General features: G+C 39.5%; 1 protein-coding gene across 2 annotated transcripts; it reads right to left on the reverse strand.

The window, feature by feature from the left end:
• Positions 1-39158: 39158 nt before the first annotated feature.
• Positions 39159-120628, reverse strand: LOC114650317 (TPA-induced transmembrane protein). Of its 2 annotated transcripts, XM_028799872.2 has the most exons (8): positions 119676-120626; positions 107564-107683; positions 90517-90655; positions 84112-84269; positions 82814-82884; positions 68988-69169; positions 43121-43157; positions 39159-41374 (listed from the first exon to the last, which is right to left on the reverse strand). In XM_028799872.2, the coding sequence occupies exons 1-7, from the start codon at positions 119736-119738 to the stop codon at positions 43147-43149; spliced, it is 744 nt and encodes a 247-aa protein (XP_028655705.1). In that variant the 5' UTR covers positions 119739-120626; the 3' UTR covers positions 39159-41374; positions 43121-43146. The 2 variants fall into 2 exon arrangements, with proteins under 2 accessions (XP_028655705.1, XP_051782998.1); XM_051927038.1 differs by lacking the exon at positions 107564-107683 and having other exon boundaries at positions 119676-120628.
• Positions 120629-144179: the final 23551 nt, after the last annotated feature.

The raw sequence follows: 144179 nt of genomic DNA on the forward strand, positions 1-144179 counted from the left end.
ACAGCATGTCTCAGGTATGTGTCCCTACGTTCTACTTTCAAATGAAGAGATATGTTGAAGTTCACATAAAAATTAAGTAACATTAGTTCTGGAGTATGCAACATTTCCAAAAAAGTTCAATTTGGCTGTGTCACACACGTGCGAGTAGGAGCAGCTAAAGGGCTTGAGTAGTGGTAATACCATCATCAGACCAGGGGGCGGCAGGATGTGCTGACTGTCTTTCTCAGTTCCTTGCAGACCATTATCGGAAATCCCTCCAGGTTCTGGCCCCTTTGATAATGTCACTTCCGGGTTTTGGTGCCTTTGATAATGTCACTTTCCGGTCCCTGGCACCCTTGATGACACTCACTTTCGGTCCAGCCCACCTTAGAAGTTCATCACTTCTGGTCCTGATGATGTCACTTCTGGTTCTGGGCCCTGATGACGTCAGTTCCTCTACGGCCTTTAAAGGCTGCCCTCTTGCTTCAGTCAGACAGTTCTGTTCTGGACTCAGTCTTGTGAACATCGCTGTTCAATTTATTAAAACTTTTGCGCAGCCAGGATACAATTATGGCGGGTGGCATGCCCCAAACTTTTATAATGTCTGGAGTGATTCTTTATCACAGCTGTTTCAAATGCAAGTCACATTCAAGATTTATGTCTTATCTGGTTTATTTACACACCATGTTAGTGGTCTAAATCTGAACTGAACAGTTGAGATTATTTTGTATTTTTTTATGCTGTTCACATTTAAAGGTCTATATCACATATGCTTGTAACTAAGCTCTCTCTTCCAAGTATCTTTAGTAATAGCAATAAAGTTCTTTTGCAGTATGGCATGATCTTTACATATCCACACATGTACATTGCTTCTCTTGTGCTTTTCTGTTCTAAGCTGTTTTTGCTTAATGTTGATGAGAATTTACATTGTTACCCATGGGAAATTTCTAAACACATAGAGTAAAGAGGGCATATGTTTCCTTTATAGTAAGATAACTGTGATGCAAACTAAATTGTAGTCACATTGATTTAAAGTTAGTATTTTCCCTTTTCTTTGTTCGAGTCTGTTTTGAAAACCATATGGATTATGGATTTAACCTCCTTCTCTAAATTCTGCACCTTGAATAAGCCTACTTGCTATACCACTCCTTTCCAGTAGACAGTAGTGTGAGACCATGGGTTAGTTGGTTATCTTGAGTGTTTTAAAGTTTGTGAGTCACATATGCTGCTTGGAAATAAATGTAGTGAAAGGTTCTGAAGATTAATGTTTACTTAGCACAAAAGTAAAGAACACATCAGCCTCACAAACAAACTGTAATGACAGTGTCACATTTCCTTTCCTGTTAGTAGAAAATGTAGTTTGTGTTTCCAGCATTTTCTCAACTGATTGAACTGATTCCTGATTGATAATAAAGTTTTTTTTATTATTATTTTATTTTAGAAACTCTTATATGGTAAATGTTTCATTTATTTTGATGAATATGCCTGCATTATTTTGAAAACATGTTCATCTGAATACTATAGAAAATACATCTAAAAGAAAAAGGGGTTAACAACTGGAACTTTTTAAAGTGTGCTTCAGTTATATATCTATTAGAAACAGAATGAAAACTCAGAAGAAATTTGGCCAGTAACAGAAATGTATTGTAACAAGGTCTGGCTCAAGACCTCAGAGGGACATGCTCTTCGGGTGGTGGTGGTGTTCTGTCGATTTGTGCTGCCTACTCAAAATAAGCCACACGTGCAAATATTTTTTTTTTTAAGTTTAACAGTGAAAATGTCAAAATGAACATCTAACATTTTTATGATATTACTCGCAATCAGTCAAAATGTTTTTCTAAGGTTGTACATACCAGTAATATTCGGCTTACAATCACTGGACAAAAAAACATTAAAATTGGAAAGGCATTGGATTGAAGCATTGGATACATTTGCTCCTAATAGCTTAAATGACAAATAATAATTTTAGTAGGGTATGTTTTAATTGATTTTATTTTATTTTATTTATTTAAGAAACTTATTTATTGACTGTTGTCTTAAAATAAATGTATACTGTACTGCACATGTGCAGAAGTACATTTTGATAGGTTGGCGTTGTTTGACAGAACAGCAGTCTGTCTGAGGGGAGCAAGAATACCTGGAGAAGCCAGGTACAATCAACAGCAGGAAGGGGGGGTGTGGACACAACACTTACAAGAGCATTTCAGCCGGATGTGTTTCCCGGCTGCTGAAGCCCATCGGCTTGAAGGTGTCACCATCTGAGAGTCTCAGATTGGACTTTGCACTTGGGTCGGCTTTGCACAGACCTAGGAGAATAGAGTAGTATATGGGTTGCTTCTGAACCCAAGTGAGGTGGAGATAGGTGGCATGCACAAAGAGACAAGCATCTGGGAGCATGTAGTGCTGCTGATGATCCGAGGGTGGAAACAGCCCTGATGATCCCAACAGTCCTTTTTAGGGCAACTAAATTACACTCATGATGCCTTACTTGAGGCAGGGCTTTACCAGGCACCTTGCAAGCCTGTAATATCCTGGCAGATGGAACAAGCACAGAGCCCACACTTAAGATCGACATTAGGTGGAGGCGGACTATTCTGAGGAGGATGGGAAAGCTTGGAGAAAGCAGTCTGTGAGTAGCAGGTTTGGGGGGTGCAGACACAGCACTTAGAAGAGCACTTTGGCCTATGTGTCTCACAGCTGAGCTGCTGAAAGCTCATTAGCATGGAGGTGTCATTACCAAAAGGGCCTCTGTCTTACTACATTATTTACTAACTGGGGTTTAGGACTAATACAGCTTATCTCACAGCATATGGACTAGCAGCAGATCATTTGCTTTGGTCTGAATTAGAAGATCATTTGTTACTTTGTTTCAGTTTCATTTAGTTGGGTGCTTTTCATACCCCAAACTTTCATGCTATATAAACAATCAATAAACAGTCAACAGCATGTTATGGACTTCTTAAATTGGGCAGAAACACTTTTTTCAATGAAGGGTCAGTAGCAGTTGAATTTGCATGCAGCTGCATTTTTCTATAATTCCTTGGTTTATATACCAAACACAATTATCGAACAAGAAGGAAAAGTACTTCAAAATAATGTGCTACTACATATGACATGAAATGACACATTTAAAGTAATGACAGTACAATACACGGCTAGCTATGCTGAGGGCACACGCTAATAGCCTTCAGTTACATATATGACGGTAATTGAATCATTCCGGTTGTTTTGGTTCTGCACTTGAGTGCGATTGATGTGTTCACATCTATGTAAACGATCCAGAGTTTTGGGGAAATTGAAAAAGTTCAACAAACCACACCAGACGAACTACAGTATGTGTAAGAACACCCAAAGATTAAGGGAGTGTGCTTTTGAAACTGGAAAGGGGGGGGCCAAATTAAGTACTAACAGACCACCTCATGAGCAGATCTAGCAGACTAAGTAAAGTGGGTAAAGTTGCAAGATGAATTCTGCATGCATCAGACAGACTGTCACGGACATGTAAAAGCACAAATATGTCATTAAAATATGGAAACCATATTTTATATTTATATTTGACTGAAGTATAGCTGACACTGATATCAAATATATTTAATTCAAGCCAAAGAATAAAACAAGTGATGTATGAAGATATGAGTGTTCTCCAGATATGATATGAGATATTTCTCATAATAGTGTAGCGACCTCAACAAGAAACACAGAAAGGACAAAGTAGGGATCGCAGAACAATTTACCGGAACAGTCCAAAAAAAAAATACATGATTGTAAAAACAAAAATGAATGACTTTGAACTATTTACAGTTGCCTATGAATCTCTTATTGTTCAGGCCCTGAGAGACGCCGTTATTGAACCCAAAAAAAAACCCAACAAAACCACTGATTTCACATGCATCATTCACCTTCACATCCCACAACAGCCCTCCCACTCGGACCATCCAGAAAAAAAAAACCTGGTGGGGACACTACAATTTATTATATAGACTAGCTTGTGCTCTATTGTGAAGTTTGCACTGTGATGAGGCATTCTTTTACGAATATTGTCCAGCAGATATTTTATACAGTTGGGTTATTAGGAAATGTTTGGCATATAATGAAATGATAAGTATCAACTCTTCCGTATTATCTATGCAATTGTGGAAATGAGTGACAGCAAGACCAAATTAATATCACCTCAGGCCCCAGGGTGTTACATGCATTTATTTGCACTGATTGAAACATCACAATATAATAATAAAATGAGCAAGAGGGGTAGTTTATCACTGACATATAAGTAAGTACTCACTTTACATTTGATTTAGGGGCTGTAAAATAATATACAAGTAACTGCATATGCGTGTTGTATTGATGAGCGCAAGGTACCGCTGAAACAGAACAATACCAACATTGCTTTTTTCTTACTATGTCAAGGCCCAGGGCACAAACTGTGGTCACCCTGATGTTATATCTGCAAATGAGTTACAGGAGACACAATTATTCTTAAGATATGATTCTACTAACGTTTACCTTTCATCATCATTACTTTCTTTATAGAGATTTCTGGGCCTTTGCACACATTTGAAGTAAATAACATTTACAACCTCTGAAAGCGACACTCATTTCGATCTAATGTAGCCCTTAATGATTGCAATTATTTTTTTAACAAGTTTACGTGAAGAGTTTCATTTTTCCCAGTTAAATCGGAGAGGACTAGGTTAGTGGCACGTCATTAATTGTGAGCATGTTGCCTGTTAACGAGCAATCAGACAGCTATCCCAGCAAATCAAGAACCATGAAATAAAAAACAAAAGTAGCTATGTATTAGTTAAACTTGGTATTGATCTTGTTCTGCTATTCACTGCAATAGCACTTAAACCTGAGGATTGACTCCTGTGTATTCCTGGTCTTGATCCACTGCTAGTATGGTACTATTCCAGAAATAATGCAATTGCCCTAACAGGTTTACTAATTAATAAATAAACAAATATACTGTATTTTCTTTATATATAACTATGTCTGTGAATATACAATTATGAATTATCTTCTTATAAAACTGACATGGAATGCATATTGTTTTCAGAGAAAAGAGACGATATGTACTGTAAAAGACCAGGCCCCAGGCACAGACAGACAGACACCGTAATGTCTTAAAACACAAAAGTTTTATTTTTTTCACCCGTGGGCGCATGTCTTCCCCGTGACCCACAGGCAATACACAGTCCCACAAAAGCACAATTATCACCACAGCAACAATCCTTTCTCCTTTTTTACCACCACTCCTCCTATTCAAGCTTCGTCTCCTTCCTCCCAACTCTGACTCCCTGAGTGGTGGTGGCTGGCCCTTTTTATAACCCACCCGGAAGTATTCCAGGTGCTTGACCACCTGGTTCTAATTGCACTTCCGGGTGGGGCTGAAGGATTCGACCAGCCGGGCTGCAGACTCCATGCAGCTCCCCCTAGCGGCCACCCGAGCCCCCAACCAGGAGGTGGAGGACTCCATCTCCCATGGAGCCATGCTCTAGGTTTGGGAATCAACGTCCGCCAGGGAGGCTGCCACCAAGCGTCCCGGGGGAGGGACCCGGCTATCCATTACAGTACTTTATTGACAACAATATAATTTAATATATTTATATGACCAATTCGGAACATAAAAGCCACACACCTTTTGTGTCTCTTGACCTCACTAGTTTTCTTTTCTTAATTTCAGGATCATACATCTGTTGTGTTGGTTCTTCCTGGCGGTACATGTGACTCAACCTTTTCTGTTCATGCAGTATTTTAGGAGGTAGCAGCAACTGACATGTTTAGAGTGGATGGTGATGAGGGAAAAAACGGGTAACTTACCATGATGAGGACATAATATTGTAAGAAAATTCAGAGTCTCATCCTTCTTTTGTTACCTTGTTCTAAATTATTTTGCAATGCCTTACAGTTTGCATTTAACACTTGCACCTTCTATGTCTGCTTTCATTACATGTTCTATGTAGAACTAGCCAACATATAGGCAGATGAAGACGTCGAAGTGAATAGGATTCTTTAATTCTTGCCCATTTTGTTGAATCTATTGACAGTTGTTTTTCTAGACCACCCTTTCTTTTTCCTTACCTATGTTTCTACAGTATGTCAGCTGTCCTGTAGTTTTAAATTGAAAATAATGTTGTGAACACAATAGTTCTATGAAGTCCCAGGAATACATTTATATTTTAATACATATATTAATATTTTAATATAATAAAGAAACACTTTGCTTTTTAAATTGCAATTTTAATTAATTTTTATATAATTATAATATTATAATCATAATTCATTTAACCAGTGCAATTTATATATATAACAAGTGCAATTTTTATGTTTTGTAAAGTACTTTTATTACTGTTTGGTTTGTATTATTTTCTCTCTTCTTGTCTTTTTAACTCTTATGCCTCACACTGAGTCAACTGCAACCTTCAATTTTGTTGTTGCTTTGTAAAGTGACAATGACAATAAAGATCTATCTATCTATCTATCTATCTATCTATCTATCTATCTATCTATCTATCTATCTATCTATCTATCTATCTATCTATCTATCTATCTATCTATCTATCTATCTATCTATCTATCTATCTATCTATCAACCAACCAGGAAAAAATCCCACCTCTCTCCAAATACCAAAAGCATAAAAATGGAGACTTGACCTTAAAAAAGATGCTAGTTCAATGTGGACTAAGCTCACACAGGGTCAGTTAGGAGTTGTCAGTTTAAGCTAACATGAACATCTTCAAGATTTCGGGGTAAACAGGACAGAAGTGGGAAAACCCACATACCTGTAGATGTGGGGATGAGAACAAGAAAATAACCTATAGCTCTAGTGGCTGAAAGTGCCAGTTCAAATCTCTGTGCTCATTTTCATGATATCTAAGGACTAAAAAGAGGATGTGAACTGGATGGAATTATATCCAGCCTGAGAGGACTTTATAAATGATTGGTCCTGATGGACTGATGGGCATCCATCTGAGAAAGGATGGCTCTTTACCAAACAGGACACCTTTATGATGAATGATCCTAATGGAATAATGGACAGTCTGTATGGGATGGATAATTTCTTGCCTGGCTGGGATGAATGAATGGAAGGGAACTGCTCCCCGCATCATGCACACCTGAACACAATGGGTGACAGTATCTCTATAGTGGCTGTCCCATGTACACACCTGGATGATGGCCAGGGAGTCAAAGTCCTGCTTGGGTGTCCCCTACTGGGTTTCATGGGAACCACAAGGGGGTGCTGCATGGAGGATTTTCCCCTTACTCTAGGGAGGTTCCACCTGACCTACAAGTTGCTTCTTGGGTGTGAGGGCTGTGGCACCAAAAGTACTCCCAAATTTGGTTAAAAAAGAAACCTCACTGCCTTACCCAATGTGTCATAGTCAGGTGTGGAGTAAGGCCAAAACTCTATGGGAGAGTAGAGGGAGCTGAGGAGAGGATAACCAAACATTATTGTGCGTGTGTTATTTGATCAACAAGCCTGTTTAAATGAACTCCATCAAATATATATACAGTAATCCCTCCTCTATCGCGGGTGTTGCGTTCCAGACCCCCCCGCGAAAGGTGAAAATCTGCGAAGTAGAAACCATATGTTTATATGGTTATTTTTATATTGTCATGCTTGGGTCACAGATTTGCACAGAAACACAGGAGGTTGTAGAGAGACAGGAACTTTTTTCAAACACTGCAAACAAACATGTGTCTCTTTTTCAAAAGTTTAACTGTGCTCCATGACAAGACGGAGATGACAGTTCCGTCTCACAATTAAAAGAATGCAAACATATCTTCCTCTTCAAAGGAGTGCGCGTCAGGAGCAGAGAATGTCAGAGAGAGAGAGAGGAAAAGCAAACCAATCAATAGGGCTGTTTTGGCTTTTAAGTATGCGAAGCACCGCCGCACAAAGCAGTTGCAAGAAAGGCAGCAGCTCACACCCCCTCCGTCAGGAGCAGAGAATGTCAGAGAGAGAGAGAGAGAGACAGGTAAAACAAACAATCAAAAAACAATACGTGCCCTTTGAGCTTTTAAGTATGCGAAGCACCGTGCAGCATGTCGCTTCACAAAGCAGCTGCACAGAAGGGAGCAACGTGAAGGTAATCTTTCAGCATTTTTAGATGAGCGTCCATATCGTCTAGGTGTGCGAACAGCCCCCCTGCTCACACCCCCTCCGTCAGGAGCAGAGAAAGTCAGAGCAAGAGAGAGAGAGAGAAAAGTAAAAATCAAAAATCAATACGTGCTGTTTGATCCTTTAAGTATGCGAAGCACCGTGCAGGAAGCAAATCGCTTGATAAAGCAGCCATATGTAAGCCCAGCAAAGAAGAGAGCAATGTGAAGGTAATCTTTCAGCGTTTTTTGAGGAGCGGCCGTATCCTCTAGGGGTGCGAAGAGCCCCCCGTGCTCACTATATATTTGAGGAGTTTTATTTAATACGTAATACACGCTCTGGTTGGGTAGCTTCTCAGCCATTTACCAATAGCGTCCCTTGTATGAAATCAACTGGGCAAACCAACTGCGGAAGCAAGTACCAGAAATTAAAAGACCCATTGTCCGCAGAAATCCGCGAACCAGCAAAAAATCCGCGATATATATTTAATATGCTTACATATAAAATCCACCATATAGTGAAGCCACGAAAGTTGAAGGGAGATATAGCGAGGGATTACTGTACATTTTTTTGAAATAGGATTTTTCTGCATTGTTGTGTCTTGGGTTTGAGGCTGTGTGCATACAGTGCATAGAACTTATCAATATGACAACATATGTGAACAAAAGACAAAAAGTACAGCTTTTTTGCAAAAAGAAAAAATAAACGATAAAAAAGCTAAAAAGAAAGCCAAATAACAGCTGACGCAGCAGAACTATTCTGACTGAGCTGGGTGCAGGTATAGAAAAATGTACTCTTAAATTGGTAATCTCTGTGTATTAGAAAAGCATTATAAGCACATGAGAAAAGTAGACACTATATTTTATTAAGTATTAGGTGTAAGTGTTAGAGTTAAAACGGCTTATGCCTATATATTTTTTATTATTCTATATGAACTAGCTAACTAACAATAGTTCATTAAGCCAAAATGTCAGACGTGCAGAAGAGCTTGAGGAAGATGGGCCCATTGCTTAGAGATGGAATGTGAACCTTTGGCTGTAAATATTGGTAGTAAGAAAAAAATAGGCCTTATCAAACAGATAAGATAGACAGAGTGGGGTTTGACAACCCCTCAATTAAGGATTATTGGTGGAATTAATTAAAGGCAGGATTAGAGCAATGGAATATTAGGAGTCAAATAAGGAAGAATAATGGCTTAAATTGTAAGAATTGCGATAAATATAAAAGGAGCTTATGGCTGGACGCTCATTGTTCCATCTGAGTTGAGTCTGTATGCGCGCCATACAATAAAGTTTGATTCTGCTGCCTGTCCTGAAGTCCAAGTGACTTAATTGGGGCTAAGGGTGCCCGTGTTAGCCTGCTTCAACACAGGCAGCTGACACACTAAGTAACCTTGAAAAATGCTGAAGCTAATAAAATGAACTTTTATTTTTTTTTTTACTTTTTTGAACTATCATACATTTTAACTGTACGTTTTACCAACACCTCACTCTGAACTTTTTATATATACAAAAAGTGTGCAAAAGTTTTAGGCAGGTGTGAAAAAAATGCTGTAAACAAAGAATGCTTTCAACAATGGAAGTGTTAATCATTTATTTTCATCAATCAACAAAATGCAGTGAATGAACAAAAGAGAAATCTAAATCAAATCAATATTTGGTGTGACCACCCTTTGCCTTCAAAACAGCATCAATACTTCTAGGTACACTTGCACACAGTTTTTGAAGGAACTCGCCTGGTAGGTTGTTCCAAACATCTTTGGAGAACTAACCACAGATCTTCTGTGGATGTAGGCTTCCTCACATCCTTCTGTCTCTTCATGTAATCCCAGACACACTCGATGATGTTGAGATCAGGGCTCTGTGGGGGCCATACTATCACTTCCAGGACTTCTTGTTCTTCTTTACGCTGAAGATAGTTCTTAATGACTTTGGCTGTATGTTTGGGGTCGTTGTCCTGCTGCAGAATAAATTTGGGGCCAATCATACGCCTCCCTGATGATATTGCATGATGGATTTTCTCCAGCCTTCTGGAGTTTTTTTTTTTGTTTTTTCTGTCCACCCTGGCCATCGGACCTTACTCCTTTCTATGTTAATTAATGTTGTCTTATTTTAATTTCATATTGTGTCTTTTATTTTTCTTCTCTCCATTATGTAAAGCACTTTGAGCTACTTTTTGTATGAAAATGTGCTATATAAATAAATGTTGTTGTTGTTGGATAAGTATCTGCCTGTATTTCTCATCATTGAGAACACCATTAATCCTGACCAAATCTCCAACTCCATTGGCGGAAATTCAGCCCCAAACGTTCAAGGAACCTCCACCATGCTTCACTGTTGCCTGCAGACACTCATTATTGTACCGCTCTCCAACCCTTCGACGAACAAACTACCTTCTGCTACAGCCAAATATTTCAAATTTTGACTCATCAGTCCAGAGCACCTGCTGCCATTTTTCTGCACCACAGTTCCTATGTTTTCGTGCATACTTGAGTCACTTGGCCTTGTTTCCACGTCCGGACGTATGGCTTTTTGGCTGCAACTCTTTCATGAAGACCACTTCTGGCCAGACTTTTCCGGACAGTAGATGGGTGTACCTGGGTCCCACTGGTTTCTGCCAGTTCTGAGCTGATGGCACTGCTGGACATCTTCTGATTTTGAAGGGTAATAAGCTTGATGTGTCTTTCATCTGCTGCACTAAATTTCCTTGGCCGACCACTGCGTCTACGATCCTCAACGTTGCCCCTTGAACAGCACATCTTGAAACCCCAGTCTGCTTTGAAATCTTTGTCTGGGAGAGACCTTGTTGATGCAGTATAACTACCTTGTGTCTTGTTGCTGTGCTCAATCTTGCCTTGACATGAAACTGTCTTCAACAACCTCACCTTGGTAGCAGAGTTTGGCTGTTCCTCACCCAGTTTTAAGCCTCCTACACAGCTGTTTCTGTTTCAGTTAATGACTGTGTTTCAATCTACGTGTGACATTGATGATCATTGGCACCTGTTTGGTAGAATTGGTTGATCATACACCTGACTAGAATCCTACAAAATCCCTGACTTTGTGCAAGTGTACCTATAAGAATTGATGCTGGTTTGAAGGCAAAAGGTAGTAACACCAAATATTGACTTGATTTAGATTTTTCTTTTGTTCATTCACTGCATTTTGTTGATTGATGAAAATAAATGATTAACACTTCCATTTTTGAAAGCATTCTTTGTTTACAGCATTTTTCACACCTGCCTAAAACTTTTGCACAGTACTGTATATATACATAAACTCATTGGACAGAAACTAGTCACCCCTGGCTAAATCCTATCTAACAGTATGTAACTTCTCTATGAAAGCATTGAACAACTACAATTCTGTTTACATTGGACACCACCAATTTTCACCCACTCTTCCATTGGCAATTCAGCCACATTGTTTGCCAGCCGTTTCACTCATTGTCCCAAACAGTCCCACATGTTTTCTATTGATTAAAATCTGAGGATTTTGCAGGCCAGTTGAGATGGGAGAATGTTTCAGAATGCTCTTCATGCCAGTTATACACTATTCAAGCCCTGTGCATATGACAGTTGTTTTCTTGGAAGACTTGGGGTAGCCATTCTGTGTTCACTCTGGAGATGAAGCATAAAAGGTACCAGAGTTTATTCCACCACTGCTTTTACACAAGCTGAGGTTTTGGAGATGATTAGTGGTTGACTGGGATGTACAGCACTTCTGAAAGATCCTTTAGACAGTATGGTTTGACACACGCATGAACCCGGCAAACTACTTATACACTATGTTTCTATGCATAGCTGAACGTAAAAAGCACATTATACAAATCATTCATGTCTGTCTTGTAATCCATATTTACAGGAGAGAACCAAATACACGTGGCATACAACTACTTCTTGACACTGTTTGAACCCCACAATACATGACACAGATACGTCTATGATGGTATTCATTCTGTGGTGTCTTTAACTATTATATCACCTCTTACTGTGAGTAATTTTTGATTTGTGCACTTATATATAATTTTGGCAGAAATGTGCAATTTGGGTGCATTTTCAGGGCTCTGCTGAGATGGTTATACGTACACCCACAGGACAGAGAAAGAATAAAAGAGAAGGTGAGTAAAGTGACCTTTACAAGTGATAAAAGCAATGTGTGATTAGAGCCTTGCAAAGTACAGCCAACAGCTGGGCAAATGATCCCACAAATGAGCCCTTACACAAATACAGAATGAGGTTCTTCTGTATTTAAAAGCCGTTTGAAAGAGTAGTTTTCCTGTGTGAACAGTCAACTATATACTGTATATTGTGAGGAATGGCCAGGATCATTACCTGGCTGAGACGCCTCCTTAATGGAAGGACAGGGGGAGATGGCTTATTAAGGGTGTTATCTCCCCAAGATGCTATTTGGCAGCCCCGCTGGGTTTGCAACGGTGCCTCAAATTTCCCAGAGAGGCTTTATGGGAATTGGTATTTGTCGGCTTAGCCCTGTTAGTTTCTGAGAGTACCACCATGGGATGCATCAAGAAGTGCTGAGCACTTTTATATAGGGCTCCCGCCTTACCCAGAAGTGCTCCCAGGTCAAAATTATATATATATATTGTGGTGTGTAGCCAGGAGACCTTCATGCTGGAAGGCCCAGTGGAGGAAGTCTGGCCAGAGCATTACCTCCCTCGGAGTACTATGTGGCAGCCCCCCTGGGTTGCAGTGGTGCCTCGGACTCCCCACAGAGCTTCATGGGAGTTGGAGTTTGATACAGCCCAACCTGGAAGTGCTGCTGGAAATGCATCAATGAGCACCTGGAGCACTTCCGGGTGTCTTATACAAGGGCAGCAGACACTACTCCAGGAGCCAGAGTCGGGGAGGTGGATGACAAAGCTTGCTGGGAGAGAAGTTGAGGCAGCAGAGAAAAAAGAGAGAAAGAGAGAAGAAAGAGAAAGAGAGAGAGAGAAGGGACTGAGCAGTATTGCTATAGAATGTTGTGTTGTGCTTGTGGGAAACAGAGAAGCTGTTTCTCACCACGTAAAAGGAAAATAAAAAGCATGTGCTTGGACTTGTGTCTCTGTGCCTGTCTGTGTCCGGGTTTGGGGAGCTGTATGGCTCCGGTTGACCACAATATACATAGACACAAACACATTTTTATTTCACTAGTAGATCATAATGATTATTTTGATGTATTAAAAATGTAAAGATTGTTTCACATGTATCATTAAACTATATAATACATTATTTTAAGTGAAAATATAAGTACTGCTTGATTAGGTAGGATAAGAGATATCTTAGGTGAATCTAAGATATCATTGATGAATCTTAATGCAAGCAATATACTGTACGCTACAATAACAGGATTTCCGTTGGATGATGTTATCTTATTTCCAAATATTGCTTTTAAGGCATTGGGAGTAATTTTAGCTTAATTTGCCACAGGGTGTCAGCGCAGGCTGCCACCTTTAGAAATTTTATTTAATGAACTTAGGTCTTATGAACAAGGTGACAGGAGGTTTATGTTAAGTATACCCCTAACCTCTAAGAAGCCAGGCACCATAACAACTTGCTTGTTCTCCTTTTGGTATCCTGGTCAAATATTGCCTGCTTCAATCTCGGTTTTTGTAGCCACCATTGTTTATAAACTTTAAAAGGTATTCTTGTATTCTTGGACAGTGTCAGATGAACTTCAGAATGGCTTTTCTTTGAGTAAAGAAATACCAAAGCTGAGGAGAACAACAACAGCATGTGGACGCTATCCTAGCTTGAGAATCCCAGGGTAAAAATGCTTTATAACCTGACAAGTATACAGATATTTTACAAAGCTAAAATGTTCAACATGTATGAATTTTACATTTATCCCAGCCACAGGGGATGCGCAAACCAATGTGTTTCTTCGTGCCAGTCCCAAGCCCGGATAAATGGGTAGGTTACTTCAGGAAGGGCATCCGGTGTAAAATTTTGCCAAAATCAATATGCGGACAACAATACAAATTTCCATACCGGATCAGTTGAGCCCCGGGTTAACAATGACCGCCATCAGTATTGTTAGCCAACAGGGTGCTGGTGGAAATTGGGCTACTGTTGGGCTGAAGAAGAAGAAGGAGAAGAAGAGGGGGAAGACATGTCTGGAGGCAGGAGAAGAGGAGGAAAGTAAGAGAGTGGAACTGAGGGTAGGACTTTGAATGCTGGCAGTATGACTGGTAAGGGGAGAGAGTTAGCAGATATGATGGAGAGAAGGAAGGTTGATATATTTGTGCGTGCAAGACACTAAACGGAAGGGAGTAAGACCAGGTGGATTGGAGGTGGATTCAAATTGTTCTATCATGGTGTGGATGGGAGGAGAAATGGGGTAGGGGTTATTCTGAAGGAACAGTATGTCAAGAGTGTTTTGGAGGTGAAAAGAGTGTCAGGCCCAGTAATGATTATGAAGCTAGAAATTGGAGGTGTGATGATGAACGTTGTTAGTGCATATGCAAGTTGGGTGTGCAAATGAGTGAGAAAGAAGATTTTTGGAGTGAGTTGGATGAAGTGATTGAACAGTGTACCCAAGGGACAGAAAGTGGTGATTGGAGCGAATTTCAATGGGCATGTTAGTGAAGGGAACAGTGGAGATGAGGAGGTAATGGGTAGGTATGGTGTCAAGAAGATAATGAAGAAGGTCAGAGGATAGTGGATTTTGCCAAAGGATGGCCGATGGCTGTGGTGAATATGTATTTTAAGAAGAGGGAGGAACATAGGGTTACGTACAAGAGTGGAGGAAGATGCACACAGGTAGATTACATCCTATGCAGAAGAGTTGATCTGAAGGAGATTGAAAACTGCAAAGTGGTAAGCAGGTGAAAGTTAGTTAAGCAGCATAGGATGGTGGTCTGTAGGATGATGTTGGAGATCAAGAAGAGGAAGAGAGTGAGGACAGAGCCAAGGATCAAATGGTGGAAGTTGAAAAAGGAAGACTGCAAGGTTGAGTTCAGGGAGGAGGTGAGACAGGCACTGGGTGGCAGTGAAGAATTACCAGACAGCCGAGAAACTATAGCAGATGTAGTAAGGGTGACAGCAAGAAGGGGTGCTTGGCGTGACATCTGGAAAGAGGAAGGAGGAAAAGGAAACCTGGTGGTGGAATGAGGAAATACAGGAGAGTATACAGAGGAAGAGGATGGCAAAGAAGAAGAGGGATAGTCAGAGAGATGCAGAAGGTAGACAAGAGTACAAGGAGATGGAAACGTACTCACAAGCGAAGAGAGTGTATTGAGCAGATGGAAAGAGTACTTTGAGAGGCTGATGAATGAAGAGAACAAGAGAGAGAAGAGGTTGGATGATGTGGAGATAGTGAATCAGGAAGTGCAAACGGATTAGTAAGTGAGGAAGTAAGGACAGCTATGAAGAGGATGAAAAATGGAAAAAGCCGTTGGTCCAGATGACATACCTATGGAAGCATGGAGGTTGTTTAGGAGAGATGGCAGTAGAGTTTTTAAACCACATTGTTTAATGGAATCTTGGAAAGTGAGAGGATGCCTGAGGAGTGGAGAAGAAGTATACTAGTGCCGATATTTAAGAATAAGGGGGGATGTGCAGGACTGTAGTAACTACAGGGGAATAAAATTGACGAGCCATAGCATGAAGTTATGGGAAACAGTAGTAAAAGCTAGGTTAAGAAGTGAGGTGATATTTAGTGAGCAACAGTATAGTTTCATTCCAAGAAAGAGCACCACATATGCAGTTTGCTCTGAGGATGTTGATGGAGAAATATAGAGAGAGGCCAGAAGGAGTTGCATTGCGTCTTTGTGGACCTGGAGAAAGCATATGACATGATGCCTCGAGAGGAGCTGTAGTATTGTATGAGGAAGTCGGGAGTGGCAGAGAAGTACGTAAGAGATGTACAGGATATGTACGAAGAAAGTGTGACAATGGTGAGGTCTGTGGTAGGAGCGATGGATGCATTCAAGGTGGAGGTGGGATTACATCCAGGGATCAGCTCTTACCCCCTTTCTTATTTGCAATGGTGATGGACAGTTTGACAGACGAGATTAGACAGGTGTACCCGTGGACTATGATGTTTGCTGATGACATTGTGATCTGTAGCGATAGTAGGGAGCAGGTTGAGAGACTCTGGAGAGGTGGAGATATGCTCAAGAGCAGAGAGGAATGAAGGTCAGTAGAAACAAGACAGAATACATGTGTGTAATTGAGAGGGAGGTCAGTGGAATGGTGAGGATGCAGGGGAGTAGAGTTGGCGAAGGTGGATGAGTTTAAATGCTTGGGATCAACAGTACAGAGTAATGGGGATTGTGGAAGAGAGGTGAAAAAGAGGGTTCATGCAGGGTGGAATTGGTGGAGAAGAGTGTCAGGAGTAATTTGTGACAGACGGGTATCAGCGAGAGTGAAAGGGAAGGTCTACAGGATGGTAGTGAGACCAGCTATGTTATATGAGTTGGAGACGGTGGTACTGACCAGAGAGCAGGAGACAGAGCTGGAGGTAGTAGAGTTAAAGATGCTAAGATTTGCACTGAGTGTGACAAAGATGGATAGGATTAGAAAGGAGTACATTATAGGTTCAGCTCAGGTTGTCAGAGAGTCAGAGAGGCGAGATTGCGTTAGTTTGGACATGTGCAGAGGAGAGATGCTGGGTAAATTGGGAGAAGGATGCTAAGGATTGAGCTGCCTGGGAAGAGGAAAAGAGGAAGGCCTAAGCGAAGGTTTATGGAGGTGGTGAGAGAGGACATGCAGGTGATGGGTGTAGCAGAACAAGATGCAGAGGACAGAAAGATATGGAAGAAGATGATCCGCTGTGGCAACCCCTAACGGAAGCAGCCAAAAGAAGAAGAAGATGAATTTTACACTTGAACCCATCATTTCCCTCCTTTTTAACACATTAAGTATCTAAATGACCAGCATGTACTTTCTTGGGATGGGGAAGGAAAGGTGGTAATGAGCAGGATAATAAAATGAAATGACAAATATTGGTAAAAGTGATAAGTAGGAGACATAAGTAAGTAATGGAATTTACAAACAGTCTGGACTTGTTAGACAACCTTATTAGAAAGATAAACTTGATAACAAGACCTTTGATTAAGATTTTGGAAAGGTGGCGTGCCACTTCTGAACTCAGTGAAATAGCTTCCCTCAAACACTTTGGCATCATTCATATGCTGTAGGTTACATTACCCAGCACAGTGAGACAGTCACCCTGCCAAAATGTTTCCAGAAAAATTATTGTTGCCTAATGTAATTGAGTCTTCTAGAAACACAAAATGTGATACTGCAGAGGGTCATGCTCAAGGAATAAGGTGACATTAAAAGTATGTGAATCATAATTTTAAATCAGTAATCAGGAAGCTACACACATGAAAAGTTGTGTGAACCAGATGGAGTCGAGTGTTTTTAAGGACTGTTCTGACTATCTTTGTGACATACATCTTCTGTCACCTGTTCAGTCAGTCCCTAAGGCTATAGTAAGTGCCACTGCTGTGGAAATCATCCTGTGTTATTCCTATTCCAAAGAAGGCAGACACCTCTTCAACGTCATGAATACAGACCATTATCACTTTATGTTTCACATCATGAAAACATTTCAGAGACTGGTGCTGGACTATATGAGTTCTTCTGTGGCAGACCAGCTGTATCCAGTGCAGTTTTCCTATTGGACAAAGATTAGGAGTATAAGATGCAGTTATTTTCAGTATCTGCTCCACAAGGCGTATTCTCTATATTTTTATTTTATTAATTTTCATTGTAATCATTCCATACAAACAGATCCATTTATAACCCAACAAATTTGAAAACAAATCAAACCCCACCCCTGAGAAGGAGAGCTTAGCTAAAGGAAAATTTCTTTAAGCTTTTTAATAATGGCAACATTAGACAAAAGAAGGGGAGAAGTAAATATCTATATAAATAAGAGATGGAGAAGGGAGTTAAATACAATAATAGTTAATTCTCTTATTCTAAAATAATATTGATTAAATCCTGCCAAGTTTTGAAAAAAATTTTGTACAAATCCTCTAACTGAAAATTGATTTTTTTCCATTTCAAATAATATAAAACATCAGTTTCCCACTGACTTATAAGAGAGAATTAGGATTCTTCCAATTTAACAAAATAAGTCTGCGTGCCAAGAGTGTAGTGAATGCAATCCCCGTTTGTTTGTCCTTCTCCAATTCAAGTCCATCTGGAAGGACACCAAACACAGCTGTTAGTGGGGTTAGGAGGGATTTGTGATACTAAGGCTGTCTGAGAGGCACTTAAAATTTTTGTCCAAAATGATGTTAGTTTGGTGCAGGCCCAGAACATGTGACCCAGTGAGGCAGGAGCTTGGTTGCAGCACTCGCAGGTTGGATCCTGGCCTGGAAACATTTTGGACAGTTTTAAGCGAGACAGATGAGCTCGATATATAATTTTTAGTTGAATAATTCCTATGCTTTGCGCATATAGAACTTGATTGAATTCTCTGCTTTGCTACCTTCCACTCCTTTTCTGATATATTGATTAAGAGATCTTCTTCCCAATGTCCTCTTGGATCTTTGAAAGGTAGGGGACTCTAATAAGATTTTATATATTGTGGAAATAGTGGTTTGTTTCCTCTGAATTGAGCAGTATTTTTTTCCAGCATTGTGGATGGGTGCAAGGTGGTGAAATCGGGCAATTTCTGTTTAAACAAAATTTCTAATTTGAAGATAGTAAAAGAAATGTGTAGCTGGGAGGTTCAATTTTGAACGTAATTGTTCAAAAGATGTAAATATGTTGTCTATATAAAGATCTCTGAGCATTTTAATCCCAAAACTTTCCAGGTATTAAAAACTGGATATACTTGCGAAGGTTGAAAAGAGGTGTTCCCTTGCAAAGGTGCCACTGATAAAAGATTTTCCATCTTAAAATGCTTCCTAATTTGGTTCCATATTCTGAGTGAGTAAAGCACAATTGGTTATCTGTATATTTGCGATAACTTTCATTTATTGGAGAGCAGAGCAGGGAATATAAAGAAGTACTACAGGATTTTACTTCTATTGCAGACCAAGCCTGTGTATGTGCATTTATTTGTGTCCAGGTTTTTATGGGCTTGTATGTTTGCTGCCCAGTTAATAAAACTGAAAATTAGGTAAAGCCATGCACCTTCTGCCCTGAGGTCTTTGTAGGGTCGCTCTTCGGATACGTGGGTTGTTTTGAGTTCCAAATGAATGAGGTTATTATTGAATCTAACTGTTTAAAAAACGATTTATTGATATATATTGAAATGTTTTGAAATAAAAAGAGAAGTTTAGGGAAGGATATTCATCTTAACAATGTTAATTCTTCCGGCTAGAGTGAGATGAAGGGGTTGACCATCTATGCAAGTCTTGCTTAATTTTTTCCATACAGACGCCAAAATTTTGTTGATAAAGAGCTTTATGTTTACTTGTGATATTTACCCCTAGGAATTTAAACTGATCTGCTATGGTAAAAGGTAGGGTGTCTAATTTAATATTATATGCTTGTGAGTTCACTGGAAAGAGTATACTTTTATTCAGATTAATTCTAAGACCAGATATCTTTTGAAATTCTGTTAGTGCTGTTAAAACAGCAGGGACAGTGTTTTCTGGGTCCGATATATATAAGACCATATCATCTGCATATAGAGAAATTTTCTGTTCCAGTCCTTCTCTGACAATCCCCTTTATCTGATGAGAATTTCGGCAGTGAACCGCCAGTGGTTCAATAGCGATTGCAAACAACAGTGGTGACAAGGGACATCCTTGTCTGGTACCGACGTTCTAGTTTAAAGTAGTCTGATCAAATTTTATTAATACAAACTGAAGCGTCTGGACTGGTATACAGTAGTTTAATCCAAGCACAAATATTCGGGCCAAACCTAAATTTCTCCAATGCAGTGAAAAGGTAATTCCATTCGATCATGTCAAATGCCTTTTCTGCGTCTAATGATAGTAATATCTCTGGGGTGTTTTGATTTTGCTGGTGAATATATAACATTAAACAAGCGTCGGAGATTTGAAGATAGATGTCGGCCTTTAATAAATCCAGTTTGATCTTGTGATATTACCGAGGGCAGCACTTTCCTCCATCCTTCTAGCTAGGATTTTTGAGAGTATCTTAACATCATTATTCAGGAGTGAAATTGGTCTATATGATGCACATTGTAACAAGTCCTTATTTTGTTTAGGAAAGGACGGTGATTAATGCTTGTCGAAATGTTTGAGGTAGTATTTGGTGGTCTTTAGCTTCTGTAAATGTTACCAATAAGAGTGGAGCTAGCTGAGTGGAGAATTTTCTTTATAAAACTCTACGGGGTAACCATCAGGGCCTGATGATTTCCCGCTTTGTAGTGACTTTATAGCGTCTAGTAATTCTGTTAGCGTAGAGGTTTATCTAGTTCCTCAGCACTTAAAGCATCTATTTGTGGTATTTGTGAATTATCCAGAAATGCATTAGATTGCGTGTTGTCTTCTTTGGGCTCAGTGGAATATAAAGACTTATAGTAATCTCTAAATGTGTGCATTATTTTATTATGGTCGATGATTTCTTCTCCATTCTTGTTGGTGATTACTGGTATTGCATTGTGAACTTCTTGTTTATGAATTTGTTGAGCTAAAAGCTTATTAGCTTTTTCTCCGTGTTTCATAGTAATGCTGTCTAGACTTATAAATAAGTTGTTCAGTTTTCTTTAGTTGTTAAGATGTTAAGTTCTGTATGCAGGGCCTGCCTTTTCCTGTGAAGAGCTTCACTTGGACGCCTGGCTTGTTCTTCATCTATTCTAGTAATTTCATTTCTTAGCTCTGACACTTTCTTGGTTTCTAATTTATTTCTATGGGAAAGATATGAAATAATCTGGCCTCTTAGGAAGGCCTTTAGAGTTTCCCAGAGTGTTCCTGCAGAAACCTCTGTAGACGTGTTTGTCTCTAGGAAGAAGCTGATTTGTTTGGATATAAATTCTGTGCAGTTCTCGTCTGCCAATAAAAGAGGGTTAAGACGCCATCTGCGAGGTGAGTACGAGGGGCTTATTGATTTTAGCTCCAAGACTAGAGGGGCATGGTCAGAGATAGCAATTGTGTCATATTTGCATGATTTAATTATAGGCAGGAAATTATTATCTATAAAAAAATAATCAATTCTTGAGTAGCTATAATGCACTGGTGAGTAGAACGAATATGTTCTTGAGTTTGGGTTAAGAAAACCTCCAGGGGTCTGATAAGTTGTGATCATTTAAAAACTGTGTAATTATCTTTGCAGTATTAGATGTCGTCCCCCCTGTCACAGGAGTCCTATCTAAGAGTGGATTTAAAACACAATTAAAGTCCCCAGCCATTATAATTTTATGAGTGTTCACATTGGGAATGGATGCAAATAGATTTTGCATGAATTCCTTATCATCAACATTGGGTGCATAAACATTTATCAAAATCATTTTACTGTTATATAAGTTGCCCATGACCATCACATATCTCCCTTCTGGGTCCGACACTACCTCTGATGCTACAAATGGAACTGTTCTATGTATGAGAATTCCCACCCCTCTAGTTTTCTTTATAAAGCTAGAATGGAACATTTGGCCAGTCCAGTCTTTTTGTAATCTGAACTGATCCTTGGTTAGTAAGTGGGTCTCCTGTAAAAATACTATTTTAGCGTTTAAGCCTGTTAGGTGAGAGCATACTTTCTTTCTCTTTAATTCGTGATTCAGGCCTTTAACATTCCAGCTCACAAAGTTAACTGTCCCATCATGGAGACATTGATTCTGAGTTTTTAATGTCATTTTATAGTTTTAATTGGTAATATGGCAGTTTTAATCTTAGTTTCAAGATTCCCCAGGAGTTGTTGCATGTTAGCCTGTTGCTGCATTGATATTTATAATTATAAGGATTATAAGAATAGATTAGATATAACCTGCTCTCCTTCTCTCCCCCCTTTATCCCCCCACCCCCCCATTTTGCCTCCCCACATGAGGCTAGACCCCACTTCGCGATGTTCCAGTCCTCTGACATACGAAGAGACAGAGCACGTCCAAAACAAAACAAACCCCACCCTGCAGCGGCGTTACAGAATTAAAATAGAGATATCTTTTACAGTTAAATCCTTAATACTATCTGCCGAAAATGTTCTCATAACAAAATTTAATCTTGAAATAATCTTCAGCGCTTTTAAGTAAAGATATTAAGATTAAAAAAAAAAAAAAAAAAAAAAAAGAAAATAAGAGATGTATAATTATAATACCAGTCTCTTTAAACATGGATCCAGCGATCAGATCATAGGTCTTTCCCGTGCCTTGATAGAATACGGCTCTTTAATTTTAATTAACTTTCAAAAAAAAGTGTCGGAAACAGCTTCTTTAATTCTTTTTCAGCTTCTTCTTTGCTGAAGAAAATATAATGTCCATCTTGAACTTCCACTTTCAAGTTTGGCAGGATACAAGAGGCTGTATTTGATATCGGCTTCCCGTAGCATCCTTTTAATGTCGTTGTAGGATCTGCGTTTTGCAGCTGTTGATGGTGAGAAGTCGGGGAAAAATACGAATAAGATTTTTTCGAATATAATCTCTTGCTTGTGTCTGAGAAGTGCCATCACATCAAGCTTACATTTTAGTCGTTCGACAGCGGACAATAAAAGACCTAGATTTAAAGGCGCTTGGTATCTTTGTGCGATAAGCCGTGGCTATCTCATTGTCGAGTTTAAAGTCATCTCCAATTATTTTAGACAGTAATTCTACTGCAAATTTCACTGGGCTTGAGCTTTCTCGTTTCTCAGGTATACCCTCAATTCTTATATTATTTCTTCTGCACCCATCCTCCAGGGCTGCAAGTCTGTCTCCAAGTTTTTTGTATTCCGAGTTCGCAGCTGTGGCTTTTTCATCGGCGTTAGATGCCATTTGTTCCGCTGTTTCCACTCGAGCCGTGAGTCCCTGCTTAACGTCTTCCAGCTGATCTGGAAACGTCATTAATATGATCATCAAGCCTTTTCAGTTTGGAGTTAGTTTCTTCAATGTGTTCCACTAATTTCTCCAACATGCCTTTAAAGTTCACGTCGAAACGTTCAAATAGACGCGTTTTCCTTATCTTTGTTATCCTTCTTGAGCTCAGTGGCCACCTTCTTAAGATCATTTGTGTTATCTTTCTTAAGCTCATTCATGGCCGTAACCATGGCAGTGGCCAGTGTAGTGTTCATCTCTTTCTGTGTAGCTATCTGTGTAGCGATCATCTCTTTCAGGTCAGTGGATTGGTGAGGATGCAGGGAGTAGAGTTGGCGAAGGTGGATGAGTTTAAAATGCTTGGGATCAACAGTACAGAGTAATGGGGATTGTGGAAGAGAGGTGAAAAAGAGGGTTCATGCAGGGTGGAATTGGTGGAGAAGAGTGTCAGGAGTAATTTGTGACAGACGGGTATCAGCGAGAGTGAAAGGGGAAGGTCTACCAGGGATGGTAGTGAGACCAGCTATGTTATATGAGTTGGAGACGGTGGCACTGACCAGAGAGCAGGAGACAGAGCTGGAGGTAGTAGAGTTAAAGATGCTAAGATTTGCACTGAGTGTGACAAAGATGGATAGGATTAGAAAGGGAGTACATTATAGGTTCAGCTCAGGTTGTCAGAGAGTCAGAGAGGCGAGATTGCGTTAGTTTGGACATGTGCAGAGGAGAGATGCTGGGTAAATTGGGAGAAGGATGCTAAGGATTGAGCTGCCTGGGGAAGGAGGAAAAGAGGAAGGCCTAAGCGAAGGGTTATGGATGTGGTGAGAGAGGACATGCAGGTGATGGGTGTAGCAGAACAAGATGCAGAGGACAGAAAGATATGGAAGAAGATGATCCGCTGTGGCAACCCCTAACGGAAGCAGCCAAAAGAAGAAGAAGATGAATTTTACACTTGAACCCATCATTTCCCTCCTTTTTAACACATTAAGTATCTAAATGACCAGCATGTACTTTCTTGGGATGGGAAGGAAGGTGGTAATGAGCAGGATAATAAAATGAAATGACAAATATTGGTAAAAGTGATAAGTAGGAGACATAAGTAAGTAATGGAATTTACAAACAGTCTGGACTTGTTAGACAACCTTATTAGAAAGATAAACTTGATAACAGACCTTGATTAAGATTTTGGAAAGGTGGCTGCCACTTCTGTACTCAGTGAAATAGCTTCCCTCAAACACTTTGGCATCATTCATATGCTGTAGGTTACATTACCAGCACAGTGAGACAGTCACCCTGCCAAAATGTTTCCAGAAAAATTATTGTTGCCTAATGTAATTGAGTCTTCTAGAAACACAAAATGTGATACTGCAGAGGGTCATGCTCAAGGAATAAGGTGACATTAAAAGTATGTGGAATCATAATTTTAAATCAGTAATCAGGAAGCTACACACATGAAAAGTTGTGGAACCAGATGGAGTCGAGTTTTTAAGGACTGTTCTGACTATCTTTGTGACATACATCTTCTGTCACCTGTTCAGTCAGTCCCTAAGGCTATAGTAAGTGCCACTGCTGTGGAAATCATCCTGTGTTATTCCTATTCCAAAGAAGGCAGACACCTCTTCACGTCATGAATACAGACCATTATCACTTATGTTTCACATCATGAAAACATTTCAGAGACTGGTGCTGGACTATATGAGTTCTTCTGTGGCAGACCAGCTGTATCCAGTGCAGTTTTCCTATTGGACAAAGATTAGGAGTATAAGATGCAGTTATTTTCAGTATCTGCTCCACAAGGCGTATTCTCATCCTGACAAGCGGCTGCACTGTGAAGATTATGTTTTTTGATTTCTCCAGTGCCTTCAGTAACAATCAGCCATCCCTGTTAAGGGGTAAACTGAGAGATATGCGGGTGGATGAGGCCTTGGTGTTCTGGATAATGGACTATCTTTTGGGCTGGCCGCAGTTTGTAAGACTTGAGGACTGTGTTCACAGTTTGTAAGACTGTGTTTCTGATATGGATGTGAGCAACACTTGAAGACAAGGAACAGTCCTGTCTCATTTCATCTTCACTCTGTACACCTTTGACTATAAATATAACACCAGGTTATGTCACTTGTAGACTCCACTTATGGGGTCTTTATAAGGGGGATGAGACAGAATATACGAGTCAGGTGGGGGAACTTTGTTTCTCGGCAAACAATGAGAGGTGTCTGCATCGTAACATCAGCAAAACCAAGGAACTGGTCATTGATTTTTTGCCGTACCAAAGAGCCTGTATGTCCGGTCACAATTTAGGGGGGTGGGTGTAGAGGTGGTGCATTCCTACAAGTACTTGGGGGGTCCACATCATGACAGGTTGAACTGGTCTTGGAACACAGTGGAATTATATAAGGAAAGGCAGATCAGGCTATTTTTTTTGTGTTCCTTTAATATGAGTAGTGATATCCTTCACATCTTCTACAACTCTGTGATGGCCAGTGCAATTTTCTATGCTGTTGTGTGGTGGGGCTTCAAGAGAGGCCCATTGAATCAACAAGCTGATCAAATAAGCAGGCTTAGTTATGGGGCATATGCTGGACCATCTGGAGTAGTAGCAAATGAAAGAATTAAAATAACGTTTAGAGCCATTATGAACAATGCTGCACATCCTTTCTCTGACACACCGGACACTATGTACTTTCAGGCAATGAGCTATTCAGTACAAGTGTGTCAAGAAAATGCTCCTGGAACTCTTTTATACCAACAGCAATATGCCTGCATAATGCCTCATTGTTGGCTGTGACTGCCAAGTCAGACCTTCTCTTTCTTTTTAAATTTCTTTCATCTCACCCTGTAAGTGGTCCCTCCAGGATTGGCACTTCAGTCACCGTAAAAACTTCAAGTCCGAAACAGCAGATAGGACTCAGTCTGCAGTCACCCACAGGAAGGCTACTCACATAATAAAGAGGTTGGGGGGGGAAGCCATTGGGAGTCTCATCCTGGAAAAGTCAAAACTGCTGGAGAGCCAGTGGGGCCTGGCCTTTTGGGGATTGGAACTGGTGTGGTGCTGAGGTGCTGCCCGCTACATGGCAGCACTCGGGTGACAATTTAGGGCAGTCCATCCAGGTAGTTGGCATGGAATGTCTTACGGCACTGAAGGGGCTGGCTCTGGGGATTGTGTCAGTTTCCCAATGCACTGGAGACCTTGGTGAAAGTGGCTCCATGTTTTCTTTACTCTGCAAAGGCTAGGGGCTGTGGGTCATTGTATCCTGATTCCAGCGCCCTGAGCTACATCATTGGACTTGGTACTTCAATACTAGTGGTGCGGTGAAGGAGATCAATCACATTCTCATGGGCAGACTCTGGAGGCTTCTACAGAACCGCAGCATCTACAGAAGTGATCAGTTTGTGAATACTGATCTGAGACTTGTTGTTGCTACTCTGAAGATCCAGCTAAGGTCCAGTAGGCTAATACGTACTAGGAGAATGAGGCTGGGATCTGGACAGATTCCAAGATCAAGCTATTTTTAATGAGTTTGTATAGTTTGTGTGAGGAACTTACAGGAGATAGGGACGACTGCTGATCCTAATGTGATGTGGGATCTCCACACTGAGTGGCGGCCACGTCACCCGGTATCACCCGAGAGTTTGGACATTGGTAAGGGCACCCTGTCTTTCTGGAGAATGCCACAAAGCTTCTCCTGCATTCTTGACCTGTGGGATTTACTGCTTGTGCTTTGACTCTCAGTCACAGGAAATGATAAGGAGTCCAAACCAGCTTAGGTGCTTGCATTCTTCTTTGCCATCTCCGCTATTATAATCACCAGGGGCCTCATGTATAAATGGTGCGTACGCACAGAAATGTTGTTAGCCACGGACCCCAACAGGGTTGAGCTTCCAAGCTTTCCGTCCATGACCCTGATGTAATCTGGGGGGGCTGCCCTCTTGTGCCCCAGGGAAGATATTGCCTCTCTCCTGGTCTTTCCTTCTCCAGGGAGCCTCATGTATAAATGGTGCGTACGCACAGAAATGTTGCGTATGAACGTTTCCACGCTCAAATTGCGATGTATAAAACCTAAACTTGGCGTAAAGCCACAAACATTTCCATGGTACCTCATACCCTGGAGTATGCAATTTCTCCGCTCAGTGTTGCAGACTGGCCGCACCCAATGTCAAAGTAGTGCTACTGTTCCTGTGTGGTTACCCTTTCTTTCTTAGACCCACATTCCTGACACGGCTTTATAAATACACTGAAACTAACTGCATATTGTTTTATTAGTGTAATGTACCTGATTGCAATTAACCTGTAGCAATATAATGATCCAGGGAATAGCCATAGTATTCTAAATACCATAACTGCTTTAGCGATGTTTACTCTCACTGTATCTTCTTCTTCTTTCAGCTGCTCCCATTAAGGGTTTGCCACAGCGGATCATCTTTTTCCATATTATTATTGCACCACTCGGAGTATTTATATCACTGTATATGAGTGGGGAATTACATCAGCAGCTGATTGGAAAGAGAATTATCGGTATACAGCATCAAGCAAATGCTTAAAAGCCTTTCCTGTACGGACCCTCGCGGTTTCACAAACAGTTTAATCCCAAGAACTATAAACGGACTCAATCAAGTGCTCCTTGTAGAACTGTTTTGTACTTATAAGTACAATTACCTCACTGTAAAACTTGCAATACAGTTATAATATTGCACAACCTGCGCCACTTATAAGGCGCGTATAATGACGATATCATTTTAAGATGAAAATGCAGCAAAATATGTTGATTATATTATACAGATAAAACTTTAACTTAATTTAAATAATCTGTATTGTTAATAATTAAACATGTGAGGACACGGTGCCGCAGCGCTAGCTAGTTCACGGATTGCTCCTGCTTTGCGCTGTATTCCTGCTGGTGCTGACGTGACACTGGAAGAATAGACGGATAGAATAATTAAACATGTACTACGAAGATATTTCAATGTTCCTTAAAATTTTTGAAGAATCGGCCTTCTAAGCTTACAGATGGCTTAACGTCTATTACAGAGCTGATTGTGTGGCGATTGGGTATTTGGATAAAGAAAAGTAAGGACAGTAATTGGAGGTTAGTACGTTTGAAAGAGACAGTACTTCTGTAATAAATTATTTCATCGAAGGTCGCGCATGGCGCAGCAAGCCTCTTGCGTGAGATATGAACAATCACTGCGCCACCGTGTTCCCATGTTTAATAACATGCTTTCATTCCTATCATCATGAAAAAGATATCATGTACACATCTCAGTATTTTAATTATTCAGAGAGCTGTAATATCACGAATGTAATGGATTCTGTGTCCTGTCGGAGAAAGAGAAAGAACGGAAGCACGTAGTGATTCACACACACAGAGCATATAGAAGATCAAATACAGAACAAAAGCATTTAACGTGCTACTTTAGTTACGATGGGATTTGAGAAACTAGTAAAATAAACAATTTTAAGATGAAGTTTATGATGTTCTACTTTAATGACTGTGGGAACCCGGACGGGGCTCATGTCCGGCCGGGACACCCAGGAAGACAGGAGGAGGGTTTCATTCCTCCTCCAGACCGCAAGGGGGTGTCCGCCCTGGTTGTGTTGGGGGCCACGGGTACAGGGCTTGGAAGCCCAACCCTGTAGGGGGCCCATGGCCACTGCCAGGGGGCATCCCTGTGCCTAATGGATCCTGGACCCCCAGTACTTCCGCCACACCAGGAAGTGCTGGTGGGAAGAAGAGAGGGAACACCCGGAGTGCATCCGGGTAGACAGCCGGCACTTCCGCCACACTGGGCGTGTCGGGTGGAAGATTGCCGGTGCACACCTGGAGCACATCCGGGTATGAATAAAAGGGCCGCCTCCCTTCATTCGAGGCTGGAGTCGGGTGGAAGAAGACGAGGTCTTGGAAGGAGAGACAGGAGGCGGCCTGAAGAGTGAGGCATCGTGGTTTGACCTGGACTTTGGGGAAGTCTGTGGATTGTGTGGCTGTTCCCCACATGACAAAATAAACTACGTGGTTAAAGTGGAAATTTCGAGAGTAAAGTTAACATTTTGTGCTTTTTTCCCACTGTGTGCCTATTTTTTTTCTCTGTACCCTAATAAGCTTTCATATGACACTCAGACGGTGGGCTACGACTTGCCTTTTCATGGTGACTTTGATATGTGACAACTTCTTTTTATTTCGGGCACTGTGCGACTTTTGTGAACTTGAGCTTTCGAATTTCTCGCCGACACTATGTCACTCGATCAACTTCCTTTTGTTGATTATACCACTGTTTAAAACCAACAAATAGTACGTTTTTCCTTTGCCTCCACTTGGTATTCGCTGAAATACTTACATTTTCCCCTGTGCTTTTCCCCATTGCTTTTTCACAGAAGGCTATTTATATTGATTTGCATATTCAAAGAGGCATAAATTCTGGGAGGAGTTGGGGCGGGACAGAAAAGCATGTGCACGTGCGTTACTTTTCACGCTGATCGGGATTTATGTAGCGGAAGAACGTGGAAATTTGCGTACGCACAGATTCCTGCATCTGGATTTTTCTGTGCGTACGCACATTCCCCGCTTTTGTGCTTACGCCATGTTATAGTGTGAGTTCTACGCACAGCGTTATACATGAGGCCCCAGGACCTCTGCCTCTAGAGCATGCTACAACAGGTCTTCTGTGCCCAGCACATCCAGCCAAAGAGTACTGGGTAAGGCATACTTTCTAAAATGCCCATGGGCAATTCATACCCTTGTCCTTTAATCTCCAGGTTAACCCCTACCATGGGCTAGGAGAACCTCATCACTGTGTACACATCTCAGTACTACGTCCTGATCAGCTCACCTTCCTGAGTCTTCAGGCAATCCTTGCATACCATACAGTGCTTCCTGTGTCAATTTGAGCCTTTTACTGCTTCCCTGCTATTGTCACCCTAATCATCTTCTCCGTGTTCCTACAATCAGTCCTCTTCTTGGGTAAGGGACAAGGGAAAAAACACGGCTTCATCTCTCTAGGCTTGGTAGGACAATATTTTACTTCATGGCCTCTTTGCTTACAGCTGTAACAAATAACAGCTTCCCTACTCTTACTCACGGAGACTATCTATATGACTAGAACCATGACTCATATCGACTTGAGACATACCTCTGGGCATACCTGTTGGTCTGAACTCACATTCCACTCATTCTTCTTTCTTTTGCAGATCTTTTTGGCATCTTAGGCCACTCACATACTGCTGTGAACCTCTCAAAGGTAGACATGTAACGTTCAATATGTTCTGTCTCTTGGTATGGCAATAAACAGGGAATATCCTTGTAACGGGGCAGGTGACTGTCTACTTCTCTTCATAGGAACATCAGGGGTTGGGGATTGAAAACGTTGCACTCCCCTTGCAGCTGGGTGAACTGGTGTTGTAAGCTCTGCATGCACTGATCCATACGCTGCTCATTTGGCTTCTAGGCAGAAATAAATTGTCTGAAAAGTGCATCTAGGGCACATACATCCCATGTACTGGTGGTGTCATCTCTGGATGGAACTGCACCTGTGTCTCCACCCTGGGAACTGTCAGGAGTCCTGGTAACAGGCTGTCTTTTTGGAGCCATTCTTAAAAAAAAACAGTCTTCATTTAAGCTCACCGAAAACAAAGTCTATGTCTCTCCCCTGGCTTTGGATCCCACCTCTGGCACCGAACTGTGGCAACCCGTGCAATGGAACTGTTCTTGAATCCTGGACTCTGGGTGCCAATAGACATAAGCGAATAATGACCAGGGGATGAGCAAAGTGAGACACAGACCAAAGACTACTCAAAAACAGGATTATGTTTTACTTCAATCATGACAAATCTATTTATAAAACAAATGTCTTTCAAAAATATTCATAAATATCAAGGCAAAAACACTAATAAAATGAGAAAAATATGTACAAGTGCTGTGTACAACATACACAGTGGCTCCAAAATGAAGTGATGAGAAACTACAGAAAGACCCTTCTTCCTCCTTCTTCCAACAAAAAGACAGTTCATGTCTTTCTCCATGTCTGTGATAGGCTGAGCGCCAATGTCTATCTTTTCTTTTTCCCACAGCCACGGAACTTGGCCTGTCACACACCTGTTTCAATCATGCCATGTATAATGTAAATATTTGCTAGCAGGTAAAGTAGGCTAGCTCCTAAAAGATTATTTCCTTACAAATTTCAGGCGAGGAGGTAGAATAAGGTGATGAAATTGTAGTACTAGTGGTAGACATAGCCTGCTCTCGGGTTTCTTAAGCCATTAGTTTTGCACTTATGAGTTGGGTTTTAATACCATTAAACATATTGGGTGACTTGTGCACGACTGGGGTCCCACTTGGAATGGAGGAATTGTGCTGCGGAGAACCACATCTTTCTATTATATAATGAATGGATTAAGAGTTACACAGTTTACTGTGCTACATATTAATTACATAACATAAACATACATATATATATACAAAAAAAATAATATATAATTATTTTGCCTTCTCTTTATATCTGTTAGTGAGCTTTCACTAAAGCCCTCTTCCTGCTTGTGCATTCAGTTAAATGGCTGAACTGAGGCAGCATTAGATATAACTTTATTTGTCCTAGGAGTACTAGGGTGTTGTACTGTTAGCCATTATGGATGTGGTGAGAAGTTAAGCAAAATTACACATTTAACTAGAAAGATTACAATATGCAAGCTTTCCAGGCAACTCAGGCCCCTTCTTCAGGCAAGATGTCCAAGGAGAAAATTTGGCTTTTTACATATGAGCTCTTTAAATAAATAAATAAACATGTACATTATAATCTGAGCACACACCAGAATAATTCAATGAAGAAAATCAAAAAGAAAGAAAAACGTCTGACTTGGCAGTCACAGTCACATTGAGACATTATTTATTATTGCTGTTGGTACTGAAAAAGCCCCAATAGCATTTCTTGACACAGTTCTGTTAAATACTGTATATACTCACGTATAAGTCAGGTCTTGAAACCCGAAAAATCGACCATAAAATCAGACACCGACTTATACGCCTATTCAGAAATGCGACACTTCATTTATTTTTTTTTTTTTTTACATCTTCTTGCCTCCTCCAATCTTGCATCAGTTTCTCAGACGCATTGAATTTTGTTGCAGCAGCGTAATTACCAATTTCTTTTGCTACTTCAATGGCGTTTAATTTAAAACCAGCTTCATATTTTCTTCTGATTGAATGCTCCATCGTATATAAGGGATGCTCTTACAATAAAGATGTATGAAGGTTTGAGATAAACAAAACACAGATCAGTGCAAACGTTGCTTCGGAATAGTTTGTGTATTACCGTGTGGTCACATCGGCAAAATATAGACGCGAGGGGGGGGGGGGGGGGTCTGGGGGGTTAGGAGCATGCAATCATACAGCACATTAAAGCACCCACATAGAAAAAAAAGGCAGTGTGCTCTGTGGTTACTCTCTGAGGTGGACAAATCCATTGGAAGGAGAGACAGCAAATGTGTGTGATGTCTCATGTTCTGGGCCACCCACATGGAAAATTATAATAAAAAATGGCCTCTCTGAAGGAGAAGGAGTAGAATGACTTAGGAAACAACGTCAGAAATCAAGACATATCAAAAGAGAGAGAGTGACTATTTCATCTAAACATCGAGAAACTTAACTTATGCATCACCATGACTGCTAAAGTAAAAAGCTGCCACAACATCCATCCTTGACATTGCTAATTTTCAGTAAACATTTCTAAGACTATATTCAGACTTTTTCTATGTTATTTTCTATTACACTTTCTTCTATTGGTATTATTTTACTATAAACGCCACATTGCTTTTAAATATCTATACCTTATCTTTCTGTCTTGAGAGAGTGAAGTAAATATTAGGGCACCTGGTCAAGAGGAAATTGCCATTTGTTTATCCAACAGATTTATCAAGGCTGAGAGGTTGTACCTCAATAGAGAAATAAGTATGGTAGAAGTAAGACTGCATTGGTTGGAAAGTGGCCTATAACCAAAAAGATGTCATGCTTTTGTGTGTCTCGTGACTCCTGTACATTTGTCAGTGCAGGTATTAGTGAATCCCTGTGTGGAGTACTGAGAAGTGACAGGCTTGAGGCATCACTCTAACATACTTACGTGGAAGTGAACCTATGTGGAATGTTACAGAATGACTGGCAGTAGGGCATCATAAATAGTTGTGTAAATAGGATCACTAAGAGTTTGGATATTAATATTAAGGTGCAAGACTAGACAAACCTGGTAATTAACTTAGTAAGTTTTACTCCATGTCCATGATAATATACTAGGTAAGCATAGGTGGCTATCTGTTAGTGTGACATGTTGTTTGTTACATTCAGGTAGTAGTTTGTTCTCCTATGTACCCTGCATGATAGGTTCTATTAAGGGACAACAAAGTAACCTATTTGGGAAGCTACTGTGAGACCAATTGTGATTCTGAATGAATTGCAGAAATTAGAAGTTGCCAGTAATGGGAAGGAACTTCACGAGACAGTCGTAAAGTAGAAGCCTTGGCTGAAAAAAATCTTTACCCTTGCCAGCGAAATATCTCACATAGGATTTTGCAGATATGTGTCAGAAATACTTCTGATTTAATGACGCTAAAGTGGAACTTTTTGTCATGTATGAAAAGCTGCCCTCATCACAGAGGTGGCCTTAGAGGTGTGCGGGTTCTAGTGCTGACCAACCCACGTGGGGGTGGCATGGCAAGGATATGGTAAGTCTTTACAAACAGTGGCTGGACCAGGACTTGAATCCAGTGTTGGAAAATTGAGGGAAACAACGCTAATCTCAGTAACAACAAGAAAGAAATTGAATTGCAGAAAGATTAATGAATTACTTCAGTGTTATATAATTGTAAAGTTCATGGAAAGGACAGGTAAAATAACTGAATTGTTTAACATTGTGGTGTACTGTGATTTTTCTATTATTCTATTATTTTCAAGGCTAAGGTGCATTTTAAAGACTAGTGCTAAGGGTTCACAGGTAAGAACAAGTAAATGTATATTCTCTAAACTTTTGATTACTCTTGCATTATATGTTAATGAAACAATTTCATAAAAAACCTAATCATCAACGGAATTAGCAACATGAACCCAAGTTCTCAGAAGAAGCCATGAGCTTGAAATATGTTGCATGTGTTGGTTTAAAACAGTATCTTTTTTTTGAGAGCCTATGAACATGCTGGTGTCATTAGTTGTAGTGGCGGTGGCATGCTGTTTGGTTTGCTATGAAAATATAAAAGTTCCCCCATCATCTTAAAGATGAGCTAATTTTAAAAGTAAAAATATATGCTTTACTAGAAATTGTTCATTGATAGGACATAAGTGGGCCTTATAGTGGTCTGGGCATGCAATGTTTGGCTTAGGGATAGCAACATGTAACACAAACAAGAAACAGTGTGGGTGAGTGTGTGTGTGTGGGTGGAGGAATTTGTAAGAGAAATAAGAAAAAAGTCCACTGGAAAAACATTTAGGAAAAGTGCATGAGAACAAAAATCTGACTAAAGAGGCTTATGTTGTATCTGTATATCCTCTGTTGACATATTTTCGTTTGTTTAGTTAGTTACTCCCATGAAATGTAAACAGTCTGAACCCAGAAACATTTTTCTAAATGTCCTACTTACTGCCTTATTATTTTGGTTGTATTTCTTGAAATTAAAAAATAAGAAAAACTGGAAATCTTGTGTCTCTTATGCTGTTAAATGAGGTAATGGAATACTTGCCGGGTTAACAGTATGGGAAAAATGATCCTTGCTTTTGGCACACAGCTCTTCAAATCTTTAATCCTTTTTTGGAAGAATGACAAAAGCAAGTATCTGGTATTTAGATCTGTTTTTATTCATTGTTACAAAAGTTAAAACACTTATTGTAATTCTTTTATACACACACATATATAAATACATTTTGTTTATCATATAAAACTATAGGTTTAAACCAAAATAAAAAAAATCTTATTTTTACAATTCATAGTTTCTGTAATAGTGCAAAATGCAGCAGCCATGAATCCATCAAATTTCAAAACCAATTTTATTCACGATAGTTTTCTTTTTTTTAAAGAAAGTAAATGGATGTCATGATAGTGGTAATATGAATTTTATAATCATAAATGCATAAACGTGCAGCACTACACAGCTGAACTTTCAATGGCATTTCAGCATGAGGAAATACTCCAGTGTTTGGAGCAACCTATTTCAGAGCTTATTTATAAAAAAAAAATTAATTGAGACAGTAAACCTACTTTGTAACTGTAACTGTAACTGTAAGTTCTACGAAAATGACAGGGCGGAAAGGAAAGCAAAAAACAACACAGTGGAAAGACTTGAAAAACACCTGTAAGGTACATTTTTAAAGAGTTTAGCATGCATATTATGAACATACTACAGGAAACATCTCACAACTGCAGAGATTCAGAAATAACAGATAATTACGATGGAAATGTGACAGAACAGCCTTTAAACCCCCCTTAGCATGGTATAAAACTTCCTTAAACTATTTCTTTATATGTTTTATAATTTCAAAATTTCTGCATTATTCTTTTCAAGGACAATTTTTTATAATAGCTCAGTTATTAGCTTTCTGCATGATTTCAACAAGAAAAAAAAATAATTTAAATGTTTTAGGCCTGCAAACTTGGTCCAGTTCCTGCTTAAAGAAAGAAGCTGGACAACTAGAGAGATGTTCATTCTAATAATACTTCTAAGCATATAGTAAGGCGTGGTATAATTGTGTTAAATTTTGAACATTACAATAGGACTAGGTGATATTAAAAATTAATAATAATATTAATTAATAATGTAATATTTTACCATGATAATTTTTTATAACATCCTACCTTCTTAAACACACAACCGACTTAATTTCCACCTGCATCACCAAAAGGATATCTTGTGCTCTGAAATGTTTGGTCAGGTCCTGTGAGATCCATGGGACTTCACTAGAATACGTGCTTCTAAGCTTCAATCAAGTACTCTGTCATAAAACCTTTATCACAATATCAAATGTACAGGAAATAAAATCCAAACATTTACATTTTGTTCAATTTTTAGATAACTTCCTACATTTGCGTTTGATGTGAATGTCATCTGGATTTTTCTTTTGACAGTGGTGCCTGACTTATGGCTTACTCTAAGCTAAAACTTTCAAACAGGTAGTGTAGCAAGTAAATAGCAGCTAGCACCCTCTCTCATCAATAAACATGAAGATTACCTGCCATGTGCGCCTTTACAGCATAAGTGACATGATTTAATTGTCACTTACCAACACACAACTTCTCACTAATCTAGGTGCAGCTACTGACATGGCCTGCTGCCTGCACTCTCTTAGGCTCGTAGGCAGTCTCACATTGAAAACTATAGCTTAAACACAGTAGTAAAGATTAATGATGGGCTAATATGTCATGCAAATTTATGCTATCTAACTAGCTGGCAATAGACACAAGTGATGTTCAAGCAGTAGAGATTATTGGGTAATCAGCAGGCAAGTTAATTCACATTATGCTCAATGACTCAATGGTGTAAATACTGTTCAAGATGAAGAATTACATAATAGATATATTTATTCATAATGACGTGGTATTACAGAGCATGAAAGCTCTCTTTAGGAAATATTTGGTTAAAGACTGCTAAGGATAAAGAACAAAGTATACAAATACTGTATCAGAGTAATTTTGTTTTTAATTCTATTAATTCAAATATATAGTTATGAATAGCTATCTACAAATATGATTAGCTTGTCAAGTAGTCTGTATGTGACTGTGCCCTGGATTGGCCTTACTTCAGCTCATTTTTGCCAGGAGAAGCCGATTCTGAAAATTGACTGAGGAATGACTACATAAATACATCAGACAGCATTTCTCTACACTAATGCTATTTACACCATTACTAGAACAATAATCTGATTGCTCCCTTTTAAAATAGTTAACAACTAATCTTCCAGTATAGAAATCCATTTGAAATTACGTATCTTGAACGGTGACAAGAAGAATTAGAAAGAGCAATTTACCTGGGATTAAAACAAATTAAATTGGAAAGCCAGTTTTTTGCTGTATGTCATGGTTTATATGTGATTAATTCTGGACTGAGCTATGAATTTACTTTACTGTTCATTCCACACATATAATACACATTCTACATTAATGCAGTGTGATACGCGGCCCGGACACACACAGACGGACACCATATTATAGTCCACCACACGTTTATTAAACATTAGTAATTCAATAAAGTGCCCAACCCAGTGCACAAAGCACCAATCACCCCCTTTAAAGTCCTGGCCACAACACAATGCCTTTTCTCTTCTCGGTCCGCCTCCACTCCTCTCCAACACGCTACGTCTTCTTCCTCCCGACTCTCGCTCCTGACTGGAGGGAGGCGGCCCCTTTTATGTGCCCCGGATGGGCTCCAGGTGCATCCTCAGGACCTCCGTAGCCACACCCCTGTGTGGCGGAAGCTCCCAAGGAGAAGCCGGAAGTCCACCGGGTGCCCTCAAGTCTCTTCCCCCCAGCACTTCCCGGTGTGGCGGAAGTACTGAGGGACAATGTTCCCAAGGCATCGGGGCGCCCCCTGGCGGTGACCACGGGCCCCTACAGGGTTGAGCTTCTAAGCTCCGTACCCGTGGTCCCCAAAGCCACCAGGGAGGACGCCCCCTCGTGTCCTGGAGGAGGCACAAGCCCTCCTCCACTCCTCCTAGGCGTCCCGGCCGGGCATGGACACCCGCCGGGCACCACAACAGTTAATTAGCATTTGATATCCAGTGTTGTCACTTATGTTATTTTTATATATTGGAAAAAAATGTAAACATTAGGTGTAAAGAAAACAATGAAAACTTGATGTTATAATTTAGGTGATGCAACATTTTATAGAATATTAAAATAGTATTACACATGTCTTTTAAAGAACATCTATTCTGCTATATTAAAATTTTCTTTCATTGTTCTTCAATATTTGAGCTACTTTTTCTTTCTTCTTACATATTTCAACAGTAATGAAATATCTGTGTACTATTTGGTTTAAAGAGCGCCCCTAAAGTAAATACTCTTTGGCACCTGTGTGACAGAAAGGTTGCAGGGGATTAGCAGAAGGTGAGGAGTTTTCTCCCTCACTGTTTGGTCTGTGGTAGTGGAAGGCACCTGTGGAGTGCAGGTACAGCTCTGTGCTATACAGTGTGTCATGGTAAGAGTGAATTGTGGTAAATTAAGGCTGCATGGTCCTTTGTATATGTATTTGGGCTCAGGAGTGCATGATTGCTTGGGGACATCAGATTGATACTGGACTTTCTGGGAAAATTCTTCTCCTGAGAAGTTGTTACAAGGGTCGTATACCCTATTTCATTAGACCATCTGAGGTTAGACTTGGAAGGAGAGTTATGTAATGGCTTGATGTGCAGGCAGGTAATGTGGCCAGAATTAGAGAGAGTGGGAGTGAGAGAGATTAAAACAATCTGGGGGTTTGAGTGAGAGTTATTTAGTTCTTATAGCACAGTGTTTGTTCAAAGTGGACAACAGAACCTGCCACTTGACTGTCAGGTGCAAAAGGACAACAAGAATTGTTCTTTCTTTGTTCTGCATAATTTGAGTTCTCCATATATCATCCCCCTTGCATAAATGTATGCAATTAATCATGATTAATCTTATCTAACATTAAAATGTAATTATAAAACTAATACATAAATCATGAAGTAAATACACACTGAATCACAAATTTAATGTTGGATCAGCAAAAAGGAATTTTAAAAAAATAATGGCGTAGTTTAAACCTAAACAATGATCTTAAACCTGAACTTTTAATAAAATACTACTTGAGCAAGTACAACCTAAATTTGAAAGCCTTCCTAAACGGCAAGTTAAAAAGAAGGCAATAAGAAATTAAGGACAATGTATTAGTTATCAAATTGGGATAGCATATGAGACACAGACATCAAAGCAAAAATTAAATGATCAAAACGACTGTTGACTTTGAATGCACTGCTGAACACTGTTTTAACTGAAAGAATAAGCATCTCTTAAACTTGTGTTAGCACTCTGTAACTCATCACCACCAATGACTTGATAATTAAACTCTACACCGGTGTTTTTCATTTGGCGTGCCATGGAAATTACAGTGTATTGCACCAGGAGCTTTACCTGAGGAGGATATGCTCCTCAGGTGGTCGAGACCTGTCTGAGGTGAATGTGACTACCTGGAAAAAGTGTCCAAAGTGTTCACTAAGTGCAATCTCTGTGCTGCTTTTCTTGCCATCCCCTGTCCTGCCCCTTTGGACAGTTTAGCACGTATAGATTCAATGCATTTGTGGTTGGCAGAATCATGGTGTGCCTTGGGATTTTTTGGGCTACAAAAAGATTGCTACCACAGAAATATGGTTGAAAAACACTCCTCTACCTACACCTTTGCTTCTGGCATGCTAAAAAATATCTCCTTAAAGACTGACACAATGCAAGATACTGAAAACTTAAATCAAGGGTAGGGATAATCATTACAATTCCATTTTGTAGAATTTTGTCGTTATATTAGGGCAGTCAGCACTGTAATCTGGCGGGCAGACTGGCAAGTTAAATGCAGAGATACAACAGACTTATTTTGGTTTTAGTGGCACTCAAAAATAACTTAAACCACTCCCCACCCCTTTTTCTTCCATTACCCTGCGCCTATGTCAGTATGTGTAAGTCAAGAAAATGAACACCAGTGCTAAGTACTGAATTGTGGCGTATCATTGTGTACCGCATAATATGAAAAGTTAAACTTTTAAATGAAAATTTTATTTTTTTAAAAATTTAAATTTAGTATATAAATTTGGTACTGAATGTGCATGTAATTCTTTAGGCACACACATAACTAATCTGTATTATTCTTTTGTAATGTAAAAAAAAAACAAAACCCATGAATATGCCACCCTGACCATAGCACTGCCTGAGACAATATTTTTTAACAACTACAGTGATCCCTCGCTATATCGCGCTTCGCCTTTCGCGGCTTCACTCCATTGCGGATTTTATATGTAAGCATATTTAAATATATATCGCGGATTTTTCGCTGCTTCGCGGGTTTCTGCGGACAATGGGTCTTTTCATTTCTGGTACATGCTTCCTCAGGTGGTTTGCCCAGTTGATTTCATACAAGGGACGCTATTGGCAGATGGCTGAGAAGCTACCCAGCTTACTTTCTCTCTCTCTCTCTCTTGCGCTGACGTAGGGGGGTGTGAGCAGGGGGGCTGTTCGCACACATAGACGATAGGGACGTTGCTACCTTCTGTGTGCAGCTGCTTCCTGAAGGACATGCTCCACGGTGCTTCGCATACTTAAAAGCTCAAAGGGCACGTATTGATTTTTTTATCTGTCCTCTCTCTCTCTCTCTCTCTCTGCTCCTGACGGATGGGGTGTGAGCTGCCGCCTTCAACAGCTTTGTACCGGCGGTGTTTCGCATACTTAAAACAGCCCTATTTGATTTGTTTGCTTTTCTCTCTCTGACGCGCACTCCGTTAAAGAGGAAGATATGTTTGCATTCTTTTAATTGTGAGACGGAACTGTCATCTCTGTCTTGTCATGGAGCACAGTTTAAACTTTTGAAAAAGAGACAAATGTTTGTTTGCAGTGTTTGAATAACGTTCCTGTCTCTCTACAACCTCCTGTGTTTCTGCGCAAATCTGTGACCCAAGCATGACAATATAAAAATAACCATATAAACATATGGTTTCTACTTCGCGGATTTTCTTATTTCGCGGGTGGCTCTGGAACGCAACCCCCGCGATGGAGGAGGGATTACTGTATATTTTTTTAACGCATTAAACAGGCCACATTAATCAGCAAAATAAATGTGTTATCTTTCCAAGGCCTAATATATTATTAGATAGATAGATAGATAGATAGATAGATAGATAGATAGATAGATAGATAGATAGATAGATAGATAGATAGATAGATAGATAGATAGATAGATAGATAGATAGATAGATATGTATATACAGCAATAGCTTAAAATAAATGACATAACACAGAGTCAGACCTGTTTCTTAAAAATCACAAATAACAAGGTAAGATCTACAATAATATATAATTTCTGCTGCCAGATACACAATGAAGTGATTTTTAAAAAGACACATATACAAATACTAATAAACAATAAAAATGTACAGTTTTCACAGTTAATGACACATATTACTAGATCTGTCCAGTAGTAATCTTGGTCCACATCATTCAATAATTTATTTTCCAGTGGTATTAAAAATATAATAAAAAGAAATACACTGGCACTAACAAAAACTTCTCAGTCTTTGGACAATGATGATGAAGATGATCATTTCTTTGGAGTTACAGTTCTTTGGTGCATACTTGAAACATAATGTTTCATTTCAGTTTACCAATAAATTAAGTCTTTTCTGGCCGTTGATTTTCCTCAAAAGCTGAAATGCCTTGAATCCACAAGGTCCACACACTATAGTAATGTACCTTTGAACCAAAAATTAATGCAGTTAGAATCATTAAAGTCCTTTTCATTTCATCTTATGAAATACTAACAAAATATATATATAAGCTTTAATTCATTTTAGGCAGAATGTAATTTTTGCTCACAAACTACGGGTATAGATAGATAGATAGATAGATAGATAGATAGATAGATAGATAGATAGATAGATAGATAGATAGATAGATAGATAGATAGATAGATAGATAGATAGATAGATAGATAGATAGATAGATAGATAGATACTTTATTAATCCCAAGGGGAAATTCACAATAAATATAGTTTTTATGTATCATTAAAAATGATGACCTACTCCACTCAGAGTAATGTATTATTTTATCATATTATAGTTAAAACTATAACATATTTAACAAGCAGTCATCTTTATTTTTGCTTTTATATGAATACATGAAAAATTCCAAAATAAATCGACTTACAAAAGTTATTTAAGAAATGGTGAGCTAATGATGTGTGTTGAAGGACATACGAAACTCTGATATAGCTGAGGAAGAATAAACTGTCACATAATTGGTTATTAAAATGGATCTGACTAACAGAAAAATATTTTACTTTACACAATAAGGGCAGTTTCAGGCTAGAGTGAAAAGACACGTGAGTATAATTTCAATTTAAAATGAAAAGCACTGAATAATAATTACAGAGTAACAGATTTTATTTTTCTTTTCAGGAGATATCCCAGAGATACCCAAGTATAATACCAGATCTGAGGAAAGAACAGAGATATGTAATATAACTAAAACCTGAAAAATGGAAATCCACATAGAACCCAACCTAGGTCTTTTATGTTACTCTTAGGATTATCCATTTTGATAGTATACTGTAAAATAATTTGTGGTATTAAATGTTGTCAGTGAATCAGAATAAAATAATCACTACTTGATATTTCAAATAACCAACTGGGCAATAATGTGTTAGTAATGGCCCCAGAAATGAATATTCTGGTTAAGAGCAGTGCCAATGGAACATCTCTGCTCCACTAGCCCCTAGATCACTTGAGTGTCTCAATTCTGAAATTATGTTTTGTATGATAAATGGCAAATAGCACAGAAAAAAAAAAACTAGGTCCATGACCCTTTTAAAACAGACTAGAAAAAAGGGAGGCTGACAGTAATTAAGATACATTAGCTGGAGTAACTATAGGCTGCTATGCTATAATATTTAATGGGGTGTTTTTGCAAAAAGAAAATATGTGATGCTGTTGTAGCATTGACATTATTTCCCCCTTATAATTTACACACTTTCAGAACTTGAAATGATGTTGCCTTAACAACATTGTCTGCTTAAATGAAACACCACATAAGGTATAAGTCTTGCGTGACACTATATTGTCTAAATCTACTCAAAAACTTGAAAGTGATACTCTTTTAAGAGTGCTCTTATTGACACAAGAAGCCTAAGTGCTGTCCATTTGAAGTTTACATTCAGGTCTACCACTAGCAGCTGTGGCATGGACAACAATACGACTTTACTGTATACAGAAGAGACACTAGAAGTAAACTCTAAGCATGGGATATTAATGGCCAGAGTCATAACATCAGTTTGGACAAAGACATGCTGACATGGACATAGTATGAATGAGACTTTAGAGATGAAAAGTAAATCACCTACTGGTATTTATTGTTAAAGTTGTGGCACTGAGGTGCCACTTATTGCAGAATATAAAATCTAATTGCAGACTTGAAATATAGTACTACATAAGTTCACTTACCTAAATAAAAGACATTGTGTCTTGGTTCAATCAGCAACTGCAAAAAACATAACATTTTCTAAGCAGAATTTCAAGTTTAAAATAACATAACATTCTCAAACCTTAATCTGTATCATGGTTGCTTTGAATGTCAAGTAAGAAACTACTTGGACAAGGGTACCATTCCATTTAAAGAACTACCACATTAGCATGTACAGTATTTTATTTTATATATGGAATGTTTAAGGCATCAATACCTTCATAGACTTTCAATCCTTTAAACTAGACTTCACTACATATACAATTTATCTCTAAAACATTTTGTCTGCAGTGGTGCATTGGGTATTGCTGCTGTATCTCAGATCCAGCATTCTGGGTTTGAACATGCCACTCTGCTGTTGTTGATGTGGAGTCTGCACATTTCCCCACTTGTCTATCTGGGATTTAACCCATGTTCTCAAGGTTTCCTCCCATATTCTCAAAGAGATTCTGGTTAGGTGTTGTAATAGTTCCAGATTGGCTTCTTTGTGGCTCTGTGCATTAGATGACTCATGATGGACTGACATCCAACCCAAAAGGTGTTTCCTATCTTGCACCCACTACTGATGGTATAGGCACCTGCACCCTTATAACCATGAACTGGATTAAGTGGGGTTAAAATATTAATATTAGAGAGAATCAAATTTATCTGGAATAATGTAACATTACTAAGTAAATGGCATCTCCTCAATGATACCTGTCTTAATTCCCAAACTTTGTGGTTATTGTAGTTTAATTTGCCTGAACGACTACCTTTTATTAACTGCTATCTGTTGTATGCTATGGATGCAGGTCTTGAATAAGACAGTTCAATTGACATTTAAAATATACATCTATTGGTTGACTGAATTATAATGTGAGTGCTATATTATACAGCCGGGGAAGGGCACTAATGCGGACCCCAAGTTTAAAAAAAATGCTATAAAAAAACTGAAATATATGGAAAAGTAATTTTTTTTAATTAAAACTAAATACAATAACAGAGAAAGGTACAGGATTCTGGAGGCAAAAATATAAAAATAAGGCACTAAGTCAAAGTAAAAAGACCTTTCCCACCTCCACCTTCTACCATTCTTGCACCTCAGTTCTTCCTCCACTAAGTTGACCTGTCATCCATTTTCTACCCGATGCTAAGTTCACTGGAGCAATGGCCACTGGCCTCTTTTAAGTCTGATTCCAGGAGAATATCTGAGGTAACTTCTGATCTTCTATGAAGCACTTCTGAGCCAGGGATAGCTTTACAAAACACTTGAGGTCATCTGCCTAGATACAGTATTCTTGCCAGACTTTTGGCCCATTTTTATCAAAAGGACTCAACAACACTGCCAGGTTCTCTATACTAGCCACCTGCTGCCAGTAGTTACAGAGTTGTGGAATGTATAAAATTTTATTGTACATCCCCCACTGTTCTTCTGTTTTACTAACATCCCTTGAATTCAAGGTACTCTCTTGCCTGTACCTCCATCTGGCATCCCTTCCAGGTATGTGTTCTAACATCTGCTAATATTGGCCCTGGCCTCAATTGCCTTTACAATTAATGATTTCGTTTTTTCTAAAAAGGAGAATTTTTGTTAATTAGTAAATATTAAATTAAATGACTGAAATGGTGTCATGAAAATGTCATGAATATTTTTGATGACAAACTTGAATGTATAGTATCATAAGCTTCCTGTTTGCAAGTACATGCTCAAAAGCTTATACAGTCTCTGGGATTTATGAGTTTTTACACTATGAAATAGTCACACCACGGTATTTCATTACAGTATGCAGACATCCTTGGGCCCTAATCGCATTTGTGGCCACCATATCTCAAGTGTGAACAACAGGCACAATGCTCATACACAATTTCACATTAAAATTTTAATTTACATATTGTTGAAGCATCACATTAGAAAGTTAACTTTAGTTGAGCCCAATTTACAGTGCCATACTGTAAGGTTGTGATGGTAACGTGATGTATTCCACTGGCTAAAAAAGACTATCTAGATATAGACTACTGCATTTATACTGTAATTAGTGTACTGAATTGCATGCTAGGCTTTTAAGTGGAAGTAAATTTTTTAAGACTAGAGGCCTACGCCCCCTGTTCGGTTCCCGAACCGCTGAACATCCTTCCATTAGAGAAAGCAATTGTATTTAAAGACATGGTGTATAAATTTCATTAACGCCTCATCAAAAACAATATTAGGAATTACTTTATCCTCTGGTCACATATTGTTCTGGATATTTTTCTATCATTTATTGGATAATTCTCTTTGTTCTTCATTTTAATTATATGCAGCTCTTTTTTCTTCATTTTCAATTTTCAACATTCATTATCAGCTCTTGCCGCTGTTTTTCTATTGCGAAATAGAATAGTGTGAATTTCCCCTTGGGGATTAATAAAGTATCTATCTATCTATCTATCTATCTATCTATCTATCTATCTATCAACAGTGCATCCGGAAAGTATTCTCAGAGCATCACTTTTTCCACATTTTGTTATGTTACAGCCTTATTCCAAAATGGATTAAATTAATTTTTTTCCTCAGAATTCTATACACAACACCCCATGATGACAATGTGAAAAAAGTTTACTTGAGGTTTTTGCAAATTTATTAAAAATAAAAAAATTGAGAAAGCACATATACATAAGTATTCACAGCCTTTGCCATGAAGCTCAAAATTGAGCTCAGGTGCACCCTGTTTCCCCTGATCATCCTTGAGATGTTTCTGCAGCTTAATTGGAGTCCACCTGTGGTAATTTCAGTCGATTGGACATGATTTGGAAAGGCACACACCTGTCTATATAAGGTCCCACAGTTGACAGTTCATGTCAGAGCACAAACCAAGCATGAAGTCAAAGGAATTGTCTGTAGACCTCCGAGACAGGATTGTCTCGAGGCACAAATCTGGGGAAGGTTACAGAAAAATTTCTCCTGCTTTGAAGGTCCCAATGAGCACAGTGGCCTCCATCATCCATAAGTGGAAGAAGTTCAAAACCACCAGGACTCTTCCTAGGGCTGGCCGGCCATCTAAACTGAGCGATCGGGGGAGAACGGCCTTAGTCAGGGAGGTGACCAAGAACCCGATGGTCACTCTGTCAGAGCTCCAGAGGTCCTCTGTGCAGAGAGGAGAATCTTCCAGAAGGACAACCATCTCTGCAGCAATCCACCAATCAGGCCTGTATGGTAGAGTGGCCAGACGGAAGCCACTCCTTAGTAAAAGGCACATGGCAGCCCACCTGGAGTTTGCCAAAAGGCACCTGAAGGACACTCAGACCATGAGCAAGAAAATTCTCTGGTCTGATGAGACAAAGATTGAACTCTTTGGTGTGAATGCCAGGCGTCACTTTTGGAGGAAACCAGGCACCGCTCTTCACCAGGCCAATACCATCACTACAGTGAAGCTTGGTGGTGGCAGCATCATGCTGTGGGGATGTTTTTCAGCGGCAGGAACTGGGAGACTAGTCAGGATAAAGGGAAAGATGACTGCAGCAATGTACAGAGACATCCTGGATGAAAACCTGCTCCGGAACGCTCTTGACCTCAGACTGGGGTGACGGTTCATCTTTCAGCAGGACAACGACCCTAAGCACACAGCCAAGATATCAAAGGAGTGGCTTCAGAACAACTCTGTGAATGTCCTTGAGTGGCCCAGCCAGAGCCCAGACTTGAATCTGACTGAACATCTCTGGAGAGATCTTAAAATGGTTGTGCACTGACGCTTCCCATCCAACCTGATGGAGCTTGAGAGGTGCTGCAAAGAGGAATGGGTGAAACTGGCCAAGGATAAATGTGCCAAGCTTGTGGCATCATATTCAAAAAGACTTGAGGCTGTAATTGCTGCCAAAGGTGCATCGACAAAGTATTGAGCAAAGGCTGTGAATACTTATGTACATGTGATTTCTCAGTTTTTTTATTTTTAATAAATTTGCAAAAACCTCAAGTAAACTTTTTTCACGTTGTCATTATGGGGTGTTGTGTGTAGAATTTTGAGGAAAAAAATGAATTTAATCCATTTTGGAATAAGGCTGTAACATAACAAAACGTGGAAAAAGTGATGCGCTGTGAATACTTTCCGGATGCACTGTATCTCTCTATCTCTATCTCTATCTAAAATGTGAGGTTCTTGAATAGATAATTTGCTTTTCTGCCTTGCCATTATACCCGACTGCATTGAAGCACTGAGTGTCATGGGGTGGTACAGACAGAGGATGTGCGCAGTAGGAGTAATGAAATGTGTGAGCATTATGGAGGGGCGTGGTCAAGGTTGAGTAACCCGGACACGACTGAAAACTTTTTTTAATATAACAAGGAGAAAAAAATACACTTTTTTTGCTCAGTATGTAATTCTTGCATAGTTTAGGTTTGTACAATATGAATTACTTCATGGTCTTTGTAGATTCAAAGGGAAAACTTTGAAGTTTTACCTTTCTAGGCTGGACACTTAGCTCAGATTCCAACTTGTTAGCCACTGTCTGTGGGGAATTTGTGTGTGTTCAATGCATCTTTGTGAATTATCTCCGGGTACTCTGGCATTCTATCAAATCCCAAAGGCCAACAGATTGTGTGCTCCTTCTCTAAATTTGCTTGGTGGATGTGTGAATGAGAATTCCCTCTAATGTACTGGTATTATATCTAGGGTTACCTGCTGCCACCAGGACAGGCTAACTGTTTTGAAATAATGCAATAAATAAATTAAGAAAAAATGCTTTTGATTGTAAAAGAATAAAATCACAATTAAGAACTCATTTTTTTCTGTTTAATAGTTGTGTTTCTTTCTTTATTGCATTTGTGTGTGTGTCTTTTTTTATTTTGAAACTTCTGAAAGCTGCACTTGTATCACAGCACTCTGTGCAACTTTTATCATTTGTTTTCCCAAGATATTGCATGTCAGAAATGTAAATTAAGTAAGAGTAGCAACATCCTAATTGAGTTGGCTGTGAAAAAAAGCACTCTCAAGGTTGTTCAACTGAAATTAAACAGGATCAACAGATTCCTGCTTTCCAGGTCTCCGGGGCACAATTTATCTGAAAATGTTAATATTTTTTTCCATTAATACAGCCATATTAAATATTATATCTGTCTGTCTGTCTGTCTTTCTTTCTCTCTTTGTCTGTCTGTGTTTGCGCTTGTTTTATTTGTGTAGGGCATTACAATGTTGCTACTAGCAAAAAAAAACTTGAAGGAAGCGATCTAAGTTTCTTTTAAACTGCTGAATACTGCAAGCAGATAGTTCAAGTTCAGGCAATGACTCTGCAATTGCCGCTGATAGCCACAAAGTTTTGGGTCTTGTGGTTGTAGACATTTCAGTACATGAAACACAAACAAATTACCAAGTAATGCAAATGTGGTTTTGTGGGTACACAGTAGGTGGTGTTTTGTAAACATTACTTAAAGGCTTCATCATATGAACCTATGTCATAATGTAATAAAGCAGCAATATGGTATGGTTGAGTAAACTAGTGATTCAATAACAGCATCAACCAGCATGTTATAGACAATAAGCAACAGCATGTTCTACCTTGTGTTTGGTGGTTTTTACTTATGTTAAAAGGTGATTTTATCAGAAATTATATAAATTTTGGTATAAACTTCCTCTGACTTGTTTATTCATGACCCACTCTGCTAAACACACAATTTCCATCAATTCATTCAATTCCAACTTTCATTTTTGTGCTGATCAAGCACATGCTTGTGAATGTGGGAGAAAAATCTGCATATCTGGAGGAAAACTTACACAGACAAGGGGAGATGGTGTGACATACACATGGACACTGGACTTGTGAAGCAGCAGCACTTCCCACTCAGCTACAAGCCATGTAAGTGTTTATTATTAATAAAATAGTTATTTCATTTGATAGTTATAAAGAAATTGTTGCGTTTTTAACAAATAAAATGAAATTGGTCACTTTCTTATGCAACCAATTGTGGAACTACACAACCCTAAATAAATAGGTTCTTTCTGGACTTGAACAAGAATTGAGAAATTAGGTTATGAACAAGGGCGGTGAACACGGTGGCGCAGTGGTAGCGCTGCTGCGTCGCAGTTAGGAGACCTGGGTTCGCTTCCTGGGTCCTCCCTGCGTGGAGTTTGCATGTTCTCCCCGTATCTGCATGGGTTTCCTCCCAGTCCAAAGACATGCAGGTTAGGTGGATTGGCGATTCTAAATTGGCCTTGGTGTGTGCTTGGTGGTTGTGTGTGTCCTGCGGTGGGTTAGCACCCTGCCCGGGATTGGTTCCTGCCTTGTGCCCTGTGTTGGCTGGGATTGGCTCCAGCGGGTTGGAAAATGGATGGATGGTTATGAACACCAACACATATGCTACATTTTTTGGTTATACCTAATAACAGTAAAATGTCACACTTATTTTCCAAAAAAAGAGGGTGTCATATGTTAGTAATTTCACCACAAACCACAGGTTGACCACAGGTTAACCACTTACTACCTCTCCTGTCTGTTTACCCTCAGACCTGTAGATTGTCGGCATTAAGTGTCATGATCTCACGTCCGTGTTCAGGGACGTGGACCTGCCCCTTCACGTATTAGGCTTGGCTTTAGATAGAGAACCACCACTGCAACTATGCAGATGACAGACTTGCGTTTGCAAAAACGAGTCTGATACAGACAACTCTTTTTTGTCTAACTTAATTTTCTTTCTTTCAATTATATGGGGTTTGCTTTGAGTTTGCCTCAAAATTTTATCATTCTTCATCTTACACTGTATTTACACTGAAAGTGAAAAATATGATTTCCTTTCATATTTGGAGGGGCTGAAATTTCATTAAAACCAGCAAAAATTTAATTTGACTTTAGAAATATATATATAATGCAGTACATACACAAGCAAACCATTAGTATTGTGAATAAACCAATATGTCTTCCACAAAACCAGTGTAAGTGTAATAAAATCAATAAATATCTCAGCAAAAAACTTTTTAATATGTAATTAAAGCAAATATTTTGCAGACCTTGGGTTTCTTCAATGAGAGTAAAAAGGACTGTACAATAAGGTGTTCCAAAATAGATTATAGCCACCATCCCTGCAAATAATAAAAACTGGATAAACACCAATCTATTTTCTGAATTACTGTGACGATGCAGGTTCGTGCATGCTCCCATCTTCTGTCCAGGAGCCCTGAAACCCAACGTTGGTAATGCTATCGATGAGCTAAGCAGTGAGGCACAACATAGCAAAGGGGATGGTGCAAAAGTGCAAAGTGCTTTTATTAAAACAATAGAACAATGTCCAAATTAAATAATGTGCAGTGATTCAAAATCTCTTCATTAAATAAATAATCCATAAAAACAGATGTGAAACGTGGAGGTTAAAAACAATAGAAAAAAATCTTCTTAAGAACAATGAGGTTAAAATAATGCAGGAAGCATTCTTTTTTTAAAAAAACAACAACAACAAGCCCGGTGTCTTCTACCTGGTGGCTCTCCTACTTCTCCCGTCTGGACTTCTCAATAAGGGGGGTCGCCCTACATGCAGCTGAACTTCTCTTGTGCCTGGTTCAGTGGTTTGGATTGCCTCACCGATCCCTGGCTCCGGTAGGCTCCTCCTGACAGCGACTTGAGATTCCCCAACGACCAGGGCTCTCACGCTGGGGAAACCACGTCCCAAGTCCCGACTCCCGCCGCCTTCCGCGGCCTTACGCGGAGAGTCATCCGCCCTTCATCACTGGTCACTCCTGCTCCATGATCACTCAGCGGGAGCGACCACTACTACTACTCCCCGGTTGTCGGCCCAACACCCAGGCTCACTGTTCAGCTGCATGCGAGCCTGCACTCACTCGCTCGCTCTCCCGCACCGGCTTTCTCTCTCTCTCTCTCTCTCTCTCTCTCTCTCTCTCCACTACTTCCTGCTTTCTCCTGCAGCCTCCATTCATTTCTCTCCTTTCTTTTTCCCCTGTAGCCGACTCTCGCTTCTATTTTATCAAGCTGGCATGGCAGCTGTGGCAAATCAGCAGCCCCAGGAATAATCATGGATGCGGACAGTTTCTCACCTGTGCACTTAGGTGAGAAACGCCCACATCGCGAATCGCCCTGAGAACCACTTCAGCCACACAATCACCATGCTGCCTCACCAACCCGCGAGCGCGGTGATTATTTATTTTAAAACTGCCCTTTAACGGGAGCTGTGGACCTGCTATACCACAATTACTCACATTATTTTTCGGTTACAGGGAGTTAGAGCCAATGTGTGTTAGGGCTGAACCCATTTTTCAAGTGACAGCTGTTCATCTTCAATTAAAATTAAAAAATAAATATGAATGGTAAGAATGACACAATGAAATACACCAGTGATATGTTAAGAGTATAGTAGTGGTAGCTGTATATTAGAAGACATACTTCTCAATAAATACAATTTTATTATTTTTCAAAAAAAAAAAATATATACAGTCATCCCTCACCATATCGCGGTTCACCTATTGCGGCTTCACTGTATCATGGGTTTTTTAAATACAAGTGATCGCCCGCCTATCGCGGAAATTACGTTCCAGACCCATCAGCGATAGGTGAAAATCCGCGATATAGAAAGACCATATAAATAAACATTTTTATAGTTTAAACCTTAAAATACCCATCCCACACGCTTTAAACACATGTAAACTTAAAAAAACACACTTTGTTAACACATATGATATGTGGATGTCGAGCTAAGGATATGAGTAACATCTCTCTATTATAAAACATTTTAACTTAACGCAAGACATGGCACTGAGACAGGCTTTTAAATTATTGACACGCAGAGCGACAAGTAGCACAAAGCCAGCACAAAGTCCGTCCCCCACCCTTCACAATGCGAAGTGGCACAAGTATACTGTGCCTCTGGGGAGGAGGTTTAAGCGAATGTGCGTTCAGCCCTCAGCCCCCCCCCCCCCCCCCCCCCCGCTCTTCCTTCTCCTTCAGAACGGGCAGAGCAACAAGCAGGCATTTTGGCAGAAGCAGCACAAAGTCCACTTCTACTTAGCGTGCGTTCAGCTACCCCCCTTCACAAAGCGAGTGGCAGACACATCAACGTCTGATCGCTGCGTGTAGTGTTGCTCTGCGGTGTTTAAGAATGTAGAAAGTGTTTAAGAGCATAGGAAGTGTTTATAAGAGTGTGGGAAAGGTTAATATGAGTGAGAAAGGTTTAGTGGGAAGGGTTTATACAGCCTTAAAATATATATAAATAATAAAATAAATATAGGTCGCTACTTCACGGGTTTTCACCTATCGCGGGGGGCCCTGGAACGTAACCCCCGCAATAGGTGTGGGATGACTGTATATATATTTTAAGGGCCATATATATATATATATATATATATATATATATATATATATATATATATATATATATATATATAAACATCTACACGTGGAAGTGTATGTGTCTGTCCAGCCCAGAAGTGAAAGGTTGAGTCGGGGTAACGGCTCCATCTCCGAGGATACGCAAACGAGGCCAGCACGTCAGCAAAACAAAACCTCCAAAGAATGAGTCACTCACTTAGTGGATAACACAGGAGCGAAGCGAGCACATTGGCAAATGGTATCTCTTTTACTTTTCCTCCCGTCGCTAATACACAAGCAAGGCGAGCATGCCTGCAAAACAAAACCTCAGAAGAAACTTTCAATTACCTGACATCTCCACATTTCAGATTTTTTTCTGGCGATTTCAATAGTTTCTAGGACCCCGTGCTTTTAATATATATATATATATACAGTGCATCCAGAAAGTATTCACAGTGGATCACTTTATCCACATTTTGTTATGTTACAGCCTTATTCCAAAATGGATTAAATTCATTTTTTCCTCACAATTCTACACACAACACCCCATAATGACAACATGAAAAAAGTTTACTTGAGATTTTTGCAAATTTATTAAAAATAAAAAAATTCAGAAAGCACATGTACATAAGTATTCACAGCCTTTGTTGTGAAGCTCGAAATTGAGCTCAGGTGCATCCTGTTTCCCCTGATCATCCTTGAGATGTTTCTGCAGCTTAATTGGAGTCCACCTGTGGTAAATTCAGTTGACTGGACATGATTTGGAAAGGCACACACCTGTCTATATAAGGTCCCACAGTTGCCAGTTCATGTCAGAGCACAAACCAAGCATGAAGTCAAAGGAATTGTCTGCAGACCTCCGAGACAGGATTGTCTTGAGGCACATATCTGGGGAAGGTTACAGAAAAATTTCTGCTGCTTTGAAGGTCCCAATGAGCAGAGTGGCCTCCATCAGCCGTAAGTGGAAGAAGTTCAAAACCACCAGGGGCCTCATGCATAACGCCGTGCGTAGAACTCACACTATAACATGGCGTAAGCACAAAAGCGGGATTGTGCGTACGCACAGAAAAATCCAGATGCAGGAATCTGTGCGCACGCATACTTTCACGTTCTTCCACTACATAAATCCCGATCACCGTGAAAAGTAACGCACGTGCACGCGCCTTCTGTCCCGCCCCAACTCCTCCCAGAATTACGCCTCTTTGAATATGCAAATCAATATAAATAGCCTTCTGTGAAAAGACAATGGGAAAAGCACAGGGGAAAATATAAGAATTTCAGCGAATACCAAGTAGAGGCAAAGGAAAAACGTACTATTTGTTGGTTTAAACAGTGGTATAATCAACAAAAGGAAGTTGATCGAGTGACAGAGTGTCGGAAAAACTCGAAAGATCAAATTCACAAAGTCGCACAGTGCCCGAAATAAAAAAGAAATCACATATCAAAGTCGCCGTGAAAAGGCAAGTCGTAGCCCACCGTCTGAGTGTCATATGAAAGCGTATTTGGGTACAAACAAAAAACATAGGCACACAGTGGGAAAAAAGCACGAAATGTCAACTTTAATCTCGAAATTTCCACTTTAATCACGTAGTTTATTTTGCCATTAAAGTAGAACATCATAAACTTCATCTTAAAATCGTTTATTTTACTAGTTTCTCAAGTAGCACGTTAAATGCTTTGTTTTGTGTTTGATCTTCTATGTGCTCTATGTGTGTGAATCACTACGTGCTTCCGTTCTTTCTCTTTCTCCGACAGGACACAGAATGCATTACATTCGAGAGATTACAGCTCTCTGAATAATTTAAATACTGAGATGTATACGTGATATCATTTTCATGATGATAGGAATGAAAGCATGTTATTAAACATGGGAACACGGTGGCGCAGTGATTGTTCATATCTCACGCAAGAGGCTTGCTGCACCATGTGCGACCTTCGATGAAATAATTTATTACAGAAGTACTGTCTCTTTCAAACATACTAACCTCCAATTCCTGTCCATACTTTTCTTTCTCCAATCACCACACAATCAGCTCTGTAATAGACGTTAAGCCATTTGTAAGCTTAGAACGCCGATTCTTCAAAACTTTTAAGGAACATTGAATTACCTTCGTAGTACATGTTTAATTATTGTATTCGTCTGTCCTTCCAGTGTCGCGTCAGCACCAGCAAGAATACAACGCAAGGCAGGAGCTATCCTTGAACTAGCTATACACTGCGGCACCGTGTCCTCACTTAATTATTAACAATACAGATTATTTAAATGAAGTTAAAGTTTTATCTGTATACTATAAGCAACATATTTTGCTGCATTTCATCTTAAAATGATATTGTCATCATACGCGCTTTATAAAGTGGCGCAGGTTGTGCAATATTATAACTGTATCTCAAGTTTACAGTGAGGCGATTGTACTTGTAAGTACAAACAGTTCTACAAGGAGCACTTGATGGACTGATTGAGTGCGTTTATAGTTCTTGGGATGAAACTGTTTCTGAAACGCGAGGTCCGTACAGGAAAGGCTCTGACTCTTTTTGCCGTGGTTGAGGTAGTGTGTACTTGAAACTGTATACCGATAATTCTCTTTCCGATCGTCTGCTGCTGTGATTCACACTCAGATACAGTGATATAAATACTCCGAGTGGTGCAGTGAGAGTAATATGGAAAAAGATGATCCGCAGTGGCAACCCTTAACGGGAGCAGCAAAAAGAAGAACAAGATGCAGTGAGCGTAACAACGCTATAGCAGTTATGGTATTTGGAATACTATGGCTATTCCCTGGACCATTATATTGCTACATGTTAATTACAATCAGATGCATTACACTAATAAACAATATGCAGTTAATTTCAGTGTATTTATAAAGCCGCGTCAGGAATGTGGAGCTAAGAAAGAAAGGATGAGCACACAGGAACAGTAGTTTGACCATTCTGTGGACCATTATATTGTTACAGGTTAATTACAATCAGATGCATTAAATTTATGAACGATATGCGGTTAATTTCAGTGTATTTGATAAAGCCGCCGCCGTGGATGTGGATACAAGAAAGGGTGATCACACAGGAACAGTAGCACTGCATTGACGCTGGGTGCCGCCAGTCTGCAAAACCGAGCGGAGAAATTGCGTACGCCAAGGTATGAGTTACCGTGGAAATGTGCGTGGCTTTATGCCAAGTTTAGGTTTTATACATCGCGATTTGAGCGTGGAAAGGTTCGTACGCAACATTTCTGTGCGTACGCACCGTTTATACATAAGGCCCCAGGACTCTTCCTAGAGCTGGCCGGCCATCTAAACTGAGCGATCGGGGGAAAAGGGCCTTAGTCAGGGAGGTGACCAAGAACCCGATGGTCACTCTGTCAGAGCTCCAGAGGTCCTCTGGGGAGAGAGGAGAACCTTCCAGAAGGACAACCATCTCTGCAGCAATCCACCAATCAGGCCTGTATGGTAGAGTGGTCAGACGGAAGCCACTCCTTAGTAAAAGGCACATGGCATCCCACCTGGAGTTTGCCAAAAGGCACCTGAAGGACTTTCAGACCATGAGAAAGAAAATTCTCTGGTCTGATGAAACAAAGACTGAACTCTTTGGTGTGAATGCCAGGCGTCACGTTTGGAGGAAACCTGGCACCATCCCTACAGTGAAGCATGGTGGTGGCAGCATCATGCTGTGGGGATATTTTTCAGCGGCAGGAACTGGGAGACTAGTCAGGATAAAGGGAAAGATGACTGCAGCAATGTACAGAGACATTCTGGATGAAAACCTGCTCCAGAGCGCTCCTGACCTCAGACTGGGGTGACGGTTCATCTTTCAGCAGGACAATGACCCTAAGCACACAGCCAAGATATCAAAGGAGTGGCTTCAGGACAACTCTGTGAATGTCCTTGAGTGGCCCAGCCAGAGCCCAGACTTGAATCCGATTGAACATCTCTGGAGAGAACTTAAAATGGCTGTGCACCGATGCTTCCCATCCAACCTGATGGAGCTTGAGAGGTGCTGCAAAGAGGAATGGGCGAAACTGGCCAAGGATAGGTGTGCCAAGCTTGTGGCATCATATTTAACAAGACTTGAGGCTGTAATTGCTGCCAAAGGTGCATCGACAAAGTATTGAGCAACGGCTGTGAATACTTATGTACATGTGATTTCTCAGTTTTTTTATTTTTAATAAATTTGCAAAAACCTCAAATAAACTTTTTTCACGTTGTCATTATGGGGTGTTGTGTGCAGAATTCTGAGGAAAAAAATGAATTTAATCCATTAAGGCTGTAACATAACAAAATGTGGAAAAAGTGATGCGCTGTGAATACTTTGTGGATGCACTGTATATATATATATATATATATATATATAATCTTTCAAGTACTGTGTTTTTACTGTAGCATGAATTTGTATCTCATAAAATGGCAAACAGGAGGAAACAGTATATGCTGTATAATATCACTCTGCATTAAAGGTTTTCACAATTTGTAAAAGGTAGCCTTAAACAAAAATGCATTTGAGAGACAGGAGTATAAATGTTGTACCTCGTCAATGAAAACTATGTAGCTGGTAAGAACATCAGGGCTTTGTAATTGGAGTCTGTGTAATATGTACCATTTTCTGTAATAATTGTAAAAAATGTTTTTGAAACAGGTGTTTGAATTAAGTGACCCAAAAAGTTTAATGGCAGAGGGAACTGGAGAAACCAGCTGAGTCAGATAGATAAAGCCTTGTTAACTATTAATGGATACCCAGACAGAGGTGTGTACTACTCAGAAACTACCAAATCAAAACCTGTATAAAGTGACCTGTACCTGCAAGTTGTAAACATGACCATGCTCAAGGGGCTGCAGTGGAGGGCTGGGTATGACATTTTAAGGACACAAAGGGACAAAAGTAGGTTTTACCTAGACATAAATGGAATTATTCAAAGGTCAAGAGGCCTGAACCAAGCATTGGCCCTGCATTACAACATCCTATGGATCCAAGAGGTGCATCAAGGAGGCACAAGACTAGCATGAACTCAGGTAAATAAAGAAGACAGGTCTCCCTGCAATTCCATCCACCCAGAAGCTTTTCCTGATCAGAAGCCTGTAATCTCTGCCATTCCATCCATCCACAAACCAAGCCTAATCAGAGACCACCCCAGACCAATCAGCTCATTAAGACAAAGAGCCACCTGGAAGACTAAATATATATAGAATGTTTAGTCTTCTAATAAGGCAAACTACTGCCTGTCCAGTTTATATAGTTATTATGCTACACTGTTACACTGATTTGGTTCTTGTTGGGCATATTTAAAAATGAACAAAGTCTCTGCACTCTTTAAAATTTAGTGTTATAATATGTTATCTAGATATACTTTGTTATGAGTATTTTGCTTCTGATAATCACAAAAGAAACCTAAAATTTAGAAGTGAAAGCAATATCCTACAGAACTACCTAAATCAAAGTAAGAAAATGGAGGATGACTTATTTTGTCATGTGTTTTCATTTTTTGATTGACAGTCTCTCTAGTGGTATTTACATTAATTGAGCCTTCTTGACAACCGCTTTACGTCATCAGTGTTGTTGAAATTTAGTTTTTGATCATTTCCATAGCACCCCACTTAGGTAAATGGGAGTGTGGCCCGCTTTCTACAATTGGCTCCTTGATTTTGCTGACATTGAAGAAGAGACTGCTCTCCTGGGACCACTGTGTGAGAAAACAAACCTCTTCATTAAAAGGTGTCATCACCCTTAGTGGTCAGGTCATCAGCAAATTTAACAATGGAGTTGGTGCTGCATTTGGCTAAGTAGTCATTGTTAAACAAGATGTACAGCGGGGGCTCAGTATATACCCTGAAAGGTGCCTGTGCTGAGGATCAGAATGGGAAAAGTGATGCCACCAATATTCACAGGCCGTGGGTTGCCAATTAGGAAGTCCAAAATCCCAATGCAGATCGTGGCACTAAGTCCCAGGTCTAGAAGTTTGATGATCAGTTTTAATGATACAAGAGCATTATTTTAAACCGTACTCTGCCATAAGGGTTTTTATTATCCATGCCAGGATTTCATGAAGTTAATTGCATCAAGCTTCCTCTATGGACTGGCTATGAAAATATGTACACTAAACATGGTCCAAACTATCTGGAAAATTCTGTTTAATGTGTCCAATCGCCAATGTCTCAAAGCACTTCATTGCATTAGAAGTTAATGTCACTGGCCTGAAGCCATTTAGTCAATCCATTTTATTTTCTTTGGCAAAAGGAAATTTCCTAACTTTCTGAAACAGGTGAGGACCACAAATTCTCTCAGTAAAATATTAAATATGTTTGTGAAAATACCAGCTACTCTAATTGGTTGCTGCAATGATTTTAAAATATGTCCTGAAATTCCATCCAGACTAGAGACATTGTGGACATTGAATCCAACCTCAAAGCAGAGAGTCAGACTAGGAGTGAAAAGCAGGGTTCTGGATCTGTGAGGCAGTTGTAGTTACCACTACACTACATTGATTAAGAACTAATCTAATTAAGAACATATAAAAACACTCAAGCAATATTACATTTCAATATTATATGAAACACTAAATTCCAACATTAATTGTTAATGAATATTTCACACTTTGGTTCTACAACCTTCTTACTATTGTGAATATTTCCACCACAAAGTACAAAAAAAAAATAGAGAATAGGCTTCAAAACCACCAACCAGACCAGAATTTTACCTTCATCTGGTTACCCTGGGTAGGCCTCACTTCTAGAAGCCATGCCCAAAACTCAATAAGCAGACTACAGTCCTGCCTAGGCTCTAAATGTGTCAAAATCTTTAAAATAGCAAAAGATCAAAATGTCCAGAAAAGTGAAGAGAAAAAAAGTGATGATCTGAAAACAAAACAAAGTTTCTTTATTTTGTGAACTGTGGGAGTCTCAAATGTATTTGATGGGAAACACCATCAAAAACCCCGAATAGAAATCCAAAGGGCCAAGACAAATCTTTATAAAAAATAAAAGGTTTATTTTCGCAAATGCTGTTCAAGTCCAAAAGCTCTGAAGAGCACAAAGGAAGTGCCTGGAGAGGCAAAGAAAAAACAGCAAATAAGTCCGAAATCAGAATCCAATAATCATACTTGAAAACAGAGCAGAGTTCCAAAAATCAATAAACAGTCCCAAAACAAAGAAAATTCCAATTAATCGCTAACCAAGAAGACAGTATCTCAGAAACAATAGATAGATAGATAGATAGATAGATAGATAGATAGATAGATAGATAGATAGATAGATAGATAGATACTTTATTAATCCCAATGGGAAATTCACATTCTTCAGCAGCAGCATACTGATACAATAAATAATATTAAATTAAAGAATGATAATAATACAGGTGAAAAAAACAGACAATAACTATGTATAATGTTAAATATTAACGTTTACCCCCCCCTGGTGGAATTAAAGAGTCGCATAGTTTGGGGGAGGAACGATCTCCTCAATCTGTCTGTGGAGGAGGACAGTGACAGCAGTCTGTCGCTGAAGCTGCTCTTCTGTCTGGAGATGATACTATTAAGTGGATGCAGTGGATTCTCCATAATTGATAGGAGCCTTCTGAGCGCCCTTCGCTCTGCAACAGATGTTAAACTGTCCAGCTCCATGCCAACAATAGAGCCTGCCTTCCTCACCAGTTTGTCCAGGCGTGAGGCGTCTTTCCTCTTAATGCTGCCTCCCCAGCACACCACTGCGTAGAAGAGGGCGCTCGCCACAACTGTTTGATAGAACATCTGCAGCATCTTATTGCAGATGTTGAAGGAAGCCAGCCTTCTAAGGAAGTATAACCGGCTTTGTCCTTTCTTGCACAGCGCATCAATATTGGCAGTCCAGTCTAATTTATCATCCAGCTGCACTCCCAGATATTTATAGGTCTGCACCATCTGCACACAGTCACCTTTGATGATCACTGGGTCTATGAGGGGTCTGGGCCTCCTAAAATCCACCACCAGCTCCTTGGTTTTGCTGGTGTTCAGGTGTAGGTGGTTTGAGTCGGACCATTTAACAAAGTCATTGATTAGGTCCCTATACTCCTCCTCCAGCCCATTCCTGATACAGCCCACGATAGCAGTGTCATCAGCGAACTTTTGCACATGGCAGGACTCCGAGTTGTATTGGAAGTCCGATGTATATAGGCTGAACAGGACCGGAGAAAGTACAGTCCCTTGTGGCGCTCCTGTGTTGCTGACCACAATGTCAGACGTGCAGTTCCCAAGACGCACATACTGAGGTCTGTCTTTAAGATAGTCCACGATCCATGCCACTAGGTATGAATCTAATCCCATCTCTGTCAGCTTGTCCCTAAGGAGCAGAGGTTGGATTGTGTTGAAGGCGCTAGAGAAGTCTAGAAACATAATTCTTACAGCACCACTGCCTCTGTCCAAGTGAGAGAGGGATCGGTGTAGCATATAGATGATGGCATCTTCCGCTCCCACCTTCTCCTGATATGCAAACTGCAGAGGGTCAAGGGCGTGTTGAACCTGTGGCCTAAGGTGGTGAAGCAGCAGCCTCTCCATGGTCTTCATCACATGTGATGTCAGAGCAACAGGCCGAAAGTCATTCAGCTCACTAGGACGTGATACCTTTGGGACTGGGGTGATACAAGATGTTTTCCAAAGCCTCGGGACTCTCCCCTGTTCCAGGCTCAGGTTGAAGATGCGCTGTAGAGGACCCCCCAGCTCCGATGCACAGACCTTCAGCAGTCGTGGCGATACTCCATCTGGACCCGCTGCTTTGCTGGCACGAAGTCTCCTCAGCTCTCTGCTCACTTGCGCTGTTGTTATTATGGGTGGGGATGTTTTTCCTATGCTGGTATCAGCAGAAGGATGTGTGGAGGGTGCAGTACTCCGAGGTGAGAGTGAGAGTGGGTTAGGGTGGTCAAACCTGTTAAAAAAGTTGTTCATTTGGTTTGCTCTCTTCACGTCTCTCTCAATGGTGGTCCCCCGCTTCGAGCTGCAGCCAGTGATGATCTTCATCCCATCCCACACTTCCTTCATGCTGTTATTCTGCAACTTCTGCTCCAGCTTTCTCCTGTACTGCTCCTTCGCCGCCCTGAGTTGGACTCGGAGTTCCTTCTGCACGCGCTTGAGCTCATGCTGATCACCGTCTTTAAAAGCCCTTTTCTTCTGATTCAAAAGGCCCTTGATGTTACTTGTAATCCATGGCTTGTTGTTAGCATAGCAGCGTACTGTTCTTACTGGAACTACAATGTCCATACAGAAGTTGATGTAGTCAGTAGTGCAGTCAACAACTTCCTCAATGTTCTCATTATGAGATCCCTGCAGGATATCCCAGTCTGTAGTTCCAAAAAGTTCTCTCAGAGTATTCTCAGCCTCCGGGGTCCACTTCCTGAATGATCGTGTGGTTACAGGTAGGACTCTAACTTTTGGTTTATAGTGAGGCTGAAGCTGAACCAGGTTATGATCTCCTTTCCCAAGCGCAGGCAGCGGGGTGGCGCTGTATGCGTCTTTAACGTTTGCATACAGTAAATCAATAGTCTTATTTCCCCGGGTGTTACAGTCCACATACTGGGAGAATGCAGGCAATGTTTTGTCCAGCGTCACATGGTTAAAGTCTCCAGCGATTAGCACAAGCGCCTCAGGGTGCTGCGTTTGTAACTTAGCAACAGCGGAATGGATGATGTCACTCGCTGACTCCACGTCTGCCCGAGGAGGAATGTATACAATAACAACAATGACATGTCCAAACTCTCTGGGCAAATAGTAGGGACGTAAACTTACGGCCAACAGTTCGATATCCCTGCAGCAAGTGGAGATTTTGACGTTAACATGTCCAGAGTGACACCACCGTGTATTAACATAGAGAGTGAGTCCTCCTCCTTTGTGCTTACCACAGGTACTTGCATCTCTGTCCGCTCTAACTGTGCTAAACCCGGGTAGCTCCACGTTGGCATCTGGGATGGTGTTATTTAGCCACGTTTCGCAGAAACACAACAAACTGCATTCTCTGTAGGTCCTTACATTTTTCACCAGCGCAGCCAGTTCGTCGATCTTATTTGAGATTGAGTTTACATTCCCCAGAATCACAGAAGGCACCGAAGGCTTGAAACGCCACTTTCTCGCAAGCCGCTTCTTTTTTAGCTTAGTGCCGGCTCTGCTGCCACGATACCGCCTTCTTACCTCGTCGGGTAAATATGGAACCACACCGGCACTGGCATTTGTTCTCAGCGCCCGAAGTTGAGTACTTGAATAGGCGAGTCTCGGCGTGTTAAAATCCATGCCCACGTTGTAAAAGTAAGTGTGTCCAGGGAAGGAATCCACATAAAATAAAGTGGTAGGAGTGATCAATAAATAAAAATAGAAAAATAAAAGTAGAAAAGTACACATACATATACAGTCATACACGGAGCTGCTGAAAAGGCTGCCACTCACGGCGGCGCCGGATGCATGCATATGCAATGCAGGGGTCAAAGCCAGAAATTCCATATAAGAATGAAAAAATCATAAACCAGGAATCAAAATCACAAATCTAATGCAGAACCTGTTGGGCCTTCCTCATCTTTGGCTTAAATATTGCTGGGGCCAGTCCCCAGGGTGCCTAAATAGGTTTCACATATACTAAGCAGAGCAGACAACAAGGAAAACTAAAACAGAGAAACATAATAACAGTAATACAAAATTGAAAATAATGAAAAAAACAGCATTAGATTAAGTAAATAAAAACAAGCAGAACAAAACCAAAACAGAATTAATAACAGAATATGAAAATAATATTTAAAATATAAAAACATTAAATTAACTAGGCAAAAACTTGAGCCATGGCAGCAACACGTGGCTGTACTATAACACATTTTATTTAACTTTTTTATTAATTTATCTTTTGTGGAATAGTTGCTTACACAAACAGGACATCATTTTGGAAATTCTGGAGTTTGCGTTCAGACATTTGTCTTTCATAAATATTCCTAGCTCTCTCTACCTAGTTAGTTTTCTGTTAATTCTGTTCTATCCTACTTTCCTCACTTTTACTAACATTTTACATCTTTCCCTCAGCGAAATGGTACAACTAACCAACTGAATGTTAAACAGATTGATTTGCAGAAGGTTAGCACCACAGCACAATGCTTAGCACTTTATTGATCAAGTATCCTGGGGCTGAATTTCATGTCCAGTTGTTGTCTTTATGGAGTTTATACTATACCTTTTCCCATTGTCCATAAGGGTTTTACTCTAGGTACTTTGGTTTTTCCTTTCACATCTCCAAATAAATCTTTGAGGAGATTCTGGTCCACCATCCGGCGTCTCAGGAAGGGGAAGCAGTGCAGTGTCAACACTGTATATGGTGGGGATGGTGCACTGCTGACCTCGACTTGGGACGTTGTGGGTCGGTGGGGGGAGTACTTCGAAGACCTACTCAATCCCATTAACATGCCTTCCAATGAGGAAGCAGAGCCTGGGGACTCAGAGGTGGGCTCCCCCATCTCTGGGACTGAGGTCACCGAGGTGGTCAAAAAACTCCTTGGTGGCAGGGCCCCGGGGGTGGATGAGATACGCCCGGAGTTCCTCAAGGCTCTAAATGTTGTAGGACTGTCTTGGTTGACACGCCTCTGCAACATCGCATGGACATCAGGGACAGTGCCTCTGGATTGGCAGACCGGGGTGGTGGTCCCCCTCTTTAAGAAAGGGGATCGGAGGGTGTGTTCCAACTACAGAGGGATCACACTCCTCAGCCTCCCTGGAAAAGTCTATTCAGGGGTCCTGGAGAGGAGGGTCTGTCGGATAGTCGAGCCTCGGATTCAGGAGGAACAGTGTGGTTTTCGTCCTGGTCGCGGAACAGTGGACCAGCTCTATACCCTTAGCAGGGTCCTGGAGGGTGCATGGGAGTTTGCCCAACCAGTCTACATGTGTTTTGTGGACTTGGAAAAGGCATTCGACCGTGTCCCTCGGGGAATCCTGTGGGGGGTACTCCGAGAGTATGGGGTACCGGCCCCCCTGATAAGGGCTGTTCGGTCCCTGTACGATCGGTGCCAGAGCTTGGTCCGCATTGCCGGCAGTAAGTCGAACCCGTTTCCAGTGAGAGTTGGACTCCGCCAGGGCTGCCCTTTGTCACCAATTCTGTTCATAACTTTTATGGACAGAATTTCTAGGCGCAGCCAGGGCGTTGAGGGGGTCCGGTTTGGTGGGCTCAGGATTGGGTCACTGCTTTTTGCAGATGATGTTGTCCTGTTTGCTTCATCAGGCCGTGATCTTCAGCTCTCTCTGGATCGGTTCGCAGCCAAGTGTGAAGCGGCTGGGATGAGAATCAGCACCTCCAAATCCGAGACCATGGTCCTCAGCCGGAAAAGGGTGGATTGCCCTCTCAGGGTTGGTAGCGAGATCCTGCCCCAAGTGGAGGAGTTCAAGTATCTCGGGGTCTTGTTCACGAGTGAGGGAAGAATGGAGCGTGAGATCGACAGGCGGATCGGTGCAGCATCCGCAGTAATGTGGGTGCTGCATCGGTCTGTCATGGTGAAAAAGGAGCTGAGCCGCAAGGCGAAGCTCTCAATTTACCAGTCAATCTATGTTCCTACCCTCACCTATGGTCATGAACTATGGGTAGTGACCGAAAGAACGAGATTGCGAATACAAGCGGCTGAAATGAGTTTCCTCCGCAGGGTGTCTGGGCTTTCCCTTAAAGATAGGGTGAGAAGCTCAGTCATCCGGGAGGGGCTCAGAGTAGAGCCGCTGCTCCTCCGCATCGAGAGGAGTCAGATGAGGTGGCTCGGGCATCTGATCAGGATGCCTCCTGGACGCCTCCCTGGTGAGGTGTTTCAGGCACGTCTAACCGGGAGGAGGCCCCGGGGAAGACCCAGGACACGCTGGAGGGACTATGTCTCTCGACTGGCCTGGGAACGCCTTGGGATTCTCCCGGAAGAGATAGAAGAGGTGGCAGGGGAGAGGGAAGTCTGGGCATCTCTGCTCAAGCTGCTGCCACCGCGACCCGACCTCGGATAAGCGGGAGACAATGGATGGATGGATGGATCTCCAAATAAATGCTGGTTAGGTTAACTGGTGATTGCAAACAGGCCCTCTGTGGATGTGTGCATGACTGGGAGCTGTGATGGACTGGCAGCTTATTTGGGGATGTTTTCTTGCTTTGTACCCAGCGCTGGTGTGATACACTTTGGCCCCTTTGACCCTTAAAATGTGCAGTAAATCAGAATTTTCAAAGTTATCACTTTTTGAAAGAAGAAAGACATGCAGTTAGTGAACTGGCATTGCTAAATTAGCCATTTTGTGTGTTGGGGAGTGAGTGTGTTGCCAGCCAGCAATGGACTGGTACCCTGTCTAGGTGTTGTTCATGTCTTACCTCTGTGATTTCTGGGATAGGCACCAGCTGCCCTACAATCATGCCCTGGGTAAGCAGGGTATGAAGATGGATGGATAAAATGACTCACCTCTCACAATAGAACATGGAATATGTAATTGGCCAACAAATTTTATTTTATCTGGCTGCAGGGATAAAATTTTCCAGTTGGCCTCAGAGTGTCTGGGAATCCCCTAGGAAGAGCTGCAGGAAGTTACTACAGATAGCACAAAGTTCAGTGTATTGCCATCCTAATCCGGAAAAGATTGAGGGAAAATGTTCATGACAAACATCTGGATATATTTAAAGAATAACTACTGTAGTTGTGAATGTTGTACATTTGTTGCTTCCATTTAAATAGTAAAACATCCCATAACAATATGTTTCATGAAAATTTATAAAGACTAGGAAAGCATTAAGTTTTTTAAACTAATATGAATAGGCAATGTCACACTACTTCATTGAATTTTTCAGTCAGATCTTTCATTTACATAGTCTCAAGAAAATCACAGCGAACTGAAGATTGTAGCAATGCACACCCATTACTGTCAATTGTGTACTGTGGCACCCCAGTGATTCAATCATAGCATTTGCAAAACAATCCTTACAACTCTTTGCATCCTTCTAGGACAAAAACAAACTAGTATGATTGTATCATAGTACGTCACCAGCCTTAGGGGTGGCGTCTTGTGTCTGAAACAGTTAACAGCCAATGAGTACTTGACCAGAACAGCAATGCATACAATGCTCACTAACAGTGAAGAACAATGCTGGCTACAAGAGAAGAAGGAAAGTTTTTCTGATGTAATTAAAATTGTAAATTAAATTTGACACAAAGCTCTCAATTCTCAAATAGATAGATAGATAGATAGATAGATAGATAGATAGATAGATAGATAGATAGATAGATAGATAGATAGATAGATAGATAGATAGATAGATAGATAGATAGATAGATAGATAGATAGATAGATAGATAGATAGATAGATAGATAGATAGATAGATAGATAGATAGATAGATAGATAGATAGATAGATAGATAGATAGATAGATAGATACTTTATTAATCCCAAGGGGAAATTCACATACTCCAGCAGCAGCATACTGATAAAGAAAATATTAAATTAAAGAGTGATAACAATGCAGGTATACAGACAGACAATAACTTTATATAATGTTAACGTTTATACCCCCCCCCCCCCCCCCCCCCGGGTGGTATTGAAGAGAATATTCAAGGCACTTTGTGAAGAAATGGGCTCTGAACATACTCATCTTTTTCTTCATGCTGAGATGAGATAGCAGTTGAGAGGTAAAATACTAACCTGATTGTTTGACCTGCGCCAAAATGTAAAATTATTCTTCCAGCAGCAAAATAATTAAAAGTTCCAAGATCTCTCAATTATTGGTTAGATAAGCTTGCATATCTGGCAGATATTTTTTTTTTGTTAAATGAGCTGAACACATCCTTGCAAGGACAGCAAGGACAGCTTACGGATGTGCAAGGTAAAATGGATGTATTTTAAAAGAAAATATTGCTGTGCCAAACACAATTAACTGAAGAAGATCTACAAGTGTTCCCAAATCTCGATGAGTATGTGAAAGAGAAGGATGTCAACCGACAGGTAATAATTCTAGTTCAACAGCATTTATGGTTGCTTACAGAACCTTTTGGCCGTTATTACCCAAAGGGAGAGGACCCCAGACGTGGCACTATGTGGATAATGGACCCATTTTCGTCAAAAATTGAAGATAGCAACTTGAGCATGAACGAAAAGGAAAGCCTAAACAATCTATCATTTGACGATAGTCTCAAAGCTAAATTCCACTTATCTCCATCAAGATCTTAATTTTGGCTCTCTGTAAAAAGTGAGTACCCAGTACTGAGTGAAATGGCCATCAAAATTTTGATTCCATTCACAACAATCTATTTATCTGGAAAGACATTCTCATCTGTTATGGCAATCAAAAACAAGTACCACTGCTTGAAATATATGCCGCTTTACATATTGAAATGATATCATTGGAACCAAGAATCCATAAACTAATTTCAAACAAGGAACAACAAATATCGCATTAATAATTTTGTTATTTCATATTGTTATTTTCAAATTTAAACTTTGCTATACGGGCGGCACGGTGGCGCAGTGGGTAGCACTACTGCCTCGCAGTTGGGAGATCTGGGGACCTGGGTTCGATTCCCGGGTCCTCCCTGCGTGGAGTTTGCATGTTCTCCCCGTGTCTGCGTGGGTTTCCTCCGGGGGCTCCGGTTTCCTCCCACAGTCCAAAGACATGCAGGTTAGGTGGATTGGCGATTCTAAATTGGCCCTAGTGTGTGCTTGGTGTGTGGGTGTGTTTGTGTGTGTCCTGCGGTGGGTTGGCACCCTGCCCAGGATTGTTTCCTGCCTTGTGCCCTGTGTTGGCTGGGATTGGCTCCGGCAGCCCCCGTGACCCTGTGTTCGGATTCAGCGGGTTGGAAGATGGATGGATGGATGAAACTTTGCTATACAGTAATTAAACAAGCTTTAATTGTTGTTAATTGTTGTAATTGAACAAGTGTAATTATCATTTCACATTAATAAATGGAAGCTTTATGATCACCATTTTATAGCTGTTTGTACCTTTTAAAAAATGTAATATTAGTGGTCCACAAAATTCAAAATTCTGAGTTTAGTGGTCCATGAGGTCCGAATGGTTGGTGACCGCTGCATTATAGTATTAAATAGAGCCATCCATCCATCCATTTTCCAACCCGTTGAATCTGAACACAGGGTCGCGGGGGTCTGCTGGAGCCAATCCCAGCTAACATAGGGCACAAGGCAGGAACCAATCCCGGGCAGGGAGCCAACCCACCACAGAAACAGAGCCAGACCCTATATGAAAAACTCTGGAAACATTCCTGGAAGAAACACTAGTCCATATAATGGCACAGTCATGCATACCATGACCAGTTAATTGTCTCTGGTCAATCTGAGATGCATGGCTTTGTGTCATGGGAGGAAACACAGAAAACCCATGGTAACATGGGAAGACCATGCAAATTAAGCACAGACAGTGACTTAGCTGGAAAAGAAACTAAGGTTCCTGGAGCTTTGGAGATATTAGAAAGAAGCAGTAAGAACAACTGTGAAAATGTGCCAATTACCTAAAAATAGACTACTTAAAGCATGCAAAATGTGGAAAATAATTGTTTAATTTTTTTTTCTTTTAGGGACTTAACATATTAATTTGGCAGAAGATACTTACAGATTAAACAGTAAAACATTTACAATCTGTCATTTTGTTCAGACTCACCATGGATGGACAGTGAAGCAGGGTCTATAACTAAGACCCTGTTTTCCTCAAACTCCTGATCATATAAATGTTGTCTAAAAATATTAACCACAACTTCTTCATTTAGTGTATATTTAAGCAGCAGTGTGTTTTCTTCTGGTACTTGAAACTGTAGCCTGTAGTATGCAATGGTGTCATTAGTTCTGTAAAAAAAAACAAAAAAAAAAACAATGAAAAACTCATATTTCTGTATTACGAAATCAAAGAAAAAGCAAACAATACAAAAATTATAAATACAAAAGAATTTAAAAATCTATGTTAGATTATGCTACTAAAAACACACAAAAAAGGTAGCAGTATAACTTCAGTCAGTCATTTACCAACCCGCTATATCCTAACACAGGGTCACGGGGGTCTGCTGGAGCCAATCCCCGTCAACACAGGGTGCAAGTCAGGAACAAATCCCGGGCAGGACACACACACACACACACAAACACACACACACCAAGCACACATTAGGGTCAATTTAGGATCGCCAATGCATGTCTTTGGACTGTGGGAGGAAACTGGAGAACCCGGAGGAAACCCATGCAGACATGGGGAGAACATGCAAACTCCATGCGGGGAGGACCCGGGAAACAAACCCAGGTCTCCTTACTCCTCCGTGCTGCCCCAGTGTAATTTCAAAATAACGATAATTATAGAAACATAAATACCATATTTATGATACCATTTTTCTATCTGTTAAATGATCCAACTACTTTCATTATCTGTTGGATCCTTATTCACATGGATATCAAGTAGGCAGGTAACATATAAAGCCTTAAATGGCCAAGGTCCAGCTTACTTATCTGAACTTATCATTACTTACTAACCAGAACACACATTAAGATCTCAAGATGCTGGTCTGCATATGATTCCAAGGATTAAGAAAATAACAGTGGGTGGTCGAGCTTTTAGTTACAGGGCCCCAAAATTGTTGAATGGTCTACCTGCTACTATATAAGATACACCTTCAGTCTCAGCCTTCAAATCCCTGCTGAAGACTCATTACTTCTGCATGACACCCAGACGAGAGCTGCTGATTAACTGTGCATATTGCTTATCAGGTCTTAGTGATTAGAACTAAAATATTAGTAATACTGTATGATATTTATAATTAGTTTGTTTTCTCGGTACTTAAATGTGGCGCTTGGTGCTACTGCCCTACTGCCAAGTTGTTTGTCTGCCTATTGAAAAGTCATCTCGGATAAAGTAGCACTGGAGTCATCAGGTAGAAGGGTCCTTTCATCAGATTGGATGGCGCAGCACTGACTCAGCTGTGGAATGACCAGTGGTTGGGGTGCAGCTTGTTGGCTGAGGTCTCCAGGGGCCTCATGTATAAACAGTGCGTACGCACAAAAATGTTGCGTAAGCCTGTTTCCACGCTCAAATCGTGATGTATAAAACCTAAACTTGGTGTAAAGCCATGCACATTTTCACGGTAGCTCCAACCCTGGCATACGCAAGTTCTCCGCTCGGTTTTGCAAACTGGCGGCACCCAGCGTCAAAGTAGTGCTGCTGTTCCCAGGTGGTTTCCCTTTCTTTTTTACATCCAGAACACCGGCTTTATCAAATACACTGAAATTAACCGCATATTGTTCATTAGTTTAAGGCATCTGATTGTAATGAACCTGTAACAATATAATGGTCCACGAAATGGCCAAACTATTCCAAATACCATAGCTGCTTTAGCATTGTTACTCTCACTGCACCTTCTTCTTCTACTTTCAGCTGCTCCCATTAGGGGTTGCCTTCGAAAAGAGAATTACCGGTACACAAAATCAAGCACACGCTGCCTCAGCCATTCGCTATTTGAACTGCTCTCATCCGACAAACGCTTCAGAGCCTTTCCTGTACGGACCTCACGGTTCAGAAACAGTTTCATCTCAAGAACTATAAACGCACTCAATCAGTCCATCAAGTTCTCCTTGTAGAACTGTTTGTACTTACAAGTACAATTACCTCACTGTGAACTTGCGATAGTTATAATATTACACAACCTGCGCCACTTTATAAAGCGTGTATTTACATATGATGACGATATCATTTTTAAGATGAAATGCAGCAAAATATGTTTATTACATTATACAGATAAAATGTTAATGTCATTTAAATAATATATATTGTTAATAATTAAACATGTGAGGACACAGTGGCGCAGCGCTAGCTAGTTCAGGGACTGTTCCTGCCTCGCGCTGTATTCCTGCTGGGGCTGGCGCGACACTGGAAAGATAGATGGATAGAATAATTAAACATGTACTACGAAGGTATTTCAATGTTCTTTAAAAGTTTTGAAGAATCAGCGTTCTAAGCTTACAGATGGCTTAACATCTATTACAGAGCTGAGTGTGTGGCGATTGGTTACTTGGAGAAAGAAAAGGAAGAACAGGAATTGGGGGTTAGTACGTTTGAAAGAGACAGTACTGCTGCAATAAATTATTTCATCAAAGGTCACGCACGGTGCAGGAAACATCTTGCGGGAGGCAGGAACAATCTCTGGACGAGGTGCCTGCTCGTCACTATCACTGGGCCACCGTGTTCCCATGTTTAATAACATGCTTTAATTCCTATCATCATGAAAATGATATCAAGTATACATCTCAGTATTTTAATTATTCAGAGAGCTGTTATATCACAAATGTAATGGATTCTGTGTCCTGTCGGAGGAAGAGAAAGTCAGTTTAAGAAGCATGTAGTGATTCGCACACATAGAGCACATAGAAGAACACATACAAAACAAATCATTTAACATGCTACTTTAGTTACGATGGTATTTGAGAAACTAGTAAATTAAACGATTTAAATATGAAGTTTATGATGTTCTACTTTAATGACAAAATAAACTATGTGATTGAAGTGGAAATTTCGAGATTAAAGTTGTCATTTCGAGCTTTTTTCTCACTGTGTCCCTATTTTTTTTCTTTTCTCTGTACCCTAATAAGCTTTCATATGACACTCAGACGGTGGTCTACGATTCGCCTTTTCATGGTGACTTTGATATCTGACCGCTTCTTTTTTATTTTGGACACTGTGCATCTTTGGGAACTTGAGCTTTCAAGATTCTCTGACAATTTGCCACTCCATCAACTTCCTTTTGTTGATTATATCACTGTTTAAACCAACAAATAGTAAGTTTTTCCTTGCTTCCACTTGGCATTCGCTGAAATTCTTCTATTTTTCACCATGCTTTTGCCATTGTCTTTTCACAGAAGGCTGAGCTTAAGGGCTATTTATATTGATTTGCATATTCAAAGAGACGTAATTCTGGGAAGAGTTGGGGCGGGACAGCAGGCGCGTGCACGTGCGTTACTTTTCATGCTGACCGGGATTTATGTAGCGGAAGAACGTGGAACTTCGTGTTCGCACAGATTTATGCATCTGGATTTTTTTGTGTGTACGAACATTTCCGTTTTTGTCCGTCTGCCATGTTATAGTGTGAACATACATGAGGCCCCAGGACTTTGAAATAATCTGAATCCTCCTCCCTCTGAATTGCCTTTTCCAAGATTTCTTCCATTTTTCCCTACAAGGTTTTTTTTTTGGGAGCTTTTTCTTATCTTCTTAGGTAGTCAAAGCTGTGGGCTATTAAAAAACAGGGCCCATTAAAGCCCATGCAGCACTGCTTGTGCGATTTTGGGCTACACAAAAATAAATAGTTGATTTTGTTGTTGTAACTCAAAAAAATAAAACCCTCAGATTAAGGTAATGAAATGCTTTATTTTAAAATATTTGTACCATTAACTGCTGTGTCCTGTGAGGCAGATGTCTATTTTTGTATGAATTCATGGATGGAACACATACAGAACAACACTGTGCTGTGATGCCCAACTTGCCTGCATCTTTGACACCTTCTTAAACCTGGGTCATCGACAGTCATGAAGCCGGGGATGAACTAGTGCAATGAGGACACATAACAAGAAGATGGGTACAAAACAGTGCAGTGTGCAATTTATTCCAAATGGTAAAATTCAGAAAATGTCTAAATGTGTGCAAAGAAGTGCAGTACACAAATCTTCTTTCAATAAATAATCCATAAAAGTACAGATGCTCTAGTGAGGAAGATCCATCCATCCATTATCCAACCCGCTATATCCTAACTACAGGGTCACGGGTGTCTGCTAGAGCCAATCCCAGCCAACATAGGGTGCAAGGCAGGAAACAAACCCCGGGCAGGGCACCAGCACCCTGCAAGTGAGGAAGATAAAAATCAATAAATACTCCATTAAAATCAAGGGTTAAGTCAGGGTTAGAACCTGTCTTTTAGCTTCTCTTCCCAGTGCTGCTCTCTCTCACTCCTTCCTCATAGGCATCCAAGGATGAAAAAGTCAGGTTAATTCTGCTGTCACCACAACAAGAACATACTGCACAGGCTCTACTAGTTACTAAACGATTCCTTGATGTAAATATGTATTATTTTAATTTTCTTTCTCATAATATTTAGTGAAAAATAAACACAGACTGATAATACTCTTTTCAATCTACAACAATATTTTTTAAAGATAAAACCTCCCTCCTGAGAATCTTTAGTGTTGAATTGAAGTGGGAAAAAATACACCATCTTTTGCATTTTAATCTGAGTAGCCAGGACAGAGTTAGTGAAATTAAGAACTTAAAACAGCAGTCTAGCCTTTGTAGCAAGAATATACAAACAAAATACAGTGTATACAAGGGTAGGTGCAAGAATTCCATCAGAATGGCACAGTGAGGTGATTTTCCTTTAAAACCGTTTGAAAAGAAAGAGAACCATAATGACAGTTTGAGAGGTCCTACAGTGGCTTCTAGAGGGCTGTATATCATGTGTGGGCATGGTGCCCTGGAAGTGCAATAGCCAGGGGCACTTTTAATGAACAAAGTGTGATGCAGCCTGAGAGGAAACATGTAGTGTGAATCCCCCACCCTCTGTTCAGAGACACTGGGATTGCAGACAAGAATATCCAGATGTTGCAAGGTCTTCTTTTCGAAAATCATAGTACAGTAGGCTTGTGACAGAGAGAAAGATATATTTCTCTGGTTGGGTTGGCTTACATGTGTGGTTATTAATGAAATGTCCTGAATTAAGAATAAACTGAAGGTAACCAGGGTAAATGAAAAATAGTGATATATTAATACAAGTACACATGGGTTAGTAAAAGCCCTCCTTAGCTTACCTAATGCAGTGATAGGTCCTTTACTAGTATGTGAGGTGGTGGGTCCACTTTTCCACATCACAAAATAAAACTCCTTTCTATGTCCTTCTACTTTCTCTCCAAATACTCTGGCCTCTCCTGCTCACATCAGGTAAGCCCTTACCACTCGACTAATGGCTTGAAGTTCAATAAAGCAATGACCAGAAAGAGCTTTTAAGACTCCTTCTGGGACCATATCTGGATCTCAACCCTGAACCTCTTCTGGGGTCAGAAATGATTGATAAAACAACAGAAGCCATCCTTTTGCAACTTATTTTATGACTCAGGTCTCCCTGAAGTGCAGAATCCCAAATTACACTAAAAAGGGTGTACTAACCCAGCAAAGGTTTAATTTTTGCAATATGTAACAACAGGCCATTCATAAAGTAAAACACTTCTTTACTGCCATCTAATGGCTCAAGCCCTGTTATTCTATTATTCCTCACCCCCTCACTGTCCTTTGTTACAGACACTATGGATTGCCTGGCAGTCTGGATGGGATCAATGATTTCTAATGCAATCAGGATGCCTTTATAAGGAAAGGACACACACGGTCAAACATCATTTTGGTTGTTGGCATCTTTCCCGGCAAGGAGGCCATGAGAGTGGATGGACAAAGGAAGACACCATTATGGGACTATATATTTCTCCAGTATTTTGGGTTGCAGTATTCCCCTGGTGGAGCTCCCAAGTTTGCACCTGCAGGGCAATATAGGAGCTGTAGTTTTGTTGTGGAACCATTCTGGTATAGTTGGATGCCGCTATGGACAGCTGCTAAGAACTAACTTCACACTATTAAGAAGGCTCTGACTGACCCGGAAGTGGATCCTGGTTGTAATGCTGTTACAATGGAAGTTCTCCGGGTCCATAAAAGTAATCACTTCACCCCACCCAGGCAAGTCAGATTTGGGAGAGGAGCTGGACATCACTCCCCTGGGAAGGAGTGAAGGAGAAAAGAGAATGAGAAAGTGAAAAGAAAGAATTGAATTTCTGTGTTGACTGGGAACAGAAGCCTGTAAAAGATACTTTGTTTAATAAAAGTACTTCTTTTGAACTGGGAACTTATGTCTGTGGAGTTGAGTCTGGGGTTTAGGACTTGGTGGTGCCCCTTAATGGTCACACCTTCTGTTGTGAAATCCTCTCCAGAATAGCTACAGTGCATCCTGGATTATTCCGATTCTTCAGCACACTGTTTACTTGACTGCTGGCATTCCATCTCTAGCTATCCTTTCTGAGCTTTAATGAGAAATCCAAACAGCATACATATTTTAAATGTCATGTAATTAGGGGTAGCGTTACAGGAGGATTTTTATGTATTTGCTAATTACTTTGGTACTTAGTGTTCTCCCATGTGTTTAAATGTATTAATTTTGATTATCAAAATCCATAAGATTAACAACATACAAAAATGTGTTAATTCTATACTGAAAATGTTAGAAATGCAATGTTTCAGTTGTTGAGTATATGATGAAAGCCCAGCAGTCAAAATTACATTTCTAAATTTTATCTTATTTTTCCAAAATACAGATAATTCAAACATTTTTTCTTTTTGCCTGCTGTAATACATTATATTAACAGTAAAATAAAACAAGTTTACATTAAATAAATACACAGCTTGAGAAGAGAATAATTGTGTACTCCAATAAGGAATTTGGAAAACATTGTTTGCAGTTATTTTAATAGTTAGAAATCACATCCCACAGATGTTACTAATGAAAACATCAAAGTCAAGTTTTATGTGTTTCTACAATCTTTGCTCACAGAGGCCTGACTCATGAAGTACATGCACATTTGTCGTGAGGAGACAGAAGTCACAACCATAGCCACAGGCAGCCAGAGCTCATTTCCCTTTTCATGTCACACCTCCCTCATAAATTTCACAATCACAAGAACTCACAATGCAAGAATAATATATACTGAATGTACAGTGTCGCATGTGCAAGCTTGGAGAGTCTCTAATGTGCACCAGGTTAATGCTAATAGGGAGGAACACGATTTCTGTTTTTCTCTGTTGAATTGCGGATCACCAGCAGGAAGAAGCCTGGCACCACTTCTATCATGCCTCAAGACCCACCTCTTCCAGACAGAGAGAAAAGGATGCCCCTGCAGTTCTGTTCATATTATAGCATCATGACACTAAAGGGTTCCACACAGCTATTTTGACCAATATTTAATTTATTTTTATTGACTTGATGAACTGCTAATTAAACAGCAACTTCTGGCTAGAGCTCCAACTCTTCCTATGTATATTGTTATTCTTTTATAACATATTTTAAAGATGGTAAAGTTTTTAGGCTCTAAGGCCATATTTTAGAAGGTTGTTATTTATTACTAAAACATAAAAAATGTTTCTGTTTTAACGATGTGTTTACATAGATTGTTGTAGACAAAAAACACACATCAAATTATTTCCCCTTACAATTTTGGGTAGCTTACTCCCAGATAATCAATCAAGGCAGGAACTGGGAGAACTTCTTGCCCGTTCTGAGGTGGTGGGGGGATGGTATAGGAGACTGCTTGCTGCTTGGGCTTATCGACACATTTAGAAGATAAAAGATGCTGATGGAGAGGTGCAAAGGGATTTAAGGTGGGCCGGATTTACAAGTTTTTTCGCAGGCTCTGGTAATTCTAGTGTTAAGTTGTCTGCATATATCGCAAACTAAGCACAATGCATTTTTTTTATTTTTAAAAGTACTTTATTGAAACAAAAAATATAACAAGAGCAAACATATTAAAAGTATACATACAACAAAACATGTTATAAATAACCTATTCAAAGAAATGAATAGTAGAAAAAAAATCTAAATATTCCATTCCTATTAGCCATGTGTAACCCAACATAAAGTTATCATATAAATATTTTATAATGTAAAAGGTGTTTGAATTTCCTTTTTTTGTTATTGATGACTTATTTAGAAAACTGTATTAAAACAAATTAACATCATTTATCCTACAGTGAACAGCCATCTTTAATATGACTGCATAAGATAGATAGATAGATAGATAGATAGATAGATAGATAGATAGATAGATAGATAGATAGATAGATAGATAGATAGATAGATAGATAGATAGATAGATAGATAGATAGATAGATAGATAGAGTAATCTCTCGCTATATCGCGCTTCGCCTTTCGCAGCTTCACTCTATCGCGGATTTTATATGTAAGCATATTTAAATATATATCGCGGATTTTTTGCTGGTTCGCGGATTTCTGCGGACAATGGGTCTTTTAATTTCTGGTACATGCTTCCTCAGTTGGTTTGCCCAGTTGATTTCATACAAGGGACGCTATTGGCAGATGGCTGAGAAGCTACCCAACTTACTTTTCTCTCTCTCTCTCTCTCTTGCGCTGACTTTCTCTGATCCTGACGTAGGGGGATTGAGCAGGGGGGCTGTTCGCACACCTAGACGATACGGACGCTCGTCTAAAAATGCTGAAAGATTATCTTCACGTTGCTACCTTCTGTGCAGCTGCTTCGTGAAGCGACATGCTGCACGGTGCTTCGCATACTTAAAAGCTCGAAGGGCACATATTGATTTTTGATTGTTTGTTTTTCTCTGTCTCTCTCTATCTCTCTCTCTCTCTCTTTCTCTGCTCTTGACGGAAGGGGTGTGAGCTGCCTCCTTCAACAGCTTTGTGCCGCGGTGCTTCGCATACTTAAAAGCCAAACAGCCCTATTGATTTGTTTGCTTTCCTCTCTCTTTCTGACAGTCTCTGCTCCTGACGCGCACTCCTTTGAAGAGGAAGATATGTTTGCATTCTTTTAATTGTGAGACGGAACTGTCATCTCTGTCTTGTCATGGAGCACAGTTTAAACTTTTGAAAAAGAGACAAATGTTTGTTTGCAGTGTTTGAATAACGTTCCTGTCTCTCTACAACCTCCTGTGTTTCTGCGCAAATCTGTGACCCAAGCATGACAATATAAAAATAACCATATAAACATATGGCTTCTACTTCGCGGATTTTCTTATTTCGCGGGTGGCTCTGGAACACAACGCCCGCGATGGAGGAGGGATTACTGTAGATAGATAGATAGATAGATAGATAGATAGATAGATAGATAGATAGATAGATAGATAGATAGATAGATAGATAGATAGATAGATAGATAGATAGATAGATAGATAGATAGATAGATAGATAGATAGATAGATAGATACTTTATTAATCCCAAGGGGAAATTCACAATAAAAATGTGAATAAATAATAAATAATAAGTCATAATGCATTAAATTGTGAATTCAAACAGTGATTTTGGTTTTAGACAGTAATGCAGCAGTTTATTAGATTCTTTCAATCCAGTTTTGCAGTGGATACCGAAGCAGAGATCAAATGGAGCCTTATTGTTTTGCACCCTTATAAACAGATGCTGTACATGGGTAAAAATAGACCGCACTGTATATATGAAAACACATAGATTTTAAAGCAGGACCTGAACAACCAAAGCACTGGTATGGTGTAGCAGTGATTTGTGCTACTGAAACATTGCTCTAGAGTCTTGTGTTTGCATCCTTGGTCTATGTGAAGTTTGCCTGTGTGTTTTTCTCTGGGCAGTCCAGTTTTCCTCCTATATCACAAACGTGTATGTGTGAGTGTTTAAATTTAAACTCGTATGGTATCATTGATTGGTATTCTGTGCTTGAATATACCTTGTGATTTACTGGCACTGCATTCAAGACTGGTTTCTGCTGTACCTGGTTCTGCAAAAATAATCTCCACACCTCCACAATTCTGAAATATGCTCCACACACTTGGATTTTCCAGAATGCATAAAAATACACCAACATTAACGCAATAGCTAGTCCAGCAAAATAGCTTAGGATTTAAAGTGAAAATTAAGGACATTCATATAAACCATTAATTTAAAGTAAAATATATTTATTACTGCAAGAAATACTGCTGCTGTGTTCACTTTGTCTATTACACGGATAAATTGAGAGCAAAACTTTCAACAGAGTTTCCTTCTGCTACATGTAGATACTCACTACCCCTCAGCTGTGGGTGTGTTTCTGACAAGTCTTTGATATCATTAAGGAAGTTCTTGTATATGAGTCACTTTACAACAACCACAAAGAACAAATTAGGACAGCAGAGCTCAGCAAAAACTGACTACATGAGCATTGAATGTATATATGTTTTTAACTTGATTTAAAATATATTAAATATCAACAATTGTGAGATACTTAATTTTCCCACTTGTTACATTTGCAATAGAGACACTGATAAACTCTTTGGAGCATATAAAAGTGGATACAATAATAAACAATTCATTAAACGAAATGGCATAAAAGTCTTTAGAGAGTTAAAAAAACAGGCACATTAATATGACTCAACACTTTGCCTGTAGGCATTTAAATGCAAGAGTTAAGAGTTTAAAGGAATGCCTTTGCCTTCCATTCTTGTTAACACTTGTAGTACCTTGACTAGATTAATTATTTAAAATACTTTTTTAAAGAAGCCACTCATTTCTAAATATTCTCAGGTGCAAATAATTATTCAAGCTAACCTACTTGTACTCACGGGATTCTCCTTTGCTGCCAGTCAGTTCTACCTTCATTGAACATTCAGTTCATTGTTTTACACTGACATGTTGTCAGGACATACATAGAGATCTGCTCAATGTCTCATTACTTTCCTTGTGATCTAGTGTATTTTGCATTCAAATTTTGTGTAGCTTTATAACATACTGTGCATGGATTCTTGTGACACTGTTTATTATGAATACAACTGTATCACATAAAGATCAATGTTAATTACACATTCACATTAGCTGCTTTCTGTTTGCCAACTTGTCATTTCACGCCTTTTCTTTGCTACTTTGCTGCTATGAAAAGATTCCTAGCAAGCAGCAAGATTGAATAAAATTAAAGACTTGTGTTCATACAATAAAAGCAGCGATAACACACAATTCTGGTAAATCACAGATTTTGTTATGTTTTAGACTTTACACAGAAATCTAAACAAGTATTTCAGACCTTCAGTCATGCACTTGTCTTTAAAGTCATTTTTGACCTTATAAAAACTGAATGGCTAAGAAATCCTTTTTTCTTACACAGAGAAAATATTTCATATTTTAACATCAATATTGGTGTTACTTTACTGAGATACTGTATCTGTACATCCAGACTTGTCACACTTAAATATATTAAACATAAGATCCCAGTATTTCACATAATGCAGCCAGGGAAATTAAATTCTCTGACAGGTAGAGAATAGTATGGAGCATTGAAAAACAAAAGAGACAAACATGGAGCAGCTAAAATCCTTCTGCATTTTTAGTGTTCTCACAAGCAGCATGAAGCTCAGTTTCCACCAGATGACCTCTGCATGCCCCTATCATTGCTTCTGCTTCAATGCTGCATGAGCTCACCACTCCCATCAGTAGGTGTGGATTCAAAGGGACACAGCTTCATCTGATAGTAACTACGCCCAACAATTTCCTTCTTGATTTGAATGAGGAAGGTTCTAGTATTTCATAATCCATCCATCTTTACTTTATTCACACTTTCCCTCAAAGTGGATCATTGGAGGGATATATTATTTTTAGTGTTTTATAACTTATTGCACTATAAGACTTGTATACATAGCAAGTGGGCTTCCTTCCATGAAGTAAAATTGTGACTTGACTACCTATTATTGAGTGGCACAGCATTAAATTGTTCAGTGCTTCCACATCACAGATCTAGTCTCCTGGGTTCAAATCTTGTTTCTGGATATTAACTGTTTGTAGCTTTCCTGTACTCCCTGTGCCTGTGTGGGTTTCCTTCAGGTATTTTGGTTTTCCTCCCACATCCGAAAACTTTTCCTGGTTAGGTCTGTCTATGATTCCAAGTAAGCCAGGGTGTAGCTCTTGTGATGGACAGGTCCCTTGTGCCAAGTGTTGATGGGATAGGCTCAGGGCTCCCTGTGCCCTTGAATTGGATTCAATAGGTTTGACAGTGGTATGATTCCTGTTGTTTTGCTTTAGTTCCTTACTAGGGAAGACTAGCATGGGGCTTTATATTTTGGAATGTTTCATCATGCTTTTGTAATAAAATGCAGGTTGGTGTCAAAGATATTGGGCTTAAATTCAATCAGTTTACAATCACTATTTCAAGTTCTCCTTTAGCACTTAATAGCTCAATGTCTTTCAGAGCACTGAATATATTTAGATACAGTATGTCTTGAAACTAGCCGTGTTGAGGAGATGGCCAAAGTAACTATGGAGTCAATGTTATTTTTTTTTTCAAGGTAGAGTCAGTCTCTTCAGTCACAAGATTGGTGATTGGTGTATGCAGAAAATTTACGTCCAGGTAGCTTAATACACCTATAGGACACCCTGTTCCCTAGTGGCAGCCTCCTTGATGCCTGGCTCCTGTCACCCTCCACTTATAGCCCTTCATAACAAACTGACATGTAGTATAACCTCCAAATACACATATAACCATAATATTCTTTCAGCTAAAAATAATTATACAGTATATAATACATGATTTGCATTTTCTTTTTGGGCTTGTTTAACACTAGACAACACTGTCTGCTAGATAGATCGATGTACAGATCTTTGATTTTTTTCTTTAAATTATTCTATCCCTTGATTCAATGTTATACCACCTGCTTACTTGTAAGGTTAAACACAATTATTTGAGTTTTTATTCCATTTTATGTTTAAAATTGTCATCAAGATATATCTGAAACTTCTCAAAATTTTACTGTGTAACAATAAAAAAACATATTTCAGACTTCATATGTGCAGCACTGCCATAATGAAGTCTATCACATTCATTCATTTTCAAATCCTATTAAATGAAAAATCCACCTCAAATTATATTTTTAATATGTTCCTTACCATATGTACTTTGTAGTGGTTGCTGAGAAAATAATTTAATCTAATTTTTTTATGCAAAATGGATAGATAACATTTTACGAAATAATAATAATCCAATATATACTAATTCAGTATAAAAGCAAACTTAAAAAGGCATAGTCCACATGTCAGTTATCTAGTTGTGTGCTCAAAACATGCAAAGTGCATGCTTTTTTGCTAAAATATTGGAAAACAGTTACTTCTAGAATAATCAGTGCACATAATAAACATGAAACTAAAGCCTCATTAGAATGAATTTAGGAAATGAAAACAAATAATATTTATTGACCAAATAAATGAGGGGGAGAGGTGGGTCTTTAATTCAAAAATTCAGTGAAAATATTTTGTAGGACACAGTGAATGTGTTCACACATTTTCCATCCATCCATCCATTTTCCAACCCGCTGAATCCAAACAGGGTCACGGGGGTCTGCTGGAGCCAATCCCAGCCAACACAGGGCGCAAGGTAGGAACCAATCCCGGGCAGGGTTTCAGCCCACCGCAGGGCACACATACACACACACCCACATACCAAGCACACACTAGGGACAATTTTGGATCGCCAATGCACCTAACCTGCATGTCTTTGAACTATGGGAGGAACCTGGAGCACCCTGTGGAAAACCACGCAGACATGGGGAGAACATGCAAACTCTACGCAGGGAGGACCCGAGAAGCAAACCCACGTCTTCTTACTGCAAGGCAGCAGCGCTACCACTGCGCCACCGTGCTGCCCTATTCATACCAGCTTAAATATAAGATTTTTTTAAGAAAATATAATATCCTTACCCATTTGGTAGTGAATAAGCATCTACAAAATAGCGACCCAAAAGAGGAGAAGATCTGTACAACTTCAGTAGCTGAAATAAAAAAAGTACAGTGGAATTAAAATTTGGAACGTTCTACTCAATTAAAATCATTATACAAAATGCAATGATTTTTTGAGGAGTTCAACAAAATTAGATGGAAGTATCTTTATAAAAATATGCTAGTTATGGAGCATTTAAAAAACTCATGCTACCATTAAACTACCTGAAGGTACAAGTGATCTCTAATGGTAATGTTTTTGTCATGACAATCAAAGCTTTCACCGAAGTCCAGACAGATCAAAATTTTAAATTAAGAGAGAGATTTTTAGGAATGTTTGAGAAAGAGGAGTCACACAAAATCAAAGGCAAACCACTAAAGGTCAGCAAAGTGTTCATTCAACTTTAAAAGACAATCGTTAAATTGAATGCCATTAACAAAACCTCAATAATAACCAAAATATTCTAACCAGAAAAGTGCTTTTTCTTGTTAAGTCTTTCCTCTGTTTTGCAAATGAGTTCATACACTATTTAATTGCTTATAATGTGGTAAAAATTATCTTACTGATCACATGCCACCTACATCAAATGTAGAATTATAGCAACCTGTACTTGCCACACAAATTGTATGAATCCTGCATTCTTATGTAATGTTATCTTAAACACAAATGGTTCCAAAAATGTGGATCCAACAAAATACAGAAGATACTACTAAATGAATACATACCTAATATGTGAGTGACAGTTTTCATAATTTGTAACAGGGTCAGGGGGTTTTGGGGAGGGTGTATTGGAGCCTATCTCAGCAAGTATAGGGCACAAGGGCAGGAACAAACACTGAATGGGCACCAGTCCACTGCACACACACACACACACACACACACAGGCCAGGTTAGCCTCACCAATTCACCAAACCTGTATGGCTTTGGGCAGTGGGAGAAAACAGGAGCACTTGGAGGAATCTCATGCAGACATGGGAGAACATGCAAACCCCATGCAGGGAGGACTTGGGTTTGCAAACACTGGCCTTCTTACTGTGATGCAGCAGTGCTCCCACTGTACCACCGTGCCACCTCATTGTCAATATTACTATTCCTTATTTAGGAGATGCCCTTTATTCATTACATAAGCAAATATATTGAAACAGTTGAATAGTTATAAATCACAAAGTTAAGCATATTAAGTATAACAGTGCTACTACTAGCCTTCCCTGAAATCTGGGAAGTGAGAGATCAACTCAAGTACAGTACATTAATATAAAATATAAAAATGTAATCTTACCATATCTCTCAGATGCTGTGAAATGCAGGTGCTCTCAAACTGATGCTGAGGTGATTCTGTTGAACCTTGGCAGTTAATTACTCTAAGTGTACCATTGTAATTATGAGGTGTTATATAAGATTGCTTATCAAACTTTTCATCTTCATCCTCATAAACCACTGGAATATAAGTAAAAATGTAAACTTAATTTACTATTTTGCTAAAAAGGCAGATCTCAATTTCTTCTTGAAACAGAGAAATATTTGTCAAAAGAAACAGCTTCTGGTCAATTTGTTTTACTTATTGTCATGTATGGCCATACATTTGGTACTGCTGCACCTACCAATATATTCAATTCAATCACAGCTACTATTAGGTATAATTTTATACTTGTTAATATACATTGCACACAATATACATATACACACAATAACACTGAACAAAACACAAGAACATCACACAACATACGTATTTAAAGACACCTATCTAATATGTTGGTAGGTTGGCAAAATGGTTCCAGAAATGCAGGGTTCTGAAAAGTGGCAAATGATAGGTTGAGGCCATCCAAGTACCTAGTAGGTATAATAAAACCACTACAGCTGTTTAACTGGTGCCCATGAAATAATTGCTCCATTGGCACCCAAGTGAAAGAAAGGTCACTGAGGATGAACAGAATGGCAAAAAAATCCCCCATCAGACAGATGACAACACCAAAAAGTGGCCATGTAGAACAGGTGAAGTCTCTGCCATTTTACTTGGTTGCCAAACAGTCTAACATTTACAGAGGGATCTATGTCCTTTATTTAAAACTTAGAGTAAAAAGTGTAGAGGCAAAAGTTGACACTGGAAGCACCAGTGATATAGCCCCAGGACTTTCAAAGGGATTTCTTGACTGCAAATGGTGTTTAGTATTTCTAATATAGCATATGCTGAGTTTGGTTTAAAGTCTGTTTCCTTCTAGTGCTTAAAGCAAAATAAAGACAAGAGAGTATCTGAGGCAGCACTGCCAGAGTGAGAAAGAAAAAGAGAGACAGACAGAGACAGAGGGATGGGTGCAGATAGGAAGCAAGAGAAAGTTGTGAGGTAGAGTAGTTTGGTGCTTAGACATCGTATTTGAAGTGGGCAACTGATGACCACCTCACCTGATAGTGGGGGAGCAATCTTTATAATGAGGTTCATTTGAGTAGCTGCAATTTGCTCCTTGTGTTCTGCTTGATCCTTTCTTTTATTATTTAGCCTTCTTAATTACTTTATTTGAATTGAAACAAGATTTTTGGTTTAGACTCTAAAGCACTTTGTTTAAAGTTTACAATAGTGGTGTCTCTGGACAGAATGTATCTTAATATTTAAAAAAGCCTGGGTATTATACCAATATGTAAATACAACAGACCGGCACTCTGTCACCGTTAGTTCTGGCAATATGTCTGGTAATGTATAGATAGGCTCTGGCTGCTTGTGACCATGAATTGGATTGATCTGATGAAAGAAATTGACAAAAAATGATGTAACACACAAATATATGAATGCAGTGTGAGGGAAAAGGTATTCCAATAAAAATATGTGTTGTAATTTTTATTCCAAATGGGAAGGCCAAAGTCATAAAACCACCCTGAAACGCAATCACCAGTATTTAAGTTAAGTAAATGCACATATCTACACTTTAAAAATAAATATATAAATAAAAAAATGATCAGCCAAAAATCAAGCAAAATTACCAAGGAGCATGAGTAAGAAAAGGAACAAATAACAAAAAGAAAACAAGTTATTACAATAATTAACTAACAAGCAGACAATAGTAAAACAAAATCTCCTTTGAGATGTAACTGATAAGAGACATAATTAACCCAAAAAGAATTTTTTTAAATCAACAAGCCAAAAAAGTCACACAGCAAAGCACAAAAAAGGAACAAAGCCGAAAACTCATCAAGGGCAAATTCCATTAGTCCTTTAACAAGCTCAATCGCTAAATCTCTTCCTATAATTTTATTACTGGGCTTCCTAATTGAATTACCTATTTGGATGGGGTTTTTTGACAGGTGGGGAAGAGATGAGCTGTGAGCTTTATGCAAAGTATTTTTTTATGTTCTATGTTTTTCTAAATTATGAAAAGAATCTTAAATCTACTTGAAGTGTCACAAACAGTGCGAGAAGAGAGGACGCTGCCCGACCCATTGTTTACAGCTCAGCGCAGTTAAAAAGTAGAAAGACGCAAAGCTGTTTTCCTCATCTCTTCTACTATCAAGTACTGCCAACTAAAAAAAAGCTACAATGTGGCAGTTTCCGCGACAGTCACGTGGACGAATAAATAAAACTTCTCGGTGTGTTTGTGTTTGCTTCTTTTTAATATCAGTAAAATAACTCACACAAATAATAACAATTCGTAAAGACGATATAAAAATGGCGTTCACAAACTAAGTGATAAGTTCCTGTATTATAATATGTTCTGTGGTCATATGTAATTTCCATATCGCGTGGTCATACGTAATTTCCATTTTATACATAATTTCCATATCACGTGGTCATACGTAATTTCCGTTTCAAACACGAGAAGAATTTTATATATATACATATCTTATAACAGAAAAAATAAATTGAACTTTTGTCAAGAGTCTTCTACAGTAATTTATTTAATATATTTAAGTGTCCATCCATTCATTCCTTCATCTTGCTAACTCATTTATTCAGGGCAGGGTTGCAGAACAGCTGGAACCTATCCCAGCAATCATCAGGTGCAAGGCAGGAACAACACTGGGACAAAGCACCAGCCCATCTCAGGGTGAACACACACAGACACACACACGCACTCACACTAGTGTTTTTGTTAAACTTTATATATAATGGCTGCTAGGTTACACTGATTACTGATGTCCTGATGTTCTATGTTGGCATTAATGTTTTATTTGTACATAAGCTTCACCAAATCAAACTCCGCGCAAATAATGTTGTTATGGAAATAAATTTAAAGAGCTGTGACCTAGAGGGCATGTGGACAACACAGACAAATGACAGATTAAAGCATTCCAAATTAAAAAAAAAAAAAACTACCTAACTTAAACTGTCTTTTCCCTTTTGGAAAATAACCAAATTAACTGTCTTCACTTCAACACAGGAGCTTTTGTTGTAAAGTTCAATATTTTTGTCATGTGTAAGTAGTACAATGAGAATATTCTTTGTATGTCTCTTCACAATAGTAGCAATAACACAATACTGAGAAAGACACAAAAAAGTATACATAGCATACAACATATATATGTAAACAATTACATACTGTACAATATATTTATGTGAGTATCTGTTTACAAATGTTAGTAAATACAGTTTTTTGTATGTTACAATATTTGTTGTTGTGATTAGCTGTTCAGTAATTTTTCAATGTGTGGATAGAAACTATTCCTGAATCTACTGGTCTGAGTGCCAATGGTTCTGTACTGTTTACCAGAAGGAAGGAGTAAGAAAGGCGGCTCTGCAGGATGGCTGAGGTCTTTAATAATATGCTTTCCTTTCTAAGGCATTTTGTTCTGTACAGGTACATGTCATTATCAGAAGGCAGCTGGGTGCCAGCAAAATGCTCTGTTGCCCTCACCACTTTCAACAGTGCTTTACCATCTTGAGCTGAGCAGATGCTCTGTTAGTGAAGATACACTTTACTACACACCTGTAGAAAGTGGTAAGACTAAATAGAGAAACTTGATGCCTTCCTTAGATGTCTTGCATTTGATCTTGTGTTGCTACTCTGTAACCTGCTTCTCTTTTCTTGACTGCTCATATACTGAAATCTATGCCACACAATGTAACTAATAAAACAAATACAGCGGAAATGCTGAACTTTACCTTGTTAAATACTTGTGTAAAGGGCATACCTGAATATAGAACACTGAAACATTTGCATGTATCATTTCATGGATTAATAGAAAGGGTAAACTAAGCAGAACACTCAGTTGTTTCGCAACAAGGTGCACAGATTGTACTTTCTACATCACAATAGATCACCATGCAGCCAAATACTGATCAAACAATTTCTGCTCCTTACCTTTTTTACCAGATTAGGGAATTGGAGGAGGTATGATTATTCACCATGAGAAGTATTGAAAAGAAAATCTAGATAACCTTATACAGTACTAGTAAAATAATTTTAATTCATTAAGTTGTATCAAAAAAATAAACAAAATAAGATTGAAACTGGAATCCTAATTTTCAATACAGTCTATACATTACTGTATTTGCTTTTAGGATAGCAAAAAAGAGAACAAATATGCTATTCTAGATAAATTACATCTTAGGAACATTCTCATTTAGGTCACACCATAAAATACCAAATCTATGTAGCTAACAAATGATTAAACTGACTTTGAGGGGAAAAACAAACTGAGAGGGAAAAAAAGACTGGGAAGAAAAAACAAAAGAGAGCAGTCTGGAATGCAGAAGGCTGCCAAACCAGTTGTGGATGTAAAAAATGTAGTGTATTAAAGTAGTAGTATAGTAGGAAAAAGTATACAATATGTTCTAATGATATGAGAAGATAAAAGACTATCTTAACTGATAAAATCTAAGGAAAATCCTAACCATTTCAGAAATGACTTGACACAATCACTGCTTGAAAACTAAAGCCCTGTTACATTTTTCCCATGACTCTTAGCTGACATTCTTGCCATTTATTAGGCTGCACTTCAGACTTCTCTTCAGAGTTCTCTTTTAGATTTTTTCTGTACTTTGAAATATATTTTAACAGCTGTGCTCCCTTCTTTATTTTGTTTATTTTTGAAAATCAGAGACTTAAAACTTTATTTACTAATTTATTGATCTATTGAAGCTAAAATGTGTCTCTCATTAATATATAAACTGTACATTTAATTTAAAAAGTTTTACATTCAGACTTGCATTGTCACTGAGCATGCAGTAATACAGTGCAATCATCTGTAACTGAAAAAAAGATAAGCACATTAAAAAAACTTTACTATCTGTGTAACCACATAGTTTCCTTGTTAATAAATAGAAATTCTAAAAAACAAAACATTTTTTTGTAATTTATTTGTAAAATACAGTGATTTTTTTCAATTACATAAATTCCTATTTTGCATTAATACTTAAATATTAATACTTTGACTACCAAAAATGATAATGTGAAAACAAAACCATTTATTGATACAAACTAAACAGCCAAAGGATTGGTAATGGTAGAAGGAGCCTTATAATGCAAAATAAAAAGAAATGAAAACCTAGCTAAACCATAATTAGATCCCCCTTATTAACTCATGGGAAAAGCTGCCTTCACTCATTCTGTTCTCTGGACTTCAAGTACAGGGTGAGTCAAAATTATGTTAACACTATTAGTACTGCTATGTGTATACTTTTATACAATTTCTGTGGACAATTTATGTGCCACATATGGTACATGTGTTGAACATGATGGAGAACAGGTAGAGACATTCCTGTAAATTATCTTGCACATATGAAGTATGTTTCCATCCATCCACCCATTATCCAACCCGCTATATCCTAACTACAGAGTCATGGGGGTCTGCTAGAGCCAATCCCAGCCAACACAATGCGCAAGGCAGGAAACAAACCCCGGGCAGGGTGCCAGCCCACTGCAGTTGAAGTATGCTTTGTGAATAAATTATTTCCGCAATTCAAATGTTAACATAATTTTGACTCACCCTGTATAATAGCACCCTGACCCAAAACCACTTTTAAGCTTCAGGCCATTAGTACTTTTATGGACACCTCTGGTCCTCTCAGAAATACCTTCAGGTGATGGCCCTGGACCATTCGCCAGTAAGAGACACCAGGAAAGCAGCTCCCCATAATATAATTTGCAATCCCTGTATCCCCAGAGGGGTCGGTTCAAAACAAATAATAGGATGCCCTATATAATATAAGAATACCAGTGTGCTTCTATAATTAATCAAGGAGTGAATATGAATAAATATTTAATCATTTTTATTATTAAAACAAAATCTTATATTTGTAGTTTATACAATTTCAGTTTCAAATCATATTTCAGTCTGTTTTTTGCTTTATTTATTCATTCATTCATATGATTTTCTGAACAGGATGCCTATGCACAAACAACCATAATTCCTCAGAAAACACCAGCTAACAATAACCATTCAACTTTGCCTATAAACGATTGGAATCAGAGAAGAAACCTGAAACCCTGGTAAGAGCCCAATGCTCCATGAAATTATGCAGGAATTAGTCTGAATCCAAGAAAATGCACTTGACTGGACAAAGGGACAACTCTGTACTACTATGCAACACTTAATTATTTAATGATTATATAAATAAAACTGCTGGAGATTGTTTAAAATTTAAATAAATATTACATTTTGCCTGATGATGCATATTGTAATCTTTTTAGTTAGCCAATAAAAGGTGTCACTTTACTTGACTTTTCACTACAATAAATATATTAGAAAATCTTACCAGAATACAGGACAAGGCTAATCACAATTGCCAGGAGGAACAGTAGAATGATCAATAAAATAGTATGCCACAGCTTCAGCTTCCAGCAGACTAATTTACTCTTTGAATAGCATCTTTTCTTTCCTCTGTTTGATATAGGCTGTTAAGAAAACAGATTACATAAAATTAGGCGCAAAATGACAATATAGTATATCAGTATGTGGTTTTAAGCTTAAGTAATATAATGTGTAAAACTCAAGCAAAATGTTGTTCTTTTCAAGCATACCTAAACATCCAAATTACAAAAGCAAAGTTTGTACTACAAGTACATAAAAACACAAAAAAATGATAGGTGCAAGAGAAACCAACCTGCTTATGCAGACATATACCTGTACACCCTAATGAATCCCTACCAGATGATTGTCTGGCTCTATTTTCATATGACAAACCTCCAGGAATTCAAGAATAATGGACCACTGCACCACTTCAACTATAAAGGATTATATTCAAACAAATAGTGAAATGTGGAATTCATTAACAAATTTTTATTTTTAGTGATGAGCACCAGACTTAAAATATGCTGTTGTATTGATTTCACCTGTTGTCACTGGAAGTGTATATGAAAATATAGTCATATGAAAATGTTTGGACTCTTAATTCTTTGGATTTTTGTTTATCATTGGCTGAGCTTTCAAAGTAGCAGCTTCCTTTTAATATATGACATGCCTTATGGAAGCAGTAGTATTTCTGCAGTGACATTAAGTTTACTGGATTAACAGAAAATATGCAATATGCATCATAACAAAATTAGACAGGTGCATACATTTGGGCACCCCAACAGAGATATTATATCAATGCTTAATTGAGCCTCCTTTTGCAAATATAACAGCCTCTAGATGCCTCCTATAGCCTTTGATGAGTGTCTGGATTCTGGATGGAGGTATTTTTGACCATTCTTCCATACAAAATCTCTCCAGTTCAGTTAAATTTGATGGTTGCCGAGCATGGACAGCCTGCTTCAAATCATCCCATAGATTTTCAATGATATTCAAGTCAGGGGACTGTGACGGCCATTCCAGAACATTGTACTTCTCCCTATGCATGAATGCCTTTGTAGATTTCGAACTGTGTTTTGGGACATTGTCTTGTTGGAATATCCAACCCCTGTGTAACTTCAACTTTGTGACTGATGCTTAAACAGTATCCTGAAGAATTTCTTGATATTGGGTTGAATTCATCCAACCCTTGACTTTAACAAGGGCCCCAGTCCCTGAACTAGCCACGCTGCCCCACAGCATGATGCAACCTCCATCAATTTTGACAGCAGGTAGCAGGTGCTTTTCTTGGAATGCGGTGTTCTTCTTCTGCCATGCAAAGTACTTTTTGTTATGACCAAATAACTCAATTTTTGTCTCATCAGTCCAAAGGACTTTCTTCCAAAATGAATCTGGCTTGTCTAAATGAGCATTTCCATACAACAAGCGACTCTGTTTGTGGCGTGAGTGCAGAAAGGGCTTCTTTCTCATCACCCTGCCATACAGATGTTCTTTGTGCAAACTGCACTGAATTGTAGAATGATGTACAGATACACCATCTGCAGCAAGATGTTCTTGCAGGCCTTTGGAGGTGATCTGTGGGTTGTCTGTAACCATTCTCACAATCCTGTGCATATGTTGCTCCTGTATTTTTCTTGGCCTTCCAGACCTGGGTTTAACAGCAACTGTGCCTGTGGCCTTTCATTTCCTGATTACATTCCTTACAGTTGAAACTGACAGTTTAAACCTCTGAGATAGCTTTTTGTAGCCTTCCCCCAAACCATGATACTGAACAATCTTTGTTTTCAGATCTTTTGAGAGTTGCTTTGAGGATCCCATGCTGTCACTCTTCAGAGGAGAGTCAAAGGGAAGCACAACTTGCAATTGACCACCTTAAATACCTTTTCTCATGATTGGACACACCTGTCTATGAAGTTCAAGGCTTAATGAGTTAATCCAACCAATTTGGTGTTGCAAGTAATCAGTATTGAGCAGTTACATGCATTCAAATCAGCAAAATTACAAGGGTACCCAAATTTTTGCCAGTTTTTCATATTTGATTTAATTTCATACAACTAAATACTGTTTCACTAAAAATCTTTGTTCGAAAAACACCCCAGTACTCAGATGTTCCTAGGAAATGAAAGACATACCACTGTTACCTTTTTTGTTGAAAGTAGAGAAAATGATTATGCAGGCTGAGAGGGGTTCCCAAAATTTTTCATATGACTGTATATATATATATACATATGTAACCAGTGAAAGGTTATACAGCACTTCAGCTTTTCCAGGTTTTATGGAAATGCATGCAGTTCAATGTCTTAATGTTTAATTAAATCAAGGTATTGAACAAATAAACACTGGAAAATAAAAATAAGTCAAGGGATCATTAATTGTACTAAATTTTATTCAAATATGTGATTCAACAAAGTAGCCGGCTTTTGCTGATATAACAGGCAAACTGTGGTAACCTTTTTGATTTAAAATGCCAATCACTGTGCAAGTTACCAACTCTGCCTCCAGAAAAAAACACCACACCATCACACTTCCTCCTCCATGTTTCATAGTTGGTGTCACACTCTGGGGAACCATCCTTTCACTGACTCGATGGCATACAAACAATTTATTGGGCTGTGACATTGGACCTGCCAGATCTCTTCCTATCAAAGTTTCTTCCATTTTACTGTTGCCTTTGGACTGTGCAGGACACTATTCTCACTGATACTTTATTTATTTATTTATTTATTGCAATTCCTCAAAATCAAAAGCCTACACTTTTGTTTTGTCTCGTTTCATTGGTTAATTGACATTTTCATGCCATTATCATTGGAATTTACAATTTTCTACAATGTACTATTGTCCAAGTAGTACTTCAGAGGGTACAGAAACACATTATGTTCCAACTTTGACAGACAGAGGGATTTTAAGTAATCAACAGAAGTTGGGATACCTGTGCAAATTATTTGCTTCAACTTGCAAAGCTTAATTTACTTTAATTGCTGCAGAACATCTGTAGGTTCTAACATATTAGTTGTTCCCAGAAGAAAGCCCATTTGTAATACTCTGAAATTTCCTTTTTTTCATTTTTTGCTAAACTAAACTTTAAATGTAAACCTTTGGCAGTTTACTGCTTACCTTTACACCATTTTAGGTTATTCACTGCATTTCAACTGATTAATTTTGAAGAAAAACTGAGGTGTTATAAAACTTTTGACCAGTAGTATATATATGAAAAACGGCATAGCTAGTCTCTTTTGATAGATAGATAGATAGATAGATAGATAGATAGATAGATAGATAGATAGATAGATAGATAGATAGATAGATAGATAGATAGATAGATAGATAGATAGATAGATAGATAGATAGATAGATAGATAGATAGATAGATAGATAGATAGATAGATAGATAGATAGATAGATACTTACTTTATTAATCCCAAGGGGAAATGCATATACTCCAGCAGCAGCATACTGATAAAGAAAATATTAAATTAAAGAGTGATAACAATGCAGGTACACAGAGAGACAATAACTTTGAATAATGTTAATGTTTACCCCCCTGGGTGGAACTGAAGAGTCGTATAGTGTGGGGGAGGAATGATCTCCTCAGTCTGTCAGTGGAGCAGGAAAGTGACAGCAGTCTGTCGCTGAAGCTGCTCCTCTGTCTGCAGATGATACTGTTTAGTGAATGCAGTGGATTCTCCATGATTGACAGGAGTCTGCTCAGTGCCCGTTACTCTGCCATGGATGTTAAGCTGTCCAGCTTCATGCCTACAATAGGCCCTGCCTTCCTCACCAGTTTGTCCAGGCGTGAGGCATCCCTCTTCTTTATGCTGCCTCCCCAGCACAGCACCGCATAGAAGAGGGCGCTCACAACACAACCGTCTGATAGAACAACTGCAGCATCTTATTGCAGATGTTGAAGGACGCCAGCCTTCTAAGGAAGTATAGTCGGCTCTGTCCTTTCTTACACAGAGCATCAGTATTGGCAGTCCAGTCCAATTTATCATCCAGCTGCACTCCCGGGTATTTATAGGTCTGTACCCTCTGCACTCAGTCACCTCTGATGATCACGGGGTCCATGAGGGGTTTGGTCCTCCTAAAATCCACCACCATCTCCTTGGTTTTGCTGGTGTTCAGGTGTAGGTGGTTTGAGTCGCACCATTTACCAAAGTCCTTGATTAGGTTCCTATACTCCTCCTCCTGCCCACACCTGATGCAGCCCACGATAGCAGTGTCGTCAGCGAACTTTTGCATGTGGCAGGACTCCGAGTTGTATTGGAAGTCCGATGTATATAGGCTGAACAGGACCGGAGAAAGTACAGTCCCCTGCGGCGCTCCTGTGTTGCTGACCACAATGTCAGATCTGCAGTTCCCAAGACGCACATACTGTGGTCTGTCTTTAAGATAGTCCATGATCCATGCCACCATGTATGAATATACTCCCATCTCTGTCAGCTTGTCCCTAAGGAGCAGAGGTTGGATGGTGCTGAAGGCGTTAGAGAAGTCCAGAAACATAATTCTTATAGCACTACTGCCTCTGTCCAAGTGGGAGAGGGATCGGTGTAGCATGTAGATGATGGCATCCTCCGCTTTCACCTTCTCCTGGTATGCGAATTGCAGAGGGTCGAGGGCGTGGCGGACCTGTGGCCGCAGCTGGTGAAGCAGCAGCTGCTCCATGGTTTTCATCACATGTGACGTCAGAGCGATAGGCCGGAAGTCATTCAGCTCACTAGGATGTGATACCTTTGGGACTGGGGTTTATACAAGATGTTTTCCAAAGCCTCGGGATTCTCCCCTGTTCCAGGCTTAGGTTGAAGATGCACTGTAGAGGACACTCCAGCTCCAATGCACAGGCCTTCAGCAGTCGTGGCGATATTCCATCTGGACTCGCTGCTTTGCTGGCACAAAGTCTCCTCAGCTCTCTGCTTACCTGGGCTATCTATATATATAATTCACTAAGCTGCCGCCAGAGCAAGCAAGACACCCATGAAAGCATGCAGAGCAAGCAAGACACCCATGAAAGCATGCAGGAAGGGGCGTGGATTCACTAAACTAAGCCGCCGCCAGAGCAAGCAAGACACCCATGGCGCACGCAGGAAGGAGCCACGTCCACCAACTCTAAGACCATTGGATACGACGACAACTCGCAGAGCCACGCCCACCAACTCGGACGCGACAACTCGGAAAAAACGCCGTCATTTATGTTCGCCTGTGCTAGAGTACACATGAACCTCTGAGCCACGTTGACTTTTCGGTATAATTCACTAAGCCGCTGACAAGTAAGACACCCATGGTGCACGCAGAAAGGGGCGTGAATTCACTAAGCCGCCGACAAGTAAGACACCCATGGCGCACGCAGGAAGGTGCCACGCCGCAAACTCGAACAGCTCATCAAACACATACTCACTCGCTTTGGTCTGTGCTGCGGTCCAAATCCAGCTGTGAGCCACGTTGACTGTTCATTTGCCCTCCATGGCTACTGCTTCAAATGTATTTCATGGAAACAACACTTCTTTCAATGTTATAGAAATTCCTGCATCAGTCAACTGTTTGTTTCTATGAGTCGGGTTTTTCTGGAAAAATGTCATTGACGAAACTGTTGCTCTCAAACTTCGCAACATGGCTGACTTTCAGCAACACTTCCACGCCCCTCGCTACGCTGTGAGCGGGGTGATTCTTTATTTAAAAATGGCCTTTTTTTTTTAGGGGAGCTGTGGACCCGCTATACCACATGAACACCTGTGACATTGCCTTCACATTGTTTACAATTTATTTCTGATCCCGTCGAGCAGATCAGACACCCAGGCAAACAACACTGAATAATCAATAGCTGCAACTACTTTGCCCACCCCAACTCCTCACCTGAGTCGGTTTTGTCTGTGTTCAGCAGTGTTTCCCAATCTCGGTCCTGGTGAACCCCTGTGGCTGCAGGGTTTTGTTCCAACCAGATTCCTAATCATTAATGCCGGTGAAACTCATCCGGGATAAATCGGTTTTTCAAACGCAGCCGTGTAGCAGATTAGCTGGATGTAATAATCCGAGATGAATGCGCGCCCCAGTGCTGAGTGAAAAGCAAATGTATATTGAGCCTAGAAAACATGATCAGCAAGTCTTTGATAGGCTGCAACAAAATGATGAAAGAACGGGCGCATTTTTTTCACACAAGCTGTGTGTGTTGTTGGGTGGGTGTTAGTTAGTTAATTAGTTACTCAAAGGATTTCAAGATTTAATATGCACAAGCGGTAACACTGCAAAAGCAGCCCAAACCATAAAGGACGGCTGGCAAAAAGTGGCCGACAAATTAAACGCGTGTGCATTGTACTTACTTAAAGCAGCGTTACGGATTTTGCAAATGTTCATTTTTTTCCCTCTGCTTAAAAAACATTAAAAAAGCTGCGTGATTATGCGGCGTATACTACACCGCGGGTTGGTATGCAGCGTATAAAACAGCTTGTTTGCCGCGGATAATATATCTTTTACACGAAGACAATTTCCTGTTAGACTGGCCTTTGCAATGACAATTAATAAGGCACAGGGCCAAACTTTCAAAAAGATATGCATGTATCTGCCAAAACCAGTTTTCAGTCACAGACAGTTGTATGTTGCTCTCTCCAGAGTTCCATCTTTTCATTCACTTACTGTTGTATCCTCAACCCCACTCCTTTTAGACAACTGTGTCTTTCCGGAACTGTTCAGCCATCAATAAATAATTATGCGGCGTATGCCTGCAGGAACAAGTGCAGCAAGCGACACACACACACATACAGGCACGCGCGAGAGAGAGACAGTGCTGGACGCATAAGAATAATAATACTTCGTTACATTGATATACCGGTGTTATCAGTATTCAAAGCACTATCCACACAGGGAGGAACCAGGAAGCGAACCCAAAATCTTCCAGAGTTTCTTTACTGCAAAGCAGCAACACTACCACTGCGCTACAAGGCAGTTAAAGAATGCACACGGCTCGATTTTGTTTTCACTTCTGTTTACAGCGATCGGGTCGTTGCGTGCATTATTGCAATGTTACTTTTCTTGGTGCCTTATTACATTATGCCTTATTACATTACGGATGTTTCACATGTTCATTTTTTTCCCTGTGCGTAAAAGACATTAAAAACGTGTTTCTCAACTGTTACTCCGGAACAACTCAGTACGCAAGCTATATTAAGCGTCAACAATGAAGACTCGCTACACCTTAATGAACAAATGCTGAAACTTATCCCTACCGACGAAGAAACTTTCACCAGCATGGCCTCTATCGTCACAGACGATCCTGCTTTCAGTCACGGACAATTGTATGTTGCTCTCTCCAGAGGTCCATCTTTTCATTCACTCACAGTGGTATCCATAAAACCCAACCCATTTGGACAACTGTGTCGTTCAGGAAGTGTTCACCCATCAATACATAATTATGCGGCGTATATATATATAGATAGATAGATATCAGCGCCGGAAGTGCAGCAGTTCACTGATGTGGAATCCAGAACAGAATGTGCATGCAGCCTGTTGCGAATTAAAATAAGGAGAGAGCAACAGCTGGAGTGTAACGGCATAAACATTTGTAGACGTTCCTAGAGACTCAAGCATAATTATTTAAAGATTAGCTTGTAACGGTCGTCTGGAATATGTGTGTGTGTCACTGTGAGTTTGCACCTTTCCCCATTCCTTATAATGGTGGAATGGCATAACTTGTAAGGCCAATGGTACATGGGGAAGGGAGCACCTGGCTTGGAGGGCCAACAGACTGTATGGGGAGGAGTCAACTTGTATATAAATGGGTGGTGGGAAAAGGGAGAGAAGGAGCGCAGAGCCAAGAGAAAAGCAGATGCCATGAAAGGAAAAAGCAAGAAGGAAAATGATTGACACCGCATGGAAAACGTCAGGTGAACCCAGGTTCATTTCAGCACAAATTATTTTCCCTTTCTGTTGAAGGTATTCGGGAGAGGATGGGCCAGCACAAGGGACTGTTGATCTGTATTTTTCCCAGAACAGAAAGTATGGTTCAGTGCATCATTCCCCACCACAGACTGTAGATGGTCATCCCTAACAGAGAATATTTAAAGGACTACGAATACATTAATTTTTCTTTTTCTCTCTCTCATATTTATGTATTAGTGGCGTATGTGGTTGAGTGTCTTGTGCCGTGATTTGTGTGGGGTGGGAAGCGCTGCAGCACGATAATATGTATACAAAGATTTTTGTTAAGTGTGTGATTTCTTCCAATAATAATTTTTTATCCTAACTCTGCATTCACTGGTGTGTTTCTGTACTTGGGGTGGTGTAGTAGAAAAGTAGTGTTAGTCGCTCCACCGCGGATTATTTCTTTTTTTTTGTCTTTCTTTTTCTTTGCTGCCGCTCTAGGACAACAGAGCATATATAATCGTGCCGGCTAGAGGAGTGGTACAAGCTGATTAAAGGGCACAGAAACTCATCCAGGTTTAATGGGAGTACTCACGTTTTCAAATTAAGATGCCAAAAACTGGGGGACAGATGAAGAGAAACAAATGTAGAAGTCTTCTGAACTGTACAGACAGTACTAATAGTTTTAAAAAACTCAGTATGACTTGCTCTAACCACTATTCTCCATTAATAGACAACAACAAAAATATTCTTCATGTACTGTTTAGAGCAGTTGGATTTAGAACAATGCAAAAAATGGGAATTCTGAACTGAATGCGTACCTAAAGACAACAGCAGTGCAGACTTTATGAACTTCTTTAATGATGAAATTAACAATATAAGATCCCAGATTTGAGCATCAGCTTACACAGTAAATATTGTATTGTCAAATTCTGTTTGTCCTTTTGTAATTTTAACTCAATAACAGAAAAAGGAAGACATGAATTTAATTTCTAAAATGAAATGCACTACCCACTCCCTACAAAACTAGTGAAACATTTTATGGATTCATTTCTAATTGGATCGACTGCTTCTTGTTGTTTTTCTCTGGCTGTTCAAACTGATAGAAGCGATAATATTTGCAAATATTCTCAAATGATTATACACATCTGAGAAAAAAGTTTGTAGTAAATAGTGGTGAAATCTGCCACTGCAAAGGCTACGTCCACAGGGGTTCTTCCTAAAATCCCAGTCCCACTTCCTCTAGTCTGTATACTTTAAATCCCAATGGTTTCAGGAATAAATCAAAAGAAACTGAACAAAAGAAAATAAAAAAAACTGAAATTGCTGTAATTCAGTCAGGAACTCAGAGGCACAAGGTAAATGAAGCTTAATGATTAATTTGTACATTGCAATGAGCACATCATCACGAAAGACAGACAGACACACACACATAGGCCAATGCAGCTACTCAACTCAACATGTCTGAGAAGTGCCTCTGTCTGCTAGAATATCTTTCTATTATTTTGACTGTTACATCATTATATGACATAACAATAGAAGAGTTTAAATAAGCATTTCTATGTATACAATATACTAGGTGTCAAAATGCTGCAGCTACATTTTGGTAAGTTTGCATTTCCAGTTAGACAGTAATGTTAACGTTCTTTAGTTATTCGTTTAGATATGGAGCCCAAAGGTAGATACCGTGCAGCCTTGTCTATGCTTCTACTGGTGTCATTAGGCACATTTGCTGATTTGGGTGTTTTGAGTAGTGAAATTTTCATCTCTTATGTCTCTTTAAACAGCAGTTTTTTTCACCTCCTTTTGAAGGGGTGTGACTCATTGAATGAATATCTTGCAGTATTTTCATGAACATAGTGTAGCTGCCAATTCCTTCAACCTTAATTCATAATTCATTTATGTCTTCAAAAGCCAATATATAATCTGATGTTACAAAAGATTCTTCCCTTGCAGCATGTGATGTTTACTTTTAATACATGCAATGTGCTCTTTATGCGTAAAGGCACAAATGTATATAGTTAATAGGGTTATTTCACAAGACTTTTCTACTGTAAACTGTTCATAGTAGTAATAACCTTGCTCTGAGAGATTAAATTAGCAAATGCACCATTAATCTTTGCAGCTCAAGATCACTACCCCTACTTTGAGCACCACCTTCACAGCACGTCGGATTAACTAAGAAATGTAATATCCAGTGAGCTGTCTAATTGTCCCCACCCAATTTTAAGTAAAATTCACTCATGGTTATTTCCAAACACATATATTACACATCTGGCTCAACAAGTCTACCAACATGCAGACCTGCCCCATTATGCAGGCTGCAGCTAGGTGTACTTGCAATGACAGCAAAGATAACTTAGCATTAGCAGTGGGAGTGCACATGTCTCAGACTTGGTTTTCATAACTGTGAAAACTCAAGTTCATTTCAGTTTATAAGATGAAAAATTGTATTAAACGACTTTGCTCAGATACCCATAGTTTTGTAAATTGGTTACTAATTGCTTAGACCTGCTTCCATTGCTCGGCCTCACATGACTGGAAAGGTTGGGTGTCAGGTACTTAGAGACTGACTTACAACTGTTGTGAAGTTGTGAAGTTTCTCCTAGGTCCTGGAGTGTGATGCTATGGTGAGTTGCTTTCAGTTCTTTCACTAAATAATCTTTAACAACTCAGACTCATTGCGACTATACTAAAAGACTGAATAATGTATATTTTGCTTCTTATTACTGCATCCTATTTTTAATGATGTATTGTCGTTCAATACTGTACATTCTACTGGGTTTTGCACCTGCTTTGGTTTGTACTGACGTTGTTTCACTGACTTTTTATTTAATGATATCTGGGTGAGTAAACCCAAGTAAGAGGTCCAGTTCCAGGTCCAATGTCCTCTGATATGTAGAATAAAATTAACTTGGCTCGGCTCTGCAAATAAGTAACAATTTAATTTTTTTAACAGTCACATATAGCTATTTGGGTTTATGTGATTACTTGTTTTTTGTCAGTCTAGTCAGGAGACCTTCTATTAAACTGAGACTACCACATGTTTTGGCAGAGCACATCTGATGCTCATGTATGCTGTTATGAAATACACTGGGACAAAAAGGCATTGAATTCAAGTTCTGTGTACATCTGTTTTCTCATCTTATTATTTCTATACAGGGTCATGGGAGCACAAGGCAAGAACCAACCCAAGACAGTGAGAAATCGAGCTACGATACACCCATTCTTATACTGGGTAAATTTATTATGGAAAGCAGTACGAGTATCAGCAAAAAGCTACACTGGGCAAATGTTCACACTTCACACTGTTAGTGGTTGGGTCACGATTTGGAGCCAGCCCTTAAATTTATATTGAGTTATATTTTACATTAGAGTGTACTCTTTCTCTTTGCGTTATGGTGTGCTATGCTTTTCTCACCTAGGCTTTTTTGCGGTGTCCCGTGCAAATTCATACAAAAAAGCATTACTTTTTCTGGTATAAGAGTTTAGATGCTAAAATCCCATTCTTGAAGTAATAGCTGCTTCTCAGTCATCTCAGCCCAATGGCCGAGTGCTTGGCTTGGCAAGATGGGTCTTAGCTTTCAGGTCCAGCGTTTTGGTTTTACAGAGGAGACAGGTTTCAAAGAATATAGAGTTCACTGTGGAGAGTAAGAGAAGAGTTAAGACACTTTCTGGAATGTAGGCTGGGGGAAGGTGAAGCTGGATGTCCGCTTCCCTGTTAAATCTGCCTTCTTAACAGGCCTTCTCTGCCACACTAAGGTGCCTTGCAGAATGAGCAATGCCTAGTTTGCACTACGGTGTATATATGTACAAATGCATTACAGTTAATATAAAACACAAGATAAAATCAAGTAATGCTTCAAACACTATGCAATATATATATAAGAAAAAAATATATACACATTTTTAATATTAGATTTTTAAAGCTGTTAATTAAAAAAATACTTTAGAATAAATCAGTAGGTGGAAATAAAGAAAAAAGTCTGAATAGTGTAAATTGGCCTAACTTGGGGTGTTGATAAGAAATGTAATGATCTACTTGATGATGCAGAAGTACATAAACAATAATAGTTGCATCAAATATTTGAAATATTAAAATGTATGATTTAATGTAAAAATTTAAAGTGTAAATTAACAGAAATAACAGATTGTAACATTTTCACCTTTTGATAGAGATCTATAGAGGACTAGATCCCTAGTAAGGGACCAAAAATTATATTTTTAATTATTGGCCTTGAAATAGTGTAAAATGGTACCCCACATGGTTATATTTAAAATTTGTCTTTTTAATCACTTGGGAATGGCTCATGAAATAATGAAACAACACTCCACTTACCTGTATTACTAATCCCCATTTTTTCTAATTTTCGTGAAAAGGAGAAATTGTGATGTCTTGTGTCTTGGAGGTGAACCCCTGAGGTCAGCTGAAGTGGCATGCACAACCTCACGTCCTTCTGATAATTTTTATTAAAGATAACTATTGGTTTACTCTTTATCATAAGGGTGTGCCTTCCTGTGTAAAATATAGTCCAAAATTGACATATACCGTAGATACTCGCGTATAAGTCGAAAAATTTATGCCTTAAAATTCGTTCAAAAAAACAGAATCGACTTATCCGCGGGGCAACACAATTGTCCATAGAATTTGGGTAATGACATTGTACACTCAGCGCTTCATGGTGTTAAGTCACCGGTCATCTGCCGTTTCCCATGGTCTTTGAAATAAATATAAGCCAGCAATACTATTGCTAATTAGCTTGTTTTTTTAAATTTCATTAAATAATTCTTTAAACTGTGAAATACTTGAATTTGAGCATTAGCTTTTGCAGGTTTTGGATAACAAACATACCAGAAGCTGCCACGTGCAACCAGATTTGGAATCAAAAGAACCAAGGCAACACACGCTATCAATGCGATGCAAGCGCAGCCCGCGATTCAAAAAATTTCTCTGCCTACCTGTTTGTCTCGTCTGACAGTAGCTGAAAAGCAGCATCAGGAGAGAGCAGCCTGAAGTAGTCCAGCAGCGGGTGATCTGTCGTGTCCAACAGCAAGCCATGCTGTCTTGTGAAGTCCGGTAGGTGCATCGGCTGCGCGAATGCGTTCAGCTGGCAGCCGATCAACTGGCACGGCATTGGCTGGTGTCTGATCAGCTGATGCCAGCTTCTCACTCTCTTGCTCGATTCCTGATCACTGTCAATAAAATCCGACTCTGAAAAATCAGAGTCCGACTCAGCGATAATGTGCAAAACATCGCCTGCCGAGTGTTTTCTTTTCTGCACTCGCTTCACTTCCTTGTTACATATCAACGCCATCTTGCCTTTGTTTACATTTCGCAACTCACGCACACTCAAGGATTTCACCCTCTTGCTCGATTCCTGATCACAGTCAATGAAATCCGATCTTGAAAAATCAGAGTCCGACTTAGCAATAATGTGCAAAACATCGTCTGCCGAGTGTTTTCTTTTCTGCACTCGCTTCGCTCCATTGTGACATATCGATGCCATCTTGCCTTTGTTTACATTTCGCAACTCACGCACACTCAAGGATTTCACCCTCTTGTTCGATTCCTGATCACAGTCAATGAAATCCGATCTTGAAAAATCAGAGTCCGACTTAGCAATAATGTGCAAAACATCGTCTGCCGAGTGTTTTCTTTTCTGCACTCGCTTCGCTCCATTGTGACATATCGACGCCATCTTGCCTTTGTTTACATTTCGCAACTCACGCACATGCAAGGATTAGTTGCAGAGTCAACAAGTCTAGCATTTCTCCAAGCACAGAGGGGAATGCCTGTGACATGACAGTGAGTTTTGTCGCCATTAACAGCTGATTGTCGCCCTCTATCTCTGATAGCTGTCAAGTTTTACTCTCGACTTATACGTGGGTCATAACAAATTTCGTAATTTTCGGCTCAAACAATACACTCGACTTATCTGCAAGATCGACTAATACGCGAGTCTACAGTAATTAGGAGAATTTTGGGTCTAGAGGGCCAAAAATATGGGGAACCTCCTAAAGGTTGAAGTTTTGCATAACTGTAAATCAAGATGCATTGAACAGTATATCATATGTAGGGGTTTTATTGTACCATTGAGTCAAGAGTAGCTAGAAAAAAAAAATGAAGTGATTTCACACAATAAAGCAAAACTCCATTTTTGGAATGTAATTTGGTACAGAGTCAAAAATGGCAGAAATGACAAGGGTCAAGCAGAATTCTAATTTTTGAATACATAAAACTTACGCTTGGTGTTAAGTGTAAATTAAAATAAGGCACTTGTTTTTTTATTATGATTTTGAGGCAATCCGAAGTACATTGGATAAAAGAATTTATTGTACCTTCTGTTTATTTGTCAATTTCACCCTGTCTGTATTTACCACTAGTAAACAGATAAAACGCCCATTTTAAATATAATGTGAAGGGGGTTCCCTTTTATTACTCATTTGCTGATTAAGGTTCCTTGTTACACGAGGTTGATGAACAGAAATACTTATCAATTAATGAATCCATTTACACCTGAAGAAGTTCTCTCACTCTCTGTTTTCATTTACAGTTTTCAGTGGTTTTTCTGTGCACATTTCAGCCAAGTTTCATGTTGTACTCTCTTTGGGACATGGTGAAATTTCATGACACACAAGTACTAATAAGAATTAAATTCATCTGGGAAATATGGCTTTCTACTCCGCACACAGACGATAATGTGGAAATTTTCAATATGACATATTCATTCTACAAGAGAAGTTGAGCCTATTTTTTTAATAAAAAAGCTCTAAAAATTTTATACAAGAGATGCATTCACTTTTCCCACCACTTACAAAGCCAGACACTTTCCCTGAACTACCATTAATGGAGGTAGTGTAAACTATGCAAATGTTTTGTCCATAATATTTCAGAAAAAAAAATGTATTATTGCTTTCTTGATTATATCATGTATTTTTTTTTTGCCAGGTTCAACATAATGCTTAAAGTGTAGAGTGTTGTCCAGGGACCATACAGATATTGATAAATTAACCAGACATCCAAAAATGGAAATGACCTATTAATTACTTATGAGCTTTAGTACATGTTTTCACATACTGTACAATTCCTCCCAGTAAGTATTTCATCATTTGGAACTCAACAGAAATATTGTTTGTGTTTTTTTAGAACTATTCCTTTTTCTGCAGTAAAACAGCGGAACACCTATATAATAACTTGACAATCAAGAGAATTCAGGAAGTGGCTGTAATACAAAATTAACGTTGCAATAAAGCTACAGAACTAAGCAGCCAAGAAAAGAGAAATGGCTACACTTGAGTTCATTGTTTATACTGTATGTATGCTAAAACCACATTGAAGTGACTTTAGATGGCAAAAGTGTATTTCACAGCTATAATTGGTCTCTGTGGTTTGGTGGCACAGTGGTTAGCACCAGTGCCCCAGGGTGTTAGGAAGAAAATTAAAAATGTAACCCTAAAACCTCTTTATTGAATTGTATTAGCAAATGTAATACTGATCATAATATAATGAATTCTACTTCAATATTAAAAATCAAATGAATATGCACTTTACATGCCAAAAGTGCTTCCTTTTCATGTGTCTTGCACAGCATACAAACAAAGCAAAATATAATATAATAAAATAAATATAATAATACTAAAATTAACCTGCTATATGGAATAGTGATAATATGTAGCCGAACATTTTTAAAATAGCTTTACATTTGTTATATATATATATATAATTTTACTTGTATGCTGCCTGATAGTGTATTTTTTTTACAAAAGAGTATAATGTTATCCTTCATTATGATGCCAAATAGGACTTAAATACATGGATGGATGAATGTAGAAGTCTTGCCTAAATAGAAGTTCATAATTACATGGTTATATGATAGAGGCTTTATAATCATAATGATCAACATTAAACATGCTTTGAATACACAGTTTACATCTTATAACGGCCCTCTACAAAAACAAGTCTAATGTAAAATTTCATCATACTCACCAAAGGGTAATAACATGTTTCAATAGGGTACAAGACAGGATATTTTCACTTTTGACAATAATGGTAAATTTTATCTGTTTTGCTCAGCCATGATACATTTGCCCAAATCATGTTTTAAATGTAATTTTTGCATTCCATGCAAACCCAGGTCACTTTACGAATGTTCTAAGTATTTAAAAAGGATAATCAGCTATAGGGAATCAATGTCCTTTGATGTGTGAGTTGGGCAAAATCTACTGCTTCTCTATAGGCTAAACCCTGCTCTCACATGTAGCTTCATTTTACTAGTGTGCAACTAGCATTGAAATGAGGAGAATGGGAACACTAAAAAATTCTGCAAGTATACTTTCAAAGATTTTTGCACAGAGGTGGTGTTTCTGACAGTCACATTTTAAACAATGAGTAACTTCCAGTCTCCTTGTTCAGTTCAATGCCATAGATAGAAAGCAATTTCAGTTAACTCACCTCACTAAAGGCTGAAACTTTCTTTAGTGCTGTGAACTTTTTATCTATACTGTATGTTTTCCTTTTCTCATATCTTGCAAGTCAAATTGTGTTTTTTTTTCTTTTTGATTGCATATGTTTTAACTAGACATTATAAACTTCACCAGTGTTTGGGTTAAAACCCATCAAGTTCAAGTTTAAACCTTCAAATCCAGACTGATAAGAATATCACTGTTGATTAATAGATGCTTTAAATAAATATTTCCAAAGCTAAAAGTAGCACTTAGCACTGCTGCTGCCTCATACATCCAGTGTTCTGGGAATGAATCCTATGTGTGGTTGTTGTGAAGTCCAAATTTTCATTCTTTGTCTAAATGGGTTTTTCACTGGGTTCTCTCCTCCAGCTTCCCAAAAGGTTTACTGGTCAGGTTTCATATTCTATTTCTGAAAGGTTTATAGGTAAAATATATTTTTGATTTAATTAGTATTCTGAATATTTTGCTAGCAAAAAAACACTAAATCAGTTGTCCATCCTTCAACTTTCTAACCTGCTTTTTCTGAAACAGGTTTACTGAGGCCAATTAAGGCACCAGCCTTTTATGGACACCAGTACATTGCTAAAAATATTAAAACATAGAGAATTATTTGTGAAAATGATTTTGTTTAACTCAAGAATGTACTGTGTAATAATAAAACACAATTATTTAAAACAACATTTTTGAATTATACCTACCTGGTGAGATTCAGCTTCACAGTTAATAGACAATGAATTAGTTGTTTCCAAAGGTAATGTTCTGGTATCTAAATCCATACTTTGCAATGGAATGCATTCATCACTGTTGCTCCCATGATCCTATAATTAAATATTGTTTTAGAATAAAGTAACTCAGTTTTTTCAGTTTCATGGAAAAGCATGCAGTTTTATGTCTTAATGTTTCAAGAAATCAAGGTATACAACAAATAAACATTGTAAAAAAAAATAAGTCAAGGAATCATCCATCCATCCATCCATTTTCCAACCCGCTGAATCCAAACACAGGGTCACGGGGGTCTGCTGGAGCCAATCCCAGCCAACACAGGGCACAAGACAGGAACCAATCCCGGGCAGGGTGCCAACCCACCGCAGTCAAGGAATCATTAAGAGTACAAAATGTCATTCAAATTTGTGATTCATCAAAGTATGAACCTTTTGCTGACATAACAGCCAAATTGTGGTAACCTTTTTGATTTCACCAAAGAACCCCAAACCATCACACTTCCTCCTCCATGTTTGACAGTTAGTATCATATACTGAGAGACCATCCTTTCACCAACTAGATGGAGTACAAACACCCTTCGTGATGAAACAAAGATTTCAAATTTTGATTCATCGGCCCATAAGTTGGTGACCCTCAGAAACTTGTCTCCCGATTGGGTTGTGACTTTGGGGCTGCCAGATGTCAGAGTTTCCTCACATTTCCAATTGCCTTTGGATTGTGTAGGACAATTTCTCTAAATGAAAGGCCTACACATCTAAGGGTAGCAAAGTTCTATCTCGTTTCATTGGTTAATTGCCATTTTCTTGCTATTATCACTGGAATTTACAACTTTGTACAGTATAATATTGTGCAAGTAGTACGCCAGAGGATGTAGTAACACAGTCTGTTCCAATTTAGACATTTGTGCTTCAATAGGACACATATACTATATAAAGCACACTGGTATGACAACAATGCAGTGGCTTAAAAGGAAAAAACAAAAAAACAGATGTTGAGAGGCCCAGTCAGAACCCTGACCTTAATCCCACTGAAAATCTGTGCCAAGATCTCAGAATTACTATCCATCATTGTGCATAAGAAATCTAACACAGCTAGAGAAAAACAAATGGGTAAATATTGCTCTTTTATGAAGTACAAAGTTAATGGAGACTTATAAAGAAAGATAACTGAATGTTATAGTTGATATGACTTTGCCATACAATGAATCAAATGCTTAACCATTCTTTTACCTTAAATAGATTTTATATGAAAACTAGTTTTACCGTTTACACCTACATTACTCTTCATAACATATTGTAGCACTGCTGCCTCGAAGTAAGGAGACCAGGGTTTGCGTTCTGGGTCCTCCCTATGTGGAGTTTGCATGTTCTCCCTGTGTCTGCATGGGTTTCGTCCAAGTACTCCACTTTCCTCCCACAGTCCAAAGACACGCAGGTTAGATGAACTGGGGAATTTAAATTGGCCCTAGTGTGTGGTTGGCTTGTGTGCATGTGTGTGTGTGTTTGCCCTGCAATGAACTGGCACCTTGTCCAGGATTTGTTCCTGCCTCGCACCCTATGGTAGCTGGGATAGGCTGCAGCGGACCCCCACAACCCTGTTCAGGAGTAAGTGGGTTAGAAAATGACTGAGTGACTGACATTCTTGTAGATGGAATATGTAACTGATATACTTTGTCAAGAATTTGAACATTCGGAACTGCTGCTTTTCAGTAATGAGTGTATAAATCCTCTTCAATCTTTTTACTTGTATTTGTAACTAAATACAAATACCTAAGGAAAAAACAAATTCTAATTTGAACTGGCGTATTCAGTTTGCTATAACATTTTTTTTAATGTAATGGCAAAGATATGTTTACTTACAACGCCAAAGGACTACACCATAGCTATCACGCTAAAATGCATAACACAAGTAAACACTGGATAAAAAATATTAGCCATGTTTGTGAAGCTATAAAAAACAGATGTCTGGATGTTCTTTTTTGATCTACTAGCTTGTCAGTTACTCTGATTCTCCAGAACATGCAAATAATTACATGAATTAGAAAACCACAAAAAATTCACTTACTTTGCTAATGATAACATCCAGCAGATTTACTGTATGGAAGTGAAGAACGTTTGTTTTATTTGTAAAGTAAGTTTAATTAACTTTTAAGAATTAAAAAAATATACTCACATTAGCATGCTCTCTTATGAAAGCATTGCATTGTCATTGAAATGACCAATATTTCTGACACACACATAGTTATACAATGGGTACTAAAAAAGGCCTAACAAGGAGGCCATGGCATGACCAAGCTTGTTTAGGTATCTGATCCCATCTAACCTGAAAGAGTACATACTTTTCAATTAATCTCTAAAAAACTGATTTTTAGAAAATTAAGCAAATGACTACTTTAATCTAATAAGCTCTAAGAGTGGGTCAGAGAACACTTTAAATTCAAGTAATGCCTTTAGCATAAATGCATTAAATTAATCAGCTTTCAATTACCATTACATCTTGCCTGAAGAAGGGGCCTGAGTTGCCTCGAAAGCTTGCATATTGTAATCTTTCTAGTTAGCCAATAAAAGGTGTCATTTTGCTTGGCTTTTCTCTACAACTGAAAGGAGAAATAAAATCTCCAATTCAGATGGACACAGAAGGTAACTATCAGTTGTTTTTATTAGGTTTGGCTAACAGATATTTTCCTGTTGAGGTCACTATGAATCATTTAGAAATCTAAAGGAACTACGCTTTTAAACTTTTGCAGGGGAAACAGAAATACAGAAAAAGATTAGGTAAGTGGGTAAGATTTATTTGGAATCAAACCACTAACCAAAATGGCAAACAACTAATATTTTTTACTTTAAGTATACAATCAGCATTTTGAGGTGCCAAGTAATTTAGAGTGTATCATTTTTGATTTAATAAGAACCAACAGGAAGACTACAGCTTTTACATAACTACAGCTTAATGACTAAGTGATTATTTAAAAATTTTCCTTATGTTTAAAATAGCCAGACTAAAACAAGACAGACAGCAGGAACATAAAATACTTAACAGAAACCTGACAGCAAACTGTTTATTCTGACCTAAAGGAAACTTGGATAAGGAATCATAAGAAATTGTTCCAAGTTAGAGATGACCAGCAATTCTAAAGTCCTCAACATGACAATCCAGCTGTTGCCAGATTTTCAGCACACTTCGATAAAGCCTGAAAGATTTCCAATGGGGAAGGAACTACTGTCCATTAAGAAAAGTGCACAGTCCAATTCCAGGTTGCCCACTTGGTGCAGAAGGGGACACGCTAATGGCTTCCACGACACAGCTATATGACAACAGAGCAGTTTTTGTAGAGTTTGTAGTCTGAAAGCATTTTTCCTGCTACACATGTCCACCGGTCCTTGCCCTCCTTCATTCCTGCGTAAGTGCAAAATGCCTTGATTCAGCCAATGTTTTCAATTCCAAAAAAATGAATCATCTCCAGCACAGGTGGGGGCTCCAGGCATGCCAACCTATCCCGGAGAGCTGATTGAAGTTGTTTATGATTAGCATCTGCCCTGTGAATGACAGTTGGGGGAGTAGCCATCTCCAGTATTGTAGTCGTTTTCTGATATTTTCTGCATCTCCCAATTCTTATAGTCACTGTTTATTCCTATACTATATGTTCAGGTCATATACAACACTCGGTGCCATATTAATTACAAAGCCATCCTGCACAGTCACTTTCCCAGATCTCACTTCTAGCAAACAGTAGAGAACCACTGGCACTCACACCAGTAAATTCAGGGACAGTTTCCACCCACAATTCATAAGGTTACAGAAGAGTCAGTCATAAAAACAAATATTGTAATATATCAAACACTGCAAATATACACTGTACATATACTGTACTGTATATATACAATATATATATATATATATATGTTATGATATATACAGTATATGTACTTGCATGGTATGTGTACTCTTTCTTTCATTTATTTATTTATTTATTTGATTGTGTTTTTCTCAACTGTTCTCATGAGACATGCAAGTAAGAATTTCATTTTACTATGAACACATAACAGTTAGCTTAAACATGACTTGACTTAACATCAACTGAGTTTATGCTGGCTGAACCCTTCTTGATTATTTTCAGGGTCATTAGGAGTAAGAGTTATCGTTCTCATATCACCTATGGCTATTTCCATGCAAGTCTTCTTTAGTCTTCCTCTCGTCTTTATCCCAGCCAACTTAGTTGCTATGGGCTTCCTCAAACAGCCATTTTCTTCAAATTCACAAGCTCAACCACTTCAGCTTGTCTTTAATCACCATGCACATGACTTATCTTCTCAACATACCTTCTTTCTCTCATGTCTTTGCTCATCTTACTCTTCCTCAGTACAACTCTATAGTTCCACCTACATGTTTGAATGAAACGTCAGATACACATACTGTGCATGCACAAATTCTTAAATATGCTAAACCCATTTAGGGTTATGTAGGGCCAGAGTCCATCCTGACATCACTGGGTGCAAGTCAGAAACCAACACTGGAAAGGGCATCAGTTCCTCACAGGGCCCCAGTCTTTCAAGGCCAATTTATAACTGGCAATCAAATACATACTGTATATCTATACACTGTGGAATAAAACCAGAGTGCCTCATGTATAACATCATGCGTAGAATTCACACTAATACATGACACATAGACAATACTGGAAATGTGCATACGCACCGAAAAAACAGATGAATAAAACTGTGCGTAAAGGAAAGTTTAACACACTTTCCCTTAATAAATCCCAATCAATGTGAATTTTAATGCACATGTAGGCACCTACAGCCCCACCCTGACTCCTCCTTGAATTCTGCATATTTGAATATGCAAATCAATATAAATAACCCCTTCTGTTCAGTGCTTTGTTAAAAGATAAGGCAAAAGCACATGGTAAAAACAAGAATTTCACCTGATGTTAAGTGGAGACAAGGAAAAATGTCCTATTTGTTGGCTTAAGCAGTGGTACAGGTGGTCCCCAGGTTACGGACATCCGACCTACGACTTACGAACGGGGCTGTAGCTGCGATGCATGTGCCTCAGTAACTGCTGCTCTGTCATCTTCGGCCTGGGGACGCTGCAAGTGGTGGCTGGACGGAGGCTGGAGGGGGACGATTTCACTGCTCGCGCAGTGTAATGTCCCTCGGGCGGCTCCCAGCGGCAAGCGGTTTCACTGTCTGCCCACCACACATGGCTGCCCCGTTCATTCTCGGTGGGTTGCTGATAATGCTGCAAGCGGTGGCTGGACGGAGGAGATTTTGCTGCTCGCGCAGTGTTGTGTTCTTCTGGCAGCTCCCGGCAGCAAGTGGTTTCACTGCCTGCCCACCACACACAGCTGCCCCATTCGTTCTCGGTGGGTGGCTGGTAATGCTGCAAGCGGTGACCCGGTTGTGGCTGAATGGAGGCCATTGAGGGTGAACGGGGCGGTGGGGGGTAGCATTGTAGTGTGCATCGGATGGCTGCCTGTTAAATGGGGGTGATTCACTACCCGCCTTTGGCCACACCGTGTTCGTTCTTGGTGGGCAGACACTGCAGGCGGCGTACTGTAGTGGAGGTGACTGTGTGGTGGGCTGGTGATGAACCGCCTGTCGCTGCCCCATTCATTCTCAATAGCAAGCCTGCTTGTATTGTTACACACATAGCAGGAAGTTGTTTCTTGTCAGTACATCAGACGTGTTGACGACTGGTGCCTTCCTGCTGTGATAGCGTGTACAGTGCTGTCCAGAAGGGCTCATCTTAACCTTTTGTCTTCACCCTTCAAGAATGTCTCTGAAACACAAATCTGATGCAAGTGCTGGTGATACAGTAAAGAAGTGAAAAACCATCACCATTGAAAATAAAGTAGAAATAATAAAAAGGTCAGAGAGAGGTGAAACTCCATCATTCATTAGCAGAGCACTTGGTTACAATCGGTCAACAATAGCATCTATTAAAATAATGTACCTGTTCCAACTTACAGTCCCTATCTCGTACATAACCCGGGGACTGCCTGTATAAGCAACAAAACAAAATTGATGATACAGTGATACAGGAGTGATACAGCATACGGAGCCAAGGGCCACAATGGATAGATTCCCTGCTCTTTACATGGCTCGTTGACGTGATTCACCATCCTTAAAAGGACTGCTCGCCTTTTGCTGCACTAGTTGGAAAAAACACCTATGACTGTGTGGACTTGCCATTTTTATAGACTCTCTTGCTTTAGATGATATAATGCCAGCTCATTCTTTTTGTGACTCATCCCTGGCTGATGTAACATATCCAGTGTCGTTGCAATAGCAATGTGCACGTAGTTGACCGCTCTGATTACATTTAGAAAACTGGACATTGCTGCAACTTGCACTTTGATGTTTGCTAGTTCAACCACATGTGACGATGCGGGTTCTGCTTCATGCTCCCATCGGCTGTTAGGGAGCCCTTGAACCCAACACCGTTGGTAATGTCACCGATGAGCTAGACAGTGAGGCAATAAACAATTGAGCAAGGGGATGATGTATTAAATGTGCAAAGTGCTTTTATTCAAAGAACAATCAAAACAATCAGTGTTCTAATAAAGTGCTGTGCAGTTCATTCAAATGTCTTCATTAAATAAATAATCCATAAAATGAAACGTGAAGGTTAAAATCAATAAATAGAAAAACTCTTCTAAAAACCACGAGGTAAAATGTCTCAGGAAGTAATGTTAAAACCACAAGCCCGGTGTCTTCTGCTTCCATGGTGGCTCCCCTGCTACGCCCATCTGGTCTGCTCTACAGGAGAGTCGCCTACCTGCAAGATCAGCTGCCCTTCAACCTAGTCCTGTAGCCCTCCGTTCCTTGGCTTCGTCGGGCTCCCAACCAGACCAAAACTTTGGATCATTCCCCAGCGGCCAAGGCGCTCACACTGAGGCTACACCAGTCCAAAGCCTCATCGACTCCCGCTGCCTTCTACGGTCAAGTCGATTCCTCCACTGGTCACTCCAGCTACTTAGTTGCTCAGCTGGAGCGACTGCTTTCTCAGCCCCACTGAGTGTCGGCCAAACACTCCCCACGTGGGCTCTCTTCCCAGCTGCCTGCGTTCTCTAATACGAGCCTGCTCTCGCTCGCTCGCTCGCTCTCCTTCCTCACACCGGCTTTCTCCACCTGCTTCCTGCTACCTCCCGTTCTCTCTTTCCTTCCTTTTACTTCCTTTTGTTCTTTCCCCCCTTAACCGGCTCGCGCTTCTCTATATATGCGGAGAGGACATAGCAGCTGCAGCCCATTAGCCACAGTAACAATCACGGATGTGGGCAGTCTCTCACCTGTGCACTTAGGCGAGAAACGCCCACACAGATCGCCCACATAGATCGCCCTGCGGCTCACTACAGCTACCACGCCCCCTCGCTAAGCCGCGAGCGCGGCGATTATTTATTAAAACAAAACGGCCTTTGCTGGAAGAGCTGTGGACCCATAACACCACATTCCACCCTCCATAAGGCTCCAGTTGCATGGGAAGGCTCCACTCCACTACCAACCCTATGCAACTGGAGACCAGGTCCACAGCTCAGCCACTCTACACTGCACTAAAACGATAAAAGCACTAAAACAATCAATTCCCACACCACAGGGTAAGGAAATCTTATATATCTGGTTGACAAGTGGATAATACCATCCCATACAGCTGGCATAGTGTAACTCAGTGATGTTTGTGAAATACCCAATCAGTCAACAAGTTCACATTGAAAAGCTCCTGTGGCTAAAAACCCGAGAGTGGACAGAACTTGCAAAGCAGCAGGTAGAGCACAATTCCTCGAAGTCTGCCTTTGTAAAGCTGGAACCAGTACAGCACAAAGCTCCAAGAGGAAAATTTTTGGAAATCAAAATCGACTTAGAAGCCAGTCATAATCATCTACAAATATTTGCTGTCTTCTAATTCTTCCATTTGCAATGTCTTCTAACAACGCTAAAGCAGCTATGGTAGTTGAAATAGTTTGGCCATTCCGTGCACCATTACATTGTTACAGAATGATTACAATCAAGTTAATTACATTTGTAAACAATATGCAGTTAATTCCGGTGTAGTTGATAAATCCCACATTATAAATGCAAATCTAAAAAAGAAAGGGATACAACACAGAAAGAGTAACACTTCTTTGACACTGGGTGCCACCCATTTGCAAAACTGAGCAGAAACTTGCATATGCATGGTGTGAGGCTGCCATGAAAATGTGCATGCGATTCTAAATTGTCCCTAGTGTGTGCTTGGTGTGTGGGTGTGTTTTTGTGTGTCCTGCGGTGGGTTGGCACCCTGCCCAGGATTGGTTCCTGCCTTGTGCCCTGTGTTGGCTGGGATTGGCTCCAGCAGACCCCCGTGACCCTGTGTTCGGATTCAGCGGGTTGGAAAATGGATGGATGGATGGACATCTCGAAGTGAATGTGGAAATGGGTGTACACATTGTTTATACATGAGACCCCTACAGAAAACATGCATACTTTCCACAGAACATGACTGACTGCAGGATTTGAACCCAGCATGCTTAAACCACAAGGCACCCAACTGTGTTTTTCAATATATGTGTAAGTATTGAACATTCATTTTTGTGATCAAATGTTTATTGGAGTTGAAATAACAACAATGAGCAGTAGGTTTCTCATAAAATAAAAGGTTATAAGAAGGTAATAATAATGACAGTAATAATAGTAAAAATACTACCCCACCCACCCACAAAATTAGTCCTGTTCCTAAAATAAGTGAAACGACAATCATCAGAGTAAAAGCTAAAAGGAAAACACAACCCTGATGTTAGGCCCTGTGGATAAAAAATTTAGGTAGAAAGAATTGAGAATGATTATATCCATAGGCCATGTGGATCTGCTGAAGTTGTACCAATACACACCATTCTGTAATACACAAGCCAGAAGATTAAGACTGAAAAATGAAGCTTGCCAAGATGTAAAAGAGATAGTAACATCAGATTTCCAGTGAGAAGTTGGCAGTGCCTTTGTAGCTATTGCACCTGGGCTGCTTAAAAAAACTGAGGGAGAGACAGAGAGACAAGAGGTCCAGTAAAAGAAGAATTTATTAGTGGGAGATAAATTTGAACATGATGACACAGAAGAACTTTTGCCGAAAAAAGGATCCACGTCTGTTGTCTGGAGATTTTGGTTTTAAAAGGTCGAATGTGGACCAAACAACTATTCACTGCAAATGCTGATGATCTAAAGTTGTCGCCGGAGATGGCAACACAAGAAATTTGCTGCACCACCTTAGTCGCAAACATGCTTTGGAGTACCATAAATGTAAGGAACTAAGATTGGCACCCTTCACGTCCTCAGGTAAAACTGAAAAAGCTAGAGGACACTCAAGTCAGACATTACTTGTAGACGCATTTGCTACAGGACTGCCTACGACAAAAAAAGCAAGCGGTGGATCAAGATAACCAATGCCATTACAATCCATATAGTTAACATGTCAGTGGACAGAGATTGTTAACATTAACAGAAAGTGTAGTTGGTTTACAAAAAATATTTACTCTTTATTCCTTTTCTACAACTATTGCAATACAACTTTTGACAAGCACCTCTGAATATTTTACTAAGTCTAAATGCCTCTTTGGATGGTTGAAAATATGTTGTCAAAATTATATTTTAAGTTGTTTGCAAAATCTGTTCATTAAAATGGTTCTATATTTTGACTGCAACTGTCATGTGATTTAATTCCTTCTCTTCATTAGTGCCACCCCCTTGAAAACTATCACTTTATGGGGCCATGCAAACCTGTATTAATACTTGTGTGCACATTAAAAAAAATTTTGTACAATGTACAATTCTCATGACAGAATAGGTTATTCTTAGCCTGCAGTAATTGCAGTGGAAAATATGGTTAAAATCCACTCATGCATAGGGAAAAAATACCGTTGAATACCGTGAAACTGGTATAATTTTGAAAAATTCCGTGATATAGAACTTTGGTCATACCGCCCAGCCCTAGTTTGGACCACAAATTATTTAAAAGTTGGATACAGTTGGAATTCCCCCTTTCCTATACTGTAAAAGAAAGTTAAGAAAATAAGTGGAAGACAAATTCCTATGACACTGTTTATTTTCTTTAAGAATGACTGTAAAAACATTTAAACAAATTTTGCTCATGAAGTATTTGCAACTTTTAAAGCTTTACCAGTCATATTAACAAAAAAAAAACATTTTTTATGATTTGATAACTATCTGCACTGCCCTATAGGTACTGAAAGGTGTCGAAAAACACTTTCACTTCCTCTAGTAACACTTAAGACACCACAATGTCTTTAGATCAAAAAATCCATGCATTGATTATATAACCAGTGTCATGGGGCCGTGACCAGTCCTAACAACATGTGGTTCAAAGTTGACACCAACCTCAACTTAAATACAAACACACATCTGTAGCATGTGAGAAGAATGTGAGAAGAAAACTACAATATAGGCAAATGTACAAACTACACACAAACAGTAACTAGACCAGAATTTAAAAAATTGTACTAAAGCTGTGAGACAACTGTGCTAAGCACTGTGCATCCAAGCCATCCATAGATCAAAAAATGCAAGGATAACTCCCTGATCATGTGGTTAGTACTTAAACTAGTAAATGTAAAAAGGAGCAGTCACTGCAATACCTTTGGATTTCATTGCTGCCATTCTGAATATCAGTAACTGTTTTGTACCTGCAACAGACCATTCTCCTAAATTAGATTTCTTGTTTATTGCTGCCTTCATTCAAATTTGAATTGTTGATTTTTCAACATGTTAGCACTAACCCTCTAATAGCCACTCCCAGAAGGTTAAAAATTACACATTTACAATGTAAGCAAGTGGGGTATCATTTTAGACTCTTTCAGATTCAGTGATTATGAAAATGATAGATCTTTTCTATTACAATCGAGAATACTTAGACATTAAACATTTAAATGGAAGCATACATTTTAATATTTCAAATATTTGATGTAGCTATTCCTGTTTATTATGTGCTGTACTTCTGTCTCATGAAGTAAACCATTATAGTTCAATGAACACTCCACATTAGGGAAGCTCACGCTAATTCAGACATTCTACGTTTCATTTCACTTGCACCATTATCTAAGGTGTCTTGTAACATTTCAGGCACAGTTGGTTATTATTTCTTTTGTTTTCCAATTAGAGCACAGGCAAGTGAAGTGACTTGCTCATAGTTGCCTGGTGTCAATAGCAAGATTGGAACCCACACTCTCAGGGTTTAACGTCCAAGGTCTTAACCACTACACCTCAATACATACAAACCCATCCACACAGGTTGCTAGTTTGAACAAAGCAACCCTAAATCAATACTAAGTTGAAACAGAAGAGATATATGGTTAATATTTGTTTTATTGATTCTGATCGGTGCCTATAGATGGTGTAGCAATCAGGTATTCCCGCACATGGGATTCCTATCAAGTACTTCAGCACAAAGCTATCTCCAGTCATAATGTATCCTTCAAAGCTTAAATATTCTCCACATTTCCAGTTCTGAATGTTATGTATGACTACTGCATGCCTTATTAAACTTCTTTCCTACTAAGCAGTTTGTCCTCTGACCCTGAACTGAATGAAGTCAGTTTGAGAAAGTTACGATAATATCTGAAATGATCTTTCCTTCTTATTCTTTTTTTTTCACCTCTGCACTGAGATGTGTGAATGTTTACCTTTACTCTAAAGAAATAATACAGATAAAGATGGTTGGGGTGGGGTCGATGTTTTCCTACCCTCTCTTTCTAGAAATGTACAGATAATTTCAACTACAAAAGGACCGGTTTTATCAAACTCGATTTTCGATTTACCACCAAAATAATGCAACGCAAATTCAGTTTCATAAAATTGTTCAGTATAGATATGATTTATATAACGTTACATAGACCTGTCACACGGATTCCGTGCAGTTTGGTTTCAGTAAAACGATTTGTGGTAGTCAAAGGTGGCAGGTGGAATGTGACATCGGATGTGTCATTGGTTTTATGAAAAAGAAAACATTTTCATCGATCGTGTGCAATGAATGCAGCTTTGTATGATGAAACTAATAAAGACCATAAACTAAGAAAACATTAGTAAGCTCTAACATATTTCTTACCTGTCCATTGTACACTTGGGTGCCAGGCATTATCTGCATTTCCACTTCTTTGCCGTCGTTCATTTTATTTTTCGTTTAATCGGACACCGTACTGAAAGGATGTATATCCACTTTTAAGTCAATGTCGGGAAGTCCGGAAGTTGGCTCAAAACTACAGAATTAAAGTTATGCGTAAGGAAAACAAAAGCCATCGACGTCCCCTCAAAGGCCGGTATCAGTGACGTTACGGGACAGGGCTGGGAAGTGGTGTTTGCTGACTATGTCAACCACTCCCCTTTCTCATACATTCCTCGGGCTCAGGTAATAAGTAACAATGGCAAAATTTGCAGCTCTTTCATAGAGAAACCTGATCCCTCCGCTGTAATGTGGGCGTTGTAATCTTAGGAGAAGGTGAGGGCTTCTCAAAGCGAAAGTAGATGAACAAGCAGAGAGGCAGAGTAATGGAGCTGCGGTTTCAATCGAGTTCTGAATGAGTTCGAGTGGGCTCCGGAAGCCGAGTACCCTCCCCACAGAGAGATAACTGAATGCTTCTGTTCCAGGAAATGTTCCATTGCGTCCGACAGCGCTGGTTAATGAGCAACTCCAAAAATATTGTCATCGATGAACGTGCTGCGTAAAACCCTTCTTTCAAAATATAAATGAGACAACAGTAAAGCTTAAGGATCAAAAGTAACTCCCGGTGACTGGTCCAAAAATGTTTATATATGCAGTACAAGAGAATTGGAATGAGCACTCAGCCCTTGAGAGTGACACTGGCTTATCCGTTCGTTCTCTTTCTTTCTTTCTTTCTTTCTTTCTTTCTTTCTTTCTTTCTTTCAACAAAATCAGTACATCTTTCCATTTCAACAAGTCTCTTCATTCCTTACAGAGCAACTGGAAGCCGAGCGAGAAATGCAGGCTGGTATCCGCCGCCAGTTCAGTTACAGTCGCAAAGCAAAACTGTAGCTGTGCCAGAATTGTGACCTGTGATGAAATCCAGATTGTAAATTTTAAAAGAAGCAGAGTTTGAGTCTGTCGAGCTGAAAAGCCAGTGTGGCAGTTGCCCTCTTCAAAATTATGTGTTTTCATCTGCTGTAACTTTCATTATGTTTTTTTGACCTTGAATCTTTTTATATTTATGTTCTCATTTTTTTATAACTGTTTACGGTTGCTATACGTAAATTTTACTTCAACACAGTCTCGGGACAGTAGTGCACAATAAATTCTGCGCTGCGCAGAGTTCTCATGATTTCCCTGTTATATAGCTTGCATTTTTTAGTGTGCTGCGCGGTGATTGTGCTGAGTTATGAGCTTGGCTGTGGTGGACAACAAATATGTGAGATGGCTTTACATTGATTATTAATCCTTAATAGAGGTCTAATTATTATTTCTGTGAGCATCATTGGCATTTTTGGCATGACATTTCTATTGAGGCCATACCAGAATTTTCCATTATGTGTGCAGACACCTCTAAAGTAAACTTTAAATTATCTAACTAATAACATTTATCCTTCCTTTGTTAATACCTTACATGTCACAAAATTCAATCAATGGGATGGTGGTGCCTGAGTGGTCTCTGGAATCAAATCATTGCGTTACCCTCTGACATTATAGATTCAAGGAATATAAAAAAGTGACTCTTTTGTAACCAATCACTGCTGAGGAAAAGTAACAACACCACAAGTTTGGGAAAAAAAAACAGATGTAATTACACAGAAATAATATGCAGACCACATATGCCTGACACGAACTACATACTTCTTGTCCTGTAATAGCGTTAATTATCATGCAGCCAGGGGTGTTTGCTGGTCAATGCAAGGCCAGCAAACAATTTAAAAATACTTTTCTACCTCTCCTTTCTGTGTCACCCATGCGACTTGGTGTCGTCTGAGGGCACCCAAGCCCAGCCATGACACCCTGAGTTGACCCCACCATGATGCCATAAAACTTGAAAACCTGGGAAGGTGGCAGTAGCTTCACAACCAGGAGTTAATACTGAAGGAGCTCCCATGCAAAATCACGGTGAGAAACACGCCAGAAAACATTGTCAGTCAGTCAGTCATTGTCCCAACCCATGGCCCTTAAGCTGCAATAGCTCCATCCTGGGTATGACGTTAATCAGCACCCAGCCCTGCAAGCAGAACCTCCAACTTACAGGGAAAACCTCGGGGTTGGCAGCAGGATTGGCACTCCAGCAACTGTAAAAAAAAACTCACACTGTCCCAGTGTGGTGCTGAGGTGTCACCTGCTGTACTCGGGTCCCAATCAAGGTGGTTCGTCATCTGGTGGGTGCAGCATTGCTCTTTTTTTTTGGTTAACTTCAGAAATTTAAGATTTAATGAAAATTGATGTGATGGATGGGTGCCTCATCTAGAACTGGGTTTTGTCTTATATTTGATGCTGCTGGGGTCTGTGGCAATGCAAGGTTTCTTAAAGTGTGGAGTAGCTCAGGTCCATGAGTGGAGGTGTTTGGAAGGGAAGCTGTGTGGCTGTGGAGAACTTAATGAGGGAATTGGCTGATTCTAAATTTTATGCGTGAGTGCAATTATCAAAGCCACCCCTCATTGAGGCTCCATGGATTGTTTGGTGCAGATACACTAATTCTCCTAGTTCTTTAAGAGGTGTAATATACAAGTGTTCACTGCATGAGTAGAAAGTGTGCTTACACATCACCTTTAAAAGCTTAGATCACTGTGATGTGCTCAAGCTTGCATGATTCATGGAATCTACAAACGTAAAGTTAGTCAGTCATTTTCATACCCATTTAATCCAATTAAGAGTCATGGGGCGGTGACACCCATCCCAACAACACTGGACAGAAGTCAGGAAATAGCACACAGGGCCCACTGACACATATGCTGTAGCCAATTTAGACTTGCAACTTAACCCATCCAGAATATCTTCTGGGATGTCAGAAGAAAATCCCATGGTAAAACAGGACAAGTGTACAAACTATATAGGTAGAATATCTGAACCCAGGATGCTGGAATCATGTGGCAACAACCTCCTGTGCTGCCATGAAATGTTTTACAAAAATTGAATAAAATGCACTGTTCTTTATTTTGGAATCTGTGACAGTCCAGGTTGGTCAAACAGTCCTTGGCAAACTAGAACCATCTATAACATGTCTAAGGATGAGCCGGGAAAATGAGGACACACAGAGACAAGAGGTAGGTGAAGCTGCTTATTGCTTTTGTTCACATCGAAGTGTTTCTAACCAAAAGTGCAGTGTTGCTTCAATAAACAAAAACAAAAAAAATCCAATAAAATGGTGATATAGAGAGTTTAAGCTCCAATATTAAATGATACTTCAAAAAGAGGTTAAAAGACCCTAGGTAGAATCCTTTCCTTCCCTTAAAAACAATCCAGAGCCTCAGTGCCATCACTCTAAAATCAATGTCTCATCTGCTTACCCTTTCAGGTCTCTTCAGCAAGAGCAGACTTCCAACCACAGACACAGTCAATCTTTAAAATCTGGCTCATGTTCCTTGCTGCTTTCCGTCAGCCTCCCAGGGACATCGCAATCCCTTCTCCTTCTCATGCCTCTTTCCTCGGCATCTGCAGGAGATTACACTGAGCAATTATTCGCTCCTGCCCCATGCATGCTTAGCAGGAGCGACCCCTACCCCTCAAGTGTTGGCCTTATGCTCTTTTTTAGGATAATACCCGACTGCCTGCCTCCTCTGTTTCACTGAACCTGCTCCACCATGAGTTTACGCTCATTGCTCTCTCTTTTCTCTCTGCTCGGGCTCCACTTATACTGCACTTAGGTGCACTGGTGCAAATTACAGAAGCAGTTGAATCAACCGCTTGCATCTGCATGTGAATGCACACTCAGCCAATCATTCCAATTCACACCCTCTGCCATGCTACCACACACTCTTACACCCCACATAAGCCTGAGTGCTCCTTTATTTATGTATTTTATTAAATACCCAACGTCATGGACTCCTCTTACAACAGAACAAAATATTTCTTTAACATAATGCATTTTAAAAAATGTTTAAGCCTTGTTTAGGGTTAGTTACTGCCCCCACAAAAGAGTAAATCAATTTTAAAATATCTGTATTTTTTCTTAACCAATATATCAGTTTTTTCATTGAATGCATTTAATACAATTCATAGTCATCAGCTATTGGGAAAAACAGTGGCATCTTTAGGAGGTGACAATCCAGGCTGGATTGCTGTACACATGGCTGCCAATGACCCAATCTGCACATCTTTGGGATTTAAAAAGAAAATGATTACTCTGAGAAAAATATTGCAAGCACAAGAAAAAACATGCAAAATCCAGATCCACAGTATTAGGTAATGTTGTAACAGTTGTAAAGAAAAGCCCCATACAGCTTCCCCTTCAATATTTTGCCACAGCTAACAGACAACATATCTGTAAGGACAGCTGAGATACAAAGACCTTTCCACCACACCACAGTCACCGTCACAGGTGAGGTAAATGTGTTTATTTTCATTAAGTTGAAATTTTTTTTTTTACCACTTCTGTTAATCCAAAGGATGACAGCATGTCAGGTTTTTCTGTCAACAGTGATGTGCTTAACATTTCCAATCTGTGCTTTGGTATTTTTTAATGTTGAATATTTTTTACATTTACCTCCATTTTTGCTTTCTATATAGAGAAAAGCCAAGCAAAATGACACCTTTTATTGGCTAACTAAAAAGATTACAATATGCAAGCTTTCAATGATTCATGATTACATCTTGCCTGAAGAAGGGGCCTGAGTTGCCTCGAAAGCTGGCATATTGTAATATTTTTAGTTAGCCAATAAAAGGTGTCATTTTGCTTGGCTTTTCTCTACATTCATAATGGCTAACACGGTACAACACCCTAGTGCTTTCTATATGTAATTTTGCTTGGTATCAGCCCTTTCTTTTGAAAGCTTTCTTTTCTCATTACGTCCCAAACATTTCTTAGAATCTGCATTAGTGTAGATGATTTCTGTTCATGATTTTGCTAGATTTGATCTAAAAGTAAAGGACTGTTTTGTTTGTCTTGCACTTCACTGATTTTGTAATAATTGTGTCTAGCAAAAAAATTCTCTTGCATTTCTTGCTTGTAGTAAAATTTGTTTTTTTCTATTTGCCTTTTTGTTTGTGATTCATCTTCCTTGAATTTTCTTTTTCATTGCAGGATTAGGCTGACTATTCCTAACTGCTGTACTTATTCACATGGATTTTTAATTCAAAAAATAAAATCTATAGCAATCTGAAATCCCCCATTGTTTATTATCCCTTGGACAAATGGACACTATATATAAATGTAAAGAATTATTTTTGTTATTATTATTGTCTTTAATAAAATGGAATTATACTTTTCTGCTTTAAATGGCATGATGGTGTAGTTCTTGAATTTTTCTATAATGTGGATTTTATATTTTCGCTCTTTGCTCTGGTGCACCCAGGTTTGCTCCCACACTCTAAATTGCATTGGTGTGTATTAGGATGTCCTCCACAATTAACTAATATCCTGCGTTGTGCTGATTCTTGTCTTTTTGCAGTAGATGGCTCTGTTTTAGTGAGAACTTGAGTAGAAAAGGGGTGAGTAGGAAAACTATAGTTTAAAATATGTGAGTATAGCATGAATCTTATGGGGACCAATTTAAAGGAAACATAGGGGAAGAAAAACAATGTTACACTGTGACTTTTCTTTTTGTCTCTTTCACATCCTGGCAGCTCGATCCAGACTTGGACCACAACCACTGAACCTATCTGTGCCTCAGCCTCTTTAGATCACTAGCACTTATAGATTAATCAATAGACTGAGTGAAGATAGCATTGCAGTGTTGCCTGAAGCACAAAGTATTTTCTCGCAATATAAATAAAATGTATTATTATTGTTATTATTGTTTGTTTGTTTTTCTCATGCCATAGTCCAATAAATGGGGATACCACCATGGTACCCCAATAATTTCACTTGTCTGTTTTGTAACATCTTGGCAAAAACTTTCCAGCCTTTCTGTATCTTTGAATATATGGCACACTATTAAATAATTCTGTTGTTTTGAAACAATAAGAAATGAAGTCAGTGATCAAAGAGACGATTACTGTGCTTATTATAATGTCATAATATAAAAACACCATGCCATTTTCTAAGCCCACATAAGCAGGGTTGCGAGGGAGCTGGAGCCTAACCCAGCAAGCATAGGACACAAAGCAGGAACAATCCCCAGACACGGCACCAGCCCATTGCAGTGAGAACAAACATACACACACTCCATGGTCAATTTATCATCACCAATTCACCTAACCTGCATGTCTTTTGAGTGTGTTAGGAAGCCAGAGCACTCAAAGGAAAACCACAAATACACAAGGAGATTATGCATACTCTGTGCAGGGAGGACCCAAAAGGCAAACTGTTGGTCTCCTTACTGTGAGGCTCAGTGCTACCACTGCACCACCATGCCACCCAGAAGTATGTTTCTGCAAACCTGGGATAGGAGTTGTTAAATATTTCTCCTATACTTTACTGCCACAAAAACATTCATAGGTCATTTCATGAATACAAAGTAGGTATATTCAAGAGGATGACAGAGTAGTCTGCTGCCTTATCACTACTGAGACCTTACATTAACTGCAGTTACTGCATGGCACTTGCATGTTCTCTCTGTGTTTTTAAATGTCTATTTGCTCCCTCATTTTCAAGTCATAGCAGTCAAGCTGATTCACAATACTGAATATTCTCAGTTGGTGAGATAGAATGAAAGCCTGTCCAAACCTGGCTCTTGTTAAGCACCCTGTCTTACAGGAACAGATTGTTTTCCTATGACTCTGTAATAAAAACAAGTCTGTACTGAGAATAAATGGATGGGTGGAGATGGGATGAAATTGTCTGTACAAAACTAGCTAAATTTGTGGTCTGTCTACCCCACAGAAATAATCTTTCAACCATGCTTCTGAGTGTAAGATTATTTGAGAGTTAACCTACAAGCAGATTTATTTTTTCAGGACACTAAAATAAAATATTATAGATGATTATGATGAGTCACATAAACTGTGGAGAAATTAGTTTTTGGAATGTTCATATTATTGCCATAGAATGATTTCTAGGGTTTAGGAAACCATCTGGATCTTGTGACTTTTCGTATAATGAATCACAGATTAAACCCACTTGAGTGCACTGTCTTTGAACCTAAAAACTGCTGGTTTGTCTTGATGACAGGGCCCCTCTAACATAAGCTGCAGGCATGCCAAGCTATTCAGGCGTCTCCTTAACATGCTAACTTGAAATGTGCACTGCTACTATGGCAAGATTTTAGAGATTTATATATGTCGTTTACAAATGCATCTTATTCCACTTCAACCAAATTGTTGAATGTATTTAATTGTTCTCTTGTAAATAGTTTAAAGTCAAATGATTTACTTGCCACCACTGTCATCTTGTTTTCACATGCTACAATGTATGTGTTTTTTTTACCACACACAAACATGAGATGCATCACTTGAGTTGAATAAGACAAGAAGTATAAGCAAAGTTAAACCTTTACAAGTTCACCAGGTTTTGCCCAGGTTACATACAATACTAATTCTTTAATCATGAGCATATGCAGATATACTGTTCTTTAAAAACATAAAGGTTTTATTGATTTTCTGACCTACAAGTGTCTCCATGCATTAGAGTATAATATGTGTCTGAGGTTTTGCCACAGGTCTCCAAACTGCTGGGTTTCAGTACCAGCTCTGTCTGTGCAGTTGTTTCACATTCTGCCTGTGTAGGATTTTCTCCAGTTTCCTCCCATATCCCAAAAATGTCTTTTATGTTAATTGAGTGGTAACTCTAAATTGGCCCAGTGTGAGTGTTTGTGTACTTTGTCTTCAATCCTCTTTCCTATTAGTGTTGAGTTTTGACTTATGCCAATGCCCCCAGTATGTCCTATTTATAAACCATGCAGCAGTGAATTAAATTATGAGTATTTACAATGATTGGTTTTATCAAATATATTTCTGCAAGTGATTTTAAAATTATAAAGAAATCCATCCATCCATCCATTATCCACCGCTTATCCGAGGTCAGGTCGCGGGGGCAGCAACCTAAGCAGGGAAGCCGAGACCTCCCTCTTCCCGGCCACTTCCTCCAGCTCCTCTGGGAGGACCTCGAGGCGTTCCAAGGCTACCCGGGAGATATAATCCCTCCAGCGTGTCCTGGGTCTGCCCCATGGCCTTCTCCCAGTGGGGCATGCCCGGAAAACCCCTAATGGAGGCGTCCTGGGGGCATCCTAGCCAGATGCCCGAACCACCTCAACTGACTCCTCTCAATGCGGAGGAGCAACGACTCTACTCCGAGTCTCTCCCGGATAACTGAACTCTTCACCCTATCTCTAAGGGAAAGTCCAGCCACCCTGCGGAGAAAACTCATTTCGGCCGCTTGTATCCGCGATCTTGCTTTTTCGGTCACTACCCAAAGCTCGTGACCATAGGTGAGGGTAGGAACGTAGATCGACTGGTAAATTTACAGCCTCGCCTTTTGGCTCAGCTCTCTCTTCACCACGATGAACTGTTGCAGAGCCCACATTACTGCAGATGCGCACGGATCCGTCTGTCAACCTCCCGCTTCATTCTTCCCTCACTTGTGAACAAGACCTCAAGATACTTGAACTCCTCCACTTGAGGCAATAATGTGTTCCCAACCCGGCGAGAGCATTCCACCCTTTTCCGGCTGAGAACCATGGCCTCGGATTTAGAGGTGCTGACTCTCATCCCTGCTGCTTCACACTCGGCCTCAAACCGCTCCAGTAAGAGCTGGAGGTCACTGTCCGATGAAGCCAACAGAACCAAGTCATCCGCAAACAGCAGAGACAAGATTCTGAGGTCACCGAAGAAGACCCCTTCCGCTCCTTGGCTGCGACTAGAAATTCTGTCCATATAACTTATTATAAAGAAAGATTAATTTTAATTATGCATGAATTCACTAAAAAATTAACTTTTTATGTATGATTGCATGGAAGTTCATCAGACAACTTTGTGATACTGTATGCAGTTGAAATTGATTTTCACTTGCCCACAAAGGCCAAATCTTTGAAAACCATAAAATGCTTTGACACTAAAGTGTATGGAAGCTGTCATTTACTGAGCACAGTTTTGGCATCACAATGTTGCAGGAAGCTGGAACCAATTTCAGCAGCAAACTGTGCAAAGGTAGGAGCTAGTTTTAGATGGGACACTAGTATATCTCAAACAAAACTCACTTGCACAACAGCACTAAATCTCACCATGTCAGTTTATTGTCACCAGTCAACGTACACTACATGCATATTTTTGGTCTGTGTCAGGAGGCCTTTGAGACCTCAACTAGCAGTCAGGAATAAAGATTCTTGTACAAGTGAGCCATTCCCTCTACTAATCGGTGCAGTAAATATTATAAATATATTTGTTTTATTAAGTTATGTAATTAATTGACTTGCTCTTAAATGTGTACTTATTCAGCTTTATCCCTTGTTCCCGATTCTGTCAGTCACCTCTTTTTCAGATTGTGTGGTTATATCCATGGGCTCACGTGGGTGTGCTCTGGGTTTTGTGGTTTCCTTTGGCATTTCAGAGACATGTTGCTATGATGTGAATGTTGGTTAGGCTTTGTTTGTGTGCATTTGATAACGTATGATTCATCCACTGGATTTGTGTTATGACTGGATACATAAACATTTTGCAGTTAGCTCAGACTGATCATGGAGTATGATGACTCTACTCATTATGCAGTAATGGTAAAAAAGAATGGGTGGGTGCAACTTGTTCTGCTATTCTTTATATTTTTGCTCATTATCCTGCACTGTCCAGACCTGCAAGTTACTCATCCTCAGATTTGCACTACAGCTTTATATCTAAAAAAATAAACTCAGTTCATTTTACTCTGAAAGCATTTTCCCACTAATAGTCCATTTACTTTGCATTATATCAGAAGATGATTAGTTAATTTGTTGCAATCTCCAGTTAGTTCAGTTACTTTTCCAACCTTCAAGCGAACAAGAATATAAAAATAAACAAACTGTAAACTTGTCACTGACTTCACTCATGGTACAGAAGCTATTTTTTCCTGGGATAAAATCACCATGGAGCATCAACAACAGCAGTGTTTGTGCACCATCACATCTGCATTAATTATATGCTGTGTTTATCAAATACATGTCTATGAGCAAAATGCTGATAACTAGAAGAGTCTATTAAAATTATGCACTACTTTGCATACTACAAAAAGTTAACGTTTCACATAGGCAACTCTACAGATGATGGGTGCTTCAATTTTAGACAGTAAACGTATCAGCTGCATTTTATTTCACTGTATGAGGCTGAGTATTTACTCTCGAGTAGCTTACAAATGTATGTAATCTCTATTTAGTTATTCTCAAATCAAATTTCTGCTGTTATTAGGCATTATATACACTTATACACACTTATACACAGGTTCTCTTGGGAAGGTAATAGCTGGACATGGATTCTCTTACCACTGCTATGCGGATGACACTCAACTCATTCTCTCCTTTCCACCCGATGACCAGCAGGTCTCAACCCGCATCTCAAACTGCCTTGCTGATATCTCCTCTTGGATGACTTCCCACCACCTCAAGTTGAATCCCAGCAAGACTGAACTCTTGTATATCAGAGGCAACTCATCTCCGAATCTTGACCTTGCAATCTCTATTGACAACTCGGTTATCGTCCCCTCAAAAATGGCAAGAAGTCTTGGTGTCACTCTAGATGAAGAATTGTCTTTCTCTCCACACATCAGCAACCTCTCCAGGTCCTGCAGATATCTCCTTTACAACATTAGGAGAATCCGCCCCTTTCTCACTACAGAGGCTACTCAGCTTCTCGTCCAGACCTTGGTCATCTCTAAGCTGGACTACTGCAACTCTCTGCTCCTCAGTGGTGGAACGAACTTCCTCTTGCTGTACGAACAGCGGAGACCCTCACTGTCTTCAAACGTCGCCTGAAGACACACTTCTTTCAACAGCACTTGGACTAAAGTCCCCATACTTTTTTTTCTACCCTTTTTTTCAAAAAAAAAAAAAAAAATTTGTACTAACTTACTATTTTCTTCTAGCAGGGTTTTGTATACAACTTGGTCAGCGGTAACTTGTTTAATGACAGTAGATTTAATCCTAGCCTTAAAGACTGAAGAACAGTCGTAGACTACTAAGCACTGTTGTAAGTCGCTCTGGATAAGAGCGTCTGCTAAATGATGTAAATGTAAATGTAAATGTTATATACAGTATTTCACAAAAGTGTGTACACCCCTCACGTTTTTGTAAATATTTTATTATATCTTTTTATGGGACAACACTGAAGATATGATACTTTGACACAATGTAAAGTAGTCAGTGTACAGCTTGTATAACAGTGTAAATTTGCTGTCCCCTCAATATAACTCAACACACAGCCATTAATGTCTAACCTGCCTGCAACAAAAGTGAGTACACCCCTAAGTGAAAAATGTCCAAATTGTGCCCAATTAGCCATTTTCCCTCCCCTGGTGTCATGTGACTCGTTAGTATTACAAGGTCTCAGGTGTGAATGGGGAGCAGGTGTGTTAAATTTGGTGTTATTGCTCTCACCCTGGTCACTGGAAGTTCAATATGGCACCTCATGACAAAGAACTCTCTGAGGATCTGAAAAAAAAGAATTGTTGCTCTACATAAAGATGGCCTAGGCTATAAGAAGATTGCCAACACCCTGAAACTGAGCTGCAGCACAATGGCCAAGACCATACAGCGGTTTAACAGGACAGGTTCCACTCAGAACAGGCCTTGCCATGGTCGACCAAAGAAGTTGAGTGCACGTGCTCAGCGTCATATCCAGAGGTTGTCTTTTGAAAATAGACGTATGAGTGCTGCCAGCATTGCTGCAGAGGTTGAAGGGGTGAGGGGTCAGGCTGTCAGTGCTCAGACCATATGCCACACACTGCATCAAATTGGTCTGCATGGCTGTCATCCCAGAAGAAAGCCTCTTCTAAAGATGATGCATAAGAAAGCCCGCAAACAGTTTGCTAAAGACAACTGGAACCTGTGGTGTTATGGGTCCACAGCTCTCCCACCAAAGGCCGTTTTTATTTAAATAAATAATCGCCGCGCTCGCGGCTTAGCGAGGGGGCGTGGTGGCTATAGCAAGCCGCAGGGTGATCTGCGGTGTGGGCATTTTTCGCCTAAGTGCACAGGTGAGAGACTGCCCACATCCGTGATCGTTCCTGTGGCTAATGGGCTGCAGCTGCTATGTCCTCTCTGCATATAAAGAGAAGCTCAAGTCGGTTAGGGAGGAGTAAAAAGAAAAGAAGTAGAAGGAAAGAGAGAACAGGAGGTTGTAGGAGAAGACAAGAAGCAGGTGGAGAAAGCCGGTGTGAGGAAGGAGAGCGAGCGAGCGAGAGCAGGCTCGCATATGAGAAAGCAGGCAGCTGGGAAGAGAGCCTACGAGAGGAGTGTTTGGCCGACACTCAGTGGGGCTGAAAGAAGCGGTCGCTCCAGCTGAGCGACTAAGTAGCTGGAGTGACCAGTAGATATGAGGGGCCAAACAGGCCAAAAATCATATATTTTTGTACGTAAAGTATTGGTTTACGCATGAACATTATTGGTTTATGGATGATTACTATCGGTTTGCGTGCATACTTAATTGGTTTGCGTGCGAACAATACTGGTTTCATTCATATGAACCATATTGGTTCGTGTCCGTATATTATCGGTTTGTGCGTGAACTATATCCGTTTGTATATGCATAGCACTGGTTTGCATATGAACTATATTGAATTGAACTTTATTACTGGTTCACGTGCGTTTGCTATCGGTTTGTAAGGGAATTGCATTGGTTTGCGTGCGTATGCAATCGGTTTGCGTATCAACTATATTGGTTTGTGTTCGTATACTACTGGTTTGCTTACGTATAGCACTGGTTTTTCATATGCAATATACTGGTTTCACGTGGGTAATATATCGGTTTCGCATATGAACGCTATTGGTTTTGTGTATGCACTACATTGAGTCCTTGTCAGTCTTCTACCGGTTTTATGTGTGCGTACTATGCCGGCTTTGTGAAAGTAACATGCTGGATTTATGTGTGTACTATATCGGTTTTGCGTATGAAACATACTGGTTTGCGAACGCACACTATCGGAATGTTGTGTATGAACTATATTGGTTCTGCGTGCGAACTATATTGGTTGTTCACGTGATCTTCAGTGGAAATGGGCGGGGCAAGAAACAGGAACTCAGGGGCCGGTAGTGTCATGGAGCGTGTAGAGAAGCTGACTGGAGACGGATCTGGGCTTACTTTAAACAGCGGCGTATTTTTTTCCACACGATAGGTTTGGGAAAGGACTTGGTGGTAATTATTACTATTTAATAGAATCAGCCATTGAGTGTGTAATGAACACAAAGCTGAAGTTAAGTACGTATTTGGTCCTCTTTTTATTCTCTTCCAGCTACATGTTCGCTTGCAACCCGCGACTGTACTTTTTCACACAGCTTTTGCAAACTAGTTACTTATTCTAAAGGCAAAATATTCTACATTTACGACTGACGCCTTTATCCAGTATAACATTTAGTTACTACTGGTTACATTTATGATGCCCAGCGATCCCGCACCGTGCCGCCTAGACAGGTGAAGTGACATGCTCATGGTCACACAGTGTCACTATCAGGACTTGAACCGACAAATGTAGGGTTTAGAGGACAAAGCCCTAACCACAATGCAACACTGCTTGCACATCTGCAACGTGCATATTATTTGACATGATATGATCGTGTCCATTCTTTGAAAAGCTAGATGTTCCATATTTAGGACCAGTATATGTGAGTTACATCATATTGGGCCACCTTACCTTTCACAGTTTTGTGACAAGGCATATGCTTTTTTTAAGCTGCAGCCGATTTTTGCCCTGCCAGATACGAGTACCTGCGTATTTCCACTCCAATATCTGATAAATAGGATTTACTGTGCTATCATGGGCACTGTAAAGTGTTAAATCACGTTCAGCCACTTTAATTTTCACAGTTTTGTGACAAGACAGATTCCTTTGTTAAATTAAAGTTGTGTTTAACATTTTTGACCTGTGCAGAACCAAAATGTGGAATATTTATTTTTTCAAATAATTGATCAGTTTGTAATGATTCTGATTAATGTACATGCTGTAGAATATTTTGCCATGCTGTTAGAATAAGAAGCTGGTGTGCAAAAGCTGTATGAATAAGTAGCTGACTGCAAGCATATACTGGATGTAGCTAGGATTGAATAAAAAGCCAGCAGAATGTGCACCTCACGTCAGCCCCGTGAATATTTCAGAAATACGGGAAAATACTGTTAAAAATAATAACCACCAAGCCCTTTCAGAAACAAACAGTGACATGCAAAAGTATTCATTCACTTTAAAAGTCATCCTAATTTTCTGTATGACAAAAGATTTTTCCACGTTTATTTATTCATTCTTTTTAATGTGAACTCTTGTGCTGTAACAATACATTTCTAAATAAACCATTTTCTGTAGATGTTTAACTGAAGAAGAAAAACTCCAAAGTTGATGTTTGCATTAAGTATTCAAGCCCAACACATTCATACTTTGTCAAGAACCCTTTTGCTGCCGTAACAGCTTTCGTTCTTTTGTAAGTAGGCCCCAGTTCTGCACATTGCTCAGGAGTGATTCTGCCCCTTTCTTCTTGGCAGGATTTCTAGAGACCCTCTACATTGGTGAGATGGCACCTCTGAACAGCAGTTTTCAAACAGTGCCACAGATTCTCAACAGGGTTAAGCTTAGGGCTTTGACTTGGCCACTTCAAAACATTCACCTTTCTGTTTTTGAGCTATTAAAGTGTCACATTGTCCTAATGCTTAAGGTCATTATCATGTTGAAAGATGAATCTTCTCCTGAGCTTTCATAGCAGACTGGAACAAGTTCTCTTGCAAAATTGTGCAGTATATGTGTCCATCCATTGTCCCTTCAACTCTGACAAGATTCTCAGACCCAGCACATGAAAAACATCCCCATAGCATCCCCATGAGACTGCCACCACCATATTCCACTGTAGGAATGTTGTTTCTTGAGGCCTGGGCAATGTTAGTGTTATACTTCACATACCTCTTGCTTCTGTCCAAAAACTTCTATTTTGGTCTCATATGACCATAAAACCTTCTCCCACATTTTAACTGGGTCTTTTTAATGCTTTGTGGCAAACGCCATACATTGTTTTATGTGGACCTTCTTAAGGAATGGCTTCTTTCATGCTACCCTCCCATAGAAGCCTGTTTTATGGAGAACTCTTGAAATTGTGGACCCCTGCACCTTTACTCCAGCTAAAGATCGTCGCAGACATCTGAGAGTGACAGTTGGATTTCTAGTCACCTCTCTCACCAGTTGATGTCTCACTCTGATGTTGAGTTTTGAGGGACAGCCTGTTCTAGTCAGAGTCTGTGTACTTTGATGAACCTTCCACTTTCTGGTGATGAATGCAACAGTGCGCAATGGGACATTCAAACTCTTTTGATATTTTTATAGTCATTCCCAGTCTTGTGCATTTCAATAACTTTGTTTCTCACATCAGTAGAATGCTTCTTTGTTTTCATTTTTGCAGTGACTGTCCACCAAAGATTACGGCCCTTACAAAGGGGGCTGTTTATATCCAGAGAGACAGAAAGGACTCACAAGTAGCACCTCATCATGTTTAATTATGACTGTTAAACGACTGTCACCTTTGTAATTAATTTGTCATTGGTGTAATGATGGAGCTTCCAAAGCACAGAGGTTTAAATACCTATGCAAACATTAACTTTGGAGTTTTTCTTCTTCAGTTAAACGTCTACAGAAAATGGTTTATTTTGTCTTTGGAAATGTTTTGTCACAGCATAAGAAAAATACTGAATGAATAAATGTGTATACATCTTTTGTCTTGCAGAAAATTATGACTTTCAAGGGGATTGAATACTTTTGTATGCCACTTAATGTTTGTGAAAGGGCTTGGTGATGATTAACGTTTAACATTTGAAATGATCACGGGACTTAAGTTAGGTACACATTCAGGTGGCTTTTTATTCACTCCTAGCTACACATATGCTTGTAGTCAGCTACTTATTCACAAACCAGCTTCTTCTTCAATGTTAAGTGCATGGTAAAATATTATACAGCGTGTACATTAATCTGCAAACTGATACATTATTTGAAAGAATAAATATCCCAGATTTAGCTCTTGAACGGGTTAAAAATGTTACACTCAACTTTAACAAAGGAATCTGTCCTGGACAAGATTATATTATGTCAAATAATATACACATTGCAGATGTGCAAGCATTGGGGCATTGTGGTAAGGGCTTTGCCCTCTAAATCCTACATTTCTCGGTTAAAGTCCTGATAGTGACACTGTGTGACCATGAGCATGTCACTTCACCTGAATAGGCGGCACGGTGCGGGATCGCTGGGCATCATAAATGTAACCAGTAGTAACTAAATGTTATACTGGATAAAGGCGTCAGTAGTAAATGTAGAATATTTTGCCTGTAGAATAAGTAACTAGCTTGCAAAAGCTGTGTGAAAAAGTACAGTCGCGGGTTGCAAGCGAGCATGTAGCTGGAAGCGAATAAAAAGACGACCAAATACGTACTTAACTTCAGCTTTGTGTTCATTACACACTCAATGGCAGATTCTATTAAATAGTAATAATTACCACCAAGTCCTTTCCCAAACCTATTGTGTGGAAAAAAATACTGCACTGTTTAAAGTAAACCCAGATCTGTCTCCTGTCAGCTTCTCTACACGCTCCATGACACTACCGGCCCCTGAGTTCCTGTTTCTTGCCCCGCCCATTTTCACTGAAGATCACGTGAACAACCAATATAGTTCGTACGCAGAACCGATATAGTTCATACACAGAGTTGCAATAGTGTTCGTTCACAAACCAGTATGTTTCGTACGAGAAACCGACATGGAACACACATACAACCAATAGAGTTCAAGCGCAAAACCGATATGTTACCCACATGAAACCAGTATAAGACGTGCATGAAACCAATATAGTGCATACACAAAATCATCGTTAGACCGGCACAGAACGCAAGCCAATATAGTTCATACGCAAACCGATAACATACAACCGAAAACCAATGCAGTTCACTCACAAACCAATAACAAACGTACTGGAACCACTAATATACACACGCGAATCAATATAGTTCATATGCAAACCAGTGCTATGCATATACAAACGGATATAGTTCACGCACAAACCGATAATATACGGACACGAACCAATATAGTTCATATGAATGAAACCAGTATTATACGCACGCAAACCAATTAAGTATGCACGCAAACCGATAGTAAATATTCATAAACCAATAGTGTTGATACGTAAACCAATAGATTACACACAGAAATATATGATTTATGGCCTGTTTGGCCCCTCATAAGTAGAAGTATCGACTTGGCCGTTGCTAGGAGCGGGAGTCGAGGAGACTTTGGGCAGGTGTAGCCCCAGCGTGAGCACCTTGGCCGCTGGGAAATATCCCAAGTCTTGGTCCAGTTGGGAGCCCGACAAAGCCAAGGAACGGAGGGCTACCGGACCTGTTTGAAGGGCAGCTGATCCTGCAGGTAGGCGACTCTCCTGTAGAGCAGAGCAGATGGGCGTAGCAGGGGAGCCGCCATGAAAACGGAAGACACCGGGTTTTTGATTTTAACATTACTTCCTGTACTATTTTACCTCGTGGTTTTTAGAAGAGTTTTCCTATTTATTGATTTTAACCTCCACATTTCATTTTATGGACTATTTATTTAATGAAGACTTTGAACACTGCACTGTTGCACTTTTTGGACTTTGTTTTGATTTATGTTAATAAAAGCACTTTGCACTTTTTAACCATCCTCTTGCTCAATTGTTTATTGCCTCATTGTCTAGCTCATCGGTGACATTACCGACGGTGTTGGGTTCAAGGGCTCCCTAACAGCCGATGGGAACATTGAGCTGAACCCGCATCATCACAGAACCTTGTCTGGTGGTCTGATGAGACCAAGATAAACTTGTTTGGTTGAGATGGTGTCAAGCATGTGTAGCATCATCCAGGTGAGGAGTACAAAGACAAGTGTATCATGCCTACAGTCAAGCATGGTGGTGTGAGTGTCATGGTTTGGGGCTGCATGAGTGCTGCCGGCACTGGGGAGCTACAGATCATTGAGGGAACCATGAATGCCAACATGTACTGTGACATACTGAAACAGAGCATGATCTCCTCCCTTCAGAAACTGGGCCGCAGGGCAGTATTCCAATATGATAACGACCCCAAACACACCTCCAAGATGACCACTGCCTTGCTAAAGAAATTGAGGGTAAAGGTGCTGGACTGGCCAAGCATCTCTCCAGACCTAAACCCTATTGAGCATCTGTGGGGCATCCTCAAACGGAAGGTGAAGGAGTGCAAGGTTTCTAACATCCACCAGCTCTGTGATGTCATCATGGAGAAGTGGAAGAGGATTCCAGTGGCAACCTGTGAAGCTCTAGTGAACTCCATGCCCAAGAGAGTTAAGGCAGTGCAGGAAAATAATGGTGGCCACACAAAATATTGACACTTTGGGCACAATTTGGACATTTTTCACTTAGGGGTGTACTCACTTTTGTTGCCAGTGATTTAGACATTAATGGCTGTGTTTTGAGTTATTTTGAGGGGACAGCAAATTTACACTGTTATACAAGCTGTACACAGACTACTTTACATTCTGTCAAAGTGTCATATCTTCAGGGTTGTCCCATGGAAAGATATAATAAAATATTTACAAAACTGTGAGGGGTGTATTCACTTTTGTGAAATACTGTATTTGCTAATGTTCATTTTGGGATATTTGATTAATATTTACCACATACTATTTTAGTCAATGTGCCTCCAGTTTCTGCATCATGCACGAGGAGCGACGTCATTGAGAGGATGACCCACCTGCATGCATCACTCTTGCAAAGTAAGATTAGGAACAGATCTGCGACAGGACAGGCAAGGCTGGCAATTTCCTGGTGCCATAAACTGAGAGGAGGGTCCCAAGGGTTTCTGTTTACATATACTGTACTAATTACAATGAGAAATCTTTGGAAACTCCCTTTGAAGCAGTGTATTGACACACTAAACACAATTGGAAACCCGATAAAGAAGGCTCCAGTCTCCATTGAGAGAATGCTGTGATGAATGTTACTTGTTAAGATGTGTTAAATGTAATCAGAACTTATTTCCATAAATCATAAAAAGAATGTATATGTCTGGAAGCAAATATTGGATTGTTTAGACAATTTGGTAATTTCTGATTTGGCTTCAGTCTCTCCAGGCCCCACTGTAGTCAGTAGACAGCCAAAATCAGCAGCACCGATTCAGCAACAGGTAATGATAAGACAGGGATATAAGAAGTCAAAATTGAATCCCTTGGAAGTCCTGACTCTTCCTGACACTGTTGCCTCTGGTGAGAGACGTTTTCCCTGTTTAAAGGTAATTAAATCTTACTTGAGATTTACCATGTGCTAGGTGAGAATTTCAACCCGAGCACTAACTTCAATAAAGGTCAATCTTCAAAGGTCTTTGGAACTGGAAAACATTGCAGTTTTGGAAGTTACAATAAGACCTTTATGAGCTGTCATTTGTTTTTGAAATTTCTACCTATGTGCAATTTAAAATATTTTTTTACATATTACAATGTGCAATTTGTATTATTTTCTATTGCCATTTGCACTTTACCTTTATTTGTATTGTATTTATTTATTTACTAGGGGGCTTTGCCCCCTGCTCGCTTCACTCACCAAACCCTTTCCCCCCCGCCAGCACTACACACCATTATGAAGAGTGAGGCTGAACGCACCCCAAGGAGATGCAGCCACTCCTCCAAAACCCCAAAACAGTGATACAATGGGAAACAAATACAGTTTTATTTTAACCTCCTCTTTGCTCAGTCAGCTTATGGCTTGTTGCTGCTGCTGTGCCACGTGATCTGCATTTCATGGGGCACTTTGAACATTTAATAGCCTGTACAGCACCTGTCCTTTTGTCTCACTGACTTGTCTCTCTTGTCCCCCAGACATCCTCAAATACTATGCAAACTCTTTTTGCTGTTCCGTTATTTCACCAGGTAATATTTTCCGTTTGTTTGTGCTAATGCGATCTTTACTCTCATTTTTTGAGACTTTTGAAATTTTTCTACTTCCATTATCTCTAACCTGCTCTGCATGTGTGTCACGGGACTTGCTTCCAAAGGTTGTAAGTATGCCGTGACTTGTTCGTTTCGAGGGACGTGAAAGTGTCTCTGTGTGTCTCTGTCTCTCTTCAAAAGATCTCTCAACCAAAGGTCATGTCTTATCGCAGGAAAAAAATCTTGTATCGTCGCAAGATTTTTTTTATAATAGAGATTTGTTTTTTTAATTTTTTTATTTAAATTTGATTTTAAAAATGTTCTTTAATCTATTATTATTGTTTTTCTGTTTTCTAAACAAAGGATGAACTGTATATACCGTAGTGTTTTATTTATATAATCTCTTTTTACCAAATTAAAATAAAAGATGTGTGTTTATTAAATTCTCCTAACTGTTCTTATTAATTTAGACTTTGCACTAAAACAATGGTATTAAATTTTACCATGTCAAGACTCGTGGGAGGGTGTTGGAGGGCTCCATGGAGTTTTTTGCCTTGGGCCCCCTAAAGTCACTAGAATCATCTATGATTAGGAGGTTTGATTATGGATCACATAGGATGCTGCTGTTGATTTCTCACCAGCTTTGTATGTGGTTTGATTAATTCACAAATAAGTTTATACTTTTTTTAATGTGGTTAACTGTTATCTGATCACGAGTGAGGGCAATAGAGAGGCCTTCTGCCTGAATCAGGTTCCAGACTTGAATTTGGTTACATTTGCATGTATATGTTGTGGCCACTAGAAGGTGTTCAGCACCCCAAACCCCCGACACAATTAAGCACACTGATTTCCAGGTTCAAATCCAGCACTTTTATTTATAATAATGTGTACCTTTTTCTGGCGTCCTTTCTTTAATATTGTAGCAACTCTCACAAACCACACTACAGTGTGATAATACTATCAGTCACTCCCTTTGCTCCTTCTGTTTTCCTCTACTTCTCAAAGGGGACTTTTGTCCAGCTCCTCCCCTGACTCCAACTCCCTGAGCCAAGTAGAGGGCTCTGTTTTAACTATGGACCCAGGAGTACTTCCAGTACTAAATCAATTGTCTCCAGGAAGCACTTCTGCGTCAGGCAAGACTACAGCAGCCCTTGTATCTTCACTATCCAACAGCTCTCTGGCGACGCACACAGAACCCAACAGTGCAGGACCATGGGACCACAACTCCTATGCTGCCCTGCACGTGTCCATAATAGGGCTTGCCAGACATGATGCTACCACCCAGTGTACAACACTCTATCCATAGCAGGCAGTTACCCACTGTGCTGCCCTTTCATACTCCCAAGTCCATCCCAGGGGTTGCTCAGTGGTTGTTAGGACACCAGCCCCACCATATCTGCTGTAACATCCTTCCACATCCAGGTCCCAGCATGGAAACGAGATATTGTAATTCCATCCCTGACCTTCTGTTATCAAGGCCTTCTGGCCAGGTAAGGGAGTGGGGTCCACACCAGCTTAGGGTTGTCCCCCCAAGGTGTGTTGTAATTTTTTTAATTCTAAGATTAGTTTATTAATGTCAGCAATTATGTACAGTGACTATCAAAGCTAGCACAAATGTTATACATAATGCACAGTATTTCCTTTAGTTAGACTCATCTTGTGTAAGATCACATTCAAGCCCCGTGAAAAATTCTCTAGGGTTCACTTGGTACTATGCCAATATCATAATTTCTAAAAGGTCTCAGTTTGGTTGTTTTGGTCCACACTTAAGTGCAATTGGTGTGTTCCCATCTTCCTAAATAAGGGAGAAATTACTTCAGTGTTTGAAACAACTGCATCAGATAAATACTTTAAGATGATGGTCCACTGCTTTCAGAGTTCAAGATTCTGGATTCAGTAAGAAAAGTTTCTTGTGGAATTAGCTAGTGCAAAAAGGGTTTTTAGGAACTCAGATATTGAACTTGTTATGTTTGATCTCCTTTTTTATGACCTGTCTTTGGTGTTTTTCTAGTAAAACAAATTAAAGAGAATGATGCAGCCTTTATTTCAAACATTTCAGTTCACACACTGAAGTGCATGTGACTGAGTCTTATAAAATATTTGTCATGACATCACATGCAACTAGCCACCACCACTTTAACACATAGCCATGCCTGGCACATGCATAACCATGTCCTTGTTAAAGCAACACAACAAATGATGTCAAAAATGAAACTGTAAATAAAAAAATAAATAAGTGACATGAAATAAACAGTTTCATTTAACTCCTGATGAGGATATATTTTTATTTCTACTTTAAACTTAACTGTCACTGCCAATGGTGGAGGTCTTGCAGCGACAGTCAAAGATCATCTAATCCAGTGCTCCGCAACCGGTGTGCCACGGCACACTGGTGTGCCTTGAGCCGATACAGGTGTGACGCGGTCAAATAAGACAATTTTCTAACTAAATAATATTTCAAAGGTCCTCCTTAGAAACACAATAACGAGAATACGTGCAATGAAATATTCGCGTAAACAGCCTTTTAAAGGTTTCATAATTTTATGTGTCATATCTCTGAAATAATAAATCCCATCGCCTGTCGCCTACGACGTAGGCCCTACGTTGTCGCCAGACAACTGCGTAGTATGCTTTGATAGGCAGAGCGCTCCGTGCCCTCACCTAGATTCAATTCAAGCCGACGTATTAGTCGTGCTACGTCGCATTCACTTGTCTTGCGACACTAGTTATCATTCATTACTATTAGTTGTGTTGCTGAATTGTGTATGGTTAACGTTCTTCGTGTGATTCATATTTAGTTTTATACCCCTTTAAATATGGATACATTTTTACGTGGAAAAGATTCGTCTTCACGTACAGATGATGAAGAACCCAGCACAAGTGTTGCAAAAAAAACCAAAGAAGATTGTGAAAAGGAAGTACAACGAAGACTACATTCGATATGGATTCTCGTGGTGTGGTGACGAAACGGCTCCAAAGCCACAATGCATCATTTGTGGCGATCAGCAATTAAACGAGGCAATAGCACCCAGTAAACTAAATCGCCATCTAAATTCAAACCATCCCAGTTACGCCAAAAAAGACAAATAACTCTTGCGTTAATTAAAAATGATAAGCGGTCATGCTTAAAAGATCTTGACCAAGAACTTCGGGTTGCGCTGTCAAATATTGAGCCGAATATAAAACTTTTGTGTTCATTGAAACAAGCGCAGGTATCACATTAATCAGTCATTATGTTATAATAATTATTAAGATTGTATAAAAGTAAATATAGTTTTTATGTATGTATACTTATAATAAAAAATGAAAATTTATTGTAAAATTAGTGTATTAAATTAATATCTATATATCAGTGGCGTAGCTGGAGTTCATGTTGTCCGGGGCGGTGAAAAATTTGACGCCCCAAAACTGAAAGAATTTTTTTTTTTGCGCCTCCTCAAGGAACAAAAAAAAAAGGAAACTACCGTAGTTTGGACGCCCCTAAATAGCTAGCGCTCGGAGCGGACCCCCCCCCCCAAGGCTACGCCACTGCTATATATTTTGGCTTTTGATGTGCCGCGGATTTCTAGGAAGAACTTTGGTGTGTCGTAGGTGAGAAAAGGTTGCGGAGCACTGATCTAATCAATGATAATAAGTAGTGGCACCTTGCATCTCCACAAAAAAATAACATGTTTAAGCTGATGAAAATATATATATAATAAATTACCAATCTGATCCATCACAAGGGAAAGGGATTTTGCATATCTGCATATCTGACTAGAAGCAAAACAAACTGACTAACTGAACAAAGCACAGTATTAGATCTTTAGAAGAATCTGTGAAATGGGTAACAGGTACCAAGTAAAGAAGGCAAAGGAAACCCCACAACTTCTGAAATCACAAATCATGAATGAATTTTTCAGTACCACAAACAGCATTATTGGACCATTTTATGTAGAAAAGAAAAGTAGATGAAAAAGAAGCTAGACATCCACATTTATGCCAATTAACTTTTTAAAGACTCTTTAAATTGAAAATCAATCAGAGTTGATTTTCCATAATTTTAATGACCAATCCTTAAAGTCATTAAAGCACACAACTGTAACAATCAGTAGGCACATAAGAAGAAAACAAAAACATTCATGTGCACAAAATATGCAACAGAATCACAGATGGATTTACTAGTTACAGGAAGACAAAGAAAGTAAAAAATGCGTGTTGTACAAATTTTAACAGCCTCTGTCATGTGAAAAAGAGTTTATTTCACTAACCTGATTCTTTGTAGCCAGCAGGACCACCAGCCTATAATTCTTAGTGGGTTCATGACCACCACAATTCAGAAACAACAAACAATAGAAAGAACAAAGAATATAAACCCTGAAGAGATATACATTTGTTTTTAATTCTAGCAAAACTAAGAGGATCAGAGCAGTTTTAAGACTTTACCTATGCACTAGTCCCTCTGTTAAAGGTAAAAA

Source organism: Erpetoichthys calabaricus, chromosome 4 (assembly GCF_900747795.2).
Source record: "Erpetoichthys calabaricus chromosome 4, fErpCal1.3, whole genome shotgun sequence".
In the NCBI taxonomy this organism is placed as follows: Eukaryota; Metazoa; Chordata; class Cladistia; order Polypteriformes; family Polypteridae; genus Erpetoichthys; species Erpetoichthys calabaricus.

Coding starts and splice junctions, on each gene's coding strand:
- LOC114650317 (XM_028799872.2), bottom strand. CDS start 119,738: ATGAACGACGGCAAAGAAGTGGAAATGCAGATAATGCCTGGCACCCAA. Junction 107,684..119,675: donor CCCAAGTGTACAATGGACAG/GTAAGAAATATG, acceptor ATTTAATTATAG/GATCATGGGAGCAACAGTGA. Junction 84,270..90,516: donor TAGCCTTGTCCTGTATTCTG/GTAAGATTTTCT, acceptor CTTATATTCCAG/TGGTTTATGAGGATGAAGAT.